At 44.8% G+C, this 130,486-nt stretch overlaps 1 protein-coding gene across 1 annotated transcript; it reads right to left on the reverse strand.

The window, feature by feature from the left end:
• Positions 1-12,759: 12,759 nt before the first annotated feature.
• Positions 12,760-113,110, reverse strand: TBX15 (T-box transcription factor 15). Its single transcript, XM_063352803.1, has 8 exons — positions 112,553-113,110; positions 53,998-54,211; positions 44,659-44,760; positions 42,742-42,913; positions 42,204-42,371; positions 38,933-38,997; positions 31,195-31,292; positions 12,760-14,950 (listed from the first exon to the last, which is right to left on the reverse strand). The coding sequence occupies exons 1-8, from the start codon at positions 112,752-112,754 to the stop codon at positions 14,166-14,168; spliced, it is 1,806 nt and encodes a 601-aa protein (XP_063208873.1). The 5' UTR covers positions 112,755-113,110; the 3' UTR covers positions 12,760-14,165.
• Between the last annotated feature and the right edge of the window lie 17,376 nt (positions 113,111-130,486).

Consider the following 130,486-nt stretch of genomic DNA (forward strand, 5'->3'; position numbering starts at 1 on the left):
AAATGGTTTTATGGGATTCTCTGCAGAAAAAGGAACAAAAAAATTAAGGAGTTGGGTTCAAAAGATCAAGTTGCATTTTCATTGATCTCAGACTTGTAAGGGCTGCCCCATCAATCACAGTTGTTTAAAAATTCCTATTAATGGCCTCAAGTGCTGGGGCTGCCCATATGGTTCATCTTTGTAACATTTGGGCATCTCCCTGGGAGCAGCGTGAGATCTGTCAGTGTCAGAGCCAGACACTCTGTGCTCATCCCTACATTCCCGCAAGTCGTGTAAGGAAAATAACTATCACTACAAGACTGAGGAGCTCCATCTGATCCAGGACAAAAGTAGCAGCAGAAGACAAGCAAAGAATAAAAACCAGATGATTTGGCTTTCAGAGATACTGGGCACAACTGCAGAGCTGGCTAACAGTCCCAGTGGGTAGTCCAGTAGGTGTATGGGAGAGCTTCAAGCCAAGGTGCTGCATGGCATTGCAAAGAAAAATACACCTGCTTGGTCTTAAGGAGCAGAGAAGAACATGGTTGGTGGAGGCTTTCAGACTGGAAAGGAAAATTAAGAGGAGCTTCCCTAATGTTATACTTAATTATGTGATTAACACCATGGTAGGCTGGAAGTCCTGTCAGGTACAGCTCGAGCTTGTCTTATCCTGAACAACAAAGCCAGCATGGCAGTAAATCACTGAATGGCGATTTTTAGACAGAGCTTTGTAGGTGTACAGACAGGACCTGTGCTTCTCAATGGTAGCTGACTCATGCCCATGGGCAGCAGATGTGCTTTTACTGAGCTGAAGGCTTTGGCTGCAGGCTTCAGCATATCAACATCCAGGTTAGTATGGACAGAATATTAGGAATGTGCTTAATGCTGAGCATGTGTTTAAGACTTTCCCCTATTTCAGAGGACTATCCCATCTAGCCAAACTGACTCCACACCCTTAATGCCGTCAGTTTTCTTTGGAGACAATTCAGATCCAGAGACAAAATTCAACAAACAGATCTGTCTCTCTAACAGGCAAAATTTGTTCTTTGTAATAAGTTTATCTTCTTTCTTGCATTGGGGAAATTGTCAAGACGACACAGTTTTGAACTGGATCTGCAACTCAAGTCCACGTTAGACTTAAGTAGCAACAAAATAACTCAGAAATGTACACTGACAATAATTGTGCTGCAGCTTGACTTTGGTAAGAGTTATGGCATTCACTTTGCCACTGTTGTTCCAGAAGTTGAGTCGAGTCATCAGAGGGCTGGAGCACCTCTCCCATGACGAATGGCTGAGGGAGTTGGGGTTGTTCAGCCTGGAGAAGAGAAGGCCCTGGGGAGACCTTATAGCAGCTTTTCAATACTTAAAGGGGGCTTATAAGAAAGATGGGGACAAACTTTTAGCAGGGTCTGTTGCAATAGGACAAGAGGTAATGGTTTTAAACTAAAAGAGGGTAGATTTAGACTAGATGTAAGGAAGAAATTTTTTTACGATAAGAGTGGTGAAACATTGGAACAGGTTGCTCAGGGAAGTGGTAGATGTGTCATCCCTGGAGACATTCAAGGCCAGGTTGAACGAGGCTCTGAGCAGCCTGGTCTAGTCGAAGATTTCGCTGCTCATTGCAGGGGGGAGGGGTTGGACTGGATGACCTTTAAAAGGTCCCTTCCAACCCAAACTATTCTATGATTCCCTGGTTTCTATGATTCTATGATAAGTGTAGTTGGACATTTTTTAGAATCTGAAATGAACGCCAGGGACCAGCAGGTTGCTGCTTTAACTGTTAAGCTTTAAATGTGAGCAGTGTCCGTTAAGGTATTTGTTCACTGCTCTACTCCTACTGAAATGGAATGAAGCTGCATCAGAGGGAGTTTAGATTGGACATTAGGAAAAGGCTCTTCAATGAGAGGGTGGTCGGTGACTTTAACAGGCTCTCCAGGGAAGTGGTCACGGCACCAAGCCTGTCAGAGTTCAAGGAGCGTCTGGAGCTCCTAGACATATGGTTTAGTTTTATGTAGTCCTGAGAGGAGCAGGGAGTTAGACTTGATGATCCTTAGGGGTCCCTTCCAACTCGAGATGTTCTATGATTCTGGGTTGTGACAGAGCAAGTAGGAGCCGTCGATACAGCCAGGAGGTCCTTCGAGTTTGCAGGGTCTTTCTGCAGAGAAATCTGCAAGGGGAGAGGAATATTCACAATCCCTACTCTCTTGATTCATGCTCTTGATTAGCCCCCAAATGGGTCACAATTTATTAAAAAAGGGGAAATACCTGCAGCTGAACAAGGCCAATGCAGTGTCAGAGAGTGATCACTTCCTCTCCGGGTGGGCTGACAGTTACGTGGGATGCAAAGCTTAGGTGCTGCTCACACCAGGCCAGGGATGAACAAAGTTCCGCCTCCTGAGGTCTGGGCAGAAGCAGTACCAGTAATGCTGGGAGAAAAGTCATTTACCGCAAAAGCAGGAGCAGAGCTGAGATGTCAACGGTGTCAGCCTCCCTCTTCAGAGATCCAGCCTGCTGCAGCAAAGTGCTTGCAAGCAGGATTAAAGTTAAGCTTGTTGAACTGAGGTCTGCCGCGTCCTGCGTGTGCAGGGACCCTCCCCGGCTTCTCATCCTTTGTACGCACACATTTGCATGCAGGCACGCACAATTCCATTACGAACAAGCTGTTTACAAGCAACAATGCTGAATTTCAGTGCACATTCACTATTTCGCACATTTTCATCTACTCTCCTTTTTCTCAAATGCATATGCATCAAATTTTTGAGGGGACAAGAAAGGTTGTCTGCATTTTCTGGACATCTTTTTCTTGCTGGTTCTAGAAAGTTTCTCACTTTGTAGCTTCAAGAAACCGCTGTGATTATTTTCTCTTGGCCAGTTTCATGCTGCTTTGTGCTCGCAGGAGCAAGAACACTTTTTCTGGTGGCTGCCTCAGGATCCCGGCAAGATGCCATAGTCTGTGAGACGAGAAATGGTGACCTCATGAACAGGGGGAGGGAAAAGAGGGGGCGAGACTGAATTTTTGGTTTTCTACATTTAAATCCCATCAGGCTTTGTGTTTTTGTTTCAAATTCTTTCCAAAATACTGTATCTATTTTCCTCCAAGATACTATGACTGAAATGACTTTTACGCTTTGCCTCCATTGATTATTTTTTTAAATAGAAAGAAATTATTTGTCTTCAAAAGGATTTAAAACTCATCCAACAAAAAGCACACAGAAATGAAAAAAAATGGGAACGTGCGAGTGCTATAGAAACAGGCAAGTCACAAAAGAGTTAAAGTTCCTTACACATGGCCAAGTTAAATAAAACCCGGAGGGTCACATGGTTCTCCCCCCAGCACCCCCTGAACTCTGGGGTGTGGGCTCATGAAATGCCTAGGAGGCAAAGTTGGCCCCCATTGTGTCTTGTTTAATTTGGCTGCTTGAAGTATTCACTTCTTTTTTTTTTTTTTTTTGCAATTTGGCTGTTCCTACAGCTCTCACACCTTCCTTCAACGTAAATGTCCTTTACATTTTCAACATGCCTTTTCCCCAGCCCTCCGTACCATATTGTTTGGACAACTGTCTCTTTTTCTCTGTGCACCTACACGAGGCTGCTGGCCCAGGGCTGCGTTTCTCCGCACACGGAGGGAGAGTAAAACCAAAATGAAGAGCACTGTCAGCACAAGTACTGTGTTTCCAGGGGTGCACTTTTCAGCTCTGTGTGCCGGTAAGGAGCCGACGATTGTGCCCTGGAGATTTCTGACGACCAGCGGCAGGACCGCTCCAGAGCAGCACTCAATGGTCAACTTCTCCTGCCTGTGCAACCCACAGCCTTTGCAGCCTCAGCTGGAAACTCTTCCACCGCCGCCTTGCCATGGGTCGGTGATAAAATACTAAGCTTGGTCCCACTAAACCTGCATGTCTGGGTGATGTTGCAACAGTGACGTGAGAAATATAGCTCAGAGTACCTATGCTTGGTGCTGTCAGCCAGTCATCACACAGCACGCTCTTCCTCCCATCTGACTTAAATTTGCAAGTATAAATCGAGCAACATTACCTTTAATACAGTACCAAATTGGCAAAGATGAGGACTTTGTCATCGCTTCTACCAGTGACTACAGTTTTGCAATAAATAGAGCGGAGAATGGTGTAGGGTATGCATGGCCAAGGGCAAGTCTTTTGTTCAGTTTATTGCCTGTAAAATGGGGCTACACTGCCTTGACCAGCAAGGGACATATGGGGATTACAGTTATTCTCTAAATGCCTTGGCCATGGAAAGCAGAGGATACATTTTCAAGTACTATCACAAAGAGGAAGTTGTAGGTATATTTCTGGCTATAGAAAACAGCAAAAGGTGTCTTAAAAATTAATCAACATAAAATAGCATTTAACGGAAAAATCTGAAATTTTGCTGAAAAGCAGTCAGCTCTTTCTCACACTGAAGGAGGTTACTTTTCACTTGCAGCACGAGAAATGTGTTCACCCTAAAGTATTCACCTGTCTGAAAGGGCAAGGCCCAGAGCAGGTGAAAAAAATGCAGGAATGGAAGAAATGCCAGCTGTTGAGACCAGACCAGAAGGTTGTGGGAGTGCGTCCATCCGTGTCGCTGCAGACTCTCTTTCAGGGGCTGCCGCGTCAGGGGACACTGTGTCCGTATCTGGGAACAGCGTCGAGGACAGAACTTATAGTCTTTCCTCTGTACACCACCAAAATAGTTCTAGAAGAGAGGGTCCTGCTGTGCCTCTTGAGGGACTGAACACCAGCAGCCAATAACATTTTTCTTTCCATTATTACTGGGAAAAAAAAAAAAATGCTCCAGAAGGAAATCTGAAAAAGTGCAGTGAGAAGCCAGGGAAGCCAGGAAATGGAAACGGATGGCTGGACACTGTGGGCTTGTTACAGGCAGCTCTGGTTCAGTGAGATTTGCTAGGTTGCCACTTTGCTGGCCTGGGAGATACATTAGAAGACAATATTTAGAAATCATAAATAATCTCATTATATTGCAGCTGTTAGCATTCTGGGAAACATGGATAAAAGTAGTGGAGAACTGAATTAAACAACCCCCCAGTGGCACAATTGTGGCAGCGACTAAAGGGGGAAAAAAACATAGATATTATGGATGGACAAACCTAAAGAATTTTTTAGGTTTGGATTCAAGCTCAATTGAAATTGTGAACTCCCTGCTTGCCTTCTAGGGGCAACTCATGGATGCTGTATGTTGCTCCTTCTGTTGCAGAACTGCTGGACATAGAAATGGAAAATAGCACCAGCACTAGGCATCTAGTCCACAGCCCACCCAGGACTGCTCCTGCAGGACTTCCCTGAGCCTTAGAGCTGTGACTCTGTTCAACAGCTAAATTCAGCTCGTCAAGCTGCTTCACTTGGTATTTCCCTTGAATTTCCCTTTTCTAGCTGTATCTTCTCTTCACAATTTATTGTACATGGTGAAAAGTAAATCATGGCTGAAACTTGGTGTCAAACTGCCCTGAGTGTAGGTCACATTGATTTGTATACGGCTATGGCTGCATTTCATAGATATTGCTCATTGATGCCAATACGCATCATGATGCCAATGAACACAGACTAGGCTACCAGCTTAGACATGAAAGAGCTGGACATTGGCAGATCCCTTCACATCACGTACCACGGCACGCTCATACACCCACAAGGTGAATATGACTTGGATATCATCAAGGACAAGGTAAAGAACATAGGCTGTATGACAGCTAAGCCTTGCTCCCCCTCTCACTTTTCACTATTTATAAGCCTTAGTTGAGAGTTTGAACTTTGGTCATATTAGACAGATGTTTCCAGCCTAACATTTCTCCTATGCCATTACAGAACCTCCCCACCATGTCCTGTGTGGTAGAAAACACAGACCCCAGAATTATTTAGTTCCCCAGTTTGGATTTGTGCACGGGTAGATCTGAGACAGGAGCCAGGGCCTTCATTTTTCAACAGAAACCAGGTATGACAAATCAAGAATCATTGTTTTTAACTCTACAAGTTCTTTGAATCAGATTGCTTCCTTCCCAGATCATGGCAGTGAGAGAAAATGCTTCCCTATAGCGACAGACATCTGAGATAACTCCTAATATTTCATGGTGTTTGTGTCACCCTAAATAAAGAAGGAACAATTAGGCACAGCGTAAAACCATTTATGTTTGTGTATAGACAAAGTAACCAATTTTATGTGCTTTTAATTGTGGATGTTTAGTGATTAGTTGCCTGATATATTTAGTAGCTATAAACAGTGTATACAATAGTGTATACAGTGTAAACAACACATTTAATACAGCACATTTTATGTTTAAGGGGTGAATGTGTTTCCTTTCAAAGGGTGATTTTTCGGTTGATACGATTTTTATCTTTGTGGTTAGAAGCTAGAATATTGCAAGTTTCTTTGGACAAGTTCAAATTCTCCAGTCAAGAAGGAGGGCAGTTTATTATTCATTATCCAAAAGTATCTGAGCTATTCACAGAATATCTTTACAGACTCTATGTTATCCCTTTTGCTATGCATGCATGGCCAGTTCTTTCTTATTTGGGATGTGAGCACTTTATTTTTCATTTTTGTGTAGGTTTCTACAGGCTAGCTCAACATCCTTTTACATAATCTTTTATTCTTTTTCACTTTTTTCCCCTCAGCTCCCCAGATTTTTATGTTGGTTTCCTCTGGTGTTCTTAAAACTTGACTTTGTAATGTTCACAGACTTAGGAGTTGGAGTATTTTATGAGTAATGCTACAGCTGCCGGAACTCATGTAAAAAAAGTGCAAGACTGTATAGAAGTAGAAGTGATTCTTATTTTGTTTTCTAAAAAACATGACACTGCCAATGCAGACATGTGACTCACAAGCTCCAAAATGTATGTCTCCAAGTATTCTGGCGATTGACATCTAACCTGCACTTCATCTTCTAGCTTCCTTTTCACTCGTGATAATGCATTGGGTTTTGGATAGGTCTTTTATATATTTCAGGATATATGGTTATGCTCAAAGGTATTGAGCTTTCACCTTGGAATCTCGGTTAATTACCCATTGTAAATCTTGGGTCACGTTGCTGCACATTGTCTTCTCCTTCCTCATTTTGGGTAGCTTGCTAATAGAGCTTGGTTTCTTGTTGAGGGGTTACGTTAAGAGAAATGGCAGACACAGCGTGCTGTAGTCTGGCTACATTGTCCCGTTACTGGATTGCAGCTTTTCTGCTGCTGTCTCATCCGTGCTGTGGTTTTGGTGAAAGCAACACATTCCTCAGTGTTTATCAGTTTCGCGGCTGTTGACCGTGTCCCTGGCTATCAGCACTGGCCATTCTTTGAATCTTTGCTCTCATGTTCCTCTAGTGCTTTTACGCACACATTTGAATCATGTTTCTTTCTAACTAATCTTTATATTGCTGTATACAGACCTTTGCATAGCAACATAGGGTAAACCGTGGAGTACAGAGCTGGCCCTGGTTTGGATGGTTGGCAGGCTGTACTTAGGTTTATGCTGGGTTAATTGCACTGCAACTTGTTCCAGCCTTTCTGGGAGAGGCAGATGCAGGTAATTACCTCACATCGCCAATCACTAGACCGCATTGTCTATTTCATATAACCAACTGACTGCAGTTTTCCTTGGCGCCTGTTCGTGGGCCAGTTACACCAGCTTAAAATGCAACTGTATTAATGTGCAATTACCTGACTGCACATTAAGGGAAGTGTTATAACCCAGCTCAGGTAGGAGAGGAACTCGAGGCCATGTCACCCCTCCTGCCACCCCCTGTGCACCCTTAATTTTTACGAAGGAAACACTGGGAAGGCGGTAAGTGCAGCAGCATGTCCCCAGGGCTGTCATCTGTGCTGTCTGGAGGGAACAGGCACAGGCACCTTCACTGAGAATGAGGCCAGCCTGACTTTTTGGCTGAACCAGAGCCACCCTCCCCGTCACCCTAAGAGAAGGACTGATGCTCCCTGCTCACAGCCCCACTTGGGCCAACTCCGTGTCCCTGCAGCACCTGCTGCATGCAGTCAGCTGGAAAATAGTGTCCCGAGCTGTGTACGGTGCTGGATGCTCAAGGGGAGACATGGCCGAGCAGAGCCTAGGACTGCTTGTGAAAGCATCCGAGAGGAGCCCGCAGAAGTCACCCTATCTCAGCAGAGAAGGGCATTATCCAGCTGAATGTCAGAGCTTCCAAAATGCTCAACAAATTTAGAACATTACTGGAATAAGAACAGCATCTGTAGGAACTTCAACCAGTGTAAAATTATACAGGCTCCTAATCCTTCTCCCCCACAGCATGCAATGAGTTCCACATTGAGTCAGAAAAACAGGCGAGCTCAGTGCTCCAGAGATAGACTGCTTACTGCACAATTAACCCTACTGTGGAGGTTTATTGCTCCTCCCTGAATCAGCCGACCCCGACCACCATCCAGCACAGAAGCCATGCTCACCTCTGGGCTGTCGCAATGCAACAGAGTGCAGCCGTGTGAACTGCACTTTGCCAGTCTAGTCCTCCATCCAGGCAGGCTAGAATTATTGGAGATTTTTATTGTAGAAAGGAGCTAATATTTAAAGAGGTGTGTTCCGTACACTGCTCCTGTCATTGGTGGTCATGTTACTCTTCTGGGGTGATAAGCAACAGTTACTGACATGGCAAAACAACCCTTGAAAAGAGTTGCAGGGATTTTAGCTGTATTCTATGCAGTTTCCTAGGTAGCAATTACAGACAAATTAGGAGGAACAGTCAGAAAACTGAGTGAGCCGCTTTTCCGGCAGAAGTTTTGTGGGTCAGCGGCAGGCTACACAAACCCTTCCCAGCTGACCAACAGAGAAGCTCTCAGAAATGGTCCCATCAGCGGACTCAAAACGCTGGGTTACAGACCTGGCCAACATGCCTGGTCCTGCCGGCTGCTTCTGTAAGGAAGAAAAAGTGCTGAAGGAGTCAGATGTTCCTTGGATGGCAACTGGCTTATTTATAGCAAATTACCCCTTGGCCACACCAGCGCCCTCCTCCCAAAGTTCTGTCACTTCATAGCTGCATTTCTAGTGTATCTGAAGCATGTAATTGGCATGGTCAGACGTTCGTCCACCCAGTCCTGGGGTGCACTTTCATGTTGTTGTTTTGTTTAGAACGATGCCCAACAAGCAACATCCAGCAAAAGTCATCTGCTAGTGCTAGTCTAACAGGGGATGTGTGCTCTGGGTCAATGCACCTAGCTGTGTTGGGGAAAAAAAAAATCTGAACGCTTTTTTTTTTTTTTGTAATGGCAAATGACTATCTGTCAGCCCTCACGTACATCCGTAAAGCTTCACCCAGTATGCAATAAATCAGCCACACTAGTAGATCATCTGCTCTAATTTTTGCTGTAGTATATCTAACATAATGTCATGGGCTGTGTACCTTTGTATTTATGTTTGTGCCGTGAGCATTTTGCTTTAGCACATGGTACTTACATTCCCTCCAAGAACAGTATGTCGCACTGGCGTGCAATGTCCTGGTGTTGCTGAGCTGCGCTGACAGTGGTCACCATAATATTTATGTCCTGTGCCTGTCAGTGTGTTAAGGAATGAAGCTAAATAAACTTTGCAAAGCTGACAAACCCACTCTGATTATTTTTGCCCCATCCTTTTCATTTGTGCAGCAAGCTGCCAGGGTTGCATTTGGAACAGCCTGTGCTGCAAGATGAGGGATCGAGATTTATGCTACCCTTCCTGGCATTTGGATCGGGCTTTTAGAAAAGGGTACTTCTTCAAAGAGGTACATCATGTTTCACCTTTTAAATTCGCAGCATCTAACGGGGAGATAGAGAGCCTTCTCTTCTCCTGGACTGGAAGGCAAAGCCAAAGCCTGCATGGGCTAATAGCAAATGGGCCAGCCCAGGAGTGGTGGAGTAAATACCCCCTTGTTTCTGCAGCTCTTGGTAGATCCTCTGGTGTCTAATAACATGCATATGCCAGATGAAACTTGGGGTGGGAGGATGTGCGTGCAGGATACCTGTTCCTCGTGTGGCTTCTTTGAATGAGGAGATGTTGCACAGTGGCTTTCCCTGCACTGGGAAAAATGAATAGGGCCCCTGTCCTCCTCCCCTGTCTCTTCTAAAGAAACATGTGAGAACTTACATCTTTGCGAGTGTGACCACACTATCAAAGTTGCTTAAAGTTGGCCAAGGGGTTCAAATGTTCGTGGTGAAGTAGGGAAGGAAGGAAGGAAGAGGAGAGGAACCACACAACTGCTGCCTCTGCCCCCCACGCACATATGCTTTGCAAATGGGCAATCAAAGGGCTCCTGGATGAGAGCATGACCATGCCAGGAGGGCTCTCAAGCCCTGTGGTTAGGGCAGTTAGGGAGTTTTCCAGGGGTGGCTGCTGTGTGTACCGCAACCTGGGCCACCCACCAGGAGAGCTGGGCCCAAGCGGATTTCCCAGGCTGGCCCCGGTGCATCTCTCCCATTGCCCATTGCCCATTACCATCACCTCTTCTCTGGGAAGCCTGGTAAAAAGTGACAAATAGCTCAGAGCCTTGTGTCCCTACAGGTGTGGTGGTGGGAGAATAGCCACTGCTGTACACCAGATACCTCTGTCATACCTGCGTCCACTTCAAATTCAATGCTCACCTCATGTTTCTGGGGTGGAGTCAAGGCCTTAAGCAGGTTGCCTGCTCAGAGGAGTGTTATCCTGGGACGACTTCACCTGTGCACCTGCCTGGACACTAAGTAAAAAATTTTAACATGCTTTAGCCTGTTATTTTTGATGCTGCCCTCCAAACGTTGCTCTACTTTTTCTTTGCACAGTGACAACCAAGGAAAAAGTTTACTACTTTTTTTCCCATTTCACTGTTAACATGTTTTTAATCCTCATAGACTGTCAGTGTAACTTTCACACCGAGTTGTATTTGGCTATTTATAACTTTACCTCTTGGGATAGGGAAGCCTCTCTCAGGCTTTTTTCCTGCCGCTTTTCAGTCTTGGTGCTGAATATTGTGACCCTGAATCAATAAAACACTTCAACATATGCTAAGATGAAGGAATAACTACCTAGCTAATAAAGCTTTCTCATTTTATTTATGTGCCACATAAGAACTAAATAAATATGTCTATAAATATGGTCAATAGGTATGGTCAATACATGCTCACCCTAAGGTCAGTAAGTTTCATACCGAAGGCAGTTGGATAGAGTAACGTTACCTCAGTACGCTGAAGAGCTTGGCTGGATCAGAGACAGTGTGCTCAATAACTTGAAGGGTCATATTGCTGAAGAGTCTGGGTGACAATTTCAAAGCTCTTCCCCACGGATACCTACTAAAATGCATGGAAACCGGGAGTCCAGTCCTTCATGCTAATATTGAAGGTTGTGCCCTACATCTGTATTTTACTTACTTCAGTGACTGTTTCCAGTGATAATTTTTGATTAAATTCTTTTTTTTTGTTTGTTTCCATCAAGACTAGACACATACATTTTGGTACTGAGAAGGATTTAGATTTCATTAAATCACATTTTCTTATTAGCTGAAATACAGACTCACTCACAAAGAATTAAACAGAATAAATGAGAAAGAGCAATACTTTGCTCTTGAGTATTGTGATTTCTTTCCACGGTATTCAAAGGGCTGCACCATCCTCATGTATGAGGAAGTCTTACCGGAACAAACTTCTTGGGATGGAAGGCAGTAAATCAGGTGGGGTTAGGAAGGCACTTGAGAAGGGATTGATGAGCCACTAGCAGCATGTGGGTGTTGCTTGTTACATATTTTGACCATGGAAAAGCATTAACGTTGGAGATCAACTCATTCCTGAAGATAGTTCAAAATCAATAAACTTGTCAGTCACTTGGAAAAGGCTTGAGCAATACATAGCAGCACTTGTAAGAAACATCTGAAAGACTGAGCCAAACGACATGAACAAGCAATACAACCGTAATGGCATTTGGTGTCAATAAATATAAAGCAATGGATACTGCGAGAAGAACTGAATGGCTCACGGACCTACCAAAGTTGTTTTTTTCGGTTGTGCCAAATCAGGTGGAGTCTGAATGTAGCAGGTGACACCTCAGTAAAGACAGGGTAAACAAAAGACAGCAAAGGGAGGGACAGATTTGCTCCCATCCATAGTCCTTCCAACCTTTTTCTGAAGCATCCGCAACTAGACACAGTAAAAGCCAGAATACAGACAGACTAGGCACAGAACTGGGAATGACATTAGTATATTTATCTGCCCTTGTAAAAATAAAAATTAAGAACTGCTTGTAAAAAATTGTCTTCAAGGTCTTTCTGCCTTCTGCCTGGTGCTTTTTCAGTTCAGTAAAAAAAAAAAAAGTTTATTGACACGAGGAAAGCTGTAAACTCTGCAGCCATAACTTAAAGCCACGTTTTGGGGGGGCGTTAGCTTCCCCACTGCTTTCAGTGTTGATGTCTCAATTTCATATTAGAAATGTAGTGCAAATGAAAAGCTGACACATACCCCAAAATGACATTTAAAAATGAGAAACAAGTCATACTGTCATTTGTAAGAATTATTTTCTATATTAACTGTGAAAAATGATTCTGAGGAGCTTTTTATTAGACTGTAAGAACCAAAATAACAACTCTAGCTGTCCGTAAGACACTCTTCCTGTGAAGGCAGGCACTTTACAGATCCCAAGCACTCAATTTTTAAAATTTCTTGAGATGACAGAATTTTTATTTTTATTGTAATATTGCCTGGACTTCACAATTTAGCACTGTGTCTTCATTTCCTCTGCTGTGCAAACATGCGTGACAGTATTTTGAAAACGTCTGTCTCTAGAAGACCATTGAGGAAGCCTTACAGACAGAGAAAAACACAGAGGAAACAATTGCAAAGATTTATTTAGCGCGTTCTGTGCTTGGCACTTAGAAACAGAGTTCCGTGCATAGGGCAAATCTTTATACACCTTTTTCTTCATACATATTTTACATACCATTTTTTTTGCCCTCTTTTATATTCATAATATTGAATCCCTCACTAGGCATATAAATACATTTATCTACAACACCTCACAACAAATCTCAATAATATCTGTATTCTGTTACTTGGTATTTGCATTTTCACACAACTTAAATGCATAGCTTGCACCAAGCTACAATTGTTTTCCTATTTTTAAAGGATTTGAAGAAAAAAAAAAAAAGAAGAAAAAAAAACAGAAAAGAAAGATGTCAAAAGGCAATGATCTATTTGGTTAAACAGAGATCGTGTGGCAGGCAGGAGGCTGGCGAATACTCGACCTCACTGTTACTGAAATGCTAATGGTTTTCTATGGCAACTCTTGCATGCAAAGTGAGGGAGGCCGGCTGCACTTCTGTAGAGCAGGGCTCTCTTTCCTCATTGCTCTTCCCCGTGAGCTCAGTCTGGAGAGTTTCCTCCCATTGGGTTGAGTGCTATGGGATACATGTTCCCCACGAAGGCTGTTGTCCGTTCGGTTTGGCTGCATCACTTCGGTTCACGTCAACAGGAGCTGAACCCCTTCTCCCCCTCGCATCTTTCTGGAGATCAAGCCCTGTTTATGTCTGAGGCTCACTTGTGGGTTAAAACTTTTCTCTCTCTTCTCTCTTTCCCATCTCTGCAGGCTGGGTGCTGGTAAGCTCGACCCTCACAAAGAAGCCGCCGGTCAGGCAGAGCCAGGGTGAAAATGCAGAAACCTCCTTGGGAGGAGAAGCTCCAGCCCAGCAATGCCATTCCTGTGCTACAGTGGCAGAAGGAGCCACAGGCTGCTGTTGGCTTCAGAAATGGGCTGAGCTGTTCCAGCCCTGAGGGATGGTCTGGGAAGGGGGAGGTCTTTAGAGCTATGGGCAGTGCAGCTTCAGAGGACGAAACCTTGGGAGATGGCTTTTCTTCATCACCCAGAGGAGATAGCACAGGGACATGGCTCCCTCCACACCAAGAGCTCACACAAGCTGAGAGTTAATGCATAAATGGTATATTCAGCTACTTCTCTCCAGCTTCTCATTAAAGTCATGCCCTACTCTCTGCAATGTCCAGAAAGAGCAGACGCTCTGTGCCAGATCTGGAAGACCTGGGCTTCAACAAGCTGCGACGGCTGTCAGTCAAGGCTTTCCACGAGGTTCGGTGGTGCATACCTAGGTGGCTTGTGTTCTTATTTATCATTAAAATACTAGTTCCACTATAAGTTTGAAGGCAAAAAGGTACTGGGATGGGTTTACCCATGGAAACAATGAAGGTCCGTCTGCCTTCAATGCCAAGGAGGGGCACAGCTTGTTAGACCATGTGCACAGACATCTGTGAGGAGGAGCCCTGAACCGCACCGTACTGTCTGTTGTCACAGGCGTTGGCCGTCTGCTGGTTGCCAGAGGGAGGGCTGATCATGTGCATCCCGTGATCCATCCCTGTGGAAAGGTATTGCCTCTCTCCGAAGGCCCCACTGGACGGGGAAGAGCAGAGTAAAGTGCTTTGGGAGGTGGTGAGTTTCTCCGGGCTCGCCGCCAGCCTGGGGGAAGCAGGGAAATTGTATCCATAAAGGTTGTAGGGATTGTGCAGGGAGAAGGCGTTGTAGGAGCTCTGCTGCATGTGGCCACCACCGAACATGTGTGAAGAGGAGGAGGTGGAGGCAGGGCTGCCTGCTTGCATGACATACTGAAACTGGGAGCTGGGGAAGGACCCCAGCTGGCCACTGTACGCCTCCATCTTGCTGTTGCTGGGCAGGGAGGAAGGAGTCGGCATTCCTGAGATCAAGGATGGAGTCCTCTGAGGCATGAAGGTTTCGGAAGGCTGCGAGGCGGAAGCGGTGCCGCTCTGCAGCCGGTTGTAGCCACCATCGCTCAGCCCTGGGTAGCTCTGCAAGGCGGCCATGTTGCTTCTGGCACACGGGGGATAATCAGACAGGTTGAGGTTGCAAAGCTGACTCTCCCGGCAGCCCACGTTGAAAGTGTTGGGGGCCAGATGAAAGGCCGGAGGGGAGCAGGATGGAGAGAGAAGGTGAGAGGAAGCAGAGGGCGACGGGGTCCCTGTGCTGGAGGTGGTCGGGGAGGTGCCTGTGCTGCCTCCTGCAAAACAAAACACATGGGAGGATGTTCAGAGCCCGGGACCACATCTGCAAAACGAGACGGTCTCGTTAAAAAACAGCTTAGTTTAATAAAGAAACAAGGGTGGTAAAATGGCCGCTGGAAAACTTTCTTGGCAAGAGCCCTCACTTTATTAATAGCATCCCTTGGTCTTTCCTGCTGCGTTTTTGTTATGATTTTGTTTTTCAACGGAGGTTTTCTTCCCTTTGAAAATATGAGAGGGAAGCAAGCATGCCACAAAGCAATTGAAGGCAGTGGGAAAAGCTGCAAGAAGCACCGCTCCATCAGTCAAGAGGTCTGCCATTTCCAGGCATGTTTATCTACTCCTTTTTTTCAGAAAAAAAGAATCTCATTTCCCTCTCCTGCTCTGCAGAAAGACCACCATGGCCCCCACTAAAAACATGCTTTATCATCCTCTCCAGGGGCTTGCAGCAGAAAGTGGCTGAAAGCATGTTGGACTTTGCATTGCTCAGCAGTTTTTTCAGATGGCTGGTGGTGCAGTGGTACTGATTTAATCCAGAAGTAACACTAGAATGAAGGGACACTGTTTCAAGCCATAGCCAGTTCCACCAAGCAGAGAAAGGGGATGTGTCAGGTATTTCAATCATGTACTTTAGCTTTAAATGGGATTCCATATGCTGTATCACTGGTGTTAACAAAATATTGATATATATGCATGTTGGTAGTATCAATGTATTATACAGTATTTATGCTATGAACAATATAATTGATTATTTTGCACAGCAGGGATGCTCACACGTTCTGTCCTGGGAAAATGATACTGCATAATACTACAAGAACAGTAACAAACTGAAAGTAAGTGATACGAAGAAGCAGATGGCACAATTTTGAACTTGAGAGGAGATGATTTGTAGGCAAGATTCAGAGTTAGGGGAAACTTCCTTCGTCAACCAGGAAAACCACTTCTGTGCTCAAGGGAATGCAGTTTTCTGGTGTGAAACTTTTTTTTTTTTTTCACTTGAATGATTCCCTTTGCATGAGATCCCGTTTCTGCATTAGGGTAACTAACACTGAATCACAGAATCATAGAATTGTTTAGGCTGGAAAAGACATTTAAGATCATTGAGTCCAACCATTAACCTAGCACTGCCAAGTCCACCACTAAACCATGTCCCTAAGCACCACATCTACACGTCTTTAAATACCTCCAGGAACGGTGACTCAACCACTTCCCTGGGCAGCCTGTTCCAGTGCTTGATAACCCATTTGGTGAAGAAATATTTCCTAATATCGGCCGCTAATTGGGTGTAACTCCATTCACCGCAACTCTTTGGGCCCAGCCATCGAGCCATTTTTTTACCCAGTGAAGAGTACACCTGTCCCAGCCATGAGCAGCCAGTTTCTCCAGGAGAATGCTGTGAGAAATGATATCAAAGGCTTTACTAAAGTCTAGGTAGACAACATCCACAGCCTTTCCCTCATCCACACATAGGTCACCTTATCATAGAAGGCAGTCAGGTTTGTCAAGCAGGACCTGCCTTTCATAAACCCATGATGACTGGGCCTGATCACCTGGTTGTCCTGTACGTGATGTATGATGGCACTCAAGAGGATCTGTTCCATGACCTTCCCTAGCACCAAGGTCAAAGTGACAGATCTGTAGTTTGCCAAAGACTCTTGTAAAAGCAGCAAAGAGGTGCTGGTGAAGAGACTTCACCAGGGGATAAGTAGAACCAGAGGTACTAGGAAGACAACTGGTGAGGCAGCATTGGGCAAGAAGACAGGTGAGAGGCAAAGGGACTTGAAAAGAGCTGAAATTTAACCAAGGCAGAAACCGTACATTAAGGATCAAAAGTGAGGGACAGCTTTCCCTTGTGGTGCCTTGTGGAAAAAACCCAGCAGGATTTTGAGACCAGCCTAGGTCTGCTGCAAAATAGCAGGGGGGCACTGAATGCAGTGCTGCTTGATGAAGAAAGAATAGGTGATGCTAACGGTTAAGAGATGCACTAGAAATACAGGTTGTGTCAGTTTATGATGGTGAGAATGTAAGTGAGATTATACCTCGGTACAGGAAAGACATGGACCTGTTGCAGTGAGTACAGAGGAGGAACACAGAAATTATCAGAAGGATGGAGCACGTCTCCTATGAAGAAAGGCTGAGGCAGTTGGGGTTGTTCAGCTTGGGGAAGAAAAGGCTCCGGGGAGACCTTATAGCAGCCTTTCAATACTTAAAGGGGGCTTATAAGAAAGTTGGTGACAAACTTTTTAGCAGGGCCTGTTGCAATAGGACATGGGGTAATAGTTTTAAACTAAAAGAGGGTAAATTTAGAGTAGATATAAGGAAGAAATTTTTTACAATGAGAGTGGTGAAACACTGGAACAGGTTGCCCAGAGGAGCGGTAGGTGCCCCATCCCTGCAAAAAATTCAAGGTCAGGTTGGACAGGGCTCTGAGCAACCTGATCTAGTTGAAGATGTTCTGCTCATTTCAGCGTAGGTTGGACTAGATGACCTTTAAAAGGTCCCTTCCAACCCCAACTGTTCTATGAGTCTCTGATAGCTCTTTCTAAGACATCTAGGATGAAACATGAAGGACATGGACCCGTTGGAACAGGTCCCGAGGAGGGACACACAGATCATCAGAGGGCTGGAGCACCTCTCCTATGAAGACAGGCTGAGAGAGTTGGGGTTGCTCAGCCTGGAGAAGAGAAGACTCCAGGGACATCTTATCACAGCCTTCCAGTACCTAAAGGGGGCCTACAGGAAAGGCGGGGAGGGACTCTTTATCAGGGAGTGTAGTGATAGGACGAGGGGTAACGGTTTTAAACTGAAAGAGGGAAGATTTAGATTAGATATTAGGAAGAAATTTTTCACTATGATGGTGGTGAGACGTTGGACGAGGTTGCCTAGAGAAGTTGTGGATGTCCCATCCCTGGAAGCATTCAAGATCAGGCTGGATGGGGCTTTGAGTAAACTGGTCTAGTGGAAGGTGTTCCTGTCGGCAGCAGGGGGGTGGGAACTAGATGACCTTTAAAGGTCCCTTCCAACCCAAACCATTCTATGATTCTATGAAACAGAATGGGGTGTTAGAGTGAAAATGAACGCTTATTGCAAAGCCACTGACTCCTTTTGACATTCATTCAGAAGCATAAAAGCAAAGCATTGAGTCAAATCTCCATTAGGATTCATGAGAAAATTTGAAGTTTCAAATGGCATCACGGACTCTCTATATTCCCTTCTTGACAACACTGGAATGCTCAAACTTGATTGTGCATTTTTGCTTCAGAGTTCAAAGACTTTTTGCATTAATTTCTAATTTAGTATTTATTTTAAAAGGTACACTTTCCTGGTTTATTTAAAGTCTCTGACAGACAATCTCTGGCTAATTTTGTTGCGGTAAGTAAAGATGGTACCTCCTCCGGCTTTTCTCCCCGCCTCTCTTTTACAGGTTGCCAATACTGTAGCAAGATCAGCAGAAAGGAAAGGCTGCCTCTGCACAAGTAGTTCCATTGCAAAGTCTGTTTCAGTTGAAATTGCTAATAAAGGTAAGTTGGAACTGAGGTACACGACCACAAACACACATTTTCCTGCTAGCCCTGCACTAAAGAGGGTGACCTCTGACCGGGAGGGCAGGCAGACAGCTGAGTTCATATATCATCACTTAGGTATTAAAGCTCAAGATACAGAGGTCACATAATCACGAAACAAATACAGCACAAAGTGAGATGTATTTAACCCACAGTAATTCCACACTTGATTCTTTACACCACATATTTCATGAACAAACTTCAGACAGTGACTTATGTGCTGACAGTGTCTGGAGAATAAGTAAAAATACATATGTATGGATGTATGAGCATTTAATGATCTGTTTGAAATAAAATATGCACAATAAATGATTAACTACAATGTCTTCATTTCAGTCTTCCTTTACCCCACAGTTAACCTTTAAAAACTATGCAGAAGAAGAGCACACACACCAGTCACCTCAAGCATTAAGCTTTAAACATCTGCTAAGAAGTTCCAATCGAGTCATACCCATAACTGAGGCACTGACTCCACAGGGAGTAAGTAGAGATCTCTGATTAGCAGTTACAAGATATTCTTAGTGGTTCCAAAACTGAAACACTGAATTGCGCATTTCAGGTTACCCCAAAAGAGGGACTAAAGTGATTCTGCTCTGAGTTATTCCTATTTGTAGGCCAACAGAAAAACCCTGAAGTGACAACACAGTAATTAGGGAAAAAAAAACGAAAAAGATTTTTTCTTTTTCTCTTTAACTTTAAAATGGTGAGGAGATGAGAGATCTATCAACGGGAGCAAATGCCAGACCTGATGAGTGTCTTTCAAGAATGCTTTGCTGCGAATGCCAACCATAAGCACAGGACACACCAGACTTCTGCTGCAGCAGAGCATAACGCAGATGCCTGAAGTTCCTGATCATTTGCAGAATAATCTTTACACCTTTAAGTGGAACGGGAAACAATACAAAGCAAGGCCCATCTCGGCTCACCCTCTTCAGAAGGCAAACAGCTCTACTCTGAACAATATTTCTGATCCATCTTTGCTGGCAGCCCTAAGTATGGGCCAAACACAACCTGGACTTTTGTGAAGTTATAACTTGGACTGTAGTTGTTACAAAGTCAGCCAAATACCCTCAGACATGGCAGCAAGCCCAGCAAGTATATCCACACCATTCTACGGTCTCAGATACACAGATGTGTATGTCGTTTTAATGGAAGGCATGGATACGAACCAATCTAGTTAAACTGATACACAAGGCTATGTTTAGGTCTGGTTTAAGTCAAGTGAAACCACATTTAAGGAAGAACAAAATGAATTGCTCAATAATTCTCCTCTTTTCCTTTTCTCTACTCACTGTTGCCCCGGAAATAATTGCCAACACCAACAGCATTTACCATGAATGTCACAGTGCCTCCCACCTCCACACTTGCCATGATTCCAGAGAGACTAATTACTATCGTGGTCTTCTGAATATAATTTCTAGCCCTGCATACATCAGTCCCAGATACATGCAGTTAGTGAATCACATTTGTATAAAATGCAAGGTAACTTCAAACCCCTCTCCTTTGTATCTGAACCCTGCCCCACATGGCAGACAAAAGTATCTGCCCTCACGGTGTCCTGTCGCTGTGTCCGGGGCTTAGCCAAGAACTGGTGCCATCCTGAAAGGAGCCTGCTCTCTCTGTGGGCATGGGAGTGATAACTAGGTTGACCTTATCAAAGAGACAAGAGCGTTTCCAAAGAGGAGGAGTGGAGACTCATCTAGTGCAAGAAAGGTCAAAAACTGCAAACTGGACCAGGAAGTGAGAAATCATTGGTAAAGAGGGGAGATGGGAAAAAGAAGAATGAAATCATGGTGGAAGACAGGGAAACTCTGTGGAGAGGACGGGATGTAAATGCAAACCTTCTTCCTCACACCAGCATTCCTTCTTGTGAACACTATATAGAAATGATGGCTGTGCACCAGTATCAAATTCCTACCCATGAGGTTTAGGGAAGAAACTACAGCTTCTCTTCTGGATAGAAATAAGAACTGCTGTTAAAATTTCACCTCAAGTAGCTTTGACCGGTCTTTCCTTCCTGTCACTTGTGTTCTAAGCTTTGGTAAAGGTTCTGTCTCCCTATACGTTCCAAATAGACCTTGCTTTTGCCTTTACCTAGACAGAGCTTGTGTTAAGGACAATTTCAGGGTAAACTGCAAGCCCAAACATACCCAGTCCAGGGGTATGATGTGCCTACGGCCTGGAGTATTCTTGAAGCATTCTGCATGCCAGGGTGTCTGAAAGGCAAAGAGGACCCCTTCCACATAGTGCAGGTCACGTAGAGAACTTCTAACACTGCAGTGTAGATGGAAAACACATCTGTCAGCAGCCAGTGTTAGCCAAGGCAGCTTTCTGGCAACGGGGAGATAGGGGGGAGAGCATCAGTGCCAAGGGAGCCTGAAGCAATTGTGCATGGAAAAATTTCTGGGATCTCTTATGAATGACACCACACTAGTCAGTTGACCTACAAGTTATCCCAACCTCCTTTATCTGAAAGGTGCACATAAATCACACTTTGGACTCAATTGCAGCTTACTTTCCTTGCTAATGTTTCCAGGCATCAGTTGCTACCATCACCTGCAGTGCCTCCGTACAAACCTCTCAGTCCTTGAAGCCCTTGCTTAGTGCAGAGGAGGAGGGAAAGCACAAGCTGAAGCTGCAGTCAGCACAAGATATTTGAACATGACGGGCATACCCTGTCCAACGGTAGAGTCTCATCAGACAGCTACAGGGAAGAGCTTTAGAGCAGTTTAGGCAACTTGATCACTGCCATTCTCTGACCACATCAGCAGCCTCCGGCTCTTGCTGTGGTTGGGCTCAGACAGTGATAACCTGGTACTCACTGTCTCAGTAAGAACAGATGTGGCTGAGGGTCCTCGGAGCTTGTGCCTTGACTTTCTAACAAGAATGGGAAATACAAGGTGATTTGTCTTAAAAATTCACATTTTGATGTGTAGTTAGCACCAAGTTATTATTCTTTGAATGCAAACACTTCTTAAACAGCTCAGCCCACTTCCACACACAAGGTAGTTTAGCCTATTATGGCCACAGATATGGCCTCAGGTTCAGCATGGCCAGCCTATAGCTCAGAGGCTGTACTCAGCCCAGCAGGACAGTGTCTGGCCCACAGCCTCAGCCCAGCCATCTTCTCCCACCTTCGGATGTGAGCAGGAGCTAGCCCGAAGGCCAGATGCTTGGGAGTCATCAGTGCCTGGTCTCCCTGATGGGTCTCCTGGAGGAACTGCAGCCCCTCTTCTGACACATACCCAACACGACAGCATCTCCACCATGTGATAGGCATGTGTCTATCCGAGCACCGGAGGGTGTGTGAAAGAGGGGCTGTGACCACTAGTCATTCATCTGGCTCACAGCTCTCCCCCTGGTGCTTTGCTTGAGCTAATAAGCCCTTCTGAGAGGCAGTTTATATTCGCTTGGGCACAGAGCCATGCTAACGCAGCTCTCCAGCTTTCCAAATGGAGCTGGCTGGGAGCTGGCATGTGTCTGGCCAGCGTGGAGCACAGACAGAGGAGCCTGTCCATGCAGACATACTCCAAGTCGCTCCTGAAAGGTCTGATTTTTGTGAAGGCTCCACAGACACGTACACATGTGTGAAGGGATTTTCTAAAGCATGGGAGAGACCAACTCTTCCCATTTTTTTGCAATGTTCTACCCTTGGACACAACAGTAAATAAATGTGATGGCATGCATGCAGGAAAACAGATTTGAACAAAAAGGTAAAATTCCATTCCTGTTCTGTGCACTCGGACATGCATGCACCCTAGGTACGGCTTATGAAACTTACTCCCTGTCTTCCAAGTTACTTCAGCTTTGGCCGCAGAACAAAAATGAAGCACTTGCCTAAAGGTAGAAATCTGAGATGGTAATGAGGGAGGGTTTGTGCAGATTGTCAGGTCATCTGACTGATAGATTATGAGGCCAGAGGGTGCCACTGTAATCATCTGATCTCATGTCCTTTCAGAGCCAGGCCTAGCACAAACCTGGATTCATTCCTGCTTCAAGCAGCACATGTCTCAGTCCTGCTCAACACCTACTTGCTTCTCCAGGCATCTAAATGCCACAAAATCAGGTGTCACTCCTGCTCTCACATATCATGACAACTTCTGGCTTGCAAGTGCAACTGACAGCCTGAGGTCTCTCTTCCCACTTCTAGTTTTCCAAAACTCAAACCTAAAACATCCAGAAGGACTGAAAGATTCTTCATCACATACTTCTTGTAACCAGGGCTACCCCTCTGAGTTCCTTCTTCACCACTTTGGAAAACTAAACAGTTTTGATGCCTCGTTCTCATGCTCTCACAAAGCAAGGGCAGGGACGCCTGGTCTGTGATGCGCTGGACTCTTTCTTTGTTCTTTCCCCAATTCTAGGAATGAAAACTTCCCTTTTTCATGGGAATGAGAGCCATTTCTGTCTTCACAGAGTGTAGCTGCCTGTTTTCTCTCTAGAGCCCTTGGCCAATTATCAGATTATGAATCCACTGGTAAAATTTTTAAAAGGCCCAAATGAGACCCAAAATCTACCGCATGCCAAATTGCTGGGTTTGTAGGGGAAACATAAAGAGTGCTTTGTAGTTCTTTGAGATACAGCTCACAGTGCAAAAAAGATGGTTACAGCAATAGATTTAAGGGGGAAAGTATGTACTGTATGGCACAGAAGTGAGGAATGAAACAAAATTTTATTTAAGGTTAGTAATTTATAGAGAAGGATCTTTTTTATAAGTTTGCCTCAAATGACAAGAATCACTGGAATTAATGATAAATCTCAGAATAACACTTTAGTTCCCTTTAGCTCTTACAGATCTCTGCAACACAAACTGAGCAGTCAGAAAGTTAGAGAGAAAACTTCAAACCAGGACACTTGCCTCAGTCAGCCTCCGAGACAAAATATTTTCAAGATGTAATGGTAAAAAACAACGCTTTTTTCTAATGTGGACAGAAAGTACAATTCAGGACACCCGATTTCCATTCCCATCTATATACAGAGCACCAAGAGAACATGCTCAAAAGTAAGAGACAACATCCCCTTCTCAGTCCCCCCAAACTGTCTTTAATACAAGGGTTTCTGCTACTCATATAAACACACGATATTCTTGGGCCAGCTCCATGCTGTCTCAGGAGAAGGCCTGTTGGATGGGATTTTGTGTCTTGTGTGCAGACAGTTGTAACATGGGCATAGACAACACTTTTGTGAGCTGTACATCAGCTCCTACAGAAATGTCTCCCGATTCCCTTCTTCAAGTACAGACAGACCGAATCAACTCAGGCTTGGAGGATGATGAGCACCCCACTTTAGTTAAGAAAATTGCTCATCAGTGATAATTATGCACTGTACCTCACATTTACAACCATCAGTCGGGCACAGACATTGACAAGGGGGTCATGTAACGAAAGCTACCCCAGGAGATAACACTGAATGAAAACAGGATGCAGAAAAGGACCGTGGCACAAATCCTTTGGAAAGTCACAACAGAAGTGCTGCAACTTTGCATCTGAGATTAACTGAAATCGTTGTGATTTCTTTGGTGGTGACAAAATTAAACTGAATTGCAAACCTCTCCTGCCATTCTTGATGGAGTCTGCTTTGGGCCAACACAGGCCCTGGAAGCTCCAGCACATTAAATGATTAAAAAATATAGTAAACAACTATAAAACCCCAGAGGCACTGTGGTTCAAAATTTCTGAACCGAGGAACAATGTTGCAGTATTGTGGCTAGCTCAAAGCACACACCACTTTCTACTCATGACAAAATAACGTGCCACTCTGAGGAAACTGCAAATCTTCAAAGTATCGTTGCCCCTCTCCATTCATCCTTGTGAAACATGATCACCACCCATGAGATAACGGAGATTTAGGCTTCAGTAATCAGACTTCGGGGTAAACACCTCCAGAGAGTAACAGAGTGCTTCAGGCTCCTTTCAGGTCATCAGGGAGTGGCACAAACTTTGACTGTCAGCCCCTCGTGTCACATCTGGGAGGGTATTTCAGCTTTTCACTGTGAAAGATGAGACCTTGAAGCACCAGAAATACCCCTTCCCTAAAGAAAAACTGTCTGCAGCTCAACCAAGAAGAAGCTGGAACAGTTTGTTCCCTGTTGCTTCGTTTAGATGAGGCAATCTACTAGCCATTTGAAGTATGCAGCAGAAACCAGCTCTTGATCCCAATAACTCTGGCAACAACTGCTCTGTTTCCAATCTTTTCGTCAAGGTCAAAAGAATCAAGAAGATAATTGAGACCAAACCCAGATATCTGACCTCTGCCAATAGCCTAGACCGTTCACAATTGATTTTGAAAGGGAAGCAGCGTCCATATTATCCTGGTGGCATTGCTGAGAGAACCGATGGCTGCCGTCAGGAGGCAAGTGGCCAAGCAGATGTATTTGTAGGTTGTTCAGCCTCCTTTAACATCAGCAGCTCCACCTTTTGGGAGACGCTATTTTAGGGATCTTAACAGTTACTTGCTTCTTTCTGCCTCAAGGCACCTCCGATACCTTCAGATGAAGTTCTGGAGGGCTCAGTCTTCCCTCCACTTGACAACAAAACATATTTGTGCGTTCACGATATTGTTTTCAGATGGGTGCGATCAGGGCAGCTCTCTGAGTACCACACCCGGCATAGAGAAGAGCATTATGCCAAAGAAGAAATGAGTAACAAGCAGTACAGAAAAACTTTGGCAAGACAAGATGCCTGCCTGAAAAGGGTAATGTTTACAGACAAGGAAGCTGGAAAAGCAGCAACACCTCAGCTCAGGGTACCTGTCTCCCATCTGCAGCCAGACAGCCTTAGGGTCCGTCTGGACTCATCGCTACTACAAGAAAACATTGTTCCTTTCCAGCAGTAAATGAGAAGATTCAACCTCTTCCACACAGAGGAGAGGGAGCCTTTTCTGCGTATCCTTGTTGACACAAGACTGCAGGGTTATGATGTTCCCTCGCAGAGGAAGACAGAAGGAGCTGTACTCAGTCACCAGTTTGTACGTGCATGCTGCTGTAGAGTTAGCAGCATACCTGCTGATACCAGAGATCACAACAGCTGTCTTACCGGCAAGGAGCATACCCCTCTCTGCCTCCCATACCCTTTTTAGACAAATTTCAAGCTCTAGAGGCTAATCTCAACAACAATTAACAACAATTTTGCAGACCCTCTAACAGGTGGCCTCTCTACCTCAGGTCTCCAGTCCAAGATCAGTGCAGATGCTCAATTTGATGGAGAAGGGGTTGAATCTACTGAAGGCAATTGGTAGAGAGCAAAGGCACCTATTCAAGCAAAGAAACCTCATTTGAAAGGAAAGCTGCCTTGAGAACTCACCAGTCAAAGCTAAGATGTTTGACTCCTGTGGATTTGGTATGCATGTATCAAAACAGTAATTTAATGGTGAAGTAAAATTTTATGTGCTGTAAACCTGCTGATATACCACATCGTGTGACTCTCATATTAGTCCTGAAATTTTGCTTAGGAGGCATTTTTTTTTTACCAGCTGCTAGTGTACCTTCTATTTTACTTCTTGCCTAAGTCATCAGCTTTTGTAGGAGGATCAGATACTGATCACTATTCTAGTATTGTCACAGTGCCTTTCTAGCCTCTATGTCCTGGCAAAACTTACAGTCACTGATAGCGATCTGCTTATCACAATATCCTGTGGGAAACCGTATATCACATAGGAGCCAGCAATAGCTCTTTTTACTCTTGGAAAGTGACACGATCCAGAGTTACTGGAACTCTTATTTTCTTTCTCCTCTCTCTCTTCATTTTTTTTTTTATGTTCCCTATTAAAATCAAGAAACTAAGCCACATATTTTTAATAATGAGAATCTGGATGAGGTTCAATCTAAATTTTGAAAATATATTCCAATTAAAGACTTTAATAGATTCTTGGCCTTCCCCACATCTCATTGCCATGTGCATTCAATAATCCCAAGCCCCCTTTTTCCCTAGTAATAAGTAGACTGCAGAGCGGGTGACATCATACTCCAGAAGGTCAGCCTCTCCCGGACTGCCGTTTTCTGAGCATTTCTTGCAAAGGTTTTGTTCAGGCAGGGGACTTTTTTTTCCCAAACTGGCTGCAGATCTGCTATGATTGTGTAAAACATGGTGCTTGCCCTTGTAAAGCTGCGATGGCTTTGGGATTGCATGCTCCAAAAGAGAGCTTGTGTTCTCAGGCCAGAGGGTTTCGCTGACAGAAACAACATGTTCTTCTCCTTGGTAGGACTATGGTCACTATTGGTGACCACTAAGGCCACAGACCTGCAGAGACTTACTGGTGTGCTTTACTTCAATAGCAATACATGCAAATGAAGCTCATGTACTTCTGAAGTCAGCCGCACCAGGCATCTACGTGACCGGTCGTGATATCAGGCTCCCAGTTTGGGTGGCAGCTGAAACCTGTCATTGTGTAGATTAGAAAGTTATTTAATCCCTGTATGAAACAGCTGCATCCAGCGTGCCGAGTATTGATTCGGTGTGTCACTGTGGCCCTCGCTCAACATACAGCTTGGGCCAAACAAATGAGCAAAGCACTAGGATGTATGTTGAATGGCAGAAAGGATAATGTGGAAAAAATTATAATACGTTTAGATAATTGTGTCATGTGGATGCATCTGGAATACTCTGTGCAGATTTGTTTTTCAAGAAACGATTAAGGACCTGGAAAACTTCCCACTTGAAGAGAAATGAAATGGCTGGTGCTATTCACTGTGAGAAGCATGGAAGAGGGACATAAAAACCTGTAAAACAATAAAATGTATGAATAAGGTGGATGAGGGGGAACTTCTGTACTCCTTAGCTCTTAACATCCCACAAAAAGGGTTTTAGAGTAGAAAAATCAGAGCCACTTGAATGTTCCACACAGTTGTGTCATAAAAACATGGAAATTGCAGTCACAAGAGTCTGTCGAGGGTGTTTGACACAGAGCTACCATGTGTTCTTCTCTCTGCAAGACAGTATAGGTCATAAAGATTTGGTACTTGATCTTCTTTTTGACTAACTATGCAAACTGAGTTTTCATTCTCAGACATCTCCACCCAACAAACTGTTCTCCTTTTTTTTCCCCTGAATCCTCTTTAATCTCTTTCCACTCTTTAAAAATACTTACAGTAGAAGACCATATTGTAATATCAGTTTGCTCCTAGGAAATTGTCTCCCCACTGCTTACCACTGTTTTTTTCTACACCAAGGATTGCATGTCTCTTTTTATCACAGTATTACATACACTGTCCCTTGCCTGTGCAGTGGCTTATCCACTGAGACCTCCAAATTGTTGTCAATGCCAACGCTTTGCAGCACACACTCGGTGGGTGTGTAAGTCCTACTTTTTTTTCCTAGACACATGATATTGTATCCGGCTGAACTAAAAGCGACGCTTTGTTTTAATGTATGGAGGTTACCAGGCAATCTCTGTTGCCCTTCATACCTTTGTCCCCATCATTACTGACCACTTTGCAGTCTTAATGAGGTTTGTACCTTTTAGCAACTGCACTGTTTCATTTATTTCTAGACAAGTTAGTTCTGGAACCAGCCTCTGCAGAGCAACACTAGGAGTCTCCTCACTGGATGCTGTATTCACAGTTATCATGTCAGCTTTGAGATCAGTCAGCTACTCATTTCTTAATATACACTAATGCTAACTTTTACAAGCTGGCACATGTGGCAATAAGTCACATGCTCTCCAAAAATCTGTCACACCTATACAGTTATTTCTATCAGTCAAATCTCTAACTAACCAACAAATTCAGCTGGATTTGTTTGACAAAACTGTCTTGGAAAAGGCAGATAACACTTTTATTTCATGAAAAAATCAGCAAGTGACAAAAGAAAATCTAAGAATCCATAGCACAGAAAAATCTATCTGGAAAGCAGTAAAGACACCATATTTATGCTGCTGAAGTCCCAAGCTTCTGCCCCAGAAAGCATCATTTTTCCTACCACAGTAAGGCGGGCTTGTGTCTAGAAAATCAAGGCTAAATTCCACAGTTCCTACAGGGGATCTGTTCCAGCACTTTGCCAGATTTCATATAACTTGAGACTATTGCTTTTTTCCTATCCACCACAGACAGCATCTTATTTCAATACTATTATGTACTCTCTCCCGCCTCACCAGGCTGAACAACCATAACTTGCTCCTCATCGATGATGTTTCTTCCTAGGCACGTGGCCACTTTTGCTGCTGTCATCTTCTCTCTCTGCAGTAAGGATGCACTCCTCTTAAGCTGCAGTGGACACATCTAGTCCCAAAAGTCTTCTGTAGCACCAGTGAATTTTCCCAACTAACAATTCAAGGGATAAAATGGAGTCTTGCAATCCTCAAATGATTATTAGGAAATGTCACGTATTCACCCAGCTTTGGAGACAACAGCATGATCTAGAATTAAAGTGTCTGTTTGTTAAAATAATACCCTGAAAACTTATAATTCATAAATATGCAAGGGGATGAGATAACAGCATGCAGCTCAGAGCACTGAGGCTTCAGGTGGGAGAGAGGAGTAGAGTCCCAGGCAAGCCATTTACACGAAAAGACTGGCTAAGGCTCAGAAGATCTAAGGTGCAATAGCTTGTGCTGAAGTCAGCTGTTAAACACCACTGATTTACTCACCTGTCACACAGTTCATGTGCATGAAAGCAAAGAGATGAAGAGGTATGGGTACTGTACATCCTGGTCATCTTATGTTTGGAAGCAAGAATCACATGTGCCTTAAAGCCACCTCAGCATTTCTTGCTCTTTCTGCCAGCAATTCCAAGGCCTCCAGACCAGCATATTTCTGATGGCTCTTGGGGGCTGTCCCGGCAGCCAGAAATTAAAATAGAGTGTATCTATCTGTACCTTGGCTTTGCACCTATTGCTGAGACCAGGGGTCAGCTTGTTACAGCAACAACTGAAGAGGTCAGCGCTATGATGGAGGGAATATTTCTGATTCATTATCTTGAGATCATTTTGCGTGGCTAAACACAAAGCTTGAGAGTGCTGTTTTGTAATGAGTTATTAAGTTTTGAGACCAACCTGTGAACACAACTTCAGTTAAGGGCTGCCCTAAGCCTAGTGGTCTGTGGTGCAGTGGTGGTGGTCTGCACAGAGCCAGCTGGTCATGGGGTACTGGCTTGCTTCCTGGTTTTTCAGCTGCCAAACTATATTAAAACAAGCTAAAAATACATTAAATATTTTCCTTTCCTAATATTACCTTACCACGTAAGCAATAGCTGGACTTGCCGCTAGGATGTTATCTGATAACCAATGGGAGGGGAAGGAAGGGGAGGCGTGCGAGCCCGAATAGGGGGTGAGGCAGAGGAGTGAGGCTGCTTCAGCGACTGCGAACAGGAGGAGAGGCTGTTATGTTTCTATTTAGGAGGGTGATGAAAACGTTTCTGAATCCCTGCTTTAATCCATCTCTGTCCGCACACCCCACTGCAAGTGCTCCTCGACACAAGTCCCTGAGCTTGTGCAAAACCTCTCCTGCTCCATGCTGCGCTGTTTAAGAAGAGTTGGGTGGCCGTGTAAAGACCATGCATGGGGAGTCTAACACAGCCAACAGGAGTGTGCTCTGTCCTCCTCTGGTGCTGTGCCATCAGAAAAATGATTTAGCACGATTTTAGCAGAAAAATTATTTAGCTCTGGGGTTTTGCCTGGGGAACCGGGGTGGGGGATGGACAGCCAGAAGAGATTCCTGCACTAGATCCCCGTCCGATCCTGCCACAGTGATGGGCAGCCCCGGCAGCCACTGCTGCTCCCCTTACTCTGGAGGAAACCACGAATCCCCAGACGGATTCAAGATCTAGAGGGAAGTTTTGCGGTGATGTCAAGCTCGATTGTGAGAGGCTGGAGAATCTGCTACACAGGGCATGCATTTGGTTTTGATTGTTTAACCTCATAGGTGTCACATTTGAGCCAAGTTTTGGATTGTTTCTTTTGTTGTATGTATATTGGAATAAAAAAGAGTACCAGGTTGCTCTGATACCTCTGTTCCCAGTGATCACTGTGTTTTTAACTAGAAATAGCTGCAATGAAGTGAATGGGGAAGTCCTATTCACGCAAAAAAAAAAAAAAATAGTAACACAACCTGAAACTAGAGATGAAAGCCTTACTTAACAAATGAGAGATGTAAAGGGCAGAAGCTATGAAAAGACACAGCATGAACTAGCAGAAAACACTTGGCCTACCAATAATTTCTCCCAGACTTGTACTAACAGAAAGTTTCTCCAACAAGGCCACTGAGTTTTGAAAGTGAGGCAGCAGGATCCTAGGGGGAGGAACATTTCTGGTCCCCTAAAGCTTCCAGAGGACATATACCCCTTCCCCTTGTGTTGCTACACAAATGGCAAATGTTAACTGTAAATGGAGAACAATGTGTCTGACGTGCTGGAGCGTTTCCTCAGTCTCTCCGTGCTCTCTTCACACTTAACTCATGCCATGTACTTGGGCTGGCTTACCTGACTGCACTCCTTCCTGCTCCTTCTTCTAGTTCTAGCTCTGGGGATATCAGGGAGATGAAGCAGTTCCATTGCACTTCATAAGGCCCAGCCTGACCACCATTTCCATCCATCCTCTCTGCTCTATGTGCTTTCACAGCAGTCAAGAGCTCAACTGCATGTGTGACACCCCTAACCCGGCCACTGGACACACAGCACAGCGTGTTGCTGCTCTTACACCCTCTTCTCCTCTTCTTTCTACAGCTCTTTGCATGCCCTTTGTATGCTCACCTTGCTGCTTCTGCATGGTAGTGAAGTCTTCGAAGGTGAGAGTGCGCACGGGGGGCCTCCAGAAGGCGTAGGTCTCCATAATGGCCTCCAGCCCTGTCCTGTGCAAAGAAAATAAAGCAAGGAGAGAAGAAGAATGTCAGTCAGCTGGAAAGGGTATCAGCACTGGGGAAAGAGGGCTCTGACCTTGTTTGACAGGCTGACAGCGGCCACCAAAAGGTCACCTTGGCATCTGTGAATTCCTCAAGTGAGCCTTCCCGCACAGGTGCTAGCCACTAGACTAAAATGAAATTTCCCCAGCCCAGGATTTCAAAAACTCCTCACAGTCTTCCAGCTCCTTTTACTTTTTTTAACAAGGATCCCAAATTTTCTGTCTGCTTTGCAGGGGACACATGACCATCAGCTCCTCAAGGCATACTTTATCATAGAGCAGGCTTCCACTTTGTGGATATAAGCTGTGATGAAAACAAGGGAGGTCTGGGATTCAGCCTTCAGAATCAGAGAGATTTTATGAATTGCCTTTCCCTGCCACCTTCTAGTTCTGGACACTGCTTTGAAGTGCTCTAGGAAGCCATCCAAAAGGGAATCTTATTGGTTTTGGACTTCAACCAGAAATGCGTAAGAGGTTTTTTTATAAAAGATCAGTGGTATCTCTGCTTTTGGTTCCTCAGTCACTGCAAAGACAGTACCAAAGAGAAAAAGCCAAAAATCAAGCGTGAAGTTTCCTCTTGAAGGGCTGAGGTCTCACATTTGTTCCTACTTTCACTGCAGAATGCTAGCTCTGCTGAAAGTCTCTAACTCCACAGGCTCAGGGAGGACATAGGTGTATTATCAGCAAGAGACCCCTACGTTGTTTACAAGACAACCTCCTGGAGTTTCTTCCGAGGAAAGGGTCTCCTCTGTGGAAGCTGCACATTGCTGTGTTCTCCATTCCTTGCCTTCCCCTGTCTCTTTTCCAGCAGTAGGTTATAGCCCTCGCGCTGTCCGAACACAACTAGAGATGCTTCGTCAAATGCGAGAACATATCCCCTTTCAATGCAAAAGGCTCTAACAGCCCCAGAGCCTCTCATCAGATGTTGAGCTGATACTGGAGCTGCCTTTTGCTTCTGAAAATGTCTTTCTGCACGTGCCTCCACTCACTCAGTTAACTTTCCAAAGTCTCCCCGGAAGCCCGGATGCTTTAAATACATTGGAGTTGGCAAACCAAACTCTGTATTTTAAGAGGAGGTTTAGAAGAGAGGTTGTTGCGTGGTGTTTATTAGCTGCTAAGCTGTTAGAAGTAGAAACAGAAGACATCTCTGCATAGCAGTCTCACACTAGCGCTGAGCACATTACAACAAAACTATTTGGTTAATACAGTGGCCTCTGCCAGCTCATGGAGCTCAGAGACAACAAGGCAGCGCAGAATGTCAACCCATCTGCTAAGCTGGGCTCTGTGTGCAAAAGCAGCTCTTTGACTACCGGTACTACCCCCAGGATTTCCTCCACTCCCCATGTCAGAAAGTCATACATGTTCAGACTCCATTTGCTTCTCAACACACATAGTCAGGAAGAGAACGGTACCTTTTTGCACCCTCATGAAACAATCCCCAGCCCAAACACTGAGGGAGGACTTTCTGGTACCGTACATCCAGGGGGCTTAAAACACCCCTGGCAGGTTGCAATGCAACAAGACCTGCTGTTGAAAGGCCCTGCCTTGGTGATTAAAACCAAGCAATACATCCAGAAATGCTGACTGAAAGTTTCGGCTCTGCTAATCCAGCTGCTCTGCGTCTGCCACAAGGATTGTGCGGGTAGGTAGGGAGGCCAGCTCTCTAAGACCAGTGTTCACATAGTCTGACTCAGTCATTAGGTCCCCGTGTACATAACCCCACTCTGCACCAGCATCTGACTTCTAGCTCTGCTCTTGTGGGTCCCTTCTAGTAAAATCCAACCCCTAATAGGAGGTGGCTCAGGGAAACCGTAAAGGCAGGTTAAAGCTATTAGCCCGGCCTCTGCCTGGAGCCTCCATCATTCTCAGCTCAGCTTTACTCACAGCTCAAAGCTTCTAGCTCTCTGCCTACCACTTTCCCCTGTATCAATACAGTTCTCACACGCACTGTATCATTTGTACTTGTAATAGAAAAGGAAAAAGAGAATAGTCAGGAGATAACAAAAAGAAGAAATAAAAGAGTAAATCGGGAATAATATAATGCTTTCAGGGATTGGACCCCACTGTGCCTGTGAGCCCACAGGGGGTAAATGGCAGCATCGAGTGTACCGGAGCAGCTTGCACAGCTGCTCTATTCCTGCCCTGTATGCCAGGGAAAGGATGGATGCCACCAGGGATCCACCTCCTCCTGCTCCAAGGCAGCAGGGCTAGAACAGCCCCTTTGCTATGGACACAGCTTCTGCCACCCTCCCCTTTCCACACTGCAACTGCTGGCAAAAACACTGTGGCTTCACTGGATTTACAGATTGCTGTGTAATGCTCCGGGCAACGCTGCGACCACAGGTACCTGAAGAGTGGACGCCAAACTCCACAGCTGGCTTAAAGCCACGTCTTTCACCTCTTTCCTCTTCCTGCTCCAAATGAGAGCCTTTTACCCCCCCAGAAGTGTGGACACGCTGAACACACATTAGAAACACCTTCCCTAAGTATGTGGGTGACAGAGCTCAAAGTTATGTCCAGTTCTCTTAAACATAAATCGAGGCTCCTGTATACTAGATCATCCTTTTTTTCCTGTTTTGGGTGTTTTGGATTTTTTTACCTTTGTGCAGAACAAATGTTGTGGGCTTTTCTGAAATAATATCTAAGCAGAGCACATCCTTACTGAACTTTCAGATTCTTCTGTGCATCAGGCAGGATCCATGAGAGAGCAGCCTTTCGTGCTAACCTGCTAGGCACCTATCACCCCATGTATGGAGTATTGCAGAAAAACAATGTGCAGCCTTGCAAAAACAGCTTGGGTCAGGATGCACACCACCTTTGTGTGACTGATTTTACAACTCTATCCCTAACATTTCAGTATATTTTTTTTCCTTCTTCCTGTGGTGTATTGTTATTTTTGTGAAAAAAGTGCTGGGGTGAGGGGGTGGGAATCAAGGAACTCCCGTAGCTGCAACTCTAACAACCCTCTGTCGCACAGCAGTTTATGACGTTACTATGGCACCAAGATATCCGGAGCCACATCACAGACCTCCACCACAGGACAGAAAGGTAATGCTCTCCTAGTCAGCAGAAATATTGGAGTGCCATGCTGTGTGTGTTCCAGCCCCTAAAAGGGAACACAAACCCAAACCCAACCTGACCAATGAAGAGACATTTTGGGACAGCAATAAATGCTGACCAAAAAAAAAAAAAAAAAAAAAAGAATTGTTTTTCAGCATTTCTGAAATCTCAGCAACTTCTTTTGGGCTTTGGTGAGGGCTGCTGGTACCAAGTGTGCTGAACATTATCCACGTGGCATCCACTTTCTCTTCCAAAGAACTGCACTGAAAAAATGACTTCAAACTGTCTATCAGGCCATAAACCCTCCCCTCTCACACCATCTTTATGAAGGAAGTAAAAAAAGTATCAGAAGAGAACTCACTGCCAGCTTTATTTTAATAAGGTCAGTCCTTTATAAGGTATCCAAAATTCGCTCTCTCTTTTTCATTCATTTTTTTATTTTTAGTGCTATAAAGTTTTAATAATAGGCAATAAATGAAACAGTTCCATTGTCTGAAAAATGAAAAAAGATGTACGAGCTATCTGTGCACCTCCATAATCCAACCCATATGGCCGACCTTGCTATTCCTGCTGCATGCAGGATTCAGGTCATCGTTTCATTGTTCACTGGGGAAGCCAAACTATTGGCTCCAAGCACCCTCCTGGCTCTCTTACCCTAGACAAAAGCTCAAAGAGCATTTCCAACACAAACAACTTTTATCCACCTCAGCTACCCACATCTGAAAGGAAAGTGCTGTTCCTTGCCTTCAGCTTAGGTTTTTTCTCTTCCTTCACCCTGCTGGGTTTCCTGACTGTTGTCCCTTCTGGCTTCCTCCTGGATAAGGAGCTCCCCCAAGCATCCCACTGTCAAATGAACTTTACTCAGTCTCCAAAAATAGGCTCTGTGGCATTAAATGTGCACCCTCACTACCCAAACATTTGGCTAGCTGAGCTCCATATGTCAAAACCTCACGTTCTCAATCTCTTGAAGTTCAGGAAAGCAATCAAGTAATACCTGCCTCATACATACTTGATGTAGGTATCCTTTCACCACCAAGACCAGTTCTCTTGTTTCACTTTTGTGGATGCTTCATGTGCTTTTGCAGATAAAGCAGAGAGGGACCAAAAATCATATAGAGGGAATCTCTAATAAGAGAGAACTAAGAATCGTCCTTCTAACACAGACTAACTCCCTAACTCACCAAGGCTGACAGCTAGATTTCTGAACACCATTAGGTAACACGGTTTGGGGGCTCCAAGACTGTAAAACAATGTCCAGCTGCTGAGCTGTTTGCATCCTTCCCTCTGAAATACCTCACTGCTCCTTCTCCCAGCGCAAGGACTGGGGCAGTCAGCTGTGAAGGGAGACAACCACGCAAGCAACTGAAAGAGATCCAAGAAGAGATCTGTGAAAAGATCTCTCCCCCAGATGGATACAGGCAGATATATCGTGATGGGGTGTCCCGATGGCAGCAGGATTTTAGCAGTCTCTTGGACTAATGAAGGCAGAGCAGACTCATAAGGAAACATACGGGAAGGTTGTGAGTTGATGGAAGTGAAAGATTTAAAAGGGAAACTAGTTTTTTAAAAAAAAAAACAAAAAACAGCCAAGGCCATAATTTCTGCAGCAGGCAACAACAGTAAAACAATATCAGAATAAGAAATAACTGAAGGAAAAACATCCATCTCCATTTCATGGAAAAGCCTCAACAGAAAGCAGAAAGGAAATATACTAGGGAAGAAGTGGCCTAAGAGTTCCTCTTCTCCCACCATGCTTTGTTTTTTCCAGTGTTTGGGTTTTTTCTCCATAATTTGCTGGCAAACTCTAACCATGGCTCTGATTCAGTATCCCGATGTCACGGGGATATGATGCCCTGGAGCACCCTCAGACATTCTGTGGCCCCTGCTGCTGCCATGCTATTTTTTTTCTTTTAAGACCTTATACAAAAAACCTTGTGTACATATACTACACTTGCCTGCTTCACAAATGGCCCCTTTTCCAAATTACCCTGTTTCTTTTTCAAGGGAGGCCCACATTTCTCCAGCTATAGCTCGATGCACTGAAGCTGACCAAAGTTGTTGTGGGGGTGCGGGAAGCTACAGAGCATCACAGTTGTCGCTCCAGTCGACCGGTGATCCTGATGAGATTATAAAGTCACAAGAGGAGCCAACCAGCACTGTTAAGTCCCGTTTGGAGAGTCCTTTCCACACACAGCTTGGAGCTTAATGCTTTTCTCCCTCCTATGTGTACATCTATGTATGTGTCCTCTTTAAAGCGAGCAGCTGAGCATTAGGGTGTCCTCTGCTAGTTGACAACAGCGGTGCAACCTTAGCCAGACCACTGCTTGTGAGGCAGGCGCCTGACTGCTATATATGCTTGCAAATACCTTTGCCTGTTTTTTCTTCCTAAAGCCTCAGGCTGCTCTCTTTGATGTGTAATACCTTAAAGATTTTAATTCCTCTTTACATCAGCAGAGAGCCTTACTGAGCCCTCCCCACAGCTGCAGCCGTGTAGCAATTTCCTGCCCTTTCTTAAATCAATGAGCTACAAAGATCAGTAATTCCCAACCTTTTCAGGAAACTGTCCAAATTCACTGGGCTAGGACCTTATTAATGCCTTCCATGTTAATCTAGCCCACCATGTACCTGGAACTGCATCAATCCCTCTTCCAAGCCCAGCTGTATCTCTGCACACAGGGAAGACCTTGTACTCGAGGCACATACTTACTTCCTCCACGCAGGAGAGGGGAGCAGAGTAAAAGTCACATATGTCTTAAGTACCAGAACTAATGCTCATGACTGGAATTAAATAGGGGTGGCAACATCTTTTCACATAGCTACATTTAGATGAGAACAGACGAGCTGAGGGGGGAAGTCACTACATCAGTAAGAAATCTTCTTTGTGGTCCTGGAGAGCGTAGCATTTACACGGGCCACGGAAACACGGGGCAGTCGCCCATTCACTGAATGCTTCCCATACCAAACCATGAATGAGGCAGTGGGTCCTGGTGAACACACGCAAGAGGAGCATGCAAGTAAAAACTGAATTACAGTGCCCATGGGGACAGCAAATGAGGGCTATGCACACAACTTTCACTCTGGTCTGCACGCTCAGAGCCTTGCTTTACAATCCTAGGGTTCTTGTAACGTGGTTATATATGTCTAATTCTATAATTAACTTAATGTTTAAAGCCTTTGTCATGCTGATTTAAAGGATGCCCACGTCATTTAGATCTGAAATACTTAGATCTGCTGCAGACTCTGCTGGATTCATGAATGGCAGAAAAAGTCAAAACTTTTTCTTTGGAATTTCTTAAGCTTTTTTGATAACTCTGTAAGGTCTGTTACTCCTACAAAAGTTTTTTTGATTAAAGTTCCTGTTTTACTATCGTGTTCTTAAAATATAACATATTCTAAATAACATTTAAGGTGTTCTACTCATCATTTCATAAAAATCCTGACAAAATTAAGCAACACAGTCAAAGTGAAACAATTGGACACCACTGCAGAAAAACTGAAATTGTTTTAAACTAGAACTTTTTTGCACTTTTATCCTGCAAACCTATTGGAAACTCCATTTTTCTTCTAATGTAAAGCAAGCATTTGTGCTCCAAGTTTTGGAATCTCCTGTGAAAATTAAAAAATGCCCTTCAGCGAGCTCTACATATAATAAAGAACAAGGAAAAACGTCTAGGTCCCCTGTCCTACAACTTTCATTATTTTATAGAGTGTTAGCCTCTGACCTATTTGGCTGTTTTACAGTATGCAATTCTCCATTTTTCTATCTTTGTTCTTCATTTTAGTAACAAATTTATATATTTTTAAAAGAAACTCTACCATATCTTTACAAGTTCATTTATTTTATCTAATTCTTTGGATATCATGGCACCATATCAGTAACACATGAACAGTTTACTAATAACTTATCAGAGATGCTAAAGAAAGTTTTAGTTGTGTTTCTCAACAACATATGGAAAATCTCCATTACATGAAAGTAATAGAAATGAGCATAAATAAATTAATTATCCAGCAGGGGGAAAAACCAATATCAAAACATATATACAGAAGAAAACAGCCTTGAAAGTAGTGGTGGCAGAAGGGGTACTAAGGTAGCAGTGAATGGGAAATTAAACATATGACAGCAAAAAAATACAGTCACAGAAAATATGTTGTCAACCAGGAAAGTGATAAGCTGTCTTTACAGATACGTTGGCTAAGAATATCTAAAAGCCTCTCTCAGGGTTTGGGACTGCAGGATCCAAGCAGAAGTAGAAGCAGCACTGGAGGGGACTTCTGAAAAGAAACGGCATCAGTCTAGCTGGCTAAGCTGGAAAGTATTTTTTAAGGAAGTCATCACTATACATTGGATCTGTTTACACAAAGTAAAACAGTCCTTCTAATTCCTTTAAGAGCTAGTCTACAGCAAACTTCTCCTGTAAAAATTACTTAGGATTACAAAATGCCTTCCTTGGCCTTAGACACACGCCCTGTGTGCTCATCATGGGAAGGAGAGAAGAGATCGGTAAGGAAACATAAAGAAGCTCCTGTTACCTGTTTCTCCCAGAATCTCTGAAACCTTTAGCGAAGGGGTTTCTGTCAATTTTTAATCTGGTGATCTACAAAGGAAAAAAAAGACAATTAGTTGATCTCTCCAATTTTTTTTTTCTTTCAACAAATGAAAATTACTGATGATCACCATTCTTACTCAAACCACCTATACAATGATCTGTCATACTTATTTCCCTAGACTTATATCAAATTTGCCCTTCTGTTATCCATGAACAGATTATCTGCTTAGCAAATGAACGGTGCCAGAGGCAGAAACCTGGCACAGCGCTGGGGCTGAGAAGCTGCTGTTCTGGTCAGCATCTGGGTGACCCTTCAAGGGGTTTTTGGTCTGGAAACCATTTTTCTTTCTTTTTTCCCCCCTAAACAAAAAAGATGACAGCTGGACTGAGTGCTTTGGGGGAAATCTTCCTTCCTGCTTTATTTTTAGGCATGAATTCCATGTTGGTAAATATGGAAAATAATACTGGGATTTTGACCTTGCAACCCATGGTATCTTACTCCCTGCCAACGACTCCCCAACCTGGTGCAGCACAAGAGCTTCCCTCTGACAACCTCACCTTTTTCCAGAGACCCTGTCTCTGGAGTGAAAAGGGAGCAAGATCTCCAGATCCTATCAAATTTGAGGTGTTTTGGCTGAAACGGCTCAAAAGGGACTGGTTTAATACAGGCTGATCTGAAGCGGATTTGCAGGTGTTTTGCTTCTGTCAGAACCAAGCCCCTTGCTCTGGATATTAACTTCAGATCTGGAATGCAGCTCCTATTTTTGCAGAAGCTTAATTTGTGAACTTAATTTCCGCTAGCCTGACTTTGCAGCTGTCCTGGGACTTGTGTGGACAGAGACAGATATGTTCTGTGGAGGATGGAATTACAGCAGAGGGAATCCCTGTGGTGGATTTGCTAACATTTTACAATTATTTCCAGAGACCCTTCTCCCAGTAAGGCAAAGTTTTACAGCCACTGGAGGGCATGCAGGCAGGTTCAGGGGATTTTTTTTATTTTAAATGAATTTATTTTATTTAATTTATTTTATATATATATATACTTATTTATATATGAATTTATTTAAATTAAATTTATTTTAAATGAAAAGGTTTCTCCAACGCATCAGAATATCCTTTATTGGTATCATAAAAATGCCGCCCTCCCCCCTGAATTGTTTTGGGCAAAACCCCCAAATGTTTGGAATTCAGAAAGACAGGAAGAAATTTCAGAGCTTCTTTACTGTGATGTGGCTTACAGTGCCAGTGCCTGACAGGGTTCCCTCCCTTTTTTGTGTAATTATGTCTTATCTGTCTGGTCATTAAGGAAGAATGACTGGTTTATTTTCTGTCATTTCTTCTCCTTCCTCTATCCTTTTTCCATGTCTGGCCTACAGTTAAAAGTTTGTGTACATGCATTTGGATGAGGGGAGGGCAGGAAATTTCCAGTGCTGCAGTGACAGCAAACCCACCATTGTGTTACAATATTTTTTTCAGCCGGAATAGTCGATCCATTTTGGATCCTAATTTAAGTAAATTCAAGGGGACCAGTCAGAAAAAGTTAGGAGTGGGTATCCAGAAGCAGCCATGGGAGCACTATCAGCACATGTGCTCTCTCTTATATGTTGCGAAATAAAAAAATCTATAACGATTCACTAAGCTGATACAATTCACAATTGGTACAAATTATCTAAATATTACAATCTGCCCCAAGCTGATTTGATATGGGTCTGTCCCTCTTTGTAACAATACTAAATATAATGATGCGCACTGAGTTCATGAAGACATTCTCCAGGAGCACAGATGTTGTCATGGAGAAATATTTACCCCAGCATTCTCAGTTCAAGACTCCTCTGCAATTTGTGGCAGAAATTGTATAACCTGTTTTCCTAACAGGCTTGATAATGGATTATTTTTCTTCTAAGCCAGCTTGTACTGTCATTCTAGCTTATAACAGTACCTCTCTAAGTGGACACATTATTAACACAACAAAAAGCTTCACCACCTGAGATTCTGTTTCACACGGTTGGGAAAAAATTATGTTACACGGCCCTTTTAATGCCATCACAACCCCCACCCCAGTAAGGAGGAGAACGGCAGGAAAGGGAAACGGGATTTGCACAGCACCCCTCACCTGAGTATAAAATAGGGAGTATGTGTACATGAACGAGAGAAGAGGAGCACACTGAGCCCAAAGCATGATAGACGTGGTGTGAAGGCTAATGGGAATCCCCAAGGATTCTGGCAGATAAGCGATACATAAGGAGACTACAAAGAGAATGGGTGGGTATGAGGAGCTCTCAATGTGCGCAATGAGCATGCCTGCAGGAGCGGTGAAGCCAGCAACCTCCCCCTCAAAGACTCGTCACCAGCTTTCACTGGCCACTGAAGGAGAAGGGGCAGCAAACGCGCGTAATCCACAGTGAGCCCTTTCCAAAACTCCTTTCTTTGCTGCCGTTTCAAACGCTTACATTGTCAAATGATCACATTTTCCTAGCAATTAATTTCTTCTAAGAGATATCGTATCTTTTGGGAAAAAGGGATAGACAGGGAATTCTGTAATCAACCACTAGTGTGGACTGAGATTACATTTCTTAGTTCTATGAAGTCTAGTTTAAGAAAAAGGGCGGATCAATTACAAAGCTCAGTAGTCAAGGCCTCTGCAGCTAAGATCCCACTGTGGCACATCTTTTCCTTATGATATCTGGAGTCAATAGTAACACTCTCCACTGGGAACTATGCAAGATCTGAATCAAATGTAAATTATGCATGAGAATTTTAGTTCATAAAATGGACTGCTGCTTATGTTCAAAGGCTTCTTTTGTCAGCAAACTGATGAGATTCCTCTTCTCTAAAACTTTTTCCTTCATTTTAGCAGCGAAAAAAACCCTGTGTGGTTTCTCTGCAAGGTAACAAATCTGGACTAGTTGTACTGCCTTAAAATTACAGTGAGGACAGGACACTGTAGTTTATACCAGCGGCAGCAAGGAAAAGTCAACACAATACATCTCTTTATGGATGATTTCACCTACTTTACAGTAAAAACTGCACGCACCTTATCTGCAAGATGGTTTTCTGGCTAGATACCTCATGTCTACCCATTACCCCATAGCAAGCATTTTCTTTTTGTGCAGAAAAAAACCCCAGTGAGCCTGTAAATGTACACTCTTCTTGAGCTACGTTTCTTAGAGAAGTTAATGTCTCAAACACAAAGAGCACGCTGATATTTTTACAAACATCCAATATAAAAGGAGCCTTAAGGCACACAGCTTTACCTGTTGATTTTGGTAGGCTGTCACTGTAGTGAAGACAGTTTCAGGGAAGTTGAAGGTTTTCACCCCATCTCCTGAAGGAACTGGCTTTGTAGGAGAAAGATCACTACTGAAATCCTTGCGGATGACATGAACACGGGGCTGGTACTTATGCATTGAATGTAAGATTATCTGAAGGTAAAACAAAAGGAGAAGGAAAATATACTTTTTTTTCCATAAATATTCTACACTACATCAAGGCATACAAGCAAGCAGGGATGGAGTAAGGGCTAACATGAAGAAAATTACCCTTCTCTTACAAGTAAGTATGAGATTAAGTTTGTTCGATATACAGGGAGAAAGGGGCTTTATTGCTTTATAAGGTCAGGCAATATTTCAAAGAAAAGCACTGAGGTAGGGAAAAAGGTTCCATAACTCCACAGAGTGGCTAAAAGCATGTGTGCCAGCAAGACACGGGAGAATCAGAGCAGCAGCATCACCCCTTCAAGCCTGAGAAGAGTGAGGCTGGAGCAGCAGGCACCAGGATTAGTTTCTAACTTACATGGCCTTGATCATCAAGCTCGTTGTTTGTCAGTTTGAGCTTGTCAAAACTGACCACCTGCCTCATCCAGGTGTCTCCAGAAGCCAGCGAGTCAGGGTGGATGTAAACCCTCGGGGGCACTGGGGAGTCAGCATTGCCAGCCACCATCCACTTGGAGCTGTGATACACATACCTGAAAGAGGACGGGGAGATGGCTAAGGGAAGTTGTCACTCACTCAAGGAACGTTTCCAGGGCTCCCCCTCCCCTGCGACCCTACCGCATGCACCCCAAGCTCTCATTTGCAGTCAGGGGAGAATGTGCTTTATTGCAACCTCCTACCTTCTAAATGAAAGCCAGATTACCCCTGAGCCACTTGTTCAGACTTGATTCCTTATTAAAACCACCTTTGCAGTTAATTTCCCTTTAAAACTCTGCCACATGTGCCTTCTCAACTACTTAACCCTCTCTGAGCCAGAGCAAGAGGCTAGAAAATACGGGTAAACAAAAGCCCTCTCTCAAAATATTAATAAATGCCCTGTAATTTCTGGAAATCTGTACTGCCATGCCAGACTGCGCAAAACACATGCCCTTCAGAAAGGGCAAAATCCAATGGATATCACTAGAACAATTGATAAAACAGAATTCTGATTCGAAATGTTGCAAAATGGGAAATTCCATATAGTTGGGATTCCACATGTTGGGATTAGAGGAAAAAATAATTTTTCTGTTCCTGATCTAGCCATTCGAAATATGCCATAAATTTCACTACCACAGCTTTGCCTAGGCACCATTTTTTTTTCTTTCTGTTCTGTGGCTCCTTCAGCCTAAGGCATTTCACGAGCAGTCTTCCTAACACCTCTGAGTTCTGCCCTGTACTGCCCTTCAATGCACCTCTACTCAGCTCTGCTAAGCTATTTCAGTCCTTACCTACAAACAGGGATTCACTTAATGTATTTTCAAAAGAAATGCAAAAAAAAAAAAAATCTGTTCCTTTCACTGCTAGTTTGTTCTATACGGCTGCACAAGCTAACAAGGACAGACACAATGTGTAAGATAATATATTTATTTTTTACTTAATGCTGTCAGAGCCACACTCAAAGAAAGGGGCAAAATACCTAGTTGAGTATCACAAACTACCTTGATGCTTCCCAGGAAAAGCATTTTCATAAGAAACATTCTGCACAATTTTGCCCTTCTGCAAAAATGTAAAATTTAGTATTTGAAGCAGAGGATCAATTCTCAAATCCTTGAAATGTGGTGTGATCAAGACTATTTGGGGAAAAGACTTGCTCTCAGAGGCCTTTTAATAAGTAGAGATAAATCACCTCTGTCCAGGTAGTTTTCTGGGATGCAGAGGACCATGAGTTTTCCAGAGTACTTTTTAGGATTGGGAGCCCACTAATACCAGCGAAATCTCTTCTTCCTGTTTTCCAGCTCAGTGGTGGAGATTCACCAGAGAGTTTCTCAATGCCTTCATACTGTAGGTCAGGGCCCTTATTTCCTGTGGCTGCTGTGCTGGACAGTGAACGTTTTTAAAACAAAAATCATCCAATTCAGTTCAGGCCACACCTGAGCTACCACTTGCCCATTCCTTTCTTGCTGAAGTAGGCTCCAGAGTCCCCATTAATAACTCCAGTTATCAGTTCCCTCAGACAGTCATTGCTAATTATGTCGATTGTGAAATACATGCTAGGGATCACCCAGATTAAAAACCGCTATTTGAAAAGAGTAAGATTTCAATCCAAAAGTGCAGAAGAGTATATTAAACCTCTGGTTTTGTGTCTCATGATTCTGGCCAAATAACTATGTTGGTGCATATCAACATGGCTCTCCTCCAACATACATTTGCAATGTTGTATAGTGGCATGTGTCTTTCCTAGGCTTTCACGGACACTAAGTTATCACAATGTTCCTAACCCTGCACCTAAAAAGCTTACCTGTATCTCTTGTTATCCACAGGGACAATGTCCATGGCAATATAATACTGCTGGTGGGGATCCAGGCCTGTAATTTTCACTCTCATGGCTGGAAACATTCTCCTAGGAAAAGAAGAGTATAAATAAGGAAGAAAATGGTGAACAGGGTAGATGAAGGGGCTTCTTAGGCGCTTCTCCGACACCAGAAGCACGCTGCTTTACATAGCCCAGTTCTTGGTATGACTGCTCTGCGCTTGGTGCGAGTAAAAAGACAGTGGCTTGAATCTTGATCTCTTTTCCACTTAAGAAAGGGGGTAGCAGGATAACCTGCTACCCGTGCATAATGATAAAACACTCCCACTCGAGTACTCTCTCTGTTCCCAGCTCCTGGTAGAGAGTTATGTTATGCTCCACACAAATTGCCCTCCCTAGGCATTTCAGTACACAGGTGGGCAGTGTGCCTTCTTCCTAATGTTTTTTCCGTTGGCCATCCATCTAGAATTATTCTCTCATATCACACTAAATGCAGGATCACTTTAGTTCTCTTTTCTGAGAAAATCACATTTCGATATGGAGTTTGATAGTACTGGAGTAGTATTTAAGTAAATCCATTACCCTGAAAGATCCTCTTGCTCTGATGTTTATAGTTATTTAAGAAAGAACATGCCTCAAATTAATTTGCTTATTAGGCATATATTTCACATTTAACAGAAACACTGACATTAACGTCACGGTTTCCTTGAAGTCTTGTAGTATTTTGTGCAATCTTTTTAATAAGTGTTGTCTTTTCTATGACACATGATCCAGATCTGTCTTATGCATTTTCTTCTGATAGGCAAGTTATGAAACTCTACACCAGCAAGAATCAATTCCCACCCTTTCTTTTCTTGTCTGAGCAGAAGCTTAGCTCTGCTGTGCACTAATTACTGTTGTGGTGGTGTTTGTAGCTAGACAATTATTTCAGAAGAGAACAGCTCAGAACAATTTTAACCTCAAAACATGTCAGTATTAGTGTGGCTACGACGTAATTTTTCCTTCTTAAAAAATTTCTGGTTGACAGCAGCCCAGTTGCCGTTCTACGCTTCCCTCAAACAGCATGCTTAGTGAATTGTTTATGCCATATTTTATTTGCGATTAACGTGGTATTTTAACCTCTTCATAAAATCTGAGGAGCAGAACTGCGTGAAGTGCAAAAGGAAATGAGTGGCAGAGCAGAGCACTGAAAGAAATCTTCTCTTGTTTCACTGCCTGTTAACTCAAACCTGAGCTCTGCTTGAGTGGTTTCTCAGCCCTTATCAGAGAAAAGCTTGAGCTGAGGTCCTACAGGCTGATGTTACTCAATTGCATGACTTCCACCCACAAGATACAGAGCTTTGGTAGGAGACACTCTGAAAGTACTGGGTGCTCATAAAAAATTAGATCCTGCTCCTCTGATAAATAGATGTCTCCTTATTGAGTGAGGATAGTTTGGATGAAAGGAGGATATTAAAGGGGAATTAAAAAACATTCAAAATTACAATGCCAAAATCATGGAAAAGTGTACAAGAAATGTTTATCCACTGTTCCAGGGGCCATCCCTAGAAACCATTGTGTCATTTTCCTTTCTATTTATCGAGGAGTAGTGAAATGTCAGAGAAGATTTACATCTCCTCCCAACATTTCTCTTTCTCAAAGTATTACCAGTGGACACAGCCTGGAGGAGGAAGAAAACAGGAAAGTCTATGTCAACGTCTCCAAACATGTCTCCAAAAATTTGCACTGAAGGGATGAGACCGTGAAAAGCTATTTTATTCTTTGCCATCCAGGCCACATATATGCACTTGCAGAAGAGGGTGGGAAGGAGGAGGCTGGTGCTCAGCCTTCACCCTACCCACAGCTCTTCCATTTCAGGCCATTGAGAAGGAAAGTTCTGACCTATTAGTAACTGAATTTGCCTTGGAAAAGGGCACTTATCATGGGGGGGGCAGGGAGATCACCACCCCACAGCTGCCAGAGCACAACTAAGCAGAGTTATGAGGGACATAAAACTGTCAGAAAAATTGTCTGCAGAAGTCCTTCAAGGAGAGAGCAGATTTGTGGAGCTGATGGGGTGAGTTTGCTAGTTGAACAATTTGGGGGGGGAGAAGGAAAAATTGATTAGTCTTTGGTGGCTTGAGGGCATTACCTTGTTTCCACTACAATGGCTCATTAAATCTGCCAAGCCAAATGGGTACAGGATGTGGCATTTTACAATCCAGCTCTCCTTAATTGAAGAGAGGTGGCTTGGGAGCAGCTTAAGAGGTAGGGCCATGTTTCAGAGGGTTGATAAGAAACCGAGGATTAAACCTGAGTCTCTCTGCGTCTAATTCTGCACTCTGTCTTTGGAAAACTGAATGCTGTGTGTTCCAAGAAGCTCTCTCCAAATCTGCAGCCCCGTGCAAAGCTGCAGTATAGCCTGTGGGGTTGTTTGCTTATGAAATACCTTGTAAAAGATTACCACAGACCATTCAACAGGCTTAGAGGCTAATCTCTAAAATGATCGGAGAGAGCTCGTCTGATCCCACTGCTTTCTCTAAGGTTTAAATGTACTTTTAAAGTTTTGTAAATTATTACTGTTCTTCTTTTTTTGTGGGTGTAAAAGTAACTCGGGTTTCTTTGCCACAAGGATGTGGCCTGGAACTGTCATAGCAAGGTCTCCAGCGGCACAGCTGCATGGAAAGGGGAAAATGGGAAAGGCAGAGGAAAACTGTGGTGATTTAGGGAAGTACCCAGGTATAATCCTGGCTAAATCCCTGTGCTCTGTGTTTCCTCTTGGCTGGCTCTTTGCTCCTGCAGAGGCACCAACCCTATGGAAAACAGGAGACTCACAGGTCTGGAAGGAACTCAGGCCATTTGAATATGGCTGCATTAACAAACAGTCAAGAGCCTTTCATCCTGAAACATATCAGCTACCTTTATAGTCAACAGCTACAGACACGAAAGCCATCTGTTTTCATAGGGAACACCTGATGACATCTGATATATTTTAGGAGGAGGTTTTATATCAGCAGCAGTTTGGGACGATCGTTATTTATATGTCACCTTTACCACTCAGCAGGAAAGCAGTCTTCCTCAAGTCAGACTGTGCACTTACACACAGTACTCTTTCAGGGAAAATAATGATGTGATATGAAATAAGTTATTAAAATTATTTTAGGACCACTTAGAAGTGTTTTTAAAAGCATTTTTGTAACAACCATGTGCCTCAGTTTACTCAATTCCTGGCTCCTTCCACAGAAAGAATGATGTTTATGAAACTCTGAATGTGAAAACAAACGAATTATATATATATATATATAGGTCTTTAAAACTTGATTAAAATAGTACTTGCCAGCACAGTAGTGTAGTGATATTAAGAACCATGTCTGGGAACTTTCAGGAATAGAAAGAAGTAGTTGGATAGTGGCAGCCAGGATTTTTTTTTAAATTTTTAAAAATTTTCATGTAACACAAAAATAGAGTTCACTTTTCCCTTGGTGAAAACTGTTCAAAGAAGAAGGATCACAGGTATATCCCCAAACTGGATTTTTTTTTTCCCTATAGCATAAAATTTCAGCTTCTAACCCTTAGGAGTCTCAAGGTGCCAACTCTTATCCCTGCCCCTTGAACCAGCACACGTGAAGCTTGCATCAAGTAAGATCTGCCTTCAAAATTGTCCTACTCTGAGTGGATGCATGGGCCAGATGACCTCTAAAGATCTCTTCAAATGTAAATTCATGCCCTGTTTCACAATTTAGTTTTAGAGAGGGCAATTCCCCTTTAGGGGATAAGAAATTAAAAGGCACTTGGCCAGTTGTCTCAAAACACAAATGCAGTTCCTTCAGACATTGGAAATACTCCTGTACAGACAGATTAGTGAGCAGAAGTCAGAGGAGAGTTTAAAAAGATTGACACAATTTACTGTACAGTTTTGATGACTGTTTAGTGTAATGATTTATACACTGCGTAAATAAAAACTTAAATAACGTTAAATTCGTTTAAGGGTGACATCTGCAAAATGCAAACACTAAAATAAAGGGATGTGCTCTTCAATTGTAGCAAAAGACAATTTGTCTGTTGACAGTAACAGAGAGAGAAGCCACTTCCCAGTCATAAAAAATCTGCTCGAGAAACTGCAAAATAGTCTGATTTAGGTTTGCCGATGGAGTGTGCACAGTGTTTACAATGAGCATGAGTTTACAGGGCAGCCTGAAGTTACCACTGCTATTTTATACCTCACGTTTCCTTGCCTTTAAGACTGGTGCCAAATGCATATTTCTTTATAAAAACAAACCTGTGAGGAGTGAAAGTGAGGGAAAGCAAGGCAAGGCAAGGCAAGGCAAGGCAAAGGAGAAATACCTTCCTGTTTCCCTCTGCAGGATGGGATTATGTAGAGATGTTTGTGTTGAGAGAAAAGACTGAGGACAGGGTTTGGGAGCAAAAGGATTTATTGTTTATGAAGGAGATGGATCCCAGAAGAGCTTCTCAGGAGCTCCCAAAGGGCCCATTTTACTGGAAGCTGGAGAAAGCTTATCTGGCCCACTGGGCCAGGACCTCTGCACAGCACTTTGGTAGCTGTAGCCTGCCAGCCCTCACTCTGAGAAATCCTCTCCGTGTGCCCCTTCAGCATCAACAGAGCTTTGCAACAAAATCCCTGCTGCTGTCTCTAACTGAAGAGCACTGTGGGGCCCTTCCTTCCTTCTGCTGGAAATTAAAAAAAAAAGTTTGGTAATGTAAACAGCCCTAAGTACATGTTTCAAATGACTCAGACTCATGGTTTCAGGGAGGCAAAGAAACTCCAGACAAAATATGATTTAACCTATCAGGAGGCACAGAGAAGTCAGGAGAGGACAAGGTCACCTGTTCCACTCACTGCAGTTTTTTTCCACTCTTATTACTAAGCACTGCCTCAGCACCCAGGTTTGACCCACGCCACAGTACAGATATGATAACTGTGATATGACAGATGAGATCATTTCCCTCATTGTTGAGAAGAAACGCTGTCTCTGCGGCAGGTGGAACCTGCGTCCCCAGAAGAACACCTCCTAGCTGTGCTTGTGTTCATGGTCACACTCGTATAACCACCTCCATAAACAGTAGGCAGCGCTTCCCTTCCAGAGCAGGACTCCAAACACTCTTTACATCGTCTCCCTCCCAGTAATAACTGCACATTGCTTTTTTCCTTTGGGCTGCAGTTCTATGCAGCAGTTAACTAATGGTTATGCCTGCAGCTCAGGTGACCATGGCCTTGAGCTGGGGGATGTAGGGTGGTGGGGAGGGATTCAGATTCCTTTGCTGATGTTGCCAGGGTACACGCGTGATCACCATTGGTGAAGGAGAATAGAGAAAAAGAGTTAATAAGTTTTTAGGACTAGTTGCTTAGATCAGTATGACCTGGGGCTTAAGTTGAACTTATTTTATTTTGTCTAAGGCTGAATTTCAAGTAAAACAAAAAGGAGATAAAGGAAAGTGCAGATCTGAATGCACTGCAGCTGACAAAGCCATTTGCATCTTTTGCACAAAGAACAAAGGAGTCTTCTTATAAGCATCTTATTAAATTCTGAATAACAACATTCTGATGGAAAGGAAGAAAGGAAAAGTTCTAAGAGGACTGAAGTAAGTTTATGGAAACAGACAAAAAAAAAGACATCTATAAATACAGCATCAAGAAAAGAAAAAGCAAAGCAGAATTAAATGGGAGCGGGAGTCTGAAAGTTAAAAAGTGTAGTAGGCCTGATATAGGCAGGATATAACTCCAGAAATATGTTTGAAATGAGAACGTAGGTTAGAAACTAGCATTACAAAGTAGGAGTAAAAAGAGATTGCGGAGTCAGGCAGGAAACAAGCAGTACCTTACGAGTCATAGAAAATGAAGGAGCAGCTGTAGTTATAGGCAACTGAGTCTGTAATTATAAGGGCTTTCAAAACAAGAAGACCTTACAGGACTCAAACAGGGTTTCCAAAGATAAAGCAACAAGAGCAAAATCATCCCTGGGGAAGGAAGAAGTTGCAAATGAACAATGTGTGTCCCTCACAATTTCAAGAAGTAGTAGGAAATAACACCAATTCTGCTCTTTTTGGACAGAAATCATACAATATAATCTATGGGATGCACCATATATCATGCATCCCATATGGAGAAACATGACTGCTAGACTCAGCTCTCACCCATCACAGACACATCCTCTCTGAAAGAAAAACGTTTAACCTGAGAGGTTAAAATTTAATTTGTGATTTTTATCCAGTCTATAAGGACCATCCCCAACAAACAGATATACTACCTAAAGAAACCGTCCAGCTTTTCATTATGCTTTGCAATGGTTAACCTACAAATGTAGTCAGCAACCATAAAAAATCCCCTCCAGTATTGTTAGTAACACTCCTGCAGAAGAACATCATCAAGCTGAAAAAATACAGGTACTTAGTAGCTATATAGATTTTGTGCGGGCAGCTAGTGATGAGCCTGTTGGCTTGCTTAATGATAAGCATCTCATTTCAGGGAGAAAGAATATCATTTAGGATTGTAAAAAATATATTATTTGCACAGTAAGTTATAAACCTGTATTGTGATACTTAGTCTTCTGTAAGTGCAAAAATTGTCAAGACTGGAGCTTGCAAAGGCACTTGAGAATGCTATTAATGGAGTTACAGAAAAAAATCTTGGAAAGAGAAATATCCCTTACAGTCCTTACAGGTTTCCCTACATTTATTCACTACTAAAAATTATCAAAATAAATATTGATTTGGACTACTTAAAATAAAGTCAGGTGTCTGTGTTTCTTAGCACACGCTGTTAAACACCTCTGCCAGCTGGCCAAATAGGGAAAGAGAGATTTCATCAGAAAACACAGACCAACCAAGGTTTCCCCTGAGCATAGCGATTTCTTCTCCAAAACATGAAATCCAAAATCTTTGAGCAAAAACCTAAGAAAACCAAATAATATTTTTTTTTATTTGGGGCCGGGTTAAAGCAAAGAGAAAAAATCCAAAGGGGGAAGTGAATTTGAATGTTTTGTTTTAAGATGCTTCTTCACTGCATAGGGGTCATTTTTCCTGGCACGGAGCTTCACTGGAATTGTAGTTCAGCTGCATCATGGAAGGAAATGTGTACATCTCACAGTAATTCTTAATCAGCTTCCTGTTACTACTGTGTAATTAAGGATATGTATCTATTGTTTGTTATGATGATATGTGATGTGGGAAGCCGTATTTGTCAGAAAGGCAAGGTGAATAGTAAGTTCCATGAGCGATTGCTGACATGGAACATTTCAATTCCTAAATGTCAGGACAAAAGTTTTGTATCAAAAGCATCAAAATACATACTTCACACTGCTCCAAGCAACAAATAAGAATCTATAGCTTGAAGACAGCAGATGACAAATTTCAAGAAAGAGTTGTGGGTTGTTGTTTTTCTTTTTTTAAACTGCAATGTATTCAATATTTTAATTCCTAAAAAATTCCAAGGAACTACAGAATCTTCTTTGTATGTGTCCATCAGTCTGACCAAATAGAATTTTTTTATTTTTTGAACTGATTCAAAGTATTTCATTTCATTATGTTACATCTTCCCAGAATATTTCACTGTATTTTTTTCCATGAAACCTTGCTGCTCCAGGACCCCTGCCAATACTGTAAAGGCTTTAGTGAGTTGTGTTGAACAATTTGCAAAATTGCTGCAACATTGATGCTGCAAATTTTTGGTGATGTTTTTTAAAGTAAAACTGTAATCAGGATATGGCTTTTTAACATTCCAGAAAGGTCAGATACTTCATTCAGAAAAGCGTGAACTGCTGAGATCATCTTCATACCGCTAAGCTCTGGGCATTTTAGTGTGTACTGGTGTTGGTGGGCTTCAAGATATCGATGCTGCTCTTAAATCTATGTACTCCATGTATCATAAAAAAATTAATTATAGTTAATCCAACAGGTAACAATATATCATTTTAATTTTCTGAGACAGTACCCAGGCACCAGGACAACAAAGTCAGAAGCAAGAAACTTTGTTCTGCCAGTGTCATATTTAATGACACTGGACAGATCACTTAATCTCTTTAGGTCTCAATTTCACCCCCTATGAAAAGAATAATAATTTTCTTTGCATCTGTTTTGACATCTCTAGAGAAAATAGCAAGTGTCATTTCAGTTTCTTTGCCTTTTCCATTTAAGGCAGGAGGGCAAAAACAGTAACCCACTCTGTACTGATGCAAGACACTTCGTATGTCAATGAGATTGTATATCTAAAACCATCAGCTAATCCCGTTCTGATAATCTTCAGGGATCATCTGGGTTGTTTGTCCGGTATTACTTTCCTCAAATTATCTGAACCTCCTGGGGCTGCAGAGCAATAGTGATCACTTCGTATGAACACAAAACAACAAGACCAGCTGCTCTGGCAAATTCTGAGGGCACAGAAGTGAAACAAAATTATAAACAATAGAACACCGTGTTTTTTCCCCAAAACCTGGGGGAAAGCCCTTTCTTGCTTGTCCGCGGAAGGGGCAGAACAGCTCCTGGGACAGTCACGTGGTTTGTTCGCGTTAGCGGGCCCTGTCCATGGTGCTGACTCCCTTCAGCAGTATTAATGGCAATTAAAACACCATTAGGGGGACGTAAGGAACATTGTGTTAGTGCAGACATGTCTAAAACTCTGGGATCGCTTATGGTTTGAGGGATCTAGAAATTTACAGCTATCTTGGTGTTGTGTTTTGTCAAAGAAATTTCTAGCCATTTTTTAATAGTAGACAGCAATGGCAGGGTGACTTTTTCTTCCTTAAAAAATCTGGCTTATTAGTGGCTCTTCCTAACCTCAGCTGATATGGTATCACTTGCAATAGCGGAGGGAAACATTAAGCCTCCACATTTTTGATACTGGAAGTCATTAACATTTTGTCTATTTAGAATTGCAGGAAGACATTCATTTGGTGCAAAGGTGCATTTGAATTTCACTATATTTGTGATTAAATCAACTGGCTCATGAAGTGCTATGGGAACTTGAAAGGAAACTCAAATGGCTCACCCCCAAATTCATAACTCGTCTTAAATTCAGTACTGCCAACAGCACAGTGATTATTTCCTGATTTATTTGCTCAAAGGAAAGGCTATCCTCAATGGTTTCCTGCAGCTGCCAGTTCTCCTTTGGAGCCACAGATTCTAGCAGTTATATGAAACAACTTCACCTGTCTTAAGAAAGCTAATAAGAGATAAAGCTTTGAAACTTGTCATAAGTTTAATTTTTCCTGCATATTTATTCCTCCAGCTTATCAAGTAGAAAAATGGGGGGAGGGGGTTCTTAAAAAAGATTTTTTTTTAATTTGTTTTGTTATGATCTGCGTTTAACTAGACAGAAAGCCAGAGATATCTTACCTGCCTGCTTTCGTGATGATCATCTCTGTCCCAATGTCATGAAATCTTTTCCAGAGGTCAGCACACTGCAGCTCTACCTGGATCTCTTCCATGGATGAAGGTGGAGGAGGCTGAGGGCCTGAGCCACCAGATGTAAGGTCAGAATGGGAGCCAAATGAGCAGGACGTCCTTTCTGCCAGTACCTCTGTGTCTGACCCAGTGCTCTGCTCTGAGTCTGCAAAGTAAACAAGCCAGGTAAGACACTTCAGTTCTACCTGCTGTGAGTGGCAAAGGAAGGAAAGAGGAAAACCAACAAGGGAAGTGTTAAAAAAGAGGACAATGGCCTTTTTTACATACGTGTGTGTATATATATATACACAAACACACACACACACACATATATTTATGATTTGCTTTGATTTATGCTCTGATTTGGGGCTTTGCATTTCCAACACAACATCTGGCATTTTTGTAAAGTTTTAGAAACAGCTGAAAAAAGGACCTTCAACATAAAATATAAATAGTAACAAACATCACCACAATGTTGGGAATGGACAAAATATAGATGAAAAAATAGAAATGAAAAAAATTAATTCAACCCTTAGTTTCAATCCAAGATTAGATGGTCTCACTGGAAAGCTACATTCCATTTAATAGAATATCCTCTTGCAGTACTATTGAAGAGCTGGTTATTTTTAAACAACACATTCTTTTCCTTTTAATATTCTTGTCATCAAAAATAATGAACATTTTTTTATTTTGCTACTTGGCAGCACCATTTTGGAAATGTGTTTTATTTGCTTCTATAATATCTTTTTTGGAACAATTTTCCTGAGAAAATAACCATGCAGCTTTTGGTGAGGAAGATGCTCTAGGCTACTGAAGGACAAAAAGTGGAGATAGAAAACATATGGAATATGTTACCAAAGAAAGCAATTGAAGTAACCTGAAGAAAAGAGCACATGAGAGAACTACATTTCTTTATGGGGGAGAAGAAGAAGTCTTGCTCAAAAAATAAGCAAACAAACAAAGAAGTGAGGTTCCACCAGTTTAAAGGTCCAAGTTGGCACGTTGAGTCAGATGGCCATTTCTTTTCAAAATTATCTCATGTATGTATTACATAGGTATGTTGTATATACATATATGTATATGGTCCTAGCTCTCATACGGTAGGGCTAAGCTGAAATTTTGCAAATAGCAGTGTTATTTTGCAACAGAGCGCACACCTAAATTACATCAAAATAATTCACAATACATTCTGCAAAGAAATTTGTTTATGTTTTAAATCTGATTTTTAACAAAATGGTGCTAGTATTATATAGATGACTGACAGAGAAATAAAGTATTCTGAAGCACTCAGTTAAATGGCTCAAGAAGAGCTTTGTAGATTTCAGAGGTGATGAAGAACAAATACTTTACACTGTCCTCATTGATCACCTAAATACAATTAGCCCAGTGAAGGACAAAGCAGCTATTTATATGTATTCTCTGCACTTTAAGAAAGAAAGATATCACTGCCTGACGGGGAAATTTAAGGAGACAAAAAGTAACAATTTGTGTTAAAAATATGATGAAATCACCCCAGCTAAAATTCCTTCCATACCAAGCAAGTGCCAGAAACTCTTTAATAACCCTGAGGTCATGAAGGCCGAGTCTCAGATTTAGTATTTCTGAGAGATAGTGTCTCCTGGAGCAGCTTGCACACCAGTGCAGAGGGCCCTAGTTAAGAAGAGGCTGGGGGTGAAGATGCTACCTGCAGAACCACGAGCCCCACCTCCTGCCACATGGAAAAATATCTGGAAAATTCATACTGCTGCATGTTTGGCTGATGGTATATGAGAAACTTACAGCCACAGTGCAAGCAAGAAGCTTTTATCCTCTGTAAGAACCCTAGGTGAATATGTCATTGGATAGTGGACTTGCTTGAAAGACATTTTCAGTAAATTTTGCCAACAATTTAGACAATCTGCCTGTACAATGTAGAAATTCTGTAGGACATTAGAGAGGTTCAGTATGTATTGCTCCCAATCCATTTTGACTATGGAGCCCTTTATGTCTCCCACTGACCTCCAAGCTGGGCTGAAACAATAACAGCTCCACCCCTCTAAAGGAGTAGCACAAACCTACCACCAGAGGATTGTTACATGGAGACCAGTACCACACCCAAAACCTTTATCCTAGACACAAGCTGATTCAAGATAATATGAGATAACCTGATGACGTTTTGTGACCACAAGACAGAGAATTAATCTGAGACTACAGAGTGGCTGAGAAGTTTGCTCCCTGCTTCAGGAGCCCAGTGACGCAGGAGTAGAGATACTTAGCTGCTTTCTCTAGCTCAAATTATTCCACCTCAAAGGGTTGGAGCAGGTAAACCTGAGTAAGGGTCACAATGCTTAGGACATTTGTTTTCCTAGTGATGGTTAATCACTTTATCCTTCAACAAAAAGCAAAAGGGTGCTTCATAGATCACAGTAAGAGCTTTTTGTATGTCTAGTTATGAGTTGAACCATTAATCAAAAGTCTTATATCTTCTCTGAGGTCCTAAGAAAGTATAGGTAAACTACACTGGGGGTTTGAAGAGACTGGACCGAGGGAAAAGCTTCTGTTACGGAGTCCTCCTCCCTGAATGAGGTACTAACCTGCAAGTTTGCATCTAAAGAGACTTTTAGGCCCCATCATCTGGGCTCAGTTCAGGCACTCAGAAACTGTGTGTCCTCTGAAGCAGTATGGTAAATGGCCAACAGATGGCATTTGGCTAGATGCTGTCATTACAGCATTTCCTGATCAGCCTTTCAAATTGGGCATGTGGCTGGAGTCTTGCGGATCCCTGGGAATTGACTGGAATTGTATGCTGCAGAAAATTAAATATCAGAGGCCAAAGTCCCCTGTCATTGATTTTATGCCAGTGTCACTCCAATGACTTTAACAGAGTTTTGGAGGGTTTTTTTGACAATGATGGAAGTGGAAGGAGCGCCACATCCTTGGATATAATTTGCCATGCTGGCGCCAATAAAAAATTGCAAAAGGACTTCACTAATTATTGATACGTCAGTATCTACCCAACTATGAGGTACCACAAACAGGAAAAAAAACCCTTCTTTTCTTCCAAGGACGACTATTGTGTGCCCTGAAATGTGATCTATAATTACCCCCAAATTAGTGCACAGAACACAAGTTCCTCTCCTTCCTCCAATTTTGGAAATGGGAGAGGGGAGTCACTAGTGTTGCTGCCCTTAGTTCAGTCTCAGTAGGATGATGGCTTTTGGTGTCTTCTTCATCCTTTCCTGAGCTGAGCCCTCCCGAATGGTGTCATCTAGTTGGAGACACTGAGTTCACTCCAGACCCAGGGAATTCAGGTGAAGTGAAGAGCATCTGACATATGAAAATCATCCCTAATGACATCCAGCTCTATGAGACTCTGTGACTCTTAGCTAGAGTTCTCTTCATGTGTTAGGATTCTGGATTAATCAAGAGACAGGTGTCAACATCTGTAAGTAAGCAACATACAGAGGGGTGCATGGTGAACCATCTCGATATGTAGTAACCAGTTGTGGCGCCTGGCAGCTAGCAGAGCTCAAGCTACTCTGCTGCACATACTTGCTCACAAAGAAGTAGGAAAGGAAGATCTGAGTTTTCTTCTGATATTTGAATAGGGAGCTTGGTTTTCTTCATTCAGCAGCTTCAGGGGTGTGCAACTTCACTAAACTCAAAGACATTGCATCTACTTTGCGTTGGTGTAAGCAGAGGGCAATTAGGGAACGGCTCCTGAAAATCCAACAAAAAGGAACATGCCTGTGAACACCCTGAGGTGCAGATTGTGTCTGGTACTTCATACTGTGTCTCACTGAAGGACAAACAGAAGAATTTCTGAGGAAGATGAGCTTCTTGTAATTTCTTATAGCTCCAAAGTGACATGATGATTCCTTGCCTTTCCTTGAATAACTTTTCAGAGTTAGGCCTTCTCAGACTGCTGCCATAGGAATGCTGGTTCTCTGGTGGTATGGTAGGTTGCAATTGGTGCCACTTTTGGCGTATGTTAGGCAAGTGACAATTAAAACAGTTTTATGGTTTTCTCTTGCTAGGGTAGAGTACAGTCCTTGATGAAGGATACTTTAAAAACAAGCTCACCCATTTCTGGGGACTAGCAAAAGTGGGAGCAGATGCAACCGAGGTTCCTAAACCTACAGTACTCCACTGGACTTTCAGTTGAAACAGTCTCAGGTCAAAATGTTCCTCATTGCTTTTACAGGTATCCATGAACTTGCACCTTCTGATCTTACCTACTTTTCTTTACAAAGTCCTTCCTCTCACTTGGCTACTTGAAGAAGGCCCCTTCCTGCTGCACCATAGCTATTGAGGTGAACACCTCCAAAGCTCCTGCTGACTGCACAGTTCATATCACTCTGCCTCTTTCATTTCCCCCTTCTTGCAAATCTCTTCTAAAACTGTCCATTTCCACTCTTGCTTGTTCCTTATGTTCTTTTTTTCTTATGTTTCCACCAATTATTTCTGCTGTTCTGTGGAGTGATGTGTAGCCAGAAAAAAACACATCCCTTTTGGTCTGTGTGGAGAATGACCCACTGATCACAAGGGAACAGCAATGCTTAACCCCTCCAGTCTAATACATTCTCCCCAGAGACAATACAGAGAAAAGTTCATAAAATGCTGTCCCTTGTTACAGACAGCTTGCTGGACAAAGAGGCTGACAAAGTGGTTTTGACCATGGGACTTGGCCTGATCTGTCAAAAGCAGACAGGCTCTTGCAAGCATTGTATTTCAAGGAGCTTGAAACTATCTCAAGCGACACTACTGAAAAGTTCATGGAGAAGACCCATGGGTTCAATGTGGAAAACAATTCCCTGAGGCCTGAAGCACCTGAAGCGCCTGAAGACCTCTCTCCCCGCTACTGTGTAAAAAGGCAGTTCCCTTTCTACTACCCTGCTGGGTGGCTTCCTATCATCCCTTATCACACTGGCAACGTATCCAGCTACTGCAGTTTAACAGTGTTGTGCCTGGAGGAAAGGAAATTTCTCAGCACTTTCTGCAACCTTTGAGCCTACCGAGAAGACCACAGGGTCACTTTCAGAGCTCCCAGGGATACCATGGACGTTGCTGAGATTACAGAGGAACATTAAACTAGTTCAGATTTTTTCTTTCTTAATCCTTTTCCCATTTCTACTATCTCCAGATTGCCCTGGAAATCCTCAGCTCCGGATTTCTTTTGATGCACAAATTCCCAGGCTTCTTGTTGGTGGATAGGAAGGAAAACACCATTCTCACAAGCACGGTGACTCTAAGGTCAGCATCCCCACTGAGTGCCCCAAGATGATCGAAAATAACCCAAACCGGCTTCCTGCACCAACACTATGTGTCCTGGGATCAGAGCCCTCTTACACAAAACAGCGAGCTGCTACTGCCTGACTTCTTTCTACAGCTCAGCTGCCTAGTACTCCTCATGTACATTCCCTGCTTTTTCATTAGGCTGGTACAAAAGGAAAACTGGTATGTGAGACATTAAAAGACATGAAGTTTTCTAAGCAACTTCATACATGGACCCTCAGCAGAATTTTCTCTGCAGCTGGAGCACAGCAGGGATAGTGTGCCCCATATTTAACCAGAAAAACAAAAAGAGCTCAGTTTAGTCCTTGGCCCCATCATGCAGTCAACATGCACTCAACAAATGTTTTACTCCAAGGTACCCAAGAATGTAAACTACAGGAGTGAGAACAATGACAAAAACTTTATATACATAAAACACCACCTACCCATAGCAGCCCAAAAGACTTATTCTCTTTCTCTTTTTACTTTTTTTTTTTTTGCATGTGTGTAGATATCTAATGTAGATCCTGTCAGATTCCATTAGCATAAAGATTTCTCTGGGTGGAATGTGGCAGCTGTTACAAGCTGTTAGGGGTTTTTTTTAACTGTTTATTTTTGTTTGCAAGGTTTGTGAACATTTAGTGCAACAGGTGGTCCTTCCCTCTCCCCTGCAGTGGATTTGCTGGCAATCAGGATCTGCAGACTACAAAGATCCAAAATCCTGGATATGCGTGGGCAGAGAAAACTTGGGAGACGTCACTTTTCTTTTTCTCTGAACTCAGCTGAAATTAACAGAGAGTGAACACTTTGCTTTTGCTGCTGATTGCAGACAAATCTCATGGTTCTTTTTAGATTTCTAATTTTTAAACTGGCTAGTGCCACCCCACAAAATCGTCAGCATGGGAACAATGCATACAGCAGTGTGATGTTACTGGACTCCGGATACAAAATGTCGCAACCCTATGAAACTGAAAGAACAGAAACTCACTAAGCCCGAACAGTTTGGAAGAGTGGAAGTTCATCTGGCCATGGTGTGGTGGCTGCTGGTTTAAAACTGTTTTCTCCCACTAACTCATAGAATCATAGAATCTTCATGGTTGGAAAGGACCTTTGAGATCATTGAGTCCAACCATACACACACACACACACACACACACACACACAAAAAAAAAAAACCAAACCTATAATTTTTGCCCTTCAGAGCATGCCCTGAAGTGCCACATCTAGACGTTTCTTAAATACCTCTAGGGATGGTGACTCAACCAGCTCCCTGGGCAGGCTGTTCCAGTGCCTGACCACTCTTTCAGTAAAGTAATTCTTCCTAATATCTAATCTAAACCTCCCCTGCTGCAACTTCAGACCATTTCCTCTGCTCCTGTCATTATTCACCTGGGAGAAGAGGCCAACACCCACCTCTCTATAACCTCCTTTCAGGTAGTTGTAGAGGGGACTGAGGTGTCTCCTCACCCTCCTCTTGGGCAGAATAATACTTGGGCAGAAGCTTAAACAAAGACCTCAGTAACTCCAAAATTATACAAGAAGCCCGGCTATGGCAAAGACAGCAGGCGCAGCAGAGGTGAGGCAGGCTGGAGTTCACAAGAGCCACACAGATTAGCATGGCTGCCTTTTACACAGCTGATCCAGCAATCACTGTAGGCAAAGGGTTCTAAGCACTTCCCAGGTGATTCTAACCATACGCACATGCCGCACACAACAACTAACACAAAGATGGTTCTGCAGGTTTTCTTACATATTGTCTCATCCTCCTGAACTGTTTTCCATTCATTCACATACCCGACTACATTAATCATACCTTCTTCCAGCATTAGGCCCATTATCAACTACATACAGCTAGGATTTGTAACCTGTTTATTACTGATAATGGAGTGACAGAATGGTTTGGGTTGAAAGGGGCCTTTTTAATATTATCCAATCTAACCCCCAATAATATTTATTTTTATTACATAAGTGACTCCAAGTTGCAAACAATATTGAGATTTACTGATCTGGGGACAGTACAAGCTTGTCAAAAACCCAGGACATCGTCGATATCAGTGCTGCATTGCAATTTCAGACAGCCAAAAGAAGCATTCAAGTAATTAATTTCCAGCCTAAGACCCTTTTATGAAACCATAGAAGGACAAAATGGGAACAATATCAACAAGACTCAGAGACAAAACTAGAAGACATTGTATAGATGGAAAATATGGCACAGACAAATAGAGAGACCTGATACAGTCACAAGTGAAATCAATGACAGATAAGCTGATTCTAAAGTGAAGAATTCCTCTGGAACTTTAACCTCAATGACTTCTTCATTCTCCTAAATTGTAGTTTTAGAAGGTGTTTTCATAAGATAAATTGAGCCAGCAAAGCTTGTAAAATACACTCAAGCTGATGGCTGCCCTTACCAAAACAAAGATTGAGTATAAGGCCAGTATGACATGGAATTATTACACACCTATATCCCCATGGCAAACACAACTAGTAGGAGAACATAAAAGCAAACTCAAAGACAAAAAAACACGGTGGCTTTGGCTCTAAATGCAAGTCTTGCATCAACTTGACTGTGCACTGCCAAGAACTGACTGCTTCTGCCTTGGCTTATTCCATATAAGACTCAACAAAGGGACACAAGACCCAGCAAAGAAAAAATCACCCTGATTCACTGGTATGCTCCAGCTGCTCTACTTCACTCCAGCAATGCAAAACAGCTGTAAACCTGGTTTAACCAGCAAGTTAAATTGGGTTTATGGCTTCTCAGTATTGGCAAAGAAGTACAAAGCAGCTGGAGTATACTAGTATACTTAGCCCTCGGGGTTTGCCCTTAAAAATTAACTCTTGCTCCAGCCAGGAGAAAGAATATTAGCCACAGTTAAATGTTAAAGTGATTTTGTATCTCACGATCTATTGTAATTTTTAAGAATGCTGAGAAAAAGAAAACGTATGCGTTTTGCCAACATACAGTTTAGGACCAGGCATTCAAGAGACCAGCTACAGTTTTGAGCTGCATCAGCTGAAAACGGAGATGTGGTTGCTGGGCTCTGAAGTCATCCTTGGCAAATATATTTGGTAAATTCTCATTGCAGAAGTGTAAGCTAGGTGACCAAGAGTGTTCTGAATAGTGTCGCAGCATAGGATTTCTTTGTAAACTTCATACCCAATCCCACCATATTCTCTCAGGAAAACTGCCTGCAACTCATCAGTCTGTGCCTTAGACTATCCATCACAACTAAAAATATCCCGTCAAATGGATGTCAACCAAAAACCTGTTCTATAAACTCTCCCACCTCTGGATTGAGGTGACTTGTTTGCTTAAATACAAACATAACCTTTCCCCAGCAGAGGCTCCTGGCAATCATATTTCACTGAAGTAGCAGGACTTGGACTCAGCATTTGATGTTGTACTATTGTCTCCTGGAAAGCAAAAAATATCTTGGGTTTTCAGTATCTCAGACTAGCATTGAGGAAAATGCAATTTGAAATTTCAGCGCAGAAGAAACCAAGAGATTCCTAAAATTCCCTGAGGAGATTCTCTGCAGCTGTAAGTCAGCATTGCCTTAGAACAAGGAATCACCAACACAGCCCCACAAAAAGACTGCTCAGTAGCAAATATTCAGAAAGCCCATGCTTAAAATGGTAGAGGGCTTAAAAAGAGCATGCAGAAAAATAAGATCCCATTAAATCAGGAAATAAAATAAAAGAGCATAAAATTCAAGAAAATGCAGAGGAACACAGAGAGCAGCAACTTTTAAAAACGTGAGAAGTACTAGGGAGAAAGTGGGATGTTATTAAAAGAAGAGAGAGGTGAAATTGATGACAACTTTAAGCTGGCCAAGATCCTGAACTGTACAGACTACAAAGAATTTGTCTGGCCAATGTTCAAGAGTTTGTGTAAAATTAAAGAGTGGAAACGCACTTGAAAGTTAGGGAAAGCTAAAAAAAATAAGAGACCAGGCATTAGATGCATTATATGCTGTAGCCCATAAACATAGAGTCATTATTCTTATAAATAAAACCATACAATAAATATTTAGAGACCAGCCTAAACCAAAATGTTGGCTCTAAATAACCACAAATTGTGCAGGAGTTTGAAACTAGATCCCAGCTCTGTGGCAGGCCCTTCCCTGATGGAGCGGGCACAAGCTGTGGGACAGTCTGTTTCTGGATTCTGTGGCTTGGACTGCTCTCTGCCAGCCAGAAAAAAGAAAAGAATCACTCATAAAAAAGGAAAACATGACACAAGATTAATGCTGCAGAGGTACCTATTCTCTCTGAGACCAATGTGAAATAGCTGAGAAATTTAAAATTACTGCAAAGTCCGGAAAAAGTTATCTTTTTGTAAGTATGAACACAGCTCAAACAAATGAAGGCTAACATCTTAAATATTTGCAAGCTGAAGGTATTTGGTGGCCTACAAACCACAGGGAAAGAGACGTTACATGTGTTTCCCTATACCATGGTGGTTATCATGACAGCAGTATCAGGGAGCCAGCTGGCATCTTAGTAACGAGAAATGTCCAACCCTTCCCTGAGTCCTACTGAGCTCTTGGCAGTGCTGTCACAAGGCGGTGAGTTCCACTGTGTAACTGTGCAGACAGGACGAGAAAGACTCCCTTTTCACTTTAAAATGCATTGCCTTTTTTAGGATGAGTGTTCATTTGCTGCAGTGTTGTAAAGAGGTAAATACCACTCTATGTATCGCTTGTATTTCCTTTCTAAATGAAACCATTTCAAAAGGAAATCATTAGGAAATTTCCATGGGAATGGTTTTACGTGAAAAATACAGCTCCATTAAGCTGAAGTTTGAAGTTTAACTTGTTCATTTTGCTCACAATCTACGATCTTCTTTTGGGAAAACAGTAATTATCAGGCTAGTCCTGTTGAACTGATGTTTGGGTTTGTAATAGTTCAACAAATCATTAAACTACATTTTTTTCATCCATATGCTAAATTAGCCAAGCTGTCTCCCACACCCCTTTCTGAACCTGACCTTGGAAGACTGTCTGCCCTCATACAATTTTGATTGCCCTCTACCTAAGCTTCTTGACTGTAATCCAAATCCTTTCAGATTTTATTCATAACAAAGCTTCTCCTTGACTGTAAACATTTTAATTGCTCGCTCTCGGAATCTGTTCTATTTTTATTACATACATGCATGCACGCACACGGACACAGAGACACGTAAGTATATGTATGGGATTTAATTTTAAAAATGCATTTGGCTTTTAAATCAGTGATCTGCCCCTGGCTCACAAAGCAGAAATTATAGTATTTTCAATGTTACTTTCCATCAGGAAGCTTATTGCAATGTAACATTCCGTTTGCTGTTTTGATCACCTCTGCAGAGTGACCAGATGTTTTTACTAAACAAGACTGAGGCATTTTTCACAAGTGATAAACGTATTCTTCCTTTTATTTGCATCACATACAACTGACTTGCAACCAAACCAGCCAGTATTCCTGACTCTGACTATGCAGTTATGCAGGTAGGATTGAGAGAGAAGATTCTCCAGAAGCACCTGAGCATGGTGCTGATTTTTTAACTTCTGGTGTTTCAAGCCCAAGCCAAGAACAAAAAAAAAAATGACTTTTAAAAGTGGCAAAATGGAATGGAGTTGGCATGAGTTCATGGGGGTCAGAACTACAAGAGACTGAATATGTTACAGCGCTGCATTATGGGAGTACGGTGCATGGACTTGGGAAGAATGCGTTAGGAATTTCGATCCAGCCTGTGCTAGAAAAGGCAACTGTGTCTTATGAAAACAATTTCATTTGAAATCTGAAATATCAGAGACACATGCCAAGCCATAAACAGAATCTTCCCTTCAATTCCAACCAAGAATGTACCTCATATCGATTTGAAACAATTATCTTAACAACTTTAAAATAATCAAGCAACCTGCAAAAGTGAACAACGCTTAGGATGAGGTCATTCACAGAAAGTGTTAAAACTGTAAAAGTTTTCAAAGTTGCAAAAGCTGATGCTTCACTCCACATCCAGGGAGTAGTACCAGGCACTGATGTTTAAGAACACCTTAAAATTAAACCACTGCCCAGATGAGCTGAAAGATTGAGGTAGGCAGCACATCAACAGCAGCTGTAGTTGACAGAACACAGGGTAGGGTACGCTGAAAGAGACCTAGGGGTAAGAAAGGACAGAGGAGTGGACTTCCATACTGTGTCATTTGACCACACAAAATAAGCCTGTGCAATTCTGGGCAGCGCATACAAAGACAATGCTTCAATGAGAGCCAGGCTGTGGCTGCTTTTGGCAACCAGGGCAGGAGGAAGCCCTTTAGCTAGAGACTCCCATTTCATGTACAGCAGAGGAAGGAGACGCTGAGTTACATTCCTCCTCAATCCAGCAGATAGGCAGGGTGAGGAAGGGACAGGGGACGGAATAGCACAAGCTTCACACCCAAGCTCAGAGGTGGCACAACAGTGGGTATAAGCTGTTCCCCTGTGGAGCAGCACTGGAACAAGGAATGAGGTCATGCCTGAGAGAGACTCCAGCCCCTCCCCAGCAACACCGCAGCAATTAAATTAAATTAACCCTACTCGAAAGTCAGACAGTCTGGACAGTCTGGACATCAGGTCTTGAACACCAACCATTTCACTCCGCAGATCTGCTCCTGTCAGGCTGCATGACTTGTTAATGCAGACGTTGCCAACAACTGAATTATGTAATGAATCAATATTCTACAATCTCACAGCTTCCATGTACTTTCACCGAGAAATAGAAACACAAAACTGGTGGTTTAGCCTGGAAGATAAGTTTCGGTGAATGTAATCTTTCCTTTTCCCTTGACATCCTTGCTCCTTGGGTGTGTATTTGTGGCTTGGCTTTTTCTCTTTTCTTTTACTGTCTTCAGCTCAAGCTCCCAAAGTCACATCCTGAGACACTCTGCCAACCACAACCCCACACGTCAAAATCCCTACAAGCAGTCACACATACTGATTCCAGGAAGCGCGCGCTGCTGGACTTTGTTGACTTCCACTGAGCCACCCTGATTTACGCCTGCTGAAGTTATGGTCCCGAGTGTAATAACACCTACACTGCGCCGTTGTCCCACATGTGTATATCCTATTATCCAAACAACAGATGCACCAGCATGCATGTACACGCATATTCCAACATCTGGTGATCACAAGCTAACTGTAATAACTCCACGAACTTCATTCATCTTTACAAAACTCACAAACACTTCATCTGTACACCCACTGAAGAGGTGCATAACCTTTTCCACTTCACTGAAAGAAGTATGTGCTCTTAACCTGGCATTCATAGTCACACACGCAGAAATACAACCAAGCACTTGCACTTACTCTTAAAGCACATATTTAGTCCCTTCTGAATAACAGGGCATGAATGGCTCTTGACATAAACACTTCACAGATGTTGCACATAATGTGCATATAGATATACACCTCTTTATTTCTCAGTCATTCCTGTACACGTGCCTACATGCCCTTACCTGCTTTGAGGCATACTTTTCCACTTTCTGGCTAGAAGTCATGCCAGAATAAAACTGATAAAAGGAAATGAAGAATCACATCCAAATATCCAGATGTCTGTTAACTTAAAAACATCCGACTGCTTAATACTAAAAATTGATACTTGCATAATTCAGCATTTCTAGATGTTGGAAATTTCCAGTCTGTTTTCCTTTCTTTCTCTCACCCACATCTAATCTAAAATATATGTTCAAGGAGAATGTGAGCAAAATCTTCTGATAGTTTGCGTTTGTCATTTTATGAAAAATACTTTTATTCAGAAAGCTTATGTCTGCTGGCCTCCCAGTTCAGCGCACTGGAAACAATGGGATGCCCCACTGTGATGTTATCAACAAATTGTGCCTTACAGCAAAATACACTACAAAGGACACAGTCTGGAAGCACTGAAGCTGCAAAGGTCTCAGGTTGGCTTGATTACCCCACCACCGATGTCACTGCAACAGTGGTGACCTCAGAAAATGCAACGGGGGTGACCTCAGAAACTTTGTTGGCTTCTGTGACCTCAGATAGTTTTCATTATGGATGTCAAAAACAGGGGTAGTAATTTTCTGCACGTATGAATATCCACACATTTTCAACCACGCAGAACTAAACTATTTCATAACCCATTCTTTTAAAATCTTGAAAAAGCATGTATTATATTTGGAAAATTATGTGCATATTTTGAGTTTATTGAGGTTTTTTTCAACCATCTTCTTTCTTAAAAAGTTTGGATTTTTGATAGTAGGAAGAATGGGTTGCTGTATCTTACTGCAGATGAGAAGAAGAAATGTGAAGCATTCTACTGAACCACTTTAGAACTTCAGGTTAGAAAATGAGGATGAGAATTTTCATGCGGAAAGAAAATCTGCACGATTCTCAAAATTTTCAATCTCAACTACAGGAAAGAATGCAAATATTCCATAAATTTTTGAAGTAGAAAACAACAAGAATTTACTTCACCATTAACTTCTCCTTTAGCCTTCAGGATATGAGCTTAAAATAATTAAGTTTCCAGATTTCAAGTGTGCAAAAATCCCTGACAGCTAAATGAATATACTTTAATGCAACAGCAACTTCTCAGGATTCGGAGCGTCTTGGAATGTCAGGTCTGAATCATGTGATTTGTTCCACATATCTGACTGTGCTGTTGACTATGAAATTGAAGGGGAAATGTAGTGATAATATCATTAACCATTTTCTTAATAAACAGATATACAAATAACACATTGATTTTGCAGTCTTCTCACTCTGCCATCCAGCATTAGAGCTTGCACACTGAGAAACTCTTCCTGCAGTTAGGGGTTTCCATCGCAAACAACTGTCGCACAGAGAAAACTGATAGTGTGCTACAGCAGAAAATACACAGAATGAAAAGTCAAAATTATTTGAAAGACGCTCATGGACACCAACATACCCAAAATCTAAGTATCTACCAGCGCATGTTACCATTTAGCTTATTCCACATGAAAAGTCTTAATGAAAAAGCACGTGACTTTTCTGATACACAGCCAATCACTCACATCCTTCCCAGACACTGCTGTAGATGTATCTCACTGGTCAGCTCAAAAGCCTCTCAGAAGAGCAGAGAGACAAAGCAGAGTTTTAACTGTCACTGGGATTTCATTATGAATGGAGTATAAGTGCCCAAGCAGCCAATTAGCGCGTCCCTTCTTGGGCCTCGAAACATATTATTTCATCACTTAATTTATTATCTCTGGTGCTTTTGTGCATCCTCCCATGCCCTCCTTATTGCTGAAATGCTGCCATCTGTGGCTCAGAAGTTCCTTTCAGAGAGAAGCACTAAACTCGTAAGAGATCCGCCAGTTGTCGTGGGGGAAAAGAGAAGGAAAAGATAGTTTCAAAACAACATACTTTCCTCCCCTTCTCTCCACCGTCCCTTCAATCGTACTTCTGTCACCTTCTTCTTGTGTGGTAAAACTGGATGTGAAAAGCAGCCCAAGCTTGTCTCTAATGCTGCTGAGCTTGACCATGTGGCTACAGGCGGAGGCAGCAATTTCCTCTCCTCGTACAGTTGCGAAGCCCCGCAGTGACGCTTCAAAGCGAAACTGTGACCCAGCCCTTCCAGCCTGGAGCCCAGCGGGGTCTGAGAAGCAGCTGGGCTGCTCTTTGGTGAGACGCGTTATGGAAGGCAGGGAAAGAGAGGGAGGGAAGGGAAGAAAACAAGGATAAAACCCAAGTTAAACAAATGTACAGAGTAAGAAAGGAGAAGGAAGAGGCTGGAGATAAGGACAGGTTATCGGAACTGGCTTCTTGAGATGGAATGCTGCAAAGTGAGGACAGTCCAGGAAGCATTACAACCCTGTGCCTTACACCTCCTCACAAAACACCTCAGAGGTGAGGCAGCAGAAGGAATGATGGTGAGGCAGGCTGATGTCCTCAATGCCAGACGATTCTTTTCCTCCCTTTCCACAGCTCTCGTCAGACAGTCTTGCTTTCTATTGCTGGCTGCAGGTCTGCTCTGCTCGAGCAGATCAGATGATGTCCTCCTGTGTGCGCCAGGTAAGCGGGGACCTCTCAACCCATCTCAGCAGCTTGCTTGCCCACTTCCATTTCATGTCGGAGGAAAATATGAACATAATAGAGCAATGTGGGGCTGCTTCAACAGGATACCTTTTGTTGCACGAGGCACCCAGAATCCTGGCTGAGGAGTCTGTTCTTTGTTTAAATCTTATGGCGTTTAGGTGTAAAGAAACCAATAGGAAAAAGCCTTTCTAGCCATCTGCAGACTCTTCTCCCAGCTCTGAGAAGACAGCATGTCTCACAACACTCCTCACTAACAACACGGTACCGTTGCAGGCAAGTTCCACTGAGGCACAAAGGAAAAAAATAAAAGAAAATAAAATGAAAGTGGCTGGCTGAAATTAAATGACTATTACCATGGCTGAATCTCAAGATGTCTTTGCAAAATGCCAATTTTGCAGCCACAGGTGTCTTTTTACTGCTAAAACAAGTCAGGATATTTACAGAAAGGTAAACTAATGCACTTTGGCTGCCTCACTGGAAAAGAGGAGCAACACGTTTTCCCCAGAAGGTAGCAAAGTAAATCCAACGTTACATCTATTACAACCCCTGCCTCTCTATTGCTTTCTCTGCAACTGAGGAAAACCTCTTACAAGCTCATTATATCAAATATTTTACAGAAAGACAGCTAACTTTATTTTATGTATCTTACTCTAAAAAATGTGCCTCTCTTGCAAGGAAGACGCAGCTAGAGAATAACCAGCTCCTCTGTTTACTGAGTGGGAGGAACGGAGAAGGTCACATCCATGAGACATGGTTTGTGTAATAACTCTAGTGTTTCTAAATCCAGCGAGGCATCTCCACATGGCCTTATAGGCCACGGACACTCTTGGGTTACTTTAGTAGCAAGCGTGATGTTGGTTTTGTTTTTTTTCTTGAGTAAAAGATACCTTATACTGATTGGCAATCAAAAAAAATCAGTAAGAACCTCCCATGCAGAGAAGGCCTTGGAGCACAAAGTAAGTGTCCTGTGCAGAATATCACTAGGGCAACCTGTGGTGTCCCACCCATCTCCATCCCACCCACTACTGCCGCACTCATCCACCCTCACCCCCAAAACTTGTACTGCCGGAGTCCCTGGCATTTCAAGCAGCAAGTGACCGTGCAGCAATCCCTGGAGGGACAGGTGGCAGAGTGCTCCCCACTCCATGGCACAACCAGAAGGCCCACGCTGTCACCCCCATTGAAACCTGAGCCACAGCAATTCCCTCCTTCATGAAAGGCTGTGACAAACAGCGCTCCCTCACCCCAGGAAAGACCATGTTTCTCTCCTGCACGTAGCATGGGGCACATGCATCAGCACACCCCCCCTGCAACCAGAGATTCAAATGCTGTAAAACGGATGGTGTGAATAGCTTTCTGGAAGCAACACATCTGCCATGGAGCGATTTTTGCCCTGGTAGGAGCTCTTTTATGAGGGTCTACTTGGTCTCAGGCGATCATTATGCTAAATCCCCAAGAAGCCCACAGAAAGAGAGCATCTCTGCTGCAGAGGACAAGACTGAGCAGCCAGGTCGTGCAGTAGAAGAAGGAACTGAGACTCATCAAACTCCTTTTAAAGAGGGACCACTGCACATCTATGAAGTTGGGGGTAACTGTTATTCCCCCTGAGCTGGGCTTGACCCAGCTTCTGATCTGGTGCTGAAAGATGCTGTAACCCGGTAGCTATGTCCTAAAGACCTGCTGGTGCTAATGCTCTGTTTTCAAAACTTAGACAAGCTTTGTGTAAAAAAAATTGACTGAACCATAGCTGAGATCTCACAAACCTACCCAAATGGTCTTCCATTCTCTGCGCATAACAGACAGCACCATCTTCAGGTCCAAATGCTCTGTTTGTCACCCCCTTTACCTTAAATGGACACTGCACACTTGCATATAAAACACCTAGCACAACATTCACGGGTTTATGACACAAAAACATGCTAAGAATTACTGTAGGAACATTACACTTTTTTTTTTTCACAGAAACGTACATTTTTATCAAACTCAGGAGGATTGACAGAGTAGCAGGACTTAAAGACAAAGTGTTTATACTTACACCTACTTTTATTTAACTCTTAGGGCAAAACATACAGGAAAGCAAGTAATAGGTAAGAAGTATGTTGCTACTCTTTACATGAACAGGCCAATGCTACATTTTGCAATGCCCAAAGTATTAGCCTACTAGTTGCAAAAAAGTGGCCATCAAATTTTTAGTTTCTACCCCTGGTCTAGTATTTAACATCAAAAAGAGCAAACATAATAAAGTCCTATTAAGACTGACAGTCAAAAGCTCAAGGAAAGCCTCTAGATGTAAAAAAAAAAGTCTCAGGACTATACTTGAGCTAAAGAATCAGTTGCTTTTCATGTAACAGTGATAGAAGTGTCAAGAAAAGCCATGTGTAAGTCAATTTGCAGAGGGTGATACACGATACTAATGGTTATTAGACAAGAAGATAATTAAACAAAAGGAAATGTTTCTCTGAAACGTTCATTCTGGAAAACTGCATTAAAAAAAAAATGAGACTGGACTTCGCTAGGAGAAAGTTTCATTCTTCGCTTCATTTGCAGCTCTGCCAGGTGCCCACACTGTCTGTGAGATAGGTGATGAGCCATTACCAGAGATTATCCATACCTAGAGGTGTGAGCCCCAGGCTCATAAGGAGAGCTGGAACTTCCTCTGGGTTTCCTGCATAACATATTTCTCTACAAGACTCTGAGAAGCCCTTTGTCTTTTACTTGGTTTCTTAAAAGCCATGTATAGGCAGTAGCCTGTCTCTCTGTTGTGAAACTGATGCAACGTGAGCAAAACCTGTGCCTTTTTGTGGTAAATCTGTAAGATTTGTCAGGACCAGTATTGATAAGATTTGTCATTGCTATCATCTTGTTCACTGCAAAACCATGGGGGCCTAACAGAGTCTTGCCACAATTACATTTATGTAAAACACCATTGCGAGGATAAACTTCCCATCTTGTCACCTGACTCCTCCGCTGTATCACGTCCTTATGCTTTCTTCCCTTTTCTACCACATCATATGGAAATAAAAAATCTTCTCTTTTCAAAGACCTGCTCAATCTTTTCCCTCCTCCCCACACACTCACAGAAGACATCGAAAGGCTCTCAGTGCCAGTAGTTATTCCCAGCTACGGAGGCGCTACAGACCTCGGCAAGCACCTCTGTGACTTCTCCTGTGGCACCTTTCACATAAGAGAGGAAACATTTACACAGCCAGGTCATTCTTCGCCCTCCAGCCCTTCCTTCAGACTTGCCCCCACCACCGTCATCCACTGAACTGATCAATGTCATCTCCTCGGGAAAAAAATCTGGCATAACGATGTTCCTGTAATTAAACTCCTACAGTCTCATTTAAGCATAATTTCCATAGACATACATGCACACCAGCAACTGTGAGTGAAGGAGACTGAGTGCAAAAAAATACATCACTTTGCCTCATTAATTAACAAATTAGGTACAGTGGTGCTGAGGCCATGCTGTAATGCACAGACACCAGGGGGCAGAGCTGAGACCTACCTTATAAACTTTTCCCCTGCATTTTTGCCTGTAATGCATAATTTCCTGTGAAATTCCACTGATGCATGAAAACCAATACTTGCTTGCAAGAGGCAATGTATTTAAAAGATAGGAATAACTTCCCATTTGCCTCAACTGAGTCAGGAGGTGCTCCACAGGCTTCAGCATCCCTTTGTGGTTCCCCGACTCTTGCTGTGTGCAGGACTGGGCAGAGGTGCTTTGGAATTGGCAGCGAGTTAAGCAGGAACTCCAAACACGAAAACCTTAACGCAGTGAATACTGCTTCTGTCCCAGCCCCACACACTGACCCTCTGACTGGGCCCTGCAGGCTGCCGACGCAAGGACTGCGTGCTACTATTTCACCCTCGCAGCAAAGAGTGGCACAGCACTCAACTTCAGAGGAACTAGAGTGTGTGTACCTCCAGCTGTAAAATGTTTGTTTAACGGCTATATTGAGCTGCTGGAGTGGAGCAAAGCAGCCTTCAGGCTGCTTAGCACCTGACCCACTGTTTATTCTGATTTTATTATACTCCCTCCCAGTGTCATTGCTATTTCACACTTTATTTCTTTCAAAATCCTTAGACTGTCTATGCACTCCTGGTGATTTACTGCATGTGATTTCCTCCCGTTTATTTATGCGCTTAAATACTCTACAGCTTTTTATTTCAAAGGTTGGTAAAGCACTCGAAAGAATCTGCCAGAAACGTGCAGCTCTTGAGCAAAAAGCATATTACAGTTCATACGAATCAGTCACACAGGCCAGCACAGTCTGCCTAAGAATGAACAGAGTTTTCAAACTTCATAAGGCAGCACGGTTGGCTTGATAGCACAAGCCACCAGAAAGCAAAAAACCTCTCTACTAGCACAGGCCAGTTTAGTGCAGATCCCAATAAATTCTTTAATTTCTCCTTACGATTTAAAGCAATTCTATGCAGAATTTGTCACAGATAACTGGATTCCAGCTTCTTCAATGAGCTTGATCAATTTCTTACTAATTTTAGATGAAGGTTGGTTTGAGGGGGCTTACACAAGGGTCACACATGTCCAAGAGCAAAGACACACACAACTACTTACATATAATTCCCCCAAAGCCCTGCCAGGACTATTTTCCCTGTGCCTGTGCTCAGTTGGGCTAGAAGCATCCTGGGGAAGTCCAAGCTGAATCACACTTACCAGAATCGCTCAGATCTGAGCCATTCCCTCACAGGGGCTATGATTAATTCACAGTTGCTGCCTCAAAGTAGCAGTAAATCCATTTACATTCACCAACAGCCAAACATGAAACCCTCACGCAGAAGGCAGAGTTGGGCTCACTGATGGTGGCTGAGGACTGGCACGAACCACCTGAAGTTATTGCTTACAGCAGCGCTACCAGCTTCATCGCAGAGAGATCCACAACATAGTCTTAAAACAGCTTCACCTTGTTAACACTAGCACCAGTCCAACAGCTTTCGCACTCACACGTTTCACTGACAAAGGCTGTCCCACCCTGCACAGCGCACTCCTGGGAGCGGAAGGAAGAAGCCAGGCTCCAAGGGAAAAGAGATCTGAAAGCCGCCATGGACAGGAGGAGCCAGGGCAACAGGTCGCTTCTGCTGGCCTGTAGCCCTTCACACTCTTCCCCATTTCCTTGCCACAAGCAATGGCAAGTGGCAGCCGCTGATGCTCTCGAAGGCCACATGCCACCTGAGCACTCAGCAAAGAAAACAGTCACACGAGTTGGTTTCCTTGCCCTGCTCCAAAAGTCAGAGCATCCAGCAGGGACCATTACAGGAGAAACACAGGTGAATTTTACGTACAATTCACTTACTGTCTCAGGAAAGGTAACCTTCAGACCTCCTAAACTGAACACTCCAGATTTTTGATTTCTAATATCGTAAAAACCTGTTGCTTACAGGCATGGGGCTCTCTGTTCTCAGCAGTTTTAAATGGAGCAAGAAAAGTACGATAGGGACAATAAGGGCAAGAATACAAGGAGAAAAAGGGTAGAAGCAGCAAGATGAAAAAGATCTGGAAGGACATAGAGGATGGAAATAGATGATGTGGTGGTGTTATGGGGAGAAAAATAATATAAGAGACGGGGAACACAAAATAAAAACCGAAAGCCAAAGACACAATGAAATAAAGGAATAGGGAAAAAATAAAGCAAAATGAGAAAATCTGCCCACACATACACAAAGTAATTCAATGACTGCAGACTTACTAGCCAACAAATTGAATCACTGAAAACATCCTCAAGAATTTCCTACGTGTCTTGGAAGCCGATGCAAACACTCAGGAGCCACCTATCCTGCCACAGAGAAGGCTACAATACTTTTTATTTACTAAAATTAGGGCTTTGGTTGTAGGGTTCTCTAAAAGATCTGTCAACTCATTGTCCCCCCCCAAAACTCTTAAGACCATCCTGAGTCCAGATGTTTTCCGAGGAAACAGGTAGAAACACTGCAGGTTGCACAGCAGTAAGAAAGGGGAGAAAACACAGGAAAAAGAAAAGGAGAAAAAGCTGAAGAGGTCAGTGAGAGAAGAGATTAGGAGAAGAAAAGACAGCAAAGAGCTGTAACAGCATAGCATTAAGAAAGCATAGAGCAAATAATATATCATAAAAGGACCTTAGAAAAACATAAAAGTAAAACATAAAGAGAAAACGGATTACGGAAAACGCGAGTCAAGCTGAAATTCAGAAATTACTCTGGCACTGCTAAACAGCTTGAACAGCTTCCCAGTGTTCCCTAGGTATAATTTCTATACTTCTTCGAGATGCCCACATTGCGTGAAACAGACAACCACATTCAGGTGGACACAAAGCCACATATGCTAGATTATGGAGACAATATGTGAAACTCTTCTAATAGCGAACCTTAACCCACCACTGTATTTCTTTGTGTGCCTTTCACTCAGTACAAAGTAATTCCAGTTCTCTTCTCAATCACAACAGTTACATCTATCAACTTAAACACTAGAGATTTCTAATTATTCTCCATTGTGCTATCTTTCTGCACAGGTATAGCTCAGACGGCAAACCAAAGATGAATGAGCTCACCAGTGTAATATACTGGAGAAAATATTTCTACATCTTCATCTCAAATTAGCAAGCCCTTACAGAGGACCTTGGAATGGACCTGCTCAGACAGCCAAAGCCAGTACTTCCCCTACCGTCCTGTGTAAGCTCAGGTAGAAGCCATGACGAATTTATTTGGAAAACATGCAAAGACAACGTGCAAGAGAACAGATGACAGCATGAAACCACTGTCATATCATTTGGCCCCAATTTGAGGTATGACCTCTCTTTTCTCCACAAACAGAAGCCTCCAATATCAGAAAGCACTCACAGAAACACAGGGATGAAAAGTGCTCAGCTGCCCCAGCTTTTGCAGCTGTTAATCCAGTCAAGGAACAGGAGAAAACTTTTCGCACGGCCTTCAAAATTCCACTGATAGCAGGGAGAGGGTGGGTCAAGGTGCCCTACACAAAAGTAGCAATAACAACAGAATTTATTGTGGTCCACATTGCTTCTTCCCTCTTGGCTCATCCACCAATACCTCTTGATCAAAGGAGGTTGAGAGACTGACAGCAGAAGGTCTGGATGGGTTCCGCGGTCCTCTAACATAAGTCTCTTGAGGAGGAGGCTGTAACCACAGGGGGTTATAGGCTTACCAGGCTACAGGGCAACCACGACCCCACACATGCCTTCCTTTTGCACTGTATGGGGGCGCTCACTAGCAGAAACATTTAGGAGCTTTTCTAAAACAGGGATTGTGACTGAAACATCCAGGATGCCTAAAATGATCTTCATATCTATGCACCTTCAGCACAGTGCCGAAGCATGTAACTATGAACTGCAATGACCCTGCTCACCCTGCATAGCCACCATAACCCACAGTACCAAACTAACTTTGGAAGTCCTGCCCTGGCCCTGCGAGGAAAATGTGGGATGAATACCTGACATGGTTTGTATTTCATCTTTTTGTTCGGCCTGGGGAAGAACTCTGCAGGGTGGTGTTTGTCCTGCGGGAGGAGTGCTGCTCCTCCTGCCCTGGAGTGCACAGGGAGGGAGGTGGAGAGGGACTATGACACAAATATGATGTCATCAAGCAAGACCAAAGTCTGTCTGGCTGCCCAGCCACAGGGGTGGGTGTGCGGGCATGTGTGCATTTGTACCGGCGGCAAAGGATCCAGTGAGAGAAGGAAGGCAGCAGGGAAGCTGGAAGTTCATGAACACTAATTTAGTGGTACGAGATACCAGCATTTTTCTTGATTCTTTGTTGTTGTAGTCCAGTTGAGAAAGTGATGGCAAAATGAAACTATAACAGAAGCTGGTCAAAGAATGTTGATGAAATAGTTTTTCTTCAGAAAATGCAATTTTGAAAAAGAACAACTGTATCAAAGAGGAATTATTATTGTTTCATAATTGAAACTATGTCTAATTCCCTGTTTCATCTTGATGATTACATCCCATTTTGTACTGACATTTGTAAAAATGTCAATATTAAAATGTCCATGCATTTTTATGAGGTGTTTTGCATATTCCCACTTAGTAAAATATTTTACTCTATTTTACTATATACAGTGAAACATAAAACAGAAAAAGAAAGTAGGTACCGGGCAGAGCTGTGGTGTAAGAACAGATGCTGGAATGATCTGGCAGATGGAAGGAAAGGTGAGCAGCTCTTCTTCCCTTTCCACGTAACACCTGATTTACAGGTGTCCTGCTCTGCTGCAGGCTCTGTTTGGCGTGGGAGGCTGCACAGCCACATGCCTGCTACAGTGTAAAATGTCCTGAAAGAGCAGGACTGCTCTGAAAAACTGACATCTCAGCATTGACACCTGCGTTCCCCACTCCTCAGTCATTCCTAGGTCAAATCCATTCAATTTCTCTATTTACAAGCAAAGCGAGTTTGGGGAGGTTGTCTTGTTTGCCATTGTTTCTCTTGGTTTTGCGGGGGGGTCTAACCTTGCAAGCTGGCCTGGCATTTCAGACCCAAGCTGAGCTCCTTCCAAGAGATTCTCCTCCACTGAAATAGATTTCATTCTTGCAATTGTTTCCTGATGGAAAGCAATCTCAATTCTCTCGCTACTCTGGTTCTACTGCAGTAGTAGAAATAGGAAGTTGTAAAAATACATTTATTTTTTTTTAAGCAGAAATTACTCTAGGAGTAGCCCTCCACAAAACAGAGGCATTTGCACACAGTGCTCCTAAGATTACAAGAGATTTTTAATTTTAGCACAGGTTTTTGTTTATCTATTCACTTATTTGTGGAAGTACAATTTATAAGTGGCAGCTCTGCTCTCTGGCTAAGAATCACTCTTGAATGGCCTTCAGGACATAACCACAGAAGTAAACAATGTTTTAGAAAGTACTAACTTATTACTCCCCAATTCCTGTAAAAACCTGTGCTGCAGCACAATCTGAAGACAAACAGACAGTATTCTTCGTAAGTGTACCCCTAATGTAATGCAAAGTCCAAAGAAAAGCACTTTCTTTGCCATTGACAGTGAACACCAACGTTTTGGTGCCATTCACTGTCATTTCTTCAGGATTCCCTAAGGGGTGAATCCAGCTCCTTAAAATCCTTCCTGTAGAGCAGGCAGGCATGAGCCAGCTGAAAGTAACCTGCAGCAATCTCCTGTCCTGCTGCCTTATTTTTGTTTGAGTTCAGTGAGTTGTTTTTTGGTTTTTTTTAGCATGAGATTTCGATGGAACTGAAAATATCTCGTAGCACAAACTCTGCAGCATGCCGTGAGTAATTTACAGCTGCCAAAACCATCTAAATCAAATCCCATGAGGGATTCTTCTTTCTTCAACCCATGCATGTCAGAAAACAAAAATGGCCAGCAGCCATACTCCTTCTCCTCCTCCTCTTTCGCCGAGCAGATTCCTGCAGCTGGAGCAATGTCATTAGAAGCTGCACTTACGGACTCCAGGGCAGAAGCAAGGCGCAGTTTAGATATGCAACACAAGCGGTTCGATTCATAACAACAGCTTCACCTTTTCTTTTCTTTATTTTTTTTCTTTTTTTTTTTTAACCAAAAAGGGAAGAAGGAGGGAAGTGGGAGAACTACAGAGGTGAACCCTGTGGTCTGAATTCTCAGCACTGCACAGTGTGCCAGCCGTACAATAATTCGTAATTGCCATTCATCCGACTGCACGTAAGGGCAGTTCAGACATACATTAGGATTTAATGTCTAACCGATGTTCTGCCTGTACGGTTTTTGTGATTGTGTTCAATTAAAACAGCTTTTTAAGGCAAACACTGAGAAATCTATAAAACACCATGCAAACCAAATAAGCACACGCAGCGATTCAGGTTTTTCCTCCAAAAAAACCCACAGGCAGTTTTGAAAAATGTGTGCCTTGATTTATTGATTGAGGAAGTTGCTTCTAAGGAGATTTTTCGCCCTCATTTTTCAATTTTCAGCCTCCAAAGAGAAACCTCAGGACTACACATGAAGGCTAGTGTGTGCAAGGTGGGGAGTTCACCTTCCATAGAATGCTGGAGAACATCTGGATGAAAACCAGCAGAAGACACAAAATATTGGATGAAGTCCTGGACCATACAGAAGACAGAGAAAGCAACTGTTAGCCAGGCTGACAAAATGCTACTTGAGGTACATTACCAAATGGAAAAAGCAAACTGAAGCAGAAAAGCAGCAAAAAGAAGCAATGCCATGAGAGGTTTTCAGAAAAAAAAAAAAAAAAAAAAAAGATATATAATTGCAAAAGGACTTGGTGAACCTTAAATGTCACGTTTCATGACTCATGGGCAAAAATCCCCACCCAGTATCATCAGTCCACTTGCTCAGTACAACGGAGCTCCAACAGAGACATGCACGACCTGGGGCTGCGTGGGGCCCTGCAGAAAAGCTGACAAAGGTGGCAAGGAGGATAAACAAAGAGGCTGCTGCCAGCAGGGCCTGCTCAGCTGCTGTTCGGTACAAAAGAGACTGTGGGGACTCTGTGGAGAAGGTTCAAAGCATTTCCCAAGGACTCCTTCCCTCCGTTCCTCCCGCCCCATTTCCCTGCCCACCACTTGGCCGGACTGCTCGGGCCAGGTGCTGAAGTCTGGATTTAAGCTTCTGCACATTTAGTTTCTGCACAGTAGTTATTCCAAATAGCTTTTGCTCCTTAATAAAGGTCAATAGTAGTTATTATGTGAACACTGACAAAAAATTGTTCCGTTCTGAAAATCTATATGGGCAATATACTGTGCAGCCTGGCTATAAATTTCTAGTTTTCTATGTTTCCCAGCACCACGCTGTTTTCCCCAGCTCTAGTGTGGCAGGTCAGGTTTCCCTTGAATTTTTCCTCTTCTAGAGGACAGAAGGATTCCAGCCTTTTACTTTGTATTGGAAAACTGAAGCGATGAAGCTGTCCTTCTCTTGCAGAGCAGTATGTGATAGTTAGTTCACTTACACTTCTTGTTCCCCACCAACGCCACAGAAAATACTGGTGCTTCTTCCACTGCACAGTGCAAATCAATAGTGAGAGATGCTGGCCGGGTCTGTGTGTGGGATGATTCCCGTAACCAGGTCCTGTGGTCTGCTCCACAACAAAATGCAAACTAGATCATGGTTTTTTTAAAGAAGCTTCTCATTGTCTTCTGTGTCCCTCAAGCCAAAAGCAATTTTCTCCAGCATTCTTCATACCACTGCCTGCATGGGTTGTGGTAAAAGTTCATATATTTGTAAGGTCCTATTCAGAGATATTTTCAGCACATCAGAAAATGAAAAACATTTTAACAGAGGAGGAAAAAATTAGCAACATATTAGCTAAAAACTGACTTCCAATTTAGAGCCATCAGCAACCGCTGGTATAGTTAGTACAGAAAAGCTTTCCAGTTCAGGTTTGGTTTTGCTCCATAATTCACTCTTACATAGTCAATGTGACCTGACTTATGCCTTCGTGATGCTTCCCTTATGCAGGAGTAGTTTTGCTCTTCAATCTTCCCAACCCTCTGTTTTGCATTATTTTATTATGTTCTTTTTCATGCCACTTTCCTTTCCATGATGACTTTTTTTTTTCATCACAAAAACTTCGGTACATGTTAATTTTGGTGATTTTCATGTCTCTCCCTCCTTTATCAGGACAGCAAACTGCACTTCCAAAAGAAGGGCTTTCTGCAGAACGTAGTATTGAGCCTCCTCCCTCCAGCCTCATACATAAGAAGGTTTCCCTCTTGCCTATATTAGCCCCTCTTTTATCACCAGAAGCTTGCCTGGATGTAATCTATATTTGAAAAACTCCTTCTTTGGCTTCAGAAAGGTTCCACTAGAAAGAATTATTTAAGCAATGTTACTAAGCAAGCCAACACTGTAGGGAACTCTCCAAGCTAGGTAAAGAGTAGATTGTTTCACTTTCCTTAAGTCAGATCCTTATTTTTTAAACAAATCTCAAGAAAACTGGACAGAAATATTCATGCTGCTTTAAAAGTTACCACCTTTACGGGAATTCTTCTTCAAGGGACTACTACACAGAGACATTGAGGAAAACTATACTGAAGCAATGAAGGTGGCAATTTAAAGTGGATTTGCTAAACTGCATTAAGCCACTGAAGTGGAAATCCCTACTGAGAATTAAGATGATCCTGATCTGATTTTACTTACATCATCTCTAGAGAATAGCTACCCACAATGTCCATGTAAATTAGCTAATATATTAAAAATTAATTCATATTTGCTTTCCAGCATATCTCTCTGCAGCAATGCCCTTAGTTAATGTACGTCTGGTATTACCATTGAGGTTCAAAAGTTTTCAGGAGCTCCTTAGTACCTACTCGAGTACCTAGCAACTGAGTGAAGGAAGAGAAACTATAACAGACTAAATACACTGCTTTAACTGTGACTATTTAAAAGTCCTTAAACCCTGTCATCGATGGTGGTGACTATACATACTTCCAACTTCGTCAGATCAGAAGGCCCTTCGTCACATGAGCTAAATGCATAGGATGGAGGCAGTAGGAAGACAGGCCCAACAAGAAGACTTCAAGTGGCAGGCTGCCAAAACAGCGCCTTTCATCTGCAACCCACTCTCTGCCCAAGTCAGAGGGATTGTTGGAAAAGGAACGGCAGAGAGGGATTTTCATGCAGAATCGTTAATTGTTCTGATGGCCCAGATGTAAACTCTACAAACTAGGCTGCCACTTCTGCGCTCCCTCCCACGTACCTATAGTCCGCTTGGGAATGCGCTGTGCCTCCATGTTTTCTGCAGGGGCAGCATCAGAACAGCCCAGCTAAGGGAGATGAGAAAAGATCTTGGTTGTGTTGCCCTTCATGACTTACGAGGTAATGTTGGTGTGTGCTGTGAAAAACTTCCGTTTTGGATCAGTTTTAGGGTACACTGCTTTCTTAAGTGAAATGAGTGAATTCGAGCAGAAGAATATATGCCTGTATCTAAAGACAATGCGGGGTTTTGGAATGGAAGACGACTGGGAAGTGTTTGGTTTTTAATAAGGCAAAGGAAACAAGCTCAGAAAATCCACTTGTTTCCTTGTATTCAGTGTTCTGTGCAAAATCAAATGCGTGTATATCCATACACAGTGCCACACATCCAGTTCAAAACGCAGAATGCAAGAGAAGCTCTGGTACCACCATTCTCCCCTTCCCTAGTTCTTGCCTTCTCCTAGGAAAAAGGAGAAACAGCAGTAGTTATCCCTGCTGCTCCTGTATCTTCCCAAGCTCCTTCCCATGGCGAGGTAAAGGAGTTGTACGGCTGGAGTCTGCCCATCAAAGCAGCGTGCTCGTGGGACAAACCTAAAGAAACCTTAAATGAACATGAGCTGGTGGTAATTGGTACCAAATCTGAGTGGAATGGAAATATCTCTCTGCAAAATGTCCAGTTCTTGTTCCAACTTACAGGCCTGCAGGAAAGGAGGGAGATTTCTGGTTTAGAATGTGTAAAACTGCTCACTGGACCCTCACCTTGTCTCTACAAACAGCTGAACAATTTTTAGTCCAGTTTGAAAAGTAAAGAAAATCACCCCTGAGCAAAGAGCAAGCACAGTATATTTCAGAACGGCTCTTTAGGATTACAGTAGAGACCATGGTGTTACCTATTTAAGTATTTATATCAGATGATATTTCACACAGTCACGTGCCAATATTTTGAACCATTTCATGTGGAAAAAGGCATGCTTTATGCATGTTTTGCGTTTTTTACTGCAGACATACGTGGAGCCTTCAGTTCTGTTGTGATCTCTGCTACATGCACCAGGTATTTTGTTCTTAAATCTGTGTCCCTGGTTTTGTATTACTAGAACCAAATAATTTACCTTTGGTCTCCTATCCATTTGTTGGTAATTATCTTTTCTCTCTAGACTGAATAGCTGCAATTTTTCAGTCTCTCAGCCTCTGAAGGCTTGAATGCCAGAAGTGATTTCTGCTCACCAATTTTTTTGGGGGGGAAACTGAGCAGAAATTAACATGCATCCCCCAGGTGGTTGTCAGTTGTAAGTGAACGTTCACCCTATTTCTTCCTTTCCACTGTCATTTTTTTCTAACACTGGTCTGAAGAAAAATAGCTCCCTTCTGTATGTGTTTAAATGTATGCAATTATAGCAATACTCTAATTCCCAGTTGTGAGTTGCAAGTGGGAAGAGAAGGCTCAGGAAGAATTCAAGCTTATGGAAACTTTTTATTCTCTGAACTGGGCTAACATCAGGATCTTCTCCAGAGCTTGAAGATGGAGGCAACACCCTGCCATACAATGGGGGTGACTTGGTAGCCACCAACCCCAGGTCACAGGACCAAAGAATGAAAGCCCTGTGTCCGCATGAATGGCAGCAGGATCGAGAGCCCCCAGTCCAGAAGCAGCTGCAATTCTAGTATTACAGCAAACTATTAGCACGCACCAAGGCTTCTTGATAGCAGGTGTGAGAGCTTCCAGCGAGATAATCACTTTCATAAAAATAGTTTACTTGAGGGAGGGGGCAGAAGATTAACACTTTTTGTGGTTCACAGTTCAAGGGTCAAACTGTGTTCTCAAACCTGACCCGAAAGTTGGTTAAAAGTGCATGGGTATTTGTGTTTAGAAGTGACACATTTCAATGTGCCAATACAATTTGGATTTGCAGATAAAAAAAGTTGGGGCCCATGGAAACCCATAGCATGAGGGAAGCAATGGGCAAAGGAAGCGATTCTCGCTAGAGCTTTAAATGATCTGAATGAGTCAAGGGTGAATTAGCCAAAAACAGCAAGGAAGTCTGCATTAGTAAGTGTTAAATGTATCAGGGAATTTACAGGCATAACACGCTTCATCAGAAAACAGCAATAAATACTAGCTTGTAGCCTATAAAACTAAGAATGCCGAATTAATAACATCAATGCACTTAGATACTTTAGTATAAATACAAAACAACAATTACTCATGCCTGGGACTCAGAAGTAAGACAGCACCATGTAAGACTGACGAAGAACATCTATATTTATTAGTAACAGAGGAGCATGCTAGATAAATTCAGATCAGTCCCCTAGGAGTGAGTATATTCAACTTGGCAGGCTGAGACCACTTGTGCACAACATTTCTAAGAGACTTGGCTGAAGACAACTCTGGCCTGCTGTGATGGTCTTGAACATATCTTGGAAATGCAGGGGAACGCTGAAAGACTGGAATAGTGTCAGTATGAAGTGAATGGGACGAGCAGAAGAGCTCTGCTGATGAGCCTGGTATTCCCTCTGGGCAAGAAGAACGCGAAAGCCAGGAAGGGATACCATTCATAAAATAACCAAAGAATAAAGATATAAATAAAACTATATCGCATAATTCTATGGAACATAAATCTTGTTAAACAGGGCATGCTAAGGCAGGCGAATGCAAAGTTGTATATTTAGGAACAACGAATGGGAGCCAAACATACAAACTGAGGATTGTGTTTTGAACGGTGGTGTGTCTGAAAAGGGGTGGGGGGGTCACAGTGACGAGCAACACAATATGAACTCCCAGAGCAATGCTCTGGAAAAAACAAGCAACTGTGTTTAAAATGGGGAGTATTAAGTGGGCTTTGAGGTAGTTTTAATCTAGATTTTTAAAGTTTTTTAAAAGTAGTGGTACTACTACTGGAATACTGTAAACAGTCCTGCACACGTATTTTCTAAAGAATGTTTAAAAGCTCAATGGGACAGAGAAAAGAAACAGCAAAATTACTTCTGGTCTGGAGAAAAATGTGTTACACAGAAAGATGTAAGGAGCTCTGCCTGCTTCACGTACCAAAGGAAGATAGGGTGAGTTTATTACAATGCAGGTATATACTTACAGTATAAAACATGAAATATAAGAGAATGCCTTAATTTCCTGGAGGAAGGAATGACAAGAACCAATGCAGGAAGGTGAAGCCCTTTGCTGAGGGAAAGAAGACACATGTTCTTAGCAGTGAGGTGAATCTCCTGCTGCAGGAGGTGCTGAATTCTCCAGCTTCTGAACCTTTCAGATGAAGCCTACATGCTTTTCTGGAAGATACTCTTTAGCCAGGTAAGAAGTTGACAGAGTAAGATGCTGCAAGCTGTGACAGATCTGTGTGGACAGGTAAAGAGACAATCTAATGGTCTCTTTGGTCCCTAAACTCCATATATCGTGATTGTGATATACTTATCATGATTAGAAGGTAGGCAGGTCTCCATGGATTTTCATCAAAGTAACCAAGAATGTTGTTAGGGCCAAAGACCATTCCTTACTCCACACAAGGATGCCATAATGCTACAGGCATCTCAGATGATTTCATTAAAGAGAAATAACTCTTTCAGTACTTGTGCTCATTGAACTTGGAGGCTTTTGTATTAAAGCATTGAACAATGAAGAAGCTGTTGGCTTTGGATAATGGTGATGACTTCAAGGGAGCTTCTCAGCCCATTTTCTGTACGGGGCATTGACCCGCTTGATATTAAAAGAAAAAAAAAACCTGAAGTTCAACATGTGCATTTTCCCTAATATCATATGATAGCAAACGTAAAAAGAGTGAATGTTGCTTTGCAGTGTAAAAGAAACATATAAGCTGCTAATGTAATTTATACGTAGAAAACAGTGAAATACTATAACTAATCAGCATAATACCAAGAAAATCCTACAAAGGCCACTAGAAGCCATCAGTAGGTTATTCAGTCTATGCTGTCTGTGGTCTGCAGCATTTCGCTGCTGCTAGTGGAAAAGGTTTGAGCTGTAGTGTTAAAGTACATAATGTACTTGTGTTTACTTATATTAAAAATAAAAAGCCACTATTGTGAAAGAATGCTATTAAAGCTAGAAAGCCGAAAGCTCTCTTTGAGTTTCACTACAAAAACTATGCAGACATCACAGGAGTGATCAGTTATTTACCCTATTCAGCTCCCCTGAGCTTCAAAACCAGCAGGAGTTTGAATCAGAAATAAAGCTGAAAAAAAAATGAGAGGTAAAGCAAGTTCCTTTTCCTTCAATGCAGATGGACCAAATTCCATAATGTCCTTCACCTTCCTCCACCCATGGCATGAATCCAGAGGATAACTGTTGACAGAAGAAGTATTATCAGGACCTCACATCTGCACCCACTTTGAGGTTAAAGACAGCTCTCAAATACATTGGTATGACAGTAAATTTGCAGCAAAGGATGCAAGAGTAATTTAATGTTTGCATTAGGTCCTGATTTAGGTTGATTTGCTATCTCCCTTTGCATCCAGGAGTGTTTACTGTTCCAGTTTATCCTATACTCTCCTCTGTAGCCTCAGATGGAAAGAACAAGGAGAGGTATTTTTCTGCTTGCACATTTGTCAGGCTTTACATCTTGCAATGTTTATGGCTTTGATGTGACTTTTTAAGAAAAAGCTTACACTGGGCTTTGCGTGGGCAAATTTGCCACATTCTCCCACTTCATGATTTCATCCAAACCATACTCCAGAAGCTCTGGTTTTAATATCCTAATGCATTTTTTTTTAGTTCAGAATCACAGAAAAATCAATACACAGGAAAACAACACCCTCAAACTATATAGAGTTCCCCTGTTAAATTACCATCTTCAAGCTTTCTTGATCAGGTCTGATTTCCTCTTTAAACTCCTTTAAAATCTCTTATGAGCCCTGGATATCACTGTAGAGCATATCCTGCTTTCAAACATGCATTCACAACTGCTCACAGTTTCAAGAGACTTAATAACAAGCAGCACTTCCCCCGTCTGGGCAGCAGAAATCTCTCTAGCGAGGCAGGGTGCCTTCCTTGGCTTGACCTTCAAAGAAAGCAAAAACTTTGGGGACACCCAAAGTCTACTGCACTGCCAAGTTACCCCGGATGGGGAGGCCCCCTCCATATGTAAGAAATAAAACTCCTAGTGGACACCCTCCTCTTGGCAGCGGGCGTGCAATGTGGGGGGACACCATCTTGAACTGGGCACGCTGCTGCTTGGGTTCAAGCAGCCTTTTAAACCCTGCCCTTCGTTTGATTTGAATGTTCTGACGCAGATCGGCAGGTGAACGGCTGCTTTTTGTGTAGGCTGGCAGGCCGGCTAGCAATCGACCCCGCCGGCCAGGCCTGCAGGGCTTTAGAATAATGATGCCCTCTCTTCCCTGCTCTTTCAGTGTCTCCCTCCATTTTGCAAGAACCTTCCACTTTAACGGTCAGTACCTTCTGTTAATGAGTCATTTCTGGTCACTCAAACTTGCAGTTGTGGTCCAAAGGGCACAGGACACAGCAGTGCTTGGAGACCCAGAAGGGCAGCAGTAAGGTATTTAAGACAGGAGAAATTCAGAATGGCTAAAGCTAACTCAATGAGTGTTAGGGCAGCGCTTTAGAGTATGAAACACAGAAAGCAAGGAAGTAAACCAAGTGTATTTAAGAAGCCTGAAAAGTTATCTGAAGATTTGTAGTCCCCTGTCAATAAAAGGGGATACTTGCTATTGCAACAGGCAGCACTGAATTGTTAATAAAAGTATCAGCTAAAAGGAGTAGAATAACAGCCTGTAAGTTTAAATGTTAGAAAAGCAACAGCTGGAAAGCCAGCAGAACAGATGACCCAAATCAAATTATGCCTTTAAATGTTAAATGGTTGACCAGCTTAGGTCAACAAGTTTTACAGGCAATTAAAAAAAATATCTAATAACACAACTGTACAATTACAATAAGCTCCTTTGCAGACCAACAATGAAAGCTGCTTGAGATGCAATATGAGAACAGACACCATACTGCTCTTCAGGCCATCAAAAGGAAAAGGGGTGGCAGTTTTATTAGTCAAATACCTCCTTTTCATCCTAAAAGCCTGGTGTTTGAAGATGGCGGATATATTCTGATCAAAGACCTCTAAAAGGGTAACTTGAAAGAGTGTATACTCCATACTGTTCCATCCAGGGACAAGCATCTTTCATTTCACTTTCTCTTTTTTTTTTTAAGAATTTTTAATAAAACTTAGGACAGGAAAGATCACTGTATTCAGTTCATGAATCCAGCCCTTTATAGACCAAGGTGATCAGAATTTGCAGATAAGAAGGTAACCTAAAGCTAGTCACCTCATTAGCTGCTGGTAATGTTCAAAAGGCCGTAAGCTCTTAGCTCAGGGGATGCTCTTACTGTTGTCAACCATGTGATGCATATTCAGGCACTGATGTGTTCCCTGTCACTAATAGCTTGTTAAATCCTGTTACTTTGATCTCTATGGATGTAATCAGTCAGTATCCCCATTCATGCCTAATTTTAAAAAACTGAATTGTAATACAAGTTATATTGATGGCAACTGGATGGAACTCTGCTTATAACTTAGGGCAAAAGAAATATCTATAGTTTTTTCAGAGTTATCTAAAAGAAAACAGTAACCTCACTGAGATAAGAAAACTCTGTGGGATGCTTGTAAGGCAAGGATAAATGGTAAAGCTACCAGTGAAGCTCTCCATCTTTAAAAATCAAGAAAAAGTGAGAAAAAAGGCCTGGTGTGTCCCTTTCAGCCCGAGATAAGCAGAAAGGTTCAAAAAGGTTTTGTTAAAAAATGCATAAATCCACAGGGATTGGAAGGACTGGATTTCCTGCAAATCTGTTAAACAGAACCAGCCTAAAAATGCATTAACTAAAACATTATATAAGGGAAAGATGGTGGACAGGCCTTAAAAAAAGCGATAATATGGCAGTTTCTTCAAAAGGGACAGCAAGGGACATCTGGTAACATGTTGAGAAGAGATGCTGGGTGATTTGAGACCAAAAGGTTTTATTGATCGCAGGTCAACTCTCCAAAAGCCAACAACTTTTAAATTGCTTTAAGAACTTCTTTCCCACAGAACCACAAGAAAAATACAGAATTCTTGGATAACCCACTTAAAAGGAGGAAGTGAGTACTATCATTGAAAGTCTGAATGTAAATAAGGCAGCGGGAACAGATGGGTTTATGACCAAATACGATGTTATTAGATCTATTTATCCAGATCATGCAAAGAAGAGGTAGTTTCTCTTCCAGGAGAAACAAATAAACTAAAATTTTAAAACACAGCCGCAAAGCTTGAAAATTATACAGGTTCGACTTCTCATCTCTGTAGATGTAGAAATATATTTAATTAAATAACAGAAACTTATAGTCACGGCACAAAAAGTATGATTTTGAAGATATGTTGAGGACTTGCACTTATGCTTTATAAAGATCCTACAGCTTGTCTGTAGTGGACTGAGTGTCTTCAAGAGGAAGGCAGTTGATGAGGCCCTGCTGACAGCTGGCAGCTTTGCATTTTGGCCATGAGAAATTAAGCAGAATTCTCAAAATAAAGCAACTGGGGGACAGATCAGAGACAGGGCCTGCAATAACTGTCTGCGAAACCTTCAGTGCAAGATGTCTCATAAGCAGTGACGTTCCAAACATGCAGATACAGCTCGGCTTCTACACATAAAATTGTTAGTCAAGATAAAAGGAAAGTGTTGGGTTTCTGCGTTTCCCAAAAAAAAAAAAAAGCTCAGATGCAAAACTGTTGTGGATTAAAGAGTCAATGAGATACATGGATATCGCAGATCTTTTAATATGTCATGGTGTATTAATCTGGTTCAAAATATAATTTACTTTTTTTAAAGGAGCTTTAAGAAACGGAGTAAGGACAGAGATTTTTGAGATGGAGTAAAAAAAAATACTGAAAATCAATATACTCCCTCACATTCTTTTCCTGTTTCAGTACTTGCTTGTATGTGTACCAGACAGCACTTTAAAGACTTGAAAAGCTGTTGTCATTAATTTCATCTGGCAATAGACAGAGCCAAAACCAAACAGCTCTGTGCTATTGAGGCCTCCCACAATGGGAAATCTTACAGGGCTGAAATAGTGGCACATTATTACAGAGCTCAGCTGAAATAAGGAACTCAGCTGAAGGATGTTTTATACTTGTGGGCAAAGCCATATTTGTAGACTGATACAGAATGAGAATGGTGTGAGGAAATTTCTGAGATGAGTGCCGCATAAGAAAGAGATTAAGGAAAAAAAAAAAATCAAAACCACCCCTTTATTTGACCTTCCTTGATATACAAAGATAAATAGGAAAAAAACTCTTTTCCCTTAATCTTTCCCCATTTACCATCTTGATTAAAAATAAAGAATTCTTCACTCAATCTGATGTATAGCTCTATTTGCATTATGACAGCTGTCACCCATTTAGATTAACTCTTTCTGAGGAGGATATCAAATCTTATGAAAAGATTTGTGATAATAAAGTAAGAATTCCTCACTTCTGTCAGCAATAGGAATCAGCAATAATTGTGCAAGAGCTTTCATCTGACCTTTTTGGCCTTTTGAGCAACTGACATAGATGAACTCAAGAAAAAAAGGAATACTTTCTAAAATACATGTAATTTTAATGGAGAAATAGATATGTCAGCTGAGAGAGAGAGAATGAGAGAGAGAACACATAAGCTACGCATCTTCCAGGCTTGATGTGCTCAAAAACAACTTTAATAAAAGATAATTCTATCTACGTCTCTGCCTCAATAACAATTCAATGTATATTCTGTGGCGGTCACTTTTCCCACTGGAGAACCTCTTGAGATGCAGGCTCCTTTTCTGTCATCCTGGGTTGTGTCAGGAACCCAAACATTCTGAGTGGGCCTGACCAGAGCAGACAGCACTATCCCCTCAGACCTGCTGGGCTGCCTACTGCCTGCTCCTCGCATGGAGTTCACTTGGTGCAGAAGGAAAAGAGGCTATCCCTCTTGCTGTGAGACCCTAAGCGTGAAAGGATCAAATGTGGAAGATATCAAGCCTCCTCCTCAAACTGGTCCTCTCCTTTCCTCCTTAAAGATGCAGCCTGCTAATTCTGGGACACCTTGGTAACAGATGGAGAACCCCATCAGGTCGCATTTCTAGAAATTCTTCAGAAGAGGAAAAAGTGTTTGTAAATCCAGATTCTGTTCATTACTTACACAAAAGGCAGAAATTCACCAGGTAATGAGCCCAAGTCCCTAGCCATGATATTTTTTATTAGTAACACTGATTACTTACATATTGCTCATACATTATTCACATACTACTTTTCTTTACATTTGTTAACAGGCGTAATTCTTCCGTTATGTGAATTGTATCATGTTAATGTTTTTGTGAATCTTGAATACCTTGTTTTGCAATTTCTGCATATTCTAGCTGTGTTTTGGTCTGGGTTTTTTAGTTGTCTAAACAGAAATTTGTCTTTGATTTTGTTTTTGTTTTTTTCTTTAATGGAAGATAAAGAGCTTAGGAAGTGCCTGGCGTGATGATCATGAGCCAGACAACATCTGGAGAGAATTACCAGCAGTAATGTTGCTGTAGGCAAGACGGTCTAAGAGTATGAGCATGGTGAGTTTTCTAGGGAAAAGCACAGAAAGAGGATTCTGAAACAAAAGGGGAAAGGTGGACAGTTGGGGAAGAGATAAGAAACGAGCTGAATAGAAGTATCTTAAAGTAGCCAGGAAGAAGCAAGAAGGAGCAGGGTTGATGTGTCCAAATAAGCTATCTGTTTTAATAATAGATACCTCTTCCTAGCCAGGCAGGTACATCCTGCACGGGAATCTTCTTCTGGGCATTTCATTCCAATTTGCTTCTCTGCAAAACCCCAGAGTGAAGAGGAGAGATCCTACAGTGTCTTAATAGACCAAGAAAGTAAAAGTCACCACATGTGCAAGATCAAATTAAAGTCTCAAACTCATGTCTCACGCTCTTGTAGGTTACTGACAGGCAGTCATAGGCACACAGAAGAGATGCAGCCCAGTCTGACCTCATCTGTATGGCTTGCACTGTGCAATTCTTACTTTTATTGAACAAAAATAAAAGGAATTTATCTCAGATTACACAGATAATGTCTATCTCACTGCTGTTCTGCCCAGTTGGCTACTGTATTCGTACTTCTGTCTTTCTGGGTCAGCCTTCCATATTATCAACAAGGGAAAATTCACTCGGGTCACTGGAACTGATTTATAGCCACAAGAATGTGGATTTTGTCTTTGTTTTCCTTTATGCTACTTCCCTTTTTCTCTACCGTAATTTTTTAAAGATTTTTTCCCCTTCACGTTCTTGGGCTTCATGTGCCTGATATGCAAAGGCAGATACAACTAACTTCAAAGACCAGTCCAACTGCAGTCGTGGCTTGCGTGGTATGGGTCTGGCCTGCTGAGCTCATGAAAGCGAAGTTTCATCTGTTTTGTGGATCGGGCTCTTGACCTGCCATAAAAATAAATGCTATCTTCTACAGTTATTAAATGGTAGACTGTTTCTTGTTACTGCTGTGGTATACATGTCTCTTCCATATGCCTGTCATTAAAAATAATAAATTGGGTTCCCTTATCTTATGGAGATCTCTTATTTTCCCCTCCTGTTTTGGTCTCCTGTTCATTTCCACATAGTCTTGCTGACAGACTTGCACAGTTTAGATGAAAACAAAATGCAGCAGCCTTTTTTCCTCTGATAGTACAGACGCCAGCAGTTCACACCTTCATCTGATGTTCCACTAACCAACAGCACTCTGAACGTGTAAGGGAAGCAAGGTGAAAAATCCTGCGCAATATTAGAGGAAATAGTTGCATACAAAGATGGTATTCCTGCTACTCTTCACCATTGTTAAAACACTAATTTATTTTTTAATATGCTGCCATTTTGTGTTGCTCTTTGTTAGTTAATTCTGTGTATATTCTTCCTATGCCATGAAACTGCAACTATCTATTTGTATCGTGCCATAGCTGAGCAGGATCTTGAGTATTTTAGAAATTGAACATTTTACCGATAACAACATTGCTGTTCTGAAACGACCAGTTATTATCACTAATATTTTCCATGCAGTCACTTCATTGACATACAGCTGATACTTAATAACAGTCTTGGTCCTCCAAACTTTATTCCTTATGCTTCCTCCACTGTGAGCATTACATTTCACAGTGATTGCACCACAAGACACAATTGTTTTCCTGCTTAGTTATTCACCAAATAGTTGCGCCAAAATCAGCAAACCTCCTTCTACTTCTTTATGGAAATTGATTATAGTAAGTTTCTTTACTTAAGGATGGGAATTCACAGGTTTTGTTGCACCAGATAAGATGTCCTTTGCTCCATCCCACCCCAGGCACCTGAAACACCCCACTGATTTTACACTGTTAATATCCATTGCAAATGCTCACTCGCACACTTTTCAGGATAAGAAGTCGTACAAAGCTACTTTCTGTCTTGAGGATTTTACTCTTTTGTTATGATTAGCTGAGTTACTTAGTCCTACATTCTTCTTCTGTGAAAAAGGCAATTTTTAAAGCCCTTAATTTCTTTCTGTTCGAAAAAGCACATTATGCTACATTTCAGATTGTCTCCAAGTCTGGTTTGTTTTTTTTTTTTATCAAAGCAGTGCCAAAATATGAAAAGTAAAGCTTCTCAGAATATATTACTTATCACTGTGATCATTTTTTTCTTTTGTACTAACCACCACAATCTTATTTTCATGTCGGGAGTTACACCATCTCTGAAGTTCTGCATGAAAATGTGCTAAGAAGTTGTGCTGCTGAATATGATGTGAATTCATGACGTGTGCATGTGCTGAGATGCTATCCAGGAACATTTCTCAGCTTTTTCTGTATCACTGGCCACCTAGATCCTTTGAAAAAAGAACAACTCATGGACCAAATCAGATGATGTTGCCACAATGGTTTTCCTTTACGATCAAATAAAAATTTGCCAAACGTTTAATGTTTATTTATTACTTTCATTTTCACATCTTGTTTTCTTGCTCACAACTGTACTTGTGTTTTCAGGCTGTTTCACACATGACCCATAAGTTCAGTCCCACTGCTATCAAATATAAGGACTCTTCCCATTAACTGTAATACTGCTACCATTAACTGTAATATGTGTAGAAACTGGCTCAGTCACAATTACATGGAGAGTTGTTTGAAAAATGTATAAATCAACATTATCAGTGGTTTTAGCTCTGTTTATATTTAATTCATCTGCTGAGTATCTCTTTACATTCCCTCCATGGCATTTCCATGCATTGTTCCACCCTCTCCCCAGTGTTCAGCTAGAAGGACAATGGGAGAAAGTAGTTCCACATTTCCATCTATCTATACACAAATGGAGTCAGCCCGTGCATTCTTATTTTTATTATTTTTTTTTCCCCAAAAAAAACCTCCCAGGGCAGGAAAGGAATGCTGGATCAGGCCTGTCCATAGTCGTGTGTTCCCTAGCATCCCACAGAGGGATGTTGTTGCTATTATTTTAACAGCAGATCTCTGCTGTTGTTGCTATTTTAATGGCAGATTTTAAAGCTTCCGCTGACATTGGTACAGACCCTGAAGCTCAGCTAGAGAAACAGAGGTGGCGAGCAGATGGTGATACAAAGGAGGAATGTTGTATCTATAAATATTCTGGTGCAATTCATATCCAGTGTTCCACACAAGAGCCAACAAACTATACTAAACCCTTAATATGGGGTTTAAATTAGTCTGTGGTAAATGGGTTCTTAATCCGGGTTTCCCTGCCAGGGAGATTTTCGCTCAGAGGATGTAACTATTTATATCAAACCACTGAAAAAAATATGAAAGGTTAATTCTATATTAATTATCATTAGGAAAATGTTAACATTTACCAAATAAGGGGAAACGTTTCCTTCTGAGTTGTCAGGGCTCCTAAAACAGCCCAAGGGAAGGGGCAGTGGCGAAGGAACACTGACCGCTGGGAAAACGCTCCTGAATGTTTTGTCAGAGTCAGCTTTAAGGTAATGTTACAGTACATCAGTTGAATGTGTAACAGCTCAAATCTCCTTCCAGAAGAATCAAGCCAGTAAAATTACATTCATAAAACCCTAAAGTGTTTTAATAATGCAGTTTAATACACTGAACTCAAAACAAGAGTTAAGACAAGCTTTGCATTCAAATGGCAATTTGAGTGTACTTTAGAAATAAGATAATGGGTCTCACACACAGAGGTTTATTTATCATTGATTGAACACTCAAACACTGGCTGAAACAACATGAGCAGGATCAAAACCAATATGGCCTAAGTCTGGTTTAAGGTCAAGCACGAGGTAAGTGGCAGGACTTGGCACCAAGCTCGGCTCCCCACTGTCCAAACCCCTCTGCCCTCACCATCCTTTAAACCAAGCTGACAAGCAAGTCTGCAAACCACCTCATGGACGTCTGTATGAATCTGCAGAGTCCCTAAACCAATAGTTTTGAGTTTTGACGTTCTGTTTATACCTTCAGGTGCTAATTTGTTCGCTAATCACAATACACTGCATTTTGTTAGCTATCTCTGTCCTTATCAAATATTGCGGGAAAGGAGAGGAAATGTTGTGTTTAAAAGACCTGTGTCAAGAACAAAAGGGAATGGAGAATCAGTCACTTTTAGCAGCATGTGTATAAGCATTATGAAGCTGGTTTGTTTCCTAAAGTGGCACACAGGTCTGAAAGTTGAAGAATTAAGCTATACAAATGACAAAAACTGTGTGAAAGCGTGGAACATGATTTTTTCATCATCCTCTCATAAGCACATAAAATAACTCTAGCCTAAAGCATCTCCTTTGAACACTGGAATATAAAATATAAGGCAATAGATTGTCTGTCTATGTATCAAATATTTTAGCTATATTTCTTAGGAAATTAGGCTCACAGGAGGCCATCAGCTGGTCAGTTTTCCCTTTCCCCTTAATATTCTGGACCCAATGATCCAAATGGACTCACTGGTCAGCTTTAACCTACTTTGACAGAGGGATAGAGGTCACAAAGGAATTAAATTTCTACAAATTCTGTGAAAATCAATGGCTAAACAAATTAGCACCCTCTACTAAGAGGCTCTCTTGGCTACTTAATCTATGTGTTCATCCAGGAAGAACATCCTGAGACAGGAGCCAGAGGGAGAAAACCCTACCCTGTGCCTGGCTGTAGTACAGGAGTTGGGATTGAAACTGGGGTGCTATGGGCTATTCAGAGAAAAGTATGTGGAGCTGAAAATGTTGATAAACAACAGGATACAGCCATTGGGGAAGGGACAGGAGGAACTAGCATTTTTGGTTTGGGGATATCAGGACATAATGCAAGTCCTTTGTCCAGCTGCTTGCAAGAAGCTTGCTTCTTTCACCAAAATACCATTTAAAAGTCATCAAGAGTTCAGGTCCCAGAAGAAGAGCAAAACTAGGCCTTTGGAGTGGAAAATGCTTATAAAATCTTCCTAAAGCGCTGCTATGTTGTCGTTCATATTTTATTTTACAAGATCTAAATACTAACATCTCGCTTGTGCTCGGCAAATGGCTTTCAGTAAAATAGCTGCACCAGTGTCGAGAAGAGAGAACAAGAAATAAAGATCGCCTTTATTTCCTTCCCGACTTTTATCTCAGGTTGATACCCAGAAAGAAAGATAATTTCTCACCTAACAGCTCAGTCCGCTCATGGAGGTTTGTGCAGTGACTTTACCATGCTCTGTAAGTTGACAGCAGGTTTGCAGTCTTTATCTCAACCAGCTCTAGCACAAGTTAAAGGTAGCATGCTATGGCTAGACTAGGCTTTTCAGTTATGGTCATGATGCCAGTATCATACTTCAAGTCTTGATAGCATCTTTGAAAGCACATAAATGATTTAAGCAGACTCTTTCTTTTTTTTTTTTTTCTTTTTTTGTTTCAGTTTCAAATGCAGCTTAGGCTTTTAGGTTCAAGTAAATGTCTAAATTGCATCTGATGTATTTCCCAGCTCCCAGTGACTTCAGTGAGACTATTTTTCTGAATAGGGACATATAAGGGGTCACAGTTTCGTTTTGTTTAACATTCTGACTTGTGTTGCCACCATAAAAGGTGACTTAATAAATACTGCGATTTCTGAATGGACTTATCTTAAGTTCCATCATCAGAACTGCTAAATACACAAAACAGGACTATGCACCAGAAAAATAAAATCAAAGTCCCACTGGAGTTCAATGGCAAGCAACAAAAGGGCTTGACAGTTCTACATTGAAAGGAAAATATAGAATGAAAAGGAAGAACATTGTTCCTCACCTCACAACTACAATAATTCCAATACATGCTATTTTAATAGCTATTTCTGCTTAAAACTATATACTTATAATATGAAAAATTACATTCCTCTCTGAAGGGTCTGTCCCTTACTAGAGTTACACATCGCATCTAGCATTTCTATACTTGAAGTATTAAAGAAATATATTTTACTCCATATTCTCTACTGTTTACTTTGTGCCACGGACAGAACTCTGTGCAGTTTCCATTTCCCCTACAATTAGGCGCTGATCCTACAAACACATAAATGTGAGCTCACCTTTCCTGCTGGGAGGGATTTTGATGGGAGACTCGCCGCAATAAAGGACATGAATACATTTTGGCAGGCTCAGGGCCTCAGATAGCAAGGAGGAAACTGGCTAACAGAAACCACCTTTGCAAACACAAAGAGGGAAAGATCCCAGGAACAAAAATTAAAGTTTTACACACTTTTAAATGCCAGCCAGAGTATTTAAAAGGAGTAGAAACTGGAGGACTTCAGAACGGGTCATTTTTTTTAAATACGAGTTGAGTGTCCCTTTCAGGATTTACGGCACAGCACAGCCCAGGGTTTGCTTAGCTTGGCTTTTGCTAAACTATTATTTTCTTTTCTTCAGTGACTAAAAGCACGACTTTTTCTTCCTCACAGCTGTTTGCTCCTACGCTATCGAATATTTTCCCTCCAGCTTTTGCCCTTGCCTTGCTCATGGGATGTAAATGATGCAGGAATTTCGGCTGCTCTGCTTCAGTTTAGCGGAGTGATAATCTTAGGCAAACGCTTGAAATCTGTCTTTCATTAAAAGAGGTTTTTGCACTTCTGTTTAACACAGGGAATTTTTTGAATTGCCCTTCTAAAAGAGGGTTTCACCTCCACTTTTGCCTGGAGGGAAACCCTTGCTGCCATGAATATATCTGCTGAAAATATGGGAATGCTCTTGTTGCCGAGTGGTTCTCACCAAAGACAACAGAGAGTTCTGCCTTCAACTCCTGAACATTAGGTACTTGCTGCAAACTTAATTGGATAAATCAATGCATAAAATGATGTTTCTCCCATTAAAAAGCAAGGCATTTTTATTCTGCCCTATAAAAAAACAGGTGTTTAAATTCTATTGTAAAATGAAAGTAGCTTTCATTACCAAATATCTGAAACCTCTTGCAGAGCACAATTCTCTTATTTCTAGCAATCAAACATAACACTAGTATCTAATATTTGTTGCCATAACAAACTGTAAGTGCAAAATAGGAATGAAAAAGATTGGTATTTCTAAAATACTTAAAATATGTTAAATGTTTAAATTCAGGGCTTTAGTGGCCCTAAAAAGAGATTAGACTATAGTTTTATTTTTTAAAAAATTATATCCAGAATATTATTAATATAATATATACATGTTAATAATATAAATCTATCTATATAGAGAAGCTTATGCATGCACACAATGTCGAGAAAGTATACAGCAAGCAAAATGGGATTTGAACCCAAATTCTTGGCTGTTCAGTATTAGACAGTCACTTTTTCTGAACTGGTAAGAGCAGCAGGAATTTCTTCCCTGAAAATACACAATTATTAAAAAAAAGAAATCCTAGAACAAACTCAAAAAAGGGAGGGAGAACTACACTCACTAAAAATGGGGAACATTAGACATTTGGTATAAGTCGTTGTCACTGTTCAGCTTTTGTTTAAATACAGTGACAGGATGGGCTAGAGTTCTCAGCTGCTTGCTGAATCTGGCCCCAAGTAGGTATCTACACACTCTTCTGAAGAGAAACAAAGAAACAAATATTTTAAAATAACTTTTGAAAGTTTCTTCTTCATAAAAAATAACCTTTATACATGTGCGAAGGTAGCCAAAATTTAATCAGAGAAAATGAAACTGTTAGATATCCAATTTTGCAAATCCCTCATGTAAGGGACACAATCACTCGACTGATTCCTGTGCTTTCCTTACTAAATCAGGATGCATTTCAAGCCAACAATTTGAATTGGGAATCCTCTTCTTTTTAATTGTTCTGCAAACTCTGCAAACTAAGCTTTCAGCTTCAGATTGCTCCTGCACCCACAAATGAGAAATTACTGGTTTCTATTCCCTTGTTTATTTTTAAGATACACAAGAAGAAAGGGCTTTTCTCCCAACATCTTAGACAGAGGAAGAGGAAACATATCTCAGAAATATCTGATTTTTTTTTTTTTTCACAAAATATGAAGATTTCACCTGTAATCAATTGTGCACTGAAACAACACAAGATCTCTGTTCAACTTCAGCAAAACTCTACTTTCATTATTTCTTCATTTAGAGTTTCCACTGTATTGAGGTTTTAGTTCCTACTCAAATATCGTCGAGCACCCCTTTGAATTTATTACTAAATGATGTCAAGCTCAGACCGCAATTAAAGTAATGACAAATCCTGGTTAAAGTCCCTGTTTCTCTAATGATAGAGATTCCAGGGAAGAGTTAAGAGCATTTGACTTGCTGTTCTCAAAGTCTGGCATACGAAAGGAAGATCACGTCTCAGTATGTACACGGGAAAAAATTTAGCCAACCGCAGCGTAAATGGTTGGTGCGAATGTTGTCTTATTAAAGGAAGGTGACTAACCAGCAACACCTTCAAAATATTATTCTTTGTACAACTATAATGTCCCAAAGCCCTGGATGTGGATTGACGCTCCCTTGTTGTTAAATGTAAGCAAAGGAGACCTTTGGGCTGTCCCGAAGAATCAACAGTCTAAGTATGAGCAACAGCCCAAGTGCTAACAATGAATCACCTCTTGCTTCAGAAATAAAGCTAGATAAGCGTCCTGATTTACAGCAGAAAAGTCATGACTCAAACGAGTCAAAAATACAACAACTGTGAATACGGAGTAAAGCAAAAAGGAAGCGGAAATAGGGAAAAAAGACTAAAAGAGAAACACAATTATTTTTCAGAAAAAAAAATACAAAATAGCTGGTATACACTTCATTAGATGACAGTAATAGTAATAAGCTTTTTCTTCCCATTTATCTGCACACCAAACATTGCTGCATAAAGGCTACAGTGAATAGCAACTATCTGCCTTGTGTTTATATTTTAATTCAGGACTGTCAAGCATTTTCATGAACACTCAGCAATCGTCTGATTATTCATAAATAAAATTATTAGGGATTATTCACAAATAAATATTCTCATTCAACTACAAATAATTGTAATAAGAAACCATTACTACTATTCGCAATTCTTCATTTAAATTATGTGGCCCGAGCCAGAGTGATATTTCTGAAAAATGTTGCTGCTGCGCAGAAAAGCTGCCTCCCTCTTCCCTCCACCCCCACCCCCAGGAAAAACACACAAATAAACAAAATAACAAGCAGAAATTTCAAATAGAGGGGGAAGACTGAGTTATCTGTTTTAGCTGATTATCATAAGTCAAGTTTAATTACTTCTTTAACAATAAGAAATGTGCTACACATAATTTAATTAGCAATTAGAAATTGCCTCTAAGTATATATAACTATGTATACCTGTATAATAAATAACTATACTCATTGCAATAATGACTAACATGTTCTCTCAGGCACATAAAAACCTTCTGTATAGCGACAATTTAAATATTAATAATATAAAGCACTGAGGTATTTGATTTTTATATACAATGGAAATCAATCATGTACAGCCAATGCAACTGCATAATAAACTAGGCTTAAAACAGCTCCATGTGTACCACCTATTGATTATAAAAAGGCTGAAGGCCTGAATTAAAGTAGCACATAGGATTTTAAATATTATTCTAAAAAATCCTATAGAGTGCACTGCAAGACAAAATATTTCATCTGGAAGAGTCTTTATCATTTTTCCTGAAATTCCTGATTTTTTCGCATCTAACCATGAAGAACAAAGACCATGGGAAGAAACGTTCTTTTTCCTGAAAGCTTCTGCTAATTCGAGAGGTTTTCCCTTTTTTTTTTTCCCCCGGGCCTTTTACATATCTAAGCTACACCAAATGATTAGGTTTGTCTGGTATAATATGCTAAGTTGCCTTCATAAACTATTTTGAACACTATATTTCATTTATGGGAATCTTGCCTTTTTTTTTTGGGGGGGGGGGGGGTGGGGGGACAAAAATAAACAAACAAACAAACCAAAACAAAACTGGGGGGTACACAGATGCAGGAAGAAAGTCTGAAAACAGTTTCTAATTCCTCCTCGTGCCACGAGCAGACGGTGGTTAGGAAATGTGCAGCCCTGAACTGCTCCCTTTCCTGCCTCATTCTCCTCTTCCCAACAGTAATCCCCTTTTCTGCCTGGTTTTCTACCCCTTTGCCCCGATTAACTCGTCTCTTCCTGATTTCACCATCATTTCATCCCCAGGAGGATGGTGTACGCACGCAACTCGACATTAAACTGAAGCTAACACAACGGTGACCCACTCCATTCACCGGTGTGTTATGTCCCTTCTCCCCCCAGGTGAGCCCCCTGCAGCCATTCGGGGCACCCGGTCCTCATCCAGGCTGAGCGACAGGACTCTTATTCTTATTTTGTTATTCTCAGCCCAAGGACAAGTCAGGACCTAGAGAAGCCCAGGGACATCCCAGCCCAGCGGGTGTCTGAGAGCACAACCAGGGACTGAGCATCTCACATGGTAAAAGGACAAATGCCCTAGACATTTTTCCATCCCCTTTTGGGGCTGAACGGCTTTTCTGTTAAAGGCTGTAACCATACTGGATTACTCGCTCATGTGCCCCATATGTACTCGGTCAAGCCTCCCTCCATTTTTTCTAAATCAATTATTCCTGAATTACCCTGGATAAATGATTTTCAGCACCTTAATGTAACTCGAGCAATCAGTCTTGAAACGCTCTTAACAAACAGCCACTTCACAATCGAATCTTTCATTCCAAGAAGCAGAACGAGGTTGGGTTTTTTTTTTCCTGAAGCTGCATTATATGACTATATTTTCACAAAAGCTATTAATTATTGTCCGTTTCTGTAACGGTACACTGCTAGGCACTTCCACAGCCGCCCTCCCTTTCCCCAGCCCAGGCGCAATTTCCTGAGTTATGGAGTAAACAGAATTCCTATGTACGGAATAATCCGAGCAGTCTCTAACGGGGCAGCGTAGGCTCTCTGCCGCTCCGTCAGCGTTGCAGGGACCTGCATAACAGAACTGTGATGTTACAGTCTTATGTGGGTAACACTCCCAAGCATTGAACTGAATAACGTGACTGGCTCGCCGCTGGGCAGATGGAGACTTTGCTAGGGTTGTTTGATGGTAAATGAAGACTTTTTTTTTTTACTTGCTCCAAGGAGCCTGGCACAGGAAACCCCCAAATCCTACAATAATAAATCTTCTATTTATCTTTTAAATTCTGGAGCAAAATAAAAACCATTAGGCACCCACGGCCGTGTGCTGTATTCTATATTTTCCCAGCTTCCTACAACCTTCTGGCATAAAAAGATTAAGTTTTCTGAAGTAAAAAACAACTCCCGAGTTTAAAAATAACAGCCTCGTTGCCTTGTATGGAGCACTGTTTTATAGTATTACACAAGAAAAAGGCAGGAGCGCCTAGAAATTGCAAAGGCGGACGTAATCCAGAAACCTGTATCTGATCCATCCTGATAGTTTTCACACTATCAGGCATTTGCAGGAAAACTGAAGAGCAGAGGAAAACACGATCCTTCCATAGCATAAAAGTGATCACCCAGGCATTAACCTCACTGTCATGATTATTTCACTCGTACCGACTGACACAGTATTCCAGCGGACGACAAAGAAATCCCCGTACATAAGTCAAAATTATTCCAATCCTGACAGTTGTGGTGAGGGGAGGCTACTTTCTGGCTATCGCTGTCTGTTTAGGGCATCTCAGAGCAGGAATCAAGCGAGAGGTCAAGATCCCCGTGGCGATTACACATTCTTAATGCCACTGAAAATAAGGTCACAAAAGCTGTGCCCTTGAAAATCAGCACCATGAAGTCCTTTGAAATGCAGACGCTCAGCATCTCGCAGAATCAGGCCCTCCTTTAGCAGCTGCCTCCTAAAGTGTTTTGCAATGTCATAGGACACTTCCAATGTCTTTGTTTTCTAATTTTGCAGATACCTGATAAATGAAAGAGCAAACTCAGGGACAATACACATCTCTGCAAGAAGATATGTCAACTAAAAATTTAAGTTTGCCAATCCCAATTATTGCATGGTATTTTAGTAAAAGTTAAGGCAGTAGCAGAGTACTGCACAATCTCAAGGCTGAAGACTGCTTTTAAAAAAGCCAGTGGGAGTGTCTCCATTAAGGTCTGAGGGAGCACAAGGGAATGCTCAGCAGGTCTTCTACTATTTTTTTTTCCCCTCATAAGAAATATTGCTTAAAGCCTAATAAAAATGCATTTGCATTTTTTCTGTACAAAGTGTATCTGCATACAAAGCTGAGAGAGGGATGATAGGGCAGCACTGGGATAATTTTTTCATCAAACTAAGTAATGCTTGTAGAAGTGATGACAATAACACCTACGGACATTTCATAATTGACCTTTTAATAGGATCCTCTGAGCAGGATTGAGGACAACCCAGCGCAGCAAGTAGGTGAAAAAAAAGTCCCCCTCTGAATCCCCCCGTCTATTCCCAAGGTCCCTTCTTCCTCAGCAAACACAAACTTACAGAACTGTTCTGCAGCCATTTCAGGGGTAAAACAACAAGAACCTATTTTTGAAGACCCCCTGACCTACTCATCATATGCACCATACATTTCTAAAAGTTACACTGTATCTTCCTTAGAATTATTTTCTATCCGTAAGCATCCACACAGTCAGTCAGCACTTTTGGTATCTTATTTAGGGATACTGCTATTAACTGTTGCAGCTTCTTAAGAAGTGGATGATGCACAGTTCTTCAGTCTCATTAAAAGCAAAGACACTGCGGTGTCTTCGGTTTTCCCCTTAGTTTTGGGGTAGATTTCTGATCAGGGAGTTCTCTATTTCTTGGAAGCTCCATAAAAGTAGAGGCTTGGTTTTGTTACTTCATCGGTCATGGGGAAAATATTAATGCTAGCCAAGAGTGCATCCAGTCCCTGAGTGAAATCAAAGCACTGGAAGTCATTCATAATTATTCTGTGTGCCCTGGTCCGCTGATTTTAAGACAATTTTTGCTGTGGCTGCATTCATATAAATGTGATGATGATTAACGTGACTTGTGTCAGTTCTTAACCAGTTGGTTAAGTACCCTTTAGAAACTGTAAATCGGTTCTTTTAAAGGTGGTTGGCAACAATTTCTTCCCAAGCTCCTTTCCAAGAGTTACACCTGCGGACATTGCTGAAAATATCCATTTAACAATATGAGAAGATTTCCTTCCCAAAAAGCAAAAGCCTTAAGAAGAATGAGCAGGTGCAGATGCAGTGCAGTGAAACTGTCCATGATGACGGGGACTGAATTCTACCATGCAAGAGTTTAGCTAAATTATTTTTTTTTTAGAATGTATATAGGGAATTGGCCAAGGAAATACAGTTTTGGAGAAATCAAAACTTACTTACGAAACCCTATAGAATTTGTCATTTCACTTTGATTATTAAAAGGACAAAAACTGGGAAGCGGTTTCGACTGTCCAAATGCTTGATTTCATTATTATCTAAATCAAAATGCCTTATTTTTTAATTGGAAAATCATTTTCTAAATTATTTTAGAAATCTTTTTTAATCAATTTAAACAAGGAGGTTTAGGGATCCATTCTTCAAATGGTTGCAAAACTTAAAAATGTGAGGTAATTTGATGATACAAAAATAAATATTTAAAGGTTGGCCAAAACGTAAGTTTTCCTTTCTCTCAATAAAGTTAAAACCAAAACAAAAACAAAACAAAACAAAACAAAACAAAACAAAAAAAAAACTTTTATTCAACCAAATCTAAATGCTTCCTCACCATTTTCACTTTTTTTCTGCTCAGGTCCCAAATGAAAAATCCTCCTCTAAATTCCTCTGCTGCTGCAAATCAGTGTGTGATGGCCTAAGACAGTTGCTAGGTGCAGCCTTCCCTCTAGCAGCTCTAAGTTTCTATTTGCAAACATACAGCAAACAGTGGACGACCCACTGTCACAGGGGTTTCACTCAGACAATTCTTTCACCATCTTCACAGTACTGTCAGATCAATAGCTCAACCGAGCAAATGGCATATGGAAATTTTATTGTAAATATTATTGTAGCAAGTGCTTTTGTCACTTCTTGGGTTGATTTACTGATTCATTGTTTTCTGATCCTGCAGAGTACGCAATTAAAAGATGCCTCTGTCACGAATATTGTTGCTAGAACTTGAATTGGCACTATGTTTCCTCTCAGAGTTTTAAAATTTCTTATTCTCCATTCAAAGATATTTCAATTTAATTTTACCATATCACCATGTTATTTTTCCCTTGCCCTTCTCACCAAAGCACACTACAGCTTTTACCACAAGAAATGCAATGGCATTTTATTTTGAGACGGCAAATGCTTTGCAGGCAGAAAGGTCGGAATCATAGCCTATTTTAACCAGTATTGGAAATAGGCAGCAAAAAGCTACACCATTTTTTTTCTCTGAAAATAAAATTGTCTCGGTGTTGCTGGACAGTACTCTCTACTTGTGGAAAGACTAGATCGAATAATAAGCCAGAAAAGCCAAGTCTTTCAATGTCCCACTATGCAGAGCTGCTTTGGGCAGGATTAGGCACTGGCGCGCTGGGAAGTTGCCTGCGTTTCCCTGTGCCTCCAGGCGCCCGCTGCTGCTCTTCCTAATGGAGCCACGCAGCTCCCAGGCTGACAGATACTGACCATTCGCCTGTAAAACCACCCTGCTTTTGCTATCAGGATTTAAACATAACTTCCCAGACAATTGCTGGAAAGTAATCGTAGTGTTTGGGAGTGTGTCAGAAAGCTAAGGGCCAGCATAAAATCCTATAATTCCATCAACAGGCACTAGCAAGCTCAGCCTCTCCGGGAAACTCCGTTGATCTCTGCAACGTTGTCAGTTTTAGAAAACTTAAGCTTCTTTCATTGAACTTGATTTTACGTCACCGGTGTAAAATACAGATCTCGATATGGACGCTTGGGGTGATTTAAATCACACTTGAATAGATTGCAACAGGAACTGATGTAAATGCCATATGAGTCGGTCTCAATATATCCAGGAATTTTCCAAGTGCTCTCAGACTGATTTTAGTGCATTTTTTAACTAGTGCAAGCTTATTAATCTACATCAGAAGGCAGGAAAAAAAAAAGCTTAAAAAAAACAAAAACAACATGCTTTGACCTTTGAAGACATAAAACTGCAAGCAAAGATTCATACGGGAATCCAACTGATTAAAATAGGAACAGTGATCTGTGTGAACAGAGGTGACTTAAGTGGCACTGACTGTGTTGTAAAACAATGCAAATGCTCTTTCCTGAATGTAGCACTCTTGGAAGACATCTTTCAACTTTTCCATCTGAAAAAAGCATCAGTTTTCCTTAAAGACGGATACAGATAAAGCAGGACACTTCTGCCTGAGGAGAGGCTAGCTGGGCTGATATTTGATATAAGCGCTCAGTCCCAAGTGGGAGGAGGAAGAAGTGATTGATGGTTTGTAAGGAATTAGTTGACATTTGCTTGTAACAGAAGCTTTGTGGATTCTCCCAAAGTTCTTGTCAAAGACAAGAATCGTCTTTTGAAATAGCAGCTTTCCCCTTCCCAGCAGATGGAATAAACCTGTGTAAAAAAAGCTGCAGATTTAAAATGCATGTAAAAGAAAGGAAGACATTGTTTGATACGCTGCCTTTTTTCTAATACTCTGCTGCTCTGTGAGATTTGTCTCTATTATTCTATTACCTGCCCCTCTTAATACAGCGTGAGCAATTCACCTCTCTGCAGGAAGAGTTTCACAAACCCAGCAGCAGGAGTTCACCAATTCAGCAAGATGCATGTTACCGCAGAGACAAATCCTTCTCGCTCTCTGTCTCCTCTGGCTCCAAGGTCAGAGTTGTACGAACTTGACCAAGGAAACCCTTTCCGGAGCCCCCACAGGGCTCTCCTGGCTCTCATCTGGACAGCTCCATCTGCCTCCTGCAACTCTCTCCTCTGGGAAGGGCGAGAGCGTTAGCTCTGCGGCCAGAGTACAGGGGGAGCAGAGGCATTATGAGGGTCAGATTTTCACATTTCCTCCCATTGCATACACAAGGGAGCAATGGTATCCCCTCCTCAGGAGGCAAACTGATGATCCAACAGGTGGAATGAATTCATACAACCCAAGTCACACACGCATTTGTTAGAAAGACATCGATAAATCCCAGCCCCAAGCACTTCTGCCAAAGGCAAAGCTAACGCGCTCTGTCTTACACCTCGTTGTTACGGAGCATTGCTCATCAGCAAGCCTCAGGGACCACGCAAAGGATGGTGCACACCAATTCACCCTACCTCAGGAAAGAGACGAGAAAAAGTTCCCTGCCAGCTCTTGAAATCCTAGTCCCATCCACTGAGACCTCAAACAAAAGCTGAAGTGAGCAACTACGTCTGAAACCAAATTAAGTCACTCCCTACTCATGGGTTTCACAGCCACTACTCAAAAAAAATGGGATTTCATCAATACGAGCATTCAGAAGCAGTGGTATAAAAAAAAATAAATTCAGATATTATCAATCACATTTCTCCCACTCTTATAATGTGTTTGCCCCTCCAGAGGGTCGCTGCATGGCTCCCGCACCCCCGCCGGTGGAGGGGGTTTGCCCGGGGGCAAGGAGGAGCAGGTACCCCGCGGCGGCGGAGTGGAATTAAGATGGTTATTCGTGTCGCTCCCCAGGATAGGCAGGAGAACAACAAGCCAGGGTAAAAGAGATGGAGGTTTTACTCTTGTCAGCCACGGAAGGCTTTGTCAAGCTATCGGATCTTAATCTTACGGATAAGCAGCTGTAATAAACACGTTGTAGGTCTCAAAATGTGTGCCGTGTCGTTTTCTCTCGTTGCAAAGCTTCGCAGTAGTTCGTTAATGTAGCTTTAGAAAAACATACAGAACGAAAAACAATTCGCAGTGCAATGACTTCACAGATTGACAAAAATAAAACTCTCGAAAATGTTTTTTGGTTTTGAGTTTTGGGGTTTTTTTTAACCGATGTGTGCATTTTTAATATACGCAATCAAAAATACCGATGGGATGTGTGATACGAAGACTGCACTGGCGAAATTCGTTTACAAACCGCTCGCCTGTTTCTTTGCGAGGAACAGAACTGTCCCAAAGCCGCGAAATCAGAATTTTTTAGCCGCGCCGTTTTCCTCTGCTTCTGAAACGCCTGTGTAGGGTCTCTCCGTGTAGCGACCCCGACCACCTAAGGGAGCAGCGTGTTTCGGGGGGGAAAACGCACCCGTGGAAAGACGTCCCCTCCAAAAAAAAACCCGTCTTAAACTTCCGACGAGCACAGAAGAGCGCTCGGCTCTGCCTCGGTCTGTCCCTGCGCCCCTGGGGTGGCAGAGGGAAGGACCGACGAAAGCCACCGCTGTAAACGATGGTAAATAATATATACATCAAGGGAGGCAACGCCTGGGCCCCCCGTGACCTTTCCGCTGCTCAGGTTTAATCTATAAATACCCAGAAGACATCCGAGCCCATTGTTTTGCTGCCCTCTGAAACCAAACCTGCCAAGGGGACGGAGGGGCGCCCGACGCCGCCTGCGTCCCGCCACCCTCCTCCTCCTCCTTCTCCTCCTCCTCCTCCTCCTCTCCGAGGGCCGGCGGAGGATGCGGGGCGGCCGGTACCGGCGGCGGGGCTGCAGCGGGGGAGGCTCCGCCGAGCCCCGTGGCGAGCCCGGCCTCCCGCCGGCCCGGCCGCGGCCCCACGCGCGGAGCGCCCCGAGTGGGCGGGGGTGGGGGAAGAGAGGGGGAGAGCCGTTGTAATCCCGAATTCCTTTTCACAACTTCGTGATTAAAACCCGCACGTGATTAAAATCCAGCTTTATCCCCCTTTTAAATGAGTCTCGTAAAACAGCACATTAACTCTGGCGACAAGATTCATGGCGGAGACATAAATAACTCGGATGCTCGGGAGATTTTTTTTTACAAACCTGGGAGATTTACCCGCTGGCTTTTCTCACCTTTCCCCACGCCACCCCCCACCCCACGCTCCCCCCCCCCACCCCGACCCGGCACCTCCCAGCCTGCCACCTCGCCTCCCCCGGGAAGATGCGGGGAGGGTCTCTCCGGGCACTCCAGGCGGCTGGGGATCGCCAATATTGTCGCCGGAGGGTTTCGGCACGGCTGGAAAATCGCACATAACGGGTGAGGGATTTCGCCAAAAGGGGGAAACGAGAAGCGTCGCTTCCCACGTCCCCCCCCACCCCCCACCCCCACCCCCGAAGGCTGGATTTTGTATATGTCCAGCGCACCCACGCCGCCTCGCCGACACCCCCCTCCCCCGGGGCGCCACTCGCCGTGGGGACGGGAAGGAAAATCCCCGAGAGATGCGGACAACGCGTGGGAGAGAAATCGCCGTACCCGTCTACACGGAAAAGAGCTGCAAAAAAAGGGGAGCGAAGCCTTACTCTTCCCTTGGCAGTGTTTGGTTCCCCGCGGCGAAAGGTTTTCTGCCGCCCCGGCCCTCCTGAGCTGAAACTGAGGGGGTTTATGCGAAGACATCGATAAATCGGCCTAGGCCGATTTACGTTATCACACGCATAATGAACACATAATTTCCCAGCGCACACTGTAATATTTGGGGCCTCTCTGTAAGCACACCCGTACCAATTATACGCCCAGCAGAAGGAACAGCCCTGTGTTATTTCCTACCCTACTCAGGGGCAGCGACTTTGAGTTTTGAACCTTTGGGACGCTATAAAAACTCCCTTTTCTAATTTTTTTGCTATATCGCTAGAGTTTTGGCAAGTTTAAAATACTTTAGGTGTAAAGTTTGTTCTTAATTGGGTCTTGTAAAGGTGGAATTTGGTGGCCATTATAGAGTCGCTAATCAATTTTCACCCAGCAGCAAAGGTACACCGCGGAGGATTTGGGTTTAATGAAGTGACTGTGCAAATTATAGTCGCGGACTTTATTTAAAGTCTATCAACCTCCTAAAAATGATTTCTCAAACTGTTCTTGATTTCCTTTGCTTTATGAAAAACATCACGTTTGCTTTCTAAGGTTTCAGGCATTAGCAGCCATCCTTTCCCGCTCTCCAGTCTGGCGCAGGGAGAGGTTTCCAGTTCTCTATTTCGGATTCATGGAGAAACGGACAAATTAAACTTCTAGACCGACCAAAAATATATCCTATCGTGGCTAAAAATTAATGAGAAACAGTTGTAAAAAATAAAACCGATGCATATATCTGCTCTCTTATTGGAAAGCGAATTTTTATCGTTTCGTTCACGTATTTATTATTTTGAACGGGGAAGACTCGGAAACCGTGAACTATTTTTTTAGTGTTTGACATTTTGATCGCTTCTGTCCCCTCACCTTTACGCTCGTCGCCCCGCTGAGAGAGAGGTCCCAGCAGCAAAATTTACCTACTTCTCCTTAGGATCCGCACCGGGAAGGGCTGCTGCTGCTGCTACAAGCAAATTGAAATGCGGTTTCTTGACAGCGGAGCGGGGTGAAGTCTCCGGAGTTCCCGGTCTTTCGCTCCCTTCAAAAACACTTAACAGATATTTTTTACGGCTGATATATTTTACACCTCGATCTCTAATTATTTCTCCTTTTTTGTTGTTTGTTTTTGTTTTTTGGTTTGATGTTTGGGTTTTTTTTATGCTGGGTTTTGGGCAGCAGATACTTGTTGATAGCGCATGGAACGCCAACCAAAAAAAAAAAATTTAAAAAAAAAAAAAGGTGTTTTATTCCCCGAATACAACAGAGTGGACTTGGTGCAAGTGGAGGAAATTTTTGCCCTTTCTCTTACGGGGTCGCGCACAGAAATCGCTTGACCTTTTCCCCCCGCCCGAATATTAAAAGAAAAAGTAAAGAGAAATTACCTAAAATCCGCGCACTATAACTGCGGGAGCGGGGCCGCCCGCTCCGTCCCATTTCAAGGCGCTGGGGAGCGGGGCGGGGGGACGGCGAGAAGGGCGCGGGGGCGCGGGGGGCAGCGCGGGCGCGGAGGCAGCGCGGGCGCGGGGGGCAGGGCGCTTTCACCCCTCGGGGTCGCGGCGGGTCCGCGGTTGCTTTTGCGGGACCGTCGTTTTTAGGCCGGAGCGAAACGGCCGGTGGGGGACAAGGGCAGACCGAGGGTTTTGCTTGAACCAAACGATCACTCCGTGCTACCGGCTCCCTTTTAAATAAAAATAAATAAACAAATAAAAGTTTAAAATTAAAAATATAAATTCCACGAGGGAAGTCTCGTGCTCTCTCTCCCCAAATACGGCGCAGCCGTCCGAGGGGCCGGGACCCCGGCGCTGCTCCAAACGCCCAGTTTCCCGGGAGGCGTCAGGCTCGGCAGCGGGGGCCGGACTCCTCGGAGCCCCCCTCTCCCGCTGCCCCCGCTCCCGGCTGAGGCCCTTTCCCCCGTCGGGAGCAGTGTCCCGGCGAAGAGGGGACACTCCTCCCTCCCTCGTCCCCCCGCGCCGCCGCCGGGGCTTGCGCGCTCCGTCCCGGGCGCGTAGCGAGGCCGCCGGGGCCCGATCCCGGGGGAAGGATCAGGCCCCCCAGCCCTCCGTTGCCGGGTTGAGCCCGCCCCCGGCCCGTGGAGGTCTCGGGTGGGAGCTCGGCGCGGGGCGCGGGTGCTTGTGCAGCCGGTCCCCGCCGCTCCACGGAGCCGGCTCCCCTCGCCTCGGCGCAAGGCTGATCTGGGGCGCCCGCCTCCTCCTCCTGCACCGAAACCTCCGGTTAGGGCGGCAGGGTCTCCGCGGGGCAGACTCGGGGTGGTGGCCGGTGTCTCGGAAAGGCGCACGGAAGAAGAGAGGGGGTGATCCCTCCCGCGGGCATGCCGGGTGTCGCGCCCCTCTCCTTTGCCCCCGACCCACACGGCACCCCCGCGATGGTCGGGAAGCTCCGGGGAAAGGCGAAACGCGTGTCCCGAGACACCCGGGAAGGACTATCGCGACCGGCAGGGACGAAAAGGGAGGAGAGAGGGAGAAGGAGGAAGCGGGAGGGGACATGCCATTCCCTGCCGGGAGATCATGGAGTTCTGCGGAGGGAAGAGCCGCAGTGAGTAAAAGAGTCCCCATAAATCGAAAAAAAAATAAAAAATTAAATTAAAATCCAAGGAATCACCGCAAAATCTCCCCCACTTTTCCTCTACCCTCAGTCCCGGATGTTTTCCGGGAGGCGCTGCCCGCCCTGCCCGGCGCCGCTCTCCCGGCAGGGCTCAGCGGCGAGCGGCAGGGAGGGAGCGGGGAGGGGGGTGTCCCCGAAGAGAAAGGAGTTGCACTAACCGGGGTTGAGGTCCAGGCACTGAGTCGGGTCTTCATTGTCCCCTAGCTGGCCATTGGGGCTGAGGCTTTCCATGGACAAATCCAGCCCCTTGTCCTCCCAGTCTCGCAGTTTCCTCTTTTTATTTGTCCCAATCAAGGCTTCTACCGAGAAAGCGTGAGCTCGGGAGCTGAGGGCCACCGCCGATCTTCGCCTCTCACTCATCTTATCCCCCAGCCCAGACCCTTGGGCAGATGAGTGGCCAGTGGCTGGGAGCGCAGAGCTCGGGGACCAGAGGCAGAGCCTCTCGCCTCTTTCTCCCCCCACCCCTCCCCAGCTGCACCCCCAGAAGAACCAGCCCTCAGTCTCCTGAAGGCGCTACATGAGGCTGCAGATACTCCGTAGGCAGAGCCGGGAGGGTGTGCTCAGCCCAGGTCCCCAGCACTTGCTCAGAGGGGCTGCAGGCTGGATTTCATCTTTTTTTTTTTTTTTTTCCTTCTCCCCTTTCCTTCTGTCTCTCTCTGATTGATCCAAACTTCTGGGATTTTTTTTTTTTCTCTCCAAGAGTTAGGCAGGCTGCGTGCGCCTGTCAAGGGTGGGGGGGGTAGGGGGGGGGGAAGGAAAAAAAATACTGTCCGCGGCCAATAGGAGGGAGAGATCGGGAGAGACCCAAAAGCTGCGACCCAATGGGGAGGGGAGAGAGACTCGGGCTTCAGGGCGAGGAATTTTGGCCATCTGAGTCCTGGAGCACCGGTCGGGAGAATTAACTGTTTGAAGAACGGGGAGCCATTAGGAAACCCATAGCTCTAAATGCAGAGAGGTAACAACTCCCGCACTTCTCTTCGCCGCACCCAGGTTTCCCCGGGGGCTGCTGCTAGCTAATCCCCACGCAAAGTACCCGAGAAGGGCTTTACCACCCTTTACCACGGGTGAGGGGGTGTTTTTAAAACGTCATTCATGCCATCTATTACTTGCGATTGCCGGCGGAATCGGTGTTTGGCCCGGCAACAGCAACGTCTCCGGGCGGGGGGGTGTTGAAGTTTCACTTCAAAACCATGCGTGTCCGTGGAGCGGCGGGGCTGAGCGGGCGGCGTGGGCTGTCGCCGGCAGCGGGACAGATAGATCCAGACACCTTCGGGCAGGGGAGCGCCTTTTTTGGGGGGAAAGGGGATATTTTTTTTTTTTTTCCCCCGCTTCTTTTTGCCACTGGTAGCTACAGCGAGAACAAACCCGCTAGGCAGAGATCCCGGCCGGTTGCCTAGATGATATTCAGCATTTTATTTCTGCTCGCCTCTTCACTCTGCCCTGAAACCCTCCAGGCTGAGGCGGGTCCGCAGCTGCTCCCACGCTCCTCGATCGTGCGTGGTGCAGGGGGGTGGCTCGCAGTGAAAAGGAATAAGGGCTGCATTGGCGAACGAAACACCGCGTGTTTTCATTAGCTGATGGAACCACGGGAAAATAGGTGAACTCAAGCGAAACACCGTCTAGGGAAAATACAGTGGGGAAAGCCGCCGGTGGTTAATTCCATCCCGAGGATCGAATACAGGTTCAAAATGAAAAAATAGATAACTATAAAGTAAGGGAGGGAATTAATATAGATCGAGACACGGCGGGAAAACGAGCGAGGATACACACCAAATTTCAGGAAGGGATTATTTTTTGCCGGTGTTTCTCCGATGCTCCCCGTAGGCGCAGAGCCGCTTCGAGCAGCGCCGGGGGAGAGCGAATTTTTCTTAGGCGATTTTTTTCGATGAGGCCGGACACAAGTGAAGAAGACAGGCGTGGGAGGGCAGCTCCTTTAGCTACCAGAGTGACCCCACGGTGCCCATGTCTACGTGGTACGGCGCAGACTTTCGGCCCCCTTTCCCCGACCTAAAGTCCGCCTGGGTTCACACGCACGGAAAGGGCTTTCGGAGAAAGAGCGAGAAAGAAGCCGTTTCTTCGGGAACTCCCGGAAAACTAAGCCCTGTTATCTAGGCCGAGGAGCAGGTTTTGTGCGTCCCCATCACCCGCACCCCCTCATACCACCCCACCCAGCCCCCCCCCCCGCCGCTCCTTTCCCCTCCCCTCTTGTACATCGCCTTTGACAGGTCACTCGCCGAGGGCTCACCGCCGGGCACAGAGGCGCTGCCACACGGGGTGTCGTGTGCCCCCCACCCAGCCCCCGGCACTGCCCCACTCCCCGGCTCCGCGGGGAGCAGCGGGAAGGGGAGACAGGCAGCGGCTTGGAGAGAGCCAGCAGCGGGACTGACCGAGGAGCGGGGACCCAGAGGGGGCACATGCCTTTCCAGCGGGTGCCCCGGCTGTGTGTCCTTCCCTCGGCGCAGGAATGTCTCCCAGACTGAAATAAATAAATAAATAATTCCTTTTCCCTATTTCCGAAAGCCTCGGAAACACTCGTCTGGGAGACAGACACCGAGGAAGGCTTTTAAAGAAGCTGGAGGGAGACTTTAGAAAGAGAGCCCAAGAAAACAGAGGATTATTTATGGCGTTTTAGCGAGAGGAAATGGTGTTGGAAAGGCAGGGCGATTCAAACGAAATTTGGGGGCCGATTTAGGAATTCCGAAATACGTTTTCCACAGCGCCAAGTGTGGCTTTATGGGTTGACAGTTTAAATCAGCCCCGACCCCTTTTGGGTCTTTTACCTAGGGCCGCCCCGCGCTGCTGCTCGGGGTCTGTTAGCCGTGTCAGACCACCCCGCGCCCGGCCCCGGCAGCGGGACGCAGCCTCCGGAGCAACAAGCAGACACACAGCGGAGTTACCATGCCAATACGGCCCCTAATTGACAGACCCCAGGGAGCGGACCTTTTTGCCAGGGACGGGAGAGCAGCTCCCCGCCGTCCCGGGAGGGGTGTCCGGGGGCGCGGGGACACAGACCCGCCGTCGGGGCCGCTCCTCTCCCGCCTCCCTGCCGCTGCGCCGGTGCCCGTGAGGTTTAGCACAGCTCTCCCTCCCACTGCCCGTCTGCGCCGGGCGGTGCAACAGCGATAAAACACAAAGGCATTGCTGCTTCTCGGTGCGAGCGGAGGGAAAGGGCAGCCCCTGCAGAGACCTCGCGGCCCCACGCACACGAGGATGTGCCGGGGGGAAAGGGGAGGGATGGGGATGGGGAGGGTGAAAGGGGGGAGAGCAAACGCTGCTCCCTCGCAGGGACCTCTGCTCCCCGAGCTGAGACGGTTCGCTCAGAGAAACCCACGCTCCTCAAGCCGGGGGATGGGATTTCGATTCAGCCTTTGCGCCAAAATCCCGCTGAGCAAAACGCATCCGCGCTGCGCCGCCGGTCCCCGGCGCTCTTCCCAGCCGGAGCGGTGTTAAGGGACCGGGTCCCCGCTCCCCGCGGCAAACGGCGTAAATCTGGAGTCGGCCTGGGCTTAATCTGGATTCGGATCCGACTCTGAACCCCGGCCGCCGGAGATGAATGCGTCCCGTTGCCTGGTCTTTATTCCAGACCCTTACTCGCAGGGGTAGCTCCCATTAAATCCAGGAAACTGCTCCCTGGAATAAAGTGGCAGGAGCAAGGGTCGCAGGGCCAGGCCCCGGGGTTTATAAAGAAATCATTCACTCCTGCTTTCCAGTTGTCGCGGAGCGAGCCTGAAAATATTTGTTTATATATGGAAATATTTGGGGGGAAAAAAAAAGAGAAATAAGGGGAGCCGGCTGCGGGGCGGGAGTGCTGTCCAGATGTGCTGCTCGCAAGGGCTGAGCCCAGCCACTTTCAAACCCTGCTTCACCAGCAAGGAAAACCTCACCAACGGTCCTTTAGCCAGACCTAGCCCGGGGATTTTTATTTATTTTTTTTTTTAAGTTAGTAATTGAAAACAATGTTAAAACTAGTCAGCGGGTGCGGGCTGAAGGCTGTCTGATAACGTGAGCAAGTGATTTACTGGATTTTAATGCAACGTCGATTGTCTTTTTAAAACGGACCGGAGGATTTCGAGGCTGGCGCTCTCGTAAGAGGCGAGTTTAAAGCGAACACAAGTCGCCGCTTGGAAACTCGAGCGAGGTGATGTTCCCGGGCTGCGCGGGGTCAGTTATTGTGACTGCGGAAAAAAATACGCCTGCAATTTATTTTTATGGTCTGCACAAACGGTATTGTTGCGCATTATTAACTAATTCATAATTATACCCCTATTATGCCGTCGATTCTCCCCCCCTCCCCTTCCCCCGGCTTTCTCAGGCTTTGAGAATTGAACCACCGCAAAATATTTACAGTCTCAAGTGTTTTTAAATGGGCTTTGTTTGTGTTTTACAGAATAAAAATCTCTATTAGTGTTTAAACAAACACCATGCCAGTCTCTTAAGCCTTCCAGATGTTTGCAATAAAATGTCAGGTTTTGCCTTTGGGACTCGAAATAAAATTTAACTACCTTCACCCTGTAATTATTCTCTTAGCTCTCCCTTCATAAATTTATCTGCTTTCTATCAGGAGAGAAAAAAAATCCGATTATACACTTGGACTATAAAAAACAGCCACTACTTTCCCTCCATTTTACCAGGATTTCTCCCCCACTTGTTTCGGCACCGCAGACCAACGCGCGTACATTATTTCTGGCTCTCCTATTTTCGGGGCGGCAGAAGGAGACCAGGAAAAGCAAAAAAGCATCAGCAGGTTTCCTGAGCTTAAGGCAACAAAATGCCCCGTGTCCCCGGGCCTGTCCCCCCTCCCCCCCTCTCCAGCCCCATCCCGGCCCCAGTGTTCCCGGAGGGAAGGCGAATCGGGAACTTAAATTGTCCCTGAACTTCCTCCAGCTCCGGGCGTCGATTCTTCGCAGGCACTAATCAGACCTGACTGCATTTCGGAGCCTCCCCGTGGAGCTGTTTGGAAATAGGCAATTATGATGAATAATTCAAACAAAGCAGGTTCCCCTCGCAAACAAAGACGAAAGTCCCGTCTAGAGACCCTTCTGCCTTCTCAGCTACTAACTTGGAACAACACAGGCAGGGTTAAAAGCCATGCATTTTGTATTTACCACGCCAAACTTCAGAACAACCCGGGGAGATAAGCGAGGGTCTAGATGATCTCTCTCTTCATTTGCCGCCTACAAACCCAGTTCTCCTGGCTGAAAGCAGGGTGGACGAGTTTCTGCAGCTTTCAGCTTTCCCTGCACGCATTATAACCCGCAGACAGACACAGGCGCGCTGGGTCTGCTCCTCGCTCCCTGTGCGCTGCAGTCCCCGGGCACAGCCTGGGGGCGCGTCGGCCCGGGACACCCCACTTCACACCCACGGGCGCCCCGGGACCCACTCCCGGCTGCTCCTGCCTCCTTATTTTTATAATATATTTATTTTCCCCCCTTCTCCTCCTCGGGGAGAAACCCTCCTCTGCAGAGTTTCTCCCTGCCTTGTGCTGAGGTCTCTGCTGACAGGTGAATCTGCGTGGCTGCTGCTCTCGGGTGGCGAGAGGCAGGCGGCAGCTCCACGGAGGGCAGAGGCCGACAAGCCCGCTGGAGAGCAGAGATGTCCCCAAAAAGGCTGCGCTACGCTCGGCACCTCCGAGCAGGAGAGGGACGCGAAGGAAAATAGGTGTCTAATCGGCCGTACCAGCCTGTCCACAGCTCGCCACTCGCCACCTTACCATCCTGACAGCCACACCTGCCCCCGCTCCCCCTAGAAGAGGTGGCAAAGCGAGACGAGGTGGCTCACACGGGACTGCTGGTGCCGAGGGGACGGGGGGGCTGGGCTCCGCCGCCCCCCTGCCGGCTCCCCCGGCCCCATCTGCAGTGGGTCGCTGAGGTTTCCTCGGGGCCTCCTCTTTCCTGCCCCTGTCCCCGTTTGCAGGTGGACTCGGGGGCGGCGTTGGCCGGCGGGAGGGGACTGAGAGAGATCTCAAAGCAGTTCTTGGGTCTGAATTATTTTTGTTCGTTTATTATTTTTCCAATAAATAATCCGCCCTTGCAGGGTTTCGGAGAAGAAGATCTAGAGAGTTAAGGGAGCTCGGAAAGAGCGGGGGGAAATGCGGCAGCGGGACTGTATCTAAATAAGCTCTAGGACAAGAGCTTTAACCAGACTCACTGTCAGGCCACACGAAGCGGTCCTGGGGAGGCTGCCGGCCAGGCGACAAGCATCTCCCGGTGGCCGAGGGACTCAGCCCTGCCGTGCTTGAGCTCAGCACCGCTACTGCTCCGAGCCCGGAGCGGGCCGCGGATGCCTCCCTTCTCGCCCCACGCCTCGCCGCGATGTGGCCGGAGGGATGCGAGGAGCACCGGGAAAGCCGGTCCGGGGCCAGGCGTGGGGCAGCCCACGCATGAGTTCTGTCGGGGAGATTTTAGTTTCCTAGGTGACTGGTCCCAGCCGGGCGGCCGGCTCTACTTTTCCGCCGAGAAAGAAAAAATCAGTTTCACTCCGGTAGCAAACAGCATTTACACGGCGGCGCGTTGAAGAGCTACTTCTTCGCGGATTATTGCCGCTATTATAATTTTGGGTCGATTGAGGGTTTTGAAAATTTTCGTGGGGTTTTGTCGTGATTTCTTTCTTTCTTTTTTTTTTTTTTTAAATTTTTACAGCCCCAATGCAACCCTCAGCTCCCGAACCCGCAGGACTGAGTGTAATGGGTCCTCACCCCCACACGGGGCTCACCCTACCTTGCAGCCGCCCCAGCTGAGGCTGACGGGCTGTGAGAAGGAACTGGAAAAGCCAAGCCTGCTTTCACCGCCCCACGGTCCAAGCCGGACCCCACCTGGCAGCCACGATCCCCCCTTGTCTCCCCTTGTCCCTACACCTCGCACCCGCCGAAAAAGCGGCGTTCCCTAGAAAAAGCTGCGGGTCTCGCACACAATGGTTCTCGTATGGGGCGCTGCAGACGGACAACCGCCTCCTTGTTACCGAGACGGGTTCCAAAGTCCGCTTTTCCAAGGAAGAAAGCCGAGCTGCGCACAGCATTTCAATGTGTGTTCAGTCAAAAAAATAAATATAAGGTGATTTTTTTTTCTCTCTTCAAGGCACGGCTCTTTGAACCAAGAGACGTCTGTGCGCTCCCCTACCTCATACACGATGTGTTATACTGTAAACAATCCCGTTTAGGGCCGATCCTAAAACGCAGCAGACTTTAATGGCACTATTCAAAAGAGCGGTGGCTGCGGGATGTGATCAGTCTGCTATCGAAAACAGGCGTTTATCCCGCCGTGCTATCGGCGCTGGGCACGACCACAAAACCGGGAGAGCGGTGCCCGGCCTCTACGACGGGCAGCAGTGTACGCGGCACAACCCCGGGAACTTCAAACACGGTTTATTTCGCCCCACGAGAAATGCGACTGCAGTGTAAAGTAAAGCAGGCACGCCGGAAACCCGGCTCCGGTCCCCACCGAACGGCCACGATCCGCCGGGCCCCGGCCCGGGCTCCCTTTCTGCATCGCAAACCTCGCCCGCTCTTGCTCTGCGCCCGGAATTTAGCCAGATGTATTATTAAGCGAGTTTTTAGTAGTTTCTAATACTGTTTTTATTAGTTTCTAGTAACCTAAACGCTACAGGGGACTGGGCTATCCCAGAGCTAAATTTTGGGCTGCCCCCGGGAGGATTTGCTCCTAGCGCCTACGGTCCCTCGTTTGCCGCCTGCCCTGCCCGCCTCGCAGGGCTTTTTCCCGGATGGAAGGTAGAAACCTTGGAAGGGAACTGAGGAGGGCGACGGGCGATGCCGCCGTGGGGCACCCCCTGACCCAGCTGTACCTTTAGTCCTCCTTCGGCGCATCCTTCTCGTTGCCCCAAATCCCATCCCGGTAATTCCCAGCAAAGGCGCGGAAACCTACAAAGATCTCCCCCGCTCCCGCCTCGGCGCAGGCTGCTTTCCTGTCGGGGTCACTTTCTATCGTGATATTGATACTACGAGTGAATTTATCTTCTCTTTCCATGATCCGGAGGAGACCTCGCCCCGAAGCCGCGATCCTGCGACCCCGGCAGCGTGTGCGATGCCCCCCACTCCCGCCCCGCCGCACGGCCTCTCCCTGCCCCCGTGGCTCCCCCCGGCGCGTCCCTGTCGGAGGGGGCACGGAGTCGCCCAGGGTCAAGCGAGCGGCGTGTGGCATCCCTGGAGGAGGAGCCCGAGGGCTTACAGCCCGCCCCCGGGGAGCAGCGAGCCCGCTCCCGAGCTCTTTCGGGACTGGGGCCGTGAGGCCGGGCACCGGGCTCAGCGGCCGCAGCGAAGCCAGAGCGGGACCGGCGGGGGGTCGGCGTCCGGCGCGGGGCCGGCGGGAGCGGGACGCCAGAACTGTGGGGTGCCGGTCGGCCTGCCCAGCCCGCCGCGGGAGCCCCCCCGCTTCGCCCTCTCCCGTAACACCGCCTTCCAGGCTCTCGCAGAACAATGTGCGGGGCTGCTGCAGCCGGCTCCCGTCCGCAGTGGCCGCATGGCAGGGACATCCCCGCAGCAGGGGAGAGCGGAACCCCCCGGCCGGCCTGGGGCGAGGGCGGGCAGCCCGGCAGCGCTTCCCGAGGCTGCCCGAGGTGGGCGCAGCAACCGCGAGGTTCCCTGCAGAGCCTTTGCGGAAGTCGGAGCCCGTTGCAGCTCTGGGAAAGGCACTGCTGGCCAGCGGTGGAGCTCGGGCGGGGGGCGGGTGGGAGAGCCGGCTGCGGTGGGGAGAGCAGCTCGCCCACGGGAGAAGGGGCAGCAAAGCAAATTTAGATCGGAATCTGCCCCTCACGGAGCGCAAAGAGGTTTCACACACACACACACCCCCGGGGGATGAGCAGCCAGCGAGGGAGGGAGACGCGGCTGCAGGGCTCGGTCCCGCTGTCCCTGCAGGGGGTGTTCAGCCGCCTGCATCCAGCGGTTTTTTTTTCGTGCGTGGGCGGCGGGCGGCTAAATAGGTACTCCTGACTTTGGGCTTCAGTCAGGCGGGAGCAGCATGACGCGGGCGGCCGCACAGCAACCAGACAAAGCCAGCCTGTGCCACACTTCAGCCGCGCTCGGGGAATAGGGGCTCTGCTTTTGGAAAACAAAAACACAATAGCAATTAAGCGCTCATCTGAATGTGACTGCTTGTTTGGCAGAGGCTGACCGGAACCTGGAGGCTTTCTCCTCGCCTGCACACGCATTTTCCCCCGTTTCCCTCCTTCCCCATCTGTGCGAGAGACGTCCCGCATCGGGACGTCCCGCCGCGGGAAGGCTCTCCAGGGACCGGGACGAGGCTCAGTCTGTGGATGCTCCCAAATCCCTCCTGGGGAATGGGCTGGGGATGCACAAGGGGGACAAGTGTGGCCTCTCTTAAAATAAGAGGGCCGAGCAATAGCCTCAGAGTCAAAAATGCCCCCGCAGCGATCCTGATTCGAAGTTTTCTTCTTAACAAATGTCTTGTTGCAGATCGGTCCATTTGTTAAGATCCCCCTGTGCCCTGATAATCCTGCCCTGCCGCATTTGCTTGCTCTGCGTTGATGTGGTTTTTTCCTCTTGCCTTTCAGGATTATAAAAATCTCTCCCTCTCCCTTCCTCTCTTTTCCCTCTAAAGCCGGGTTTCAGAGGAATGTTGGCTAAACCTCCTCATCTGCTGCTTTCTTTCCCCTGTGATGGCAAATTCGGCGTCATTTGTGGACTTGCCCAATGCAAACATTGCATTAAGAAGTATTTCAAGGCATGTTATTGTTGCTCTGCAGTCCTTTGATGTGGTCTATAGGCACCAATGTTGATGTCTCCCTGCGACTCCTCAGTGTCAGCATCTCGTTTCTGTCGCTTTTGTCCTCCCTCCATTTCTCCTCTTTTAAAAATACGTTTTTTAGACGGCCGCGACACATCCCGCCACCTCACCCGTGGGTCACCGCGGTCCCATTTCCCAGGGGAGACCCACCTCCAGCGGCACCGGGCTGCCCACTCCCCTGGAGATCACAGATTTCCCCGCCCGCAGCTCCCGCCCCGAGGCTGCGGTGGGAGGCGACCGCGTGCCTGGCTGTCAGCCGGCAGGTCTCCTTCTGCCCCCTGCGGTCACCTCGCCTTCCCGCTGGCGTGTGCTCCTCTCCCCGCACCTCTGCCCCGCCGTGCCCGGGTTGCGGGACTCGCCGCTGGGGAGGCGGAGAGCGGCCCGCACAGCGCAGGGGAGCGGGGGGCTGCGGCAACGCCGGGCCCTTTGCTCCCGGGGCCGCCCAGGCGGTGACACGCCAGCCCACACGGGGACCCAGCCTGCGGGGAGGTGTCTGCCCTGCGTTGCCTGGGCGCTTTCGCCAGCCATCGGCGGCTGGAGCCGTCTCGCCCCTTGGCAGCAGCGGGATCGGAGACAGGTCTTCGTGGTGCCGGTGGCTCGCGTGGGTCCAGGCGGCCTTACACCGAAACCCGGCTCGCAGGCTGCTGCTGTGGGTATGTCTCCACCCGCGCCAAGGGAGAAGGGCGCATCATCCTCCATGCATCCCTAGCGGGGCGCCCCCAGGCACGGCAGAAGCAGAGCCGGGGCCGGGCTCCCTCCAGCGCGGGCGCCAGGTAGAGTAGGCTCTGGAAACAGCCCCACGCCCACGGGGGCACGACGTGCTCCCGACAGAGCCACTTCACTCTCTGTGTGGGCTTTAGGGACAGCGGACTGACCCGAGTCGGCACCTTCGGGATGCCAGGCAGCGGCAGCGGTTGCCCAGCAAGAAAATCACCCTCGTTCAACGCCGCGTTTAACACAGCCCACGCCAGGGACACGGCGCTGTTTGTTTTTCGGTGGGAGAGCGGTGGGATCGGTGTGTCTCGGGTCCGTGTCGTGTGTCCCGCCCCCCCCGTCCCGTCCCGTCCCCCCGGCACTCTCGCATTTGATTTTCCTTAGCAAAATAAACTCCCGACCTCGGCACGGGTGGGTCTCTCCCGGGAGCGAAGCCCTCAGGCAGGTGGCTGGGGCTCGGTTAGGGAGGGGGGCGGCCCGAGGGTTCCCCCCGCCGCCCTCCCGGGGAGGCAGCTGGCAGCCTGCTGCTCCCGCCCGGGCGCTCTTAGCACTGTCCTTGCCATCACCGCGGGGCCGGCGGCGGCCGTGACCGTAGGGACCGGGATGCCGGTCCAGGCGCCTTTTGGCAAGAGAGAGCAGACGAGGGAGAGCTGCCCCCACCCCGGCGGGCACAGGAATCGTTGGCTTCGGTAACGCCGAAACCGAGTTGGCTTTGGTAACGCCACCCCACGCCTCCCTGAGCTGGGAGCGTTGCAAGAGGCGCGAGGCTCGTGGTTTCGTCTAGGGCGATCCATTTTTGGGGAGCGCTCAAAGGGTTCCCCCACATCTCCCGCCTGCTCTGACGAAGAGGGGTCGGGACCCCTCCGCGTCCTGGCCCTCGCCATGTGTCCAGCCGCGCTTTTAGCAGCTCCCGGGCTCCCCGCAAAACCCGACGTGTGCGCGCCTCTCTCCGTGGCATCGCGCCTCCCCCGCCAGCCGCGGGAAGCCAGAAGCAGGGAAGGGAAGGTCCCCTCGCACGCTCCAGCCAGCCTCATGTGCACTGGCAGGGACTTTTCCCTGGTGGACGAGTCGGGATGTAAAACTAGCCCTGAGCAGATGTTCCGGCAAGCGGGCTCGTTTGGAGAGAAATCCCCTTCCTTCCCCGCCGCCTCATTCCTGAGCTCTCGGCGTTCGCTCCCGCCTCCCCAGGCCCTCCCCGCGCTGCCCGATGACCTCATTCCCGGCATGTTTGCCATTACGCTCTGAGTTACCCAATCTTTTTTTTTTTTTTTTTCCCAAAAAATTAAAAAATATAAATTGCTGCTTTGTGAGATCAAAGTAACGATTTCTGGTGCATCTGGAAACTGGAGAAAAAAATTGGAGCAGCAACAGTTGCACAACTTCAAAGTGTTTTTTAACAATGATTTTTCTCCTTCCTCTCCTCCCCAATCTTTCAAGCATCAGATAAAGACAATGGGCTCCGTGGCTGTTTTCCAAAGAAATAACCTGCCTAAAGGGCCGTACAAAATCTCAAGTAGACAGGAAACACCTTACACGGCTTTCTTCTTTCGATCAAATAGAAATAATACGAGACTCGTCTTTCTACTAGCCCCAATCCCGTCGCTACTAAACGGCGTCTGCGGACTGTGTTATAACGTGTAGGGAAACAAGTTTCAGGCTCGGGCTGCCACTAAGGCTTTATTCTTTTATAGAGGCTTCTAACAACCCAGCACATGCCCCGTATAACGCAGCAGCCGAGTGTAACCCAATAACTTGTAGGGAAGGAGCGGAGGGCGGCGGCGAGGGGAAGATTTCACCAGCAGACGCCCTCGGGCTGACAGGGGATGCAGGGGATGGAGAGAGACAGGTCCCGGGGGCGGCAGAGAAATACTTTTTTTTTCCCATTTGTTAGGAGGGATATGCCTGCCCCGGGACCTTCGGGATCATGGATCCCAAGAAGGGAGAAGAGAGCGTGTGGGGAAACTGTGCTCTCCTCAAGTCCCGTTCCCCGACGGGGTCACTTCTTCGTGAGCTCGGTGGCCCTCAGTGCTATCTCTTTATTGTTTCCAAAGAGAAATACCGTGACATTTCCCTTCCCCCCGTGTCCCTTAAGGTCCCGGGTCCTAAGGACCGGGGCGATGCCCGCAGGGAAAGGCTGAGGCCGAGAAGGGCGAGCCCGTAGAGGCGGCGGCTCTAATGGCTTCGACCCTGCACTCCTGACCCTCTGCCTCCCCCGCACTTGTCCCTTTTGCCCCCTTAACGACTTCAGGACCGTGCCTTTGAACTTGGAGCAGAGGAGAAGAAACCCCCATGGGCCGTGCGGTTTCCTGCGAAAGGGAAAAAGCCGATCAAGACTCTTAAGTGTCAGGAGCCGTATCTGGAGCCCCGGGCAGAGAAACCTTCGCGAAGTTTTAAAAGTCAATGGACAAGCGTATAAAAGCAGAGAGGGTGAATGAATCAACCAGAGAGCCGCGGAGGAGAAATCTCAGCGCTTTGCTCTCTGCTCGGGAAAACAAGAGCAGCTCCGAGTGTTTCCTCCAGCACCGAAAAAGGCCGAGCTGGGTCAGCAAAGCAGTTCACAGCCGGGGCGGGGGCTCCGGGCCTTTAGTTGCAGGCCTGCCCCCGAGGCGATCCTTCCCCTCCCAACGCTTCCCACCGGTGGTGGAGCTGCGCGATCCTCAGCTCCGCTTCGCGGCCGCGGCCTCGCCCGCCGCCTCCCTACCCGGCCCGGGGGAGGCCGGCCAAGGCCTCGCCGGCAGATGCGACACGTCTGGGTCACACCTTCTTCCCTCCGCCCTGACACCGGGCATGCGGGCCGGCCTGGGCCGTGCAGGTCTCGCGTGACCCGCTTGTATTGTAGCTGCATCTTCTCTGGTTTTTGCATTGGGTGTTTTTTTTTCCCCCCCTGTTCTGATTTTTAAACGCACGTCTCAGGCGGACGCCGTCTAGCCGGTGCTATGCGATAAATCCTCTTTGCTGCTGCAAAGATTTCCAGGCTCCCCATCCCCTCTTTAGGTTTCACGACCGATCCCCGGCGACTTGGTTTCCAGGTTTGCGCGGCGCGTCTCATAAGCGACGCTTCAAAGGCCGCCTTTTCGTTTCAACCTCGGCATTGGAAAACAATCTATCAAACACTTCCCCCGCCCCGAGAGACCGAGACCGACACGGCGCACAAGCCCCAGAGCCTCGCAGGAGAGAAGACACCTCGGCGGCACCATATGAATCGTGGGGACCTGGTGTCCCACCAGCTCTCGGGGTGTTTCCCTGCCAAAGCGGAGGCTCTGAAGACCTCGGCTTTACAGCAGAGTCCCTTACGGTTCGCGGCCGTAAACCTGAGCAGAGTTGCAATAAGAGCTCGACCCTCCCGCCTTCCCGCACTCGGTACAAATAATCATCGTAAATAGCTACAAACGTTTCGGGGTCGGGATCTCCGCAGCTGCAGAGCTTCCCTCCTCCACAGTTTCACGGCTAAACGCCGAGCGGCTCGTCCTTTCGGAGAGCACTGTTTCTTCAGCGAATTGCCCTTTTCCAAAACATGTCTGTCTAGAAACAGAGCTGGGTTGGCGGCGTTAACTCTTCTCGTCCTCTAACCGGGATGCAAGATTTCGAAATTGCTCATCTCCCATTTGCAACGGCAGATACATGACAGAAAAGGGGGAAATACCAGGGAGGGAAACGATTTCAGAGACCAGCTCATGTTTATTTCTGGAGAAAAAAAAAAACCCAACAATAAACCGGTAACCTATTTCAAATGCACTTAGAAGATGAATGTTATCTCTTTTAACACAACACAGGGTTTGACACCTCATTTACACGCTGGAGCGTCTCGGGAGTCTTTTAGGGGTCTATGTTCGTGTATATAAATATAAATACAAATACATTTTCTTCAGAGAAGCCCTCTGAATTTTGACTGTTGCGATTGGGTTTTGGTTTGGGGGCCTTAGCTATTCAGGAAGGAGACGGGTCTTTCTTTGTCTTATTACTCAAATAAGAACGAATTCGGGGGGGTCTGGGGGGAAACCCACGCGAAATAAGCTGGTAAAGGACTGGACGTATACTTGACTACTCATTGGTTTGACCTAGGTTGCCTCTCCCAGAAAGCCCAACCCGAAAGGTGGACAGACGGATAGACAGGTAGACAGAGCCGGCGGGCAGGGACACAGACAGATTTTGCACATTAGAAAAGGAGTTTGAGTTCAGCTTGGAAAGGAGTGGCACAGTTCAGAGTGGAGTTCACTCGGATTTATTTATTTGGATGGAAGCATATATCGCTTTTGCAGGCACTGCCTTGCACGAAATATAAACCGCACCGACACTTCCCTGTCAAGTTCAGAGGAAGAAGGAGAACGCGGAGTAAACTCTTCCTGAGCAGCCGAAGATAAAAATCACCCTGCAGACAAGATGGCCTGGCAGCTCAGACACAGCACAAAGAGGGGTCACAACCAGGGGCTACATCACTCATACTCACCCCCTCTGCCTTGCCAGCGGGTCGCGTGGAGACCAGAGACAACACTTCTAGATGCCTTCAAACAGAAACCAGGCACGGACACGGCAGCCCAACGCATCCACACACACAGAGGACGCTCCCACACGCAGGCACACACATACACTCACACAGCGACACAGGCGGCGTGAGAGGCAGGCGAGCCCCTGGGTGCAGGCTCCGAGCTGGGATGAGTTTCGGGAGCGGCGCGGGGTGCCCTCGCAGCCCCCCTGCTCGCCCGGGGCCGGGAGGAGAGCGGGTGTGGGGGGGGTTAGATTTGCGGGGACCCGGCGGCGTGATTTTGTGCCGGCTGTGGGTTCCCAAAACGTCTCCCCAGGCGGGGAGCCTCCGGCTCCATCAGGGCGGCGGGGAAAGGCAGCGGGGGGGCGGCCTGCCGGCTGCGGGGCGGCCGTACCTGAGCGCGGCTGCGGGCAGGCTGCCTGACACCTTCCCCCCCTCCCTCCCCGCCCCGCTTGCCCTCTGCCTTCACCCCTGCCCGCACCGCACCCTTGCCCGCACCGCACGCCAGACCTCGCGTTAGCGGCCCCTGCCTGCACCCGCGCCCCACAGCTCTCCCGGCTTTGCACGCATCCTCTTTTTATCGGCGGCTTGACACGTACCTTCCTTGTCTTTTTTTTTTTCTTTCTATATTTTTTTTTTCACACGGGATCTTAACTCTTATTCTTGATGTGCTTGCCATTACAATCGATCTCTCCGTGCTTAGCCTATTTTCCGCAACAGCAATAACGATTTTTTCCCAGGGAATTTTTAGCTCTGTCTTAAGGATAGACTTGCTTCCTCGGAATCCGCTTTAAAGTGCATTTGCCAGAGACTTACTCTAATCTCTCTGCCCCAACAGATCTCCCAAACCATCCTTTACCACTGTAGCGTCTTAGAATGTGGAAGGAGTCAAATACGTATAAATATGCCTTTCCCGGCTCAAAGCTGCCCAGCTCGCAAGAATTAGGGGGAAAAAACTAAACCATATGTGTACGACGCCACATTCCGTATTGCACTATAAGATAAAGAGCTTTGCAGCATCGATTCAATGGAAGTCATTAAAAAGAAAGCCCAGAAAGATTATATCCGTATTTGGGAGGCAAATGCTTGTTTAGAAAATTTATTTCGGCCACAAAAACGCTTGGAGAAAGTTTGCGAGGCACAACGCGAATCGCTGATGAAGGCGCCTCAGCCTCCTGAAATAAAAGAGGCAGAAAAGATACTCGGTGGGGCTGATCCCTGGGACTCCGGGAGAAGCCGGGAGCGAAGACCTCCCGCCCGGGGTGAGCACCGGGGGGGGCAGGGAAGTGGGACCGGCTGCTCCGAGCCGCCGAAGTGATGAGCTACCCGCCCTCGGCACGGCAGCGCCGCGGGCTGCAGCACTCGGAGCCCCCGCTGGAAGCGCGGGGGGATCGGTGGGACTCGCCAGGCTTTGCTGAGAGAGGGATAAAAGTGATCAGAGGGATTTAGCTAACGCAACTAACGCTGTACCCTGCACGGGACGGTGCCGGGCGCTCAAGGCTTAATTTCTCGAAACGTATCAAGTCTCTAATTGTTTTCTATTTTCTTTTCTCCCCTAAATTGGTTGTCGACGCAGGGAAGTTTGCTGCGATTTTCCCCGCTGAGGTGCTTGAAAAGCAAGAGCGCTGCAGCCCGCCGCTGCTGCCTCCCCCACGCACGTTGTCTCTGGGGTATTTTCACATGAATGTGGAGTTTAACCTCTCGCTCATCCCTAAGAGCTCAAACTGCGGGGAATGTTACAGGACGGGATGCTCGGCAGCTCGCAAATTTATTCCCTGCCTCATCAAAACACGCTGGCTTTGGCTGAAATAGTTGCCTTGATTCAAGCCCCCCCCGAAAGCTCCTGGATGGGGGCACAGGCGCATGTAGTTCTGCCCACCCACGAGTTTGGGGCCCGAGGAGGACGGCAAAGGCAAAGGGCTCCGGACCAGCCCCTCTCTTGCATCACCTCTCGCCCAACGCCGGGGCTCGGTGACTTTCAACGCTCCGACCCCGCGGAGGAGAGGAGATGCAGGGCCACGCGAGGTTTAGCATCACGTTGCAAGGCTGAAAGAGGCTCAAGGCTGGGATATAGGGCCGGGATCGGACGTGGCTTTCCAAACCCCACGTCTCTGCTTTTGGTTCGAAGGCTTATTTAGCTAGCCCCAGCAGAGGGGAACGAATAAAGCCAAGAGGAAAAAGGTCGTGTATCGGAACTCATACTGCAACAAAACAAGGCGGGAGTCTTTATCTGCCGATATATTCATTCTGTCCTCGCTGTAATTAGCAGGATCAGGTGTGCTTTGCCTTGTCGACCCTATTACCCTCTCTTGAAAACAAAACAATGAAAGGTTTCCCGGGCAGAGCAGCACGCTTCTCCCTCTCTCCCTACATTACAGAGGTGATGGCTCGGGCCAATCTTCGTCTCATCTCCTATTTTTCGTGTTTAGAGAAGCGGGAAGGGCTAAGCAAACGACTCTCGATGAGCAGATCTGATCGCGCCTGCACAGTCCCCTCCCGTATGCTTTCGAACCACTTGGCCACTGAAATCCTCCCCAGCCTCTGGCTCACTCTAGGGAAAGTGACTGGGGAATAAGCGTCGGGAGAGAGACGGACAGAGAGAAGCTGGAGCCACCCTCCTTTCCCCTGCAGGGCTTCACTACCCCGAAGGTGGGGCAGGGTCTGCACCGTTTTCTGCTCTGAAATCTGCGTAAGGGTGAGAAAAGAGCCCTTCGGGATGCCGAGAGCTCGGGATGGCCTTCAGTGCTGGGGCTCCGCTCCGTGCAGTAATCAAGAATCCTCCTAGAAGGAGGGAAGGAGAGAGGGAGGGAGACAAGAGAGTCGGAAAGGCGACGCGCAACTTGAGCACGAAGACGCCTCCTGTTTGTTTGTGACGTTTCGAAAGGCTTGGTGGGCGCCCAGAGGCCCCTGTGCGGAGCCGCGCAGTGCCAGGGCACGGAGCTGATGGGACACCTCCTCACCCCGCAAATAAAAAAAGGGCTGAGCCGGGGTCCCTCCCCGCGGGGACTGGTTTGAATTTGGAAGGCTGAGCTGCATCTCCTTGTACCCGTGGAGCTCAGAGTCCGCCCTCTCGCCCCCGGGACACATGCAAAAGCAGCCCCCGGCTCCGTGCCGCGGGAAACCACTGCCATGGGCTGGGG

This window comes from Chroicocephalus ridibundus, chromosome 1, assembly GCF_963924245.1.
Source record: "Chroicocephalus ridibundus chromosome 1, bChrRid1.1, whole genome shotgun sequence".
NCBI lineage: Eukaryota > Metazoa > Chordata > Aves > Charadriiformes > Laridae > Chroicocephalus > Chroicocephalus ridibundus.

Bases quoted from the DNA above. Each gene is read 5' to 3' on its own strand.
- TBX15 (XM_063352803.1), bottom strand. From the start codon at position 112,754: ATGAGTGAGAGGCGAAGATCGGCGGTGGCCCTCAGCTCCCGAGCTCAC. The intron at 44,761-53,997 runs GTAAGATATCTC...TTCTTTTCCTAG, and splicing joins ATCATCACGAAAGCAGGCAG to GAGAATGTTTCCAGCCATGA. The intron at 42,372-42,741 runs GTAAGTTAGAAA...TTTTACCTTCAG, and splicing joins AGCTTGATGATCAAGGCCAT to ATAATCTTACATTCAATGCA.